The following is a 144,179-nucleotide window of genomic DNA, read 5'->3' on the forward strand; positions in this document are numbered from 1 at the left end:
AAAATAACTTTGTCGTGTCTATCGGCGTATTGCGGCCGTTTTTCTCGCAGTGCTCGGCTCAAACGCATCAATTGTCGTCGGTAGACATCCCCCGTAATCGTTTCATTCGGTTTCAGTAGCTCATAATACACAACACCCAGCTGGTCCCACCAGATACACAGCATAACCTTCAGGCCATGAATATTCTGCGCCGACGTCGATGTTGAAGCATGGCCAGGGGTTTGGATTGCCCGACGTTTTGGATTGTCGTAATGGACCCACTTTTCATCGCCAGTCACAATTCGATGCAAAAAACCCTTTCTTTTGTGCCGTTGAAGCAGTTGTTCGCATGCCATAAAACGGCGTTCAACGTCTCTTGGCTTCAATTCATACGGCACCCAATGGCCTACCTTTCGGATCATTCCCATGGCTTTTAAACGTTTGGAAATGGTTGATTGATCAACTCCCAAAGTTTTTGCAACCTCTTCTTGCGTTTGAGCCGGATCTTGATCGAGCAATTCCTCCAATTCGGTATCCATGAACTTTGGCGGCGCACCCTCGCGTTCTTCGTCTTCCAAGCCAAAATCACCACTTTTAAAGCGTGCAAACCACTTCTGGCACGTTCGCTCAGATAGAGCATGCTCACCATAAACTTCCACCAAGATACGATGACTTTCGGCTGCTTTTTTCTTCATATTAAAATAATGAAGAAAAATTCCCCGCAAAAACACATTATTTGGCACGAAATTCGACATTTTCAAGTGTGGTAAAAATATTGTTGTTTACGCTTCAAATAAAAAACTTATACTGACGTTTGTGCCTTACGACAGTAGCTCTCCAATGAATGTTTGGAAATGTGGATCGATGGAATAATAATCAAGTTACGCCATCTGTTGTAAAACCGCACGAACTTATTCATAGTCCTATTATATTACTCTAGCAGGGAGTGCTCTACATTTCGAAAAATCCATTAAAAGAAAACTGAAACTAATAATTAAAAAAAAACCATTACAACAAGTCAACACACTTATGTATGTATGTAAATGGAACCCAGAATCCTCTATCGGCAAGCCATGCCAAAGCATACGTCGCGTACAACGGCCACCATATGAACTTCGATAATGAATATATAAATACTTGTTTGATAAAGAAAATGGAATTCATTATAGCATTCTGTTATTCTGTGGATTATTTTGATCCTACATCTTTTTTTTTAGTACGATTGCACTTGTGCTCATTAATTGACTCTAAGAAGACTAATTGCATAAATATTAAGATATGATAGTTCGATTACAAATTCAACCTTTTTTGGATGCGGCTTATTGTAATTTCAGGCGACAGATTTCATTTTTTTAAATTTCGGACAGTATTCCGGTCGAACAGTATTTGTCACCATATTTTTTTTTGAACATGTATCTCTCTTTCTCTTCAACTCACGATATACTCCTAAGCAATTTGGTTTGCGCTATTAGTTCTGCCTTTTCCAAACTGGATAAAGAAGCACAACGAATGGGTTTGGTGGTGAATGAGGACAAAACGAAGTACTTCCTGTGGTCAAACAAACAGTCTGCGCTCTCGCGTATCGGCGCCCACGTCACTGTTGACAGTTATGATTTCGAGGTTGTAAAGACTTCGTTTGTTTAGGAACCAGCATTAATACGGATATCAATGTCAGCCTTGAAATCCAACATAGAATCTCTCTTCCCAACAAGTGCTACTTTGGACTAAGTAGGCAATTGAGTAGTAAAGTACTCTCTCGGCGCTTAAAACTAACACTCTATAAGACTCTCATCATGCCCGTGCTGTCGTATGGCGCAGAAGTGTGTATGATGACAATATCCGAAGTCACGCGTGATCTGTCAAAAAAATCTGATAAAGAACGATTTCAATACCACCTGTAGATAAGAAAGTCAAAGCAAGATGTGGATATTGTTTTAGTAGAATGAATATTCATTTGTAGGATCCACATGTGCAGAGCCTTAATTTTTTGCTTGTCGCAAACTACACTGTACCATGGTTGGTTGGTTGGTTTAAGGGTGACCCCGCATCGGAGTGCCACATAGACCGCCAGTTGGGTCCGTTGTGTTGCCCTAGAGCTCATTATATTATATGATTTCCCCACCTAACCGAGATTTTTGCTATAGATTTTGGTCCAAAATATTAATTCGTTTCGAGAATTTAATGAGAGATTCGATTTTCAGGTCCGAGAGTACTGAAAGATTGTCAATTGTTGGAGAGCCTAGAAGAGCGAGTCGACTTCTGGCTAGGCCGGGACAACTGCACAGCAAATGCCTGCTCGATACAGGTCGTTTTGAGGAACCCCGAGCCGACGTGCGTGAGTGCCCAAAAGGCAGTGGCCGGTGATAAGAGATATTATATGCCTTAGTTCATGTTTCGAAAGACTTATAAGGGGTTTTGTCTGTTTCAGATTGTAGGATGGCCAGATTTGTCTGGTCGTAACGCAAGTAGTTTCCACTCGCCACCTCCGATCAGCAATGCTGTGAAATTCTGGATCAATGAGCATTTTACATGTTGAAAGCGGAATGTGGATTGTGGGTAAGTTACTAACATTTGATTGCGCAGCTCCAGCTCTCGCGAGCTCATCAGCTTTGCAGTTACCTTCGAATCCACTGTGCCCCGGTATCCAGATAACTTGGACAGAATTCTGAACACTTATCTCGTTAAGAGATAAGAGACAGGATCGAACCACATCTGAGTGGGTATAAGAGGAGCTGAGTGCTCGAATGACCGCTTGACTGTCAGTGAAAAAGCAGATATCCTCCAGTGATATTCTCTTTTCTACGATAGTTTTCGCAGCATACCAGATAGCGCATACTTCCGCTTGGAATACACTATAGTAGTCGGGTAATCTAAATGATAGATTGATGTGAGGGGAATTGGAAAAGATTCCAAATCCCACTTTACCGTTGTTCGCGCCCCTCTATATAATTCATCGACGCCGCCCCTGAACTTCCAATTGTCGTTACAGCTATCAAATTTACATTCACACTCTCTCATCACTGCAGTTGTTGTTGTCGTCGCTAACGTCGCTATTTTCGTCGCTGGAGCTCCTGTTTACTTACTTCACTATCTTCGCACCTTTCGTTATGCATTGTTTTTGCGCAATAAATTACAGCATTAGCATAAGTTTGTCAAACTATTTTCGCTCATTGTATTTTTGTCCTGCTATTTCAGAAAATCATACGATATGTGACCTTCATATTGTAACAGGTAAAATAGCAGGACCTTTCCAATATATTGTAACATAAGCGCCTTGGCTTATGCATAGATTTAATTTAGTAATAAGAATCATTCTATTGTCATGGCTCAAGAAATAAACGTCGGTAAATTTTTAAGCGCTTGTTTTTTTGATAACTTAAAATCGTGAAAAAAGCTTCACGATTCACCAACCGTCTTGTTTTGAACCATCTGTATATATAATCAGAGGGCCATCGATTTCGGTAAGATTTGTCTTCCATTCTTCCCTGGTTGGGAGTCAACAGGAGAATAGCAAGGGTGGTGATGGAAGACTTACATGAGAGTCTATGTCCTGTTCAGTATGGCCGAATGGCCAAGGTACTTTTTCCATTTCGACATGGCATTCATGCGTGTCTCTGCTTTTGCCGTAATCGCTTTCCCATCCACTGGACCATGCTTTGGACTGTTTAACTGAACAATCGACATCTGTTTCGTGGATATTTGGTCTGCGAACGCCCTAAGAATGTCATCGAATGCAATGTTGCGCACATTGAAAGAGGTATCGCCGCAATCTCTATAATACTGTATTTGCTCAACGAATATGCCTACGCCGCAATCACGCTGGAGGACACTCATTGTCAGTAATAACTTGTGTAAAGCATGTGATTACACTCATGAGACTTCTATACGATTTCAATTCGACGCAAATTTTACGTTCGTACACATTTTTCATACGGCCAACTTACAAACGGCAGTAAATTCGTCCGCAATGCAAATAACATCTAGTAATATTGCTGACAATATTTCTTCGATTCACGCACAAACGGATGTACATATATAAGTACGTATTTGCACCGGTTTTAAGTCTAACTCACTCTCGGTCCGCTGGCAAATTTGCACAAATAGAAAGAAGCGTATCCAAATGATGGGGCTTGAAAGGTTTGCGTACTCGTATTTGCCCACTCATTGCGATATTTTTTCGCATTCTTATTGCTCATCTTTTCTCTTCTTCTATTTTTTAATATATTTCTTTTAGTGCTTTTTGTTTTACATATAATACTCGTACTTGCTACAGTTTAATGCAAGTTTCTTGTGAGTATTTTACTGTTTTTATGTGGTTTTATTTTTCTTATTTTGCTTTTGACTTCGGTCTCGATATGCTGTTGCCTTCTGCTGCCTAATGCCACACATTGCCATGTTGCGTTGTCGTTGGCTAGCATTAACTAGTTTTCTGGTCGGCTGACTTCAAAAGTGATTATTAATCTCTGTACTTGTGTTTAGTACTTTTAAATACGTTTGAGTACTTTATTTAGTATCGTTGATATTTCGCCGACGAAAGGCAATGGACGCTGCACAATGTTTTTTTTCTAGCCGGCACGACTTCACGCGATGTTATTGATACGTATGAATGCACATTAGGAGGGGTAAAATTTTTCTCTACTTTGCTGCGCTGACTGAAGTATTCTACGGACAATTCTAAACAAAAAAGGCAATGACAGCAAAAGCTCTAAAATTTGTTTCGAGATTCCTTATTTCTAATTTTATTTATTAACCGCCAAAAATTTTTTTTTCATTTTTTCGCAGGAAAATGTATGTGTAGGGTTTTTGGGAAGGTAGGTAGGTGAAATGGTTGAATACCAGTCTGTTACTCCCGAATTAGCACTAAATCCCCGTTTTGATACTATTATGAAACCTCCAAAAGGTAGATATCTACAGTCAGCCAAATTTGTTGATATATTGGAGATTGACGGGATTTAGGTTGGTGCACTGTCCCAAGCTGTCGAGCTCGGATATTTACAGAGAAAGTGCGCAACAGTCTCCTTCTCTGAAAGCTCGCCACAGTTTCTGCAGTGGGAGTTAAATGGTAACCCTAGTTTTCCCGGTAAAGTTACGCAAGTTACAGCTACGAGCTTGGAAATTGAATCGCGTGGAGTCCCCAGGAAATAAAATATCTTCATACTATGTTTTTCCATTTTCGCAATTCTGTAGCAAATAAGGTGTGAGTGACAGTACATGTTTCTTTATCGTGCTAACCGGCGCCAGTTAGATACACTACAGGGTTTGATTGAAAAGTAATGAGCCTTCCCGCGCGGAGCGTCTGCCAAGCGATCAACCGAATCGGCTGATAGGGGAGAATTATCGTTGGACCTTCCCCTTCCACTAGAAACCGGTCCCAGTTCGCTGGCAACAGCGGTGCAATCAACATCGCTCCGCGCGTGAAAGCTGTTTTAAAAGTGTGTTAGGATTTTGCAGTGACGAAAATGCAGCGATCGTTGGAGCAACGTTACTCGATCAAATTTTGGGTAAAGCTAAACAGTGTGTACCTCCAGGAAGCACTGTAAACGAGGCATTTTACAAAGAAGTGCTCTTTCGGCTGAAAAACCGCGTCGCCCGGGTTCGGCCCGACCTCGTCAACAATTGGACCCTACATCACGACAATGCGCCGGCGCACACCGCCTTCCTCTGCACCTCTGCATTGGCCAAGATGGGGGTTCCGGTGCTTCCCCACCTTCCCTACAGCCCAGACCTGTCCCTCCGGACTTCTTTTTGTTCCCGCGCCTGAAAAGAAAAAAAAAACTGAAAAAACTGTGACAGCCGAATTGAACGCGATTCCGGCGGATGAGTTTAAAAAATGTTTCCTGCAGTGGAAGGACCGCTACCAGCGGTGTGTTGACGCTCAAGGGTCCTATTTTGAAGAATATGAGTTGTATAAGCCAAAAGGTTTAGTAAAACTGCTTAAAAAAAATAAGGCTCATTACATTTCAATCAAACCCTGTACGCGTAGCTGTTTCTACCTGATCTTTCCAAAACAAAAGCGGGTTTCTTCTTCCTAACACCAGCACTTACCTCTTCGAATATTTTTAGAGTTGATGCGTTTTTGTCCATTCTGAGAACATAATAGCCAACGGAGCAGCTGGATCTTTATTCGTTGCGCTATGTTTATGTCGCCGTAAAGCTCATACAGCTCATTGTTTCATCGTCTACGATATTCATCATCAACTACATGAAAGGGCGCAAAAATCTTCCGTAGAATCTTTCTTTCTAACACTCAACAAGAGAGTAAAGATTAAAATACTCTCGGACAGCCAATCAGTTCTAAAAGCATTAGATAGCTATACCTACAACTCAAAAACTCTCTTAGAATGCCACAAGGCCCTCAATAACCTGGCATCCAAAAACAATGTCTCATTAATTTGGGTACCAGGACATGAGGGATATGACGGTAACGAAAAGCAGACTTTCAAGCCAAAAAAGGGGCAGATGTAAACTTCATCGGACCTAGTCCCATGTTTGGATTCAACAAAAACAGCCTAAAACAAAAGATAAATACTGGGCCAACAGCATTGGAACAACGTAGAGGGTCTTAGACACTTCAAAAAGTTCCTAAGTTTCAACGCTAAAAGAGCTAACATGGCCCTCACGTTAAACAAAAAGAGCATTCGCACTCTCACAGGCGCCCTTACGAGTCAGTTCACCTGCAACAAACACCTACATAAATTAGGCATAACTAACACCAGCACCTGCAGTGGGGCTGCGAGATGAGGAGTCTATAGAACAACTCATCATCGAATGTCCGGGGTTGACGCATAGAAGGAAAAGGTTGTTAAACAAGTTCACGCTTACAGATGAAGACCTTCAATTACTCCCTCAGAAGGAGCTGGTACACTTCATAAGCATACTTAAGAGTGAATAGACAGCATAGGGTGCACAATAGATCATTATGGTCGCAGTGCTAAAGGGCCATACCTTAACCCTTTACTACCATTAACCATTAACATTCTCTCTAACACTCCAAAGGACACCTCATCGGATGTTATCATCGTCCAAGCTTCTGCGCCATTATACATAGGAGAACTGTGATGAGAGACTTATGAAGTGTGATTTTTGTTCGTCGAGAGAGAACTTTACTACACAATTCCCTACTAATTATTATTATTACCCGCATTATTATCGGTGCCATGCTGAGTCCTAAATAAACGACGCCCCTTTCTGTGGCAACATAGCGTTTTGTGCTTTTTCTTTTGAAAAGAAATAATTTAGTTAGGCTTAACCTAAATGAGTGGTCGCAATGATATGCATGCACTTGGATCTGACTTTCAAGAGATGTGTGTGGTCGTCTCTTTTGGGCGTCTCATCTGAAATCGCAATGCACAGAGTAAATGTTGCGACTGTTAAACACCATAATGAAAAGAAATCAAACTTAATAGTTATACTCAATACTACTCTATAAGCACACCTTCGCCGCTTTGTGATTCCCATTCCTTTTCATTCTCTTAGCATACGTTTACATCTTCATCTACTACGTTTTTGCCCACACTCATCATCATACGGCGCTTCTGCCTTCCGCCTTTATTTCATACAATTGTTCATTCCTGAGTGCTCCCGCATGCACTCATCTCGCCTTTCCTCACGCCTACATTCCCCTATCCACCGCTTTCCTTTTAGCCTTATGTGCCAGTCGGGCTAAGTTGTGGCAAATTACAAAATTCGTTGCACATTTGCAACGCAAGTCCGCGCCGCCATCAACGCCCCTTTGCCAAGACGATTGCACGCCGATAAGCATCTGCTCATTGCATTCGCAAAACAATACGAGCAAAAAAAATGTACGAGTATATATGTATGTATACAGGTATATGATACGTGGGTATCTGTGCGCACCGTGTGTTATGCTTACACTCCTCCAAAGCTATTGTGGCCATTTTCCCAACCCATGCGCTAGCGGATCGCCGCAACAGCCGCAACAGACACTTTGCTGGCGCGAACAATGCGCAAAAATTAAAAAATTAAGCTCGCAGCAATGCGGCAATTCATTTTCGATTTGCAATTTGTTGGCATTGCAACAGCAACGAAGGAGTAATACATAAAAAAAGTGTAGTTGTTAATGCAATTGTTGCTGGTTTTTATAGCTAAGCGTAAAGTCTTATCTCCCCGCCGGAAATCAAAGCGGACTTCAAAGCGTGCCGCTACCATTGCCAGCGCGGCTAATTCGCTGACGGAATGACGGCGACGTATCTGTTTTTTTATTAACAGTTGTTGTGGTTTTTTGCTACTAGGTTTTGCTGTAACTGTTGTTGTTTTTTATTGCTGGCAACGTGGTGAGCTGCTGTCTTTGCGATTCGCGTTTTAATGCTGGTGCTGCCGGTGGCCAACATTGTAGCTGCGTATTCATAAATTTGTGTTTTTTGATACAATGTTTTATGGCCAGGCGTCACGTCTGAATTTTCCAAGCATGTTTTTTCTGTTTTCAGGTGGTGCGATGCAAACTCGCAGGTGTGAATGTTTTTTCAGCTACCCTTTACAAATTTAGTGGCTATTGTTTTGTTCGCGAATGCGAATATTTTATATTAATTTAAAGATCTATGCACATAAATGAGCGCATGTTTTTCGTGTTTCAATTTTATAATTATTATGTACATATAGTGCATATTAATAGGCAATAAGGCAGAGCCCTCCAGAACCATGTGTACCTGAGTGCGTGGTGTATCGCTTTATGGCCCACAAGAACACCGGTTTGATTCGCCAAAGGGAAGAAAATGTTTTAACGAAGGGAGATCTAAGCAAACATTTCAATGCATTAAATTGTAAATGGGGGCCTTAATTGCACAGGGACATTCAAATATAAGCACACTTTCAAAGCAAAGCGAAGAGAAAAAAATTATTTAGTACGTGGTAACTTTTTTCAAACAAATATACATAATTCTCTAAAATGTTTTTTTATGATTTTCTTACCAATGGCTCAGAGTATATTCACATTAAGAGTCTGCATAATTTTTTGACTGTTCCTTGGTTAGGTAGTGCTGGCTGATCTGTAAAAAGATCTCACTTATACCTCTAGAGTCCATTGTGTTGCCAGTCTTTCTATGAGGACGCTTCGCCATCTACGACCACAGTTAGGTATTGGTTCAATGAATTTAAACGTGTGCGAACATCCGTTTTTGATGAGAAGCGATCAGGATGCCAGGCAGACGGGGTAACCGAGGAAATCATTCAAAAAGTCACAACGCGATTCTCGCTGATCGACGAACGAAAGTGCGCGAAGTAACAGAGGTCATAGGAAACGGCAGTTTATATTTTACATGATAAGTTGGCGATGAAACAGTGTTTGGAGCAATTTAAGCGTGATCCGAAAGAATTTTTGCGTCCAGTTGTCACCGTTGATGAAACCTGGATTCATCATTACACACCATAAATTAAGCAACAATGGATTTCTGGCGGTGAATCCGCTCCAAGGAAGGCGAAGATAGTCCCATCGGCCGGAAAGGTCATTGTTACGATTTTTTGGGATGCGAACGGCGTCATCCTCATGGATTTTTTAGAAAGAGGAAGCACGATCACTGTGAGTCATTGGACCGTTTTCACACAAAAATTAAGGAGACTCGGCCGCATTTAGCGAAAAATAAGCCGCTGTTTCACCACGATAATGTTCCAGCACATTCATTTGGAGTTGTCGCCGCCAAACTGCATGAATTACGTTATGAATTGTTTGGGGGTGGCCCCGTATTCATCTGATCTGGCTCCCTCCGACTTTTTGTTCTTCCCTAACATGGAGAAATTGCTCACGGGGAAAAAATAGTTTACACGAGGAAGTCATCGCCGAGACAGAGGCGTATTTTGGAGAGAAGTGTATCTTTCTAAAAGGGGATTATGTTGAAAAATGAAAACAATTTTTTTTTTTCTTTAAATAGTGTCTTCATTGCTAACATGGATACTTATTGAACCCCCCTCGTATGTTAATCCTAGGCACATTTAACGATTCCTACAAAGAGCAAGAGAGTGGAAAAGTAGGTATCCCTAGCTTTCGCTTCGTACGCATCGTTCTGGACTAATTGACCATTTGGCTGCATGATGTGGGGCGAGACTGTACCCCGTCAGTATTCCAACCAACATTTTGCAGTCTTTCCTAGAGAGTGTTGAAATAAAGTTTGTAGTTTTCGCATTCTAATTACTTAGTTAATTTAGGCAGTTTTATACGAGGTTGAGGGTTTCCATATCAACTGCCGTTCAAGAGCTAGTTCCTCATTTAGTTCCAATTTCAGAAAGGACAGTGATGAGTATATTTCTGACGTGATCAATTTCGGTAAGCAAATACCTACCTTAGCGAGCTCATCGGGCCTCTTATTTCCTTCTCCCTCCTGTGTGTGGGGTATCCAGTAAATAGTGACTCACCGATTTCCCCAGAGTTCATCCATTTTGGATCTGCACTGTTGAACATATTCCTAGTTAGTGCAAGGAGCCGTAGTTTCTTTAATAGCCGTTTGGCTCCAAAGCTAATTCCGCTACTTAGATTTCACCTTGAAATATAATTAGGGGGTCTGAAAGGCTTTTGGAGATCCAATTGCGGACAAAAGTCGGCTGCTCTTACTCCTTCCGCCATTTTGGGACTTTAGGACCTGTGGATTCTAGACCTTTCGGCCATCCATTTTCCTTATAATGACGCATAGCGTTTTGCCAAAATTAACTCGTGGAATTACGTAGTCTGACCTTCCGTTTGATCCAAAATTTCACTGTCACCAGAAAGCCTCTGTGAGAATGGCGCTGACATCTTCAATCTTAGAGCAGATCTTTTGACTGAGTTTCTTACTACTAGTTTGATTGGATGCCAGTTGAGAATTCTTTCTATGGCCGCTATTGAAGTTGTGCCCATAACGCCATATTTCTGCTATCCTTTGCACGCTTTCCAATATTTTAATGTAAGTCACTTTATCGTCCGCCGTCCATGGTGAACTAGCGAACCGTAGAGCATTATTGGTCTAATGACCGCCATGTATGTATATCCAATATGTAAACCATGGAGATAAGTCCTAAGTCTTATCGAGCACGAGTATAAGGCAAAACATTTAATCGCCAGGACAGTTGGCTATCCACAACAATGCCTAGGTATTTAGTCGATGTTTTTAGTATCAACTCAACTCCTCCCACTTTTGTTCTTCTGTCAAAGAGTACTAAGTCTGTCTTTCCTGGATATAGTTCTAGTTCGACCATTTCCTTCTTCTTCTCCTTACAGCTCTCTGTGCGTCCTTGTGAGAGTCCTTGGGGGCGAAGATAGAAGTAAAAGCGCACTAGTCTCCTGTATAGAACGAATACTAATCGGGTGGGCGATATGCGCAGAATTAGGCGAAACATCTGCCAAGAAATTTTATGTGAAGGCTACGCCTCAGAGAGAAAAAATCACACCACTGCTGTGAAACTTGCCAGTCAACAGGGTCCTGCATGAACTTGAAAATATTGAAGAAAAATAATTGCCTACGCCTATGACTCGGGAAAACACTATCCAGCATTGTGCTCTGTTTAGAGAGAATCCGGAGAAAGCGGATATGATACTTTTCAAAAGGAGTCATAACACAACTGTCTTTAAACAAATATCCTTAGTGGGGAAAACTCTTAGAGTAAGAAAAGGGCTAAATTTATTGGCCTGGTGCTAGATAGAAGTCTCGCAGTTGCAGGTGCGATACGCAAAGCAACTACAGCGACGTACTGCTACAGCAAGTCAATTGGTAGAAAATAGAGAACGGAACAGAGAATAATACGCTGGCACTACGCAGCAGTAGTTGGGCTATGGCGTTTCAAGAATGATAGAATACAAGATTGCGCCCATCAGAGATAAGTGCCGTCACAATGTTCTAGTTGTGTGAGAAAAATTCGAAAATGCAAGAAAGAAGCAGAAATTACGCGAACAATACATGAATAAATTGTACTTTAAGTGAATTCACATATATAGCAGTTCTGTCAAATTCCGTATAGCGGTGCGAGGTGACCGCCCCCTTTTTATTATGTGCATTGTAATGGCATTGTTGTGTTTTATTTTTTTACGTTTCTGCCGCTGTCCTTTTCACTAAGAGTACTGAGACAAGGCATACGAAAAGCATTGGTTACGGTCATGGCCAAATTTAACAGCGGTTCCTGGCCATTGCGACATGGAGAAGAATTGTAAGGCCGAGGAGCTTCGTAGCAAGAACATGGAAAATATTAACATGCATAGGTGTACCCCTATCAAAAATTTATTATATAATAGTGCACAGCGCTTGCAGTTTCATAACATAAAAATTCGGCAGTCGTTGCTTTATGGAGTTTACCGACAACTAAAATGGGCCCATAATATCACCTCTGCACATACATTGGGTTCTTAGCAATTATGTTCGTCGGCAAAAACCAAACACTCTTCGTTTGGGAAAATGGCTTGCCGAACGGGTTTGTCACCCGAAATTCAACTGTTGTTCGGACTGCATTGAGAAGCGACAACGAAGTGGCTGCTCGTTTGCTTTTAAGAGATGAGTTTTTTAATATTTTATAGCGAATTTTCTGAGATATTTCTATAAATTTCTTAACAGACATCACACATTAGGAAATTTTGAGTTGATTAAATCGCTGTTGAGTTGGTTATTCTGGATTGAGTTGTAATCTCTAGACCACACCAGCTACATTGATCACAAAATTTACGGTCAGATCGAGCGTCTTGTCACTGAAACAAGATGATGTCAGAGAGAATGACAGAACTTAAGATCTCCTACCGCAAAATTTAATTTGAAAAATGAGGAAAAAACATTTTGGGGAGCTCTGAAAAATGAAGAGGAGCAACACTTCAAAATGTTTATAGCGAAATTATCTCCTCATAGAGTCTAAATTATTATCTATGGGAAGCAAATAAAAACGTTAAGCCACTAATGGACACTGAAATGCTACTAAGGAGAGATAATAGCATTTGGGAATTCGAATTGCAGAGGAAAAAATCAATTGCTTTGCAAAACATCTCTAGACGGGGTTTTCAACTAAAATGGCCTTAACAATTTTTTCAATCCCCTCTAAAACCACATTATAAAAGGTGTTGATGATATTAAACAACAGTGTCCGAAATTAGAAGCACAAAAGAAATGTTAAATCCAAAAAAAAAAATCACTTGGATATAACCGCATTTAATTAGTTTACCCACCACTGCTGCTTTTCCAATCACAAATCTTTTCGAGACTTACCTAAAATTTGGATATTTTCTAAAAGGATTAAAAAGGTCGAATATTATTACGTTAGCCAAATCAGGAAAGGGTGCAACGCGATGTGATCATATAAACCAATCAGCTTTCTGCCTTGCCCCTCGAAACTTTTTAATTTTCTTAATAGTCAGAATATAATACTAATACATCAACTTGGATTTTGTGAGTAACACGGAAATATTGAACAAGTTAAATGCATTATCAATGAAATAAGTAATGCATTTGAACAAAAAGAGTATTGCTCGGCAATCTTCTTCAACGTATCCCCAGCATTTAACATTGTTTGAACGAAGGGCTTTTAGATAAAATTAGCTAATCACTACCTTCACGGTAAATGTAAACGATTTTATTACAAAAAAATGTCCGTTAACGGCTGGAGTGCCTCAGTTTGTTTACGTTATTTGCGTATTGAAGCTGTGAAAAGGGATCGTTTTTTAAGCATTCATTGTGTTCGATCGAAAACTTTTTAATTCTTATAAAATGGGAAAGAGGTTTAACAGATCGCGAAGAAATACAAATTGATATCAGATCGCCAAATTGCCAAAAAGATTAGTCGAAGTCCCAACTTGTGGATCTTTACGTGAAACAAGGTGCCTTCTATGGTAAAAACTATATAACTTAATCAAAAATGAACCGATTTTAATGATTCTGGGTTCAAAATAATCGTCAAATTTACAATATTATTTTGCAAAAAACAAAAAGTGCGAAACAGGTTTTTTACTCAAAAATTCATTACTCAAACACAATCGATTTTAGCTACTGGGCATTCAACTCAATTGAAGTTTGAGTTGTCTTCTTGATTTGAAAAAAGTTAAAAAAAAATACACTTTTTGAAATATTATCGCTCGTGCAAGTAATGACGATCATTTTGAACCCAGAATCATTAAAATCGGTTCGTTTTTGACTAAGTTATGAGTAATTAAATAAAAATTTTTCTTATATTACACTGCGTTACAAAAACGAACTTTTTTTCTGTCCTATGAACCAAATATACTTTTTCGGAAAGGGGAGAAAAAATAAAAATACACGGGTATCGGCGATTTTCATGTACACGTCAGAATTTTTTTTTTCTAAATTTTCGGCATAACTTGAAGGAAAATGTTTAGTGTAACAATTTTTAATTTTAATATAATAAAATTAATAAAAAAATTCGGGGTTTTATATCTCTATTGTAATGCGGAGTGAAATACCTTTCTTTTGATACCCACATCGGCATATCTCATGGATTTTTTTTTTTTTTATTTCGAACAGGTGGCAACCCTGTGAAACATTGTCAGTGGCAACACCTAGGTGAAAAGTCTAGAAATGTGATACACTATCTGTGTGCCCAATTTCATTCAAATCCGTTAAGCTAATCCTGAGATCGTGTGGCTATACAGATATGCATACAAGAATTGCTCGTTTAAAGTTATACAATACAAAAAAAAAAATCGTCACATGTACATGAAAATCGCCGATACACGTGTATTTTTATTTTTTCTCCCCTTTCCGAAAAAGTATATTTGGTTCATAGGACAGAATGTGTGTGACGCGGTGTAATTAAAAAAATCGATTTTGAGCCGAAAAACAAAATTGCCGATAAATCTTCAAAAAGAAAAATGTTTCGTGTCTCATTATTTTGACCAGAGAGCAACATATTTGAGTTACACCGAAATCGAAGAACATGTCCCGAATAGCCCGGTTGAATTGAAATGGAAAGCATCAAGATAAAAATGTTTCAATTGAAATCATTAAAACGGTCTGGTCATTAATTTTATTAAGCTATCCCGGGATTTTGTACAAATCCATTCATCAACGTATTTACGAAGTAATTTATAAAAAAGGTGGCAACACAAACTTTATGCTTTAAATAATAAATGTAAACAAAACAAAATTTCCTATATATATTAATATTTCCTCTTATTTGGTTAGTGCCTCTATTCACGTACAGCTGTTGAAGTTTTACTGCTGCTAAATACCGTTGGATGCAATAATATTTTGATGCATTATTAATAACCATTTTCTTCCTAAAAATGCATTGCTTTACACATTTTATTTTGATTATGAATCAAAAAGTTGGACGATGTTAGTTAATTCTTTATGCCAAAATTGTCGAACAAAGATTTTGACTTCGGCAATACCAATCAGGACACCCATTATCTGCAACACCTGAGCATTCTAAATGTGTGTAGTATCAATCCGAAAATTTTTACTTTGAAGTTTACAATCAAGTTCCATCGAACCCAAACAACACAACAATAATCAGAATTCTGTTCGAGGCACCACCAATCGAACGTTCTCGGATCGACATAAACAACTTTGCCGGAAAAATAAACAAAACCGGTTCAAGAAAAAGATAAAATAAAGTATGACAGATGAAAGAATTTCTGCCGCAATCCAACACAACAGTACAAGTTGCTTGCTGATCGATGGTTGTATGCAACATGTGTGAAGCGCCATTGGCTTGAAGCGCGTGTGTCGTGCGGCTGAGGTATATTAACAGCTGCCTTGTGGAAATTTGAAGAATTATTCAAACGAATATTGAGTGGAGCGAACGTTGTGATATAAGTGCGCTCGGTGCAAAAATGAAAAGCGAGAAATAGTGACGCGAGATAGCAATACAAGATATTTAAAGCAAACAACAAAGTAGTGATACGAAACAAAAACTCGTGTACATGTTTGCCTGGGTTTATGTGTTGGAGTGCGTGTGCGAGATTTTTTAGTTACACACTTTAGAAAAAAAAACTTATAATTGGACTGTTGCTGATTGTGTTAGTGTACGCACAAAAACTCGTTGACTACCTGAGGAACCGCTTCTTGACTCAATTACTCTGGCGGCTGTCTTCTTTGTGCCTATGTGTGTAGTTGCCACTTACTTTTTTGTGTTGTGTATTTGCTGCGCGTGAGGGAATTCCATAGTCTTTGATGGTATTTTCATGCGGCTCAACAACAATAACAAAACAGGCGATATTGTCGGTGCGGCACAAATTCGTGTGTAGATATGTATTTGTTGTAGCAATGAATGTGTAGAAAGGAGGCAGAGTATAAAGAAACATAAATGGTCGAGAGTAGCCGCAAAACAATAAGAATACAATAAAAATAGTTAAAAGATAAATGAAAAGTGTTTAGTATATTCAAAATGTAAAAAATGTGCTAAAGTACCAACGGAAATTGTTTACTTAAAGGTGAAAGAGTTTCTGAAAATAAGTGAAAAAAGCAGTGGATTCGAGCAAAAAAGTGCTTTAGGGTTTTTGTAGCATATGTGGAATTCCCGCTTGAAACATACATACATGTATGGAGTTATTTGCTTAAAAATTTGAATGAGAATTTTTCATCTCGCGTAAAATACGAATTACGTCCACACTCGAAAATAAGCAAAAATTAACGGCAGCAAAAATTTAATAATCCACCAAGTGTCACAAAATGTGCCGCTCTTTCAACATCGCCCTCCTGCCTATCCTTTGCATTATCCTGCAATTAGTCGCAGCAGTGCTCACTGCGAGCGCCGGAGCTGCATCGAATCAACTTCTGTCCAGCAACAGCGGCAGCGGTAGCAGCAGCAGCAGCAGCACTGCTCATGGCAACAATGGATTACAGTGTCAACGGATCACAGTGCCAGCATGTCAGGGCTTAGGCTACAACATGACGGCTATGCCAAATTTGGCTGGCCACACTAATCAACTGGAAGCCGAGCTGCGGGTGGGTACTAAAAGCAAAAAAAAAAAAAAAATGAAATAGAATAAAAAAAGATCTACAGAAATATGTATGTTCATATGCACGAGTATGTAACCAATACACAAAAGGCAATAATGATTGGGCATTACTTGTTCTAAATCGGGTACTGCGTATCGATTTAGGGCAAATTAGTGCCGGTTGAGAACTCACACAGAACCAAATGGAAGAAAGTGATTTTCACATTTTCGTAGCAACAATTTACGCTCACCGGGGAACGAAGAACTTTTGAGACATATTTCTTTCGTAGAACTCTTATTGACGGCATCTTCATAATTGCATGTAAGCCAATTTTCTTTGTGCAACTCGGTTAGTGTAGGAGCGTCTAAAGAACTTTCGATAGCCTTTAATTCGAGAATAAAACTATTTGAATACTAAAATGGGTTTGAAATAAAGATGGATATGAAATAAATTAGGACGTATGATTTATTTCATATCCATCCTTGTTAGTATTGAAACAACAACACTGAAAAAACATAGATATTAAAAAAAAAAATACAAGAATAATATAAAAAATTGATAATAAAAACCATTGAAAAATATTTTAAAAATCCAAAACTTTGCATTAATTCAGGCAAAGAATACTACAAATTTCAACGCATTGACATTCACAGAAGCAATCAGATCGAGAGTCAAAGAATGAATTAGCATACAACTAATTCTCTTTTTACTCGATAGATATGTATGTTCCCAAAAAATTCGTGTAAAAAGGGAATTAGGTGAAAACATTATTAGAAATTTCTTTTTAGTGTTCACTTAAGAATTTATTTCGTGCTAACACATTTTCATTCATTAAATATATTATAAGAAATGAATTGTTAAACGGCGAGAGAAAATCTACCCACCGTCAGAGACTTTTCTTCAGACTAATTTAAACGCTTCGCACATGCGCACAGTGCGGCCGATTCCCGAAAAGCTGGCCAAAACTCAAAAAATTAAGTAATTGATTCAAAATTTCTTACTCGGGGGTTGTCGGGGTCGCTGATTACGAATTTGATCTTAAAATTTTGAAAATCCACCCCCTTCCACCCCTATTGGCCACCCCCTCACGTGAAATAGCGTATATTCTAGAACATAATCAAGATGCATGTAAATTTATATGTTTTCGGGGTCGCAAGGTAGCAACTGGTAGCAGCTGAATCTTGTTTTATTCAGTAACCATTACTTTTTTGAGTAACCTTTAATAGGTTTCAAAGCAGCATATGACGGCGTTGTATCACTATACAGTTTGAAAACTCAAATTTTATAAAAAAAATTGCAAAAAATGTATCTACGTATTGCTGCAGCTAAAAATTTTGTGTCGAGGTATTGATATGTACTAAAGATTTCTCGTATTTTACTAATCTTCCGAAGATGATTCCATTTGGTTTTGTTCAATTTACTCCATTACAAAATCTTTCAAATGTGTACAACTTCCACTATTCATCGACAGTAATACGATGCTCAAACGAAGGCCACGTTGCGACTGAAAATACAGAGGATACTTAGGGTACAGGACGTTGCTATGAACGGTTTTCACTACCCAAGGCATTACTGTACCCAACCCAAAGACAAAAAAACTCTATCTAGAAACTTTTTTTTTCGACTTTTGGCCAGCTTTTTGGGAATCGGCCGCACTGTGATGCGTCAAAAAATCTCTTTCTATTTGTTCTATGAGATTCAAGAAAAATTCATAAAATATTGAAAATCGTGTTAAAACAAAATAATTTGTGTGAAAAAAGATTTTTTTTCTTTTTTATGAGATTCAAGAAAAATTCATAAAATATTGAAAATCGTGTTAAAACAAAATAATTTGTGTGAAAAAAGATTTTTTTTCTTTTTAACTCGTGTTAAATCAAATTCGTGTAAAAAAATTTTGTGTCAAGAGGAAAAGTTGCTATTATTTGGCATTATCGTTAGCCTTTGATATGTTTTTCGCCGTTTGAAATCCGTTTGGGGATGAAAGTGTGATGTTTTACAACTATTTAAAAGTGTTTGAATGCTAATAAATTGGGAATGATATGATGTCTGCAACAAATTTCTTCAGGAAACTCTAAAATTTCTGGAAATTCTGAAATTTCAAAAGGAAACATCGGAAATGAAAGGAAAAATTGGTATTAGTATTTCATTTTCGGCAAAAATAGTAATTAAATAACTAAATTTTCAATTTTTTTTTTTTAAATTGATAATATAAATAAAAATTTTCGGAAATAAACCATTCTATTATTTGTCATTAGACCATTTCAGGAAAATGTGACACTACATACACAGATTGGCCCACATTTTGGGCGAATACAACACATGCTGGAACAAAAAAATATAAACTTGATGCAGTGAACAACCTGGTTACAGTGAACAGGCCTTGTAATAAACAGTTCACTAAATTCAGACACGACTGTATTAACCAACATCCCACATACGTTGCTCTGCCGTCGAAGCAAAACATTATCTTCTAACGTCTTAGGAGACATTATATATTTTTTTCCCATTTTATTGTAAAAATAATAATATTTTTTTTAATTTCCCACTCGAGAACAGGCGACATACATATACTTGTACCTATAGTAAACTTTTTTATTATGCGGAGTGTTCATAAAATAGAGAAAAACATTAGGAAATATTTCCGGTGCAATTTCTGACTTCCCTAAATGCAATAAATACCGTATCCCCATTTACTTAATACGTAGATATACAATTTTTATGGACTACACCTTGATCGGAGTGGTGGTAGTGGCCGTACCGTAAAGATTTATTTTCATATCTGTACCCCAATGGCAATGTGTTAATTTTCTACAAAAACATTAAGAAGTACACAACTTAAATTCCGTCCAAACACACCACTTTTAGAAAAAATGAATCCTGTGCCACTTTGTGGAATTTAGCATACCCAGTTGGTATTTGAGTATGAGTAAAACTTAGTTCGGTGTGAGTAAAACTTAGTTCTAGAACGAATTTTATTAATTTTTAATAGAAATATTGAACTTCACAGTGAACACAGCCGACCTTTGTTGGCAGCCTGGCTTTGTTCAGAAAAAGAAAGATAACTTGCTAATTCTTCAAAGTTTAAGGAGGCAGCAGGCGAATGAAGAAAATGCAAGTCAAAGGTCGTTGTGGATGCTGGTGAAACAAATGAAACTGAATTTTGTTTATTTAGAGTTTCCTTTAGTATCGAATTTGTTCAAATTTACTCATCATAAATTTTGTCCGTCATCGCTATTTTGTTTTTCTCGACTCGATTGTCACGTCTTTCGTTTTTTTCTCATTTCGTTTTCAAATTTATTGCCAATTAAGTGTTAATTAGCAATTAATAATTTCAGTTTCTTTTAGTAAACTGGGTTACAATTAAGGCTTGCATTGTTGAAATGCTCCTAATTCTCAATTAAATGCCTGCTTGAACATAGTTTTAGATTGTAAAAAACAACGATAACCAAACTGGGAAAAGGCTTGCTTGCCTATGCATCACACGGGCTATGAGAACTACCCCAACAGCCGGCATGGAAGCACTCCTTAATCTCCCACCACTTCATATAGCAATCCAAGAGGAAGCAGCTACGCAAGCACTCATGCTACACATGAAAGAAAATTTCAAATTAGGCAACCTTACCGGCCACCTAAGTATCCTAAATAAAATCAAAAACACCATAACCATGGCTCAAGTTTCAGACCACATTGACCCAACCCTCTGTTTCACAAAAGGATACACAGTTACCTTTCCTGGAAAAACAAACCGGAATGGATGAATGATCATTCACAAAAATCGTACACTGATGGATCAAAAACACCTTATGGTGTAGGAGCAGGAGTAGTGGGGCCCAGAATCCATAAATCTTTCACTCTCACCAGGGACACCACCATCTTCCAAGCGGAATTATACGCAATAATGGAAGCAGCAAACATCATGCAAGGTAGAAACCACAAGAGAGTAAAGATTAGAATACTCTCGGACAGCCAATCAGTTCTAAAAGCTTTAGATAGCTATACCTACAACTCAAAAACTCTTTTAGAACGCCACAAGGCACTCAATAACCTGGCATCCAAAAACAATGTCTCATTAATTTGGGTACCAGGACATGAGGGATATGACGGCTACGAAAAGGCAGACTTTCAAGCCAAAAAAGGGGCAGATGTAAACTTCATCGGACCTAGTCCCATGTTTGGATTTAACAAAAACAGCCTAAAACAAAAAGTAAAATACTGGGCCAAAACTCTATTAAATCAGCATTGGAACAACGTAGAGGGTCTTAGACACTCCAAAAAGTTCCTAAGTTTCAACGCTAAAAGAGCTAACATGGCCCTCACGTTAAACAAAAAGAGCATTCGCACTCTCACAGGCGCACTCACGGGTCAGTTCACCTGCAACAAACACCTACATAAATTAGGCATAACTAACACCAGCACCTGCAGTGGGGCTGCGAGATGAGGAGTCTATAGAACAACTCATCATCGAATGTCCGGGGTTGACGCATAGAAGGAAAAGGTTGTTAAACAAGTTCACGCTTACAGATGAAGACCTTCAATTACTCCCTCAGAAGGAACTGGTATAATTCATAAGCATACTTAACAGTCAATAGACAGCATAGGGTGTACAATAGATCAATATGGTCGCAGTGCTAAAGGCCCATACCTTAACCCTTTACTACCATTAACCATTAGATTGCAGAGAGCGTCCGCTGTTTTTCTACTCCATTGCGCATTATTATATTATATCAAATCGAAATATTCTGCAGTACTCGCTGAGAGTGCTGCGTTACTTGGGAAGCTATAGGGTTATTCAATTGGTGCGCTTCAACATTTTTCCGATAGGGAGGGCGAACGACGCAATATTTTTTATTTTTCGCTTGTCATTTCTAAACTTCATTAGTATACATTTTATCATGGAACGCTACACACTTGAGCAACGATTGCAAATCGTGCAAATTTTTTATGAAAATAATCGTTCTGTTGCTGCTACTTTAAGAGCATTACGGCCATTTTACGGTCCATTTAACAAGCCGTCCCGTTTTGGGGTTATGTGAAGTCATTGTGAAGTCATCTACAGTAACAAGCCGGCGACGATTTGTGAGGTCAGAGCCAATATTGAACGCGAAATTGCTGGAATCTCGGCCGATTTATGCAAAAGAGTGGTCGAAAATTGGGTTCAACGATTGGACTTCGTAAAACGTGCACGCGGTGGTCATGCAAAAGAAATCGAATTTCATACTTAAATGTATATGTTCAAACTCGATAATAAAAAAAAATTAGTTAAAAAGGTCCAACCGTTTGTGTTTTATTCAAAAAAGTTCAAAAGTTGAAGTGCTCTTACTGAAAAACCCTATACTTCGTTTGAATTATCCAGTCTTCTAGGCGATTTGAATTGGAGTTCAGGTTAACGATGTTGATCGTTTATACCGCATTTCGTATGTTATGTGTATTGTTGTTGTAGCAATTTATAGACCCCGTGTAGGGTAGACCATTATTCACCATTCTCAACATACAATAGGCCTCTTAACATGCTCTGCGCACTTACTTACATATATAGTTGCTAGTTCAAGAGTTTCCCTCATTTGTTGTTATTGTGATAGTCAAAAAAAAAAAAAAAACTCTGGGCTCAATTTTAGAATGTCAGTGCTTGGCCGTATATAAATTCGAGTTGTTCCGGCAGCGTGCATCTGACTGATATGGGAACCTGTTTCAGTCCTACCTTTCTAGGCATTTTTGTTCTCATAGAAATGCTCACATGCGGGAAACTATTGCTATACTATTCTAGTGATCTAGCAAGTTATTAATTACTTGCATTATTTTATTGTTTTAATACCAGTTTTAATGGTTGAACTTCGGTGCTTCAAATAAAATTTGCCGCACAATGTTTTATTCAACACAAAGCACAGGCCTAATTAAGATTTAAATTTAATACATTTACACACGAACACCACATTTTCCTCCCCTTCCAAAACTCTCCATTTAATTGTACGACTATATGTATGTACGTATGTATTAGCTTTTCTCGTGTTCACATAGCTGCCAGTCGCCGTGCCGCTAAGTTGCTGAATCGCTTTGATGAGTTGGATTGAGATGCGTTCCTCTGCGTTCTACACGCGCGGCTAAGGCAAATGGAAAACCACGCCAGCACAACTGGCGCGAATGCTCGTATAAATATAAAGATCAGACACTTTAGATAAGCACGCACAGCGGCCAGCGGTTGAATGGCAGCTCAAGTAGTCAATGACGGACCGACCGCCCGCTCAACTCGATGCGGTGGATGGCTCTGTGGGACGACGCGTCGACATCGAGTCCAACACTGACTTTATCGCTCGTAAAAGGAATTCCTAGAAATTACAGACGTGTTCGTAAAGTTTTCTTTTTACTCTAATATCAGCAGACATTTTATACCGCAATATTTTGCGTTAATGTCGCGCAGTGCATTGGGTTTATTCGTTCAATTCAGTTGCCCTATAAAATTCAGCGGCGCAACACGCATATTTAATATGAAATTATTTGCGAAAACTTACAGTATTACTTGAATTTCCATATGAAAATTAAACCAAATGGAAAACAACTAATAATTATCAATGAAATCTACGTTTAGCTGATTTTTAATGCTACCGCGTAGCTCCAGAGTAGCTGAGTTCTTTGTGTTATATTCATTATAGGGCAATTCAAAATTAAGGGGGGAGCCTGGTTTATAAGGTCAAAAAAATTAAGTTTTTTTTCGTTTTAAGCGATTCCTAATATATTTCAGAATATTCACACAAAGTTACAGAGCCTAATTCTCAATATTTCCGGAGATACAAAGCCAAAGGTAGGCGAGCGTTAGGTAGTTACGCTGTGACCGGACAGCTATACTCGTAGTACAAACTTTATCTTCTTTTCTCGACTTTCCATTTTTATGATTTCTTTGAATTAGCGTACATGAATGAAAAAAAACTAATGAACATTTTGAAATGAGTCATAGCTTGTTCCCTTCAGTATTAAATTCTCTTCTATTTGAAATAACGAAATAGATAAAAAATAATTTTCAAGATTTTTATACCAAGTTGAAGTGAATTTATTTTTTATAGAAAGGCATTTTTTCTTTAAAACCTCAAAAAAGTTGAAATTTTGGAATTTCTCTTAATTTTCCTAGTTCATCTAGAATAAAAAATCAGGATAATTAGAAATTCATTTGAATTTTTTGCTTTAGATAATAATTACGAGCTGTATCTTGTACGCCAGTTGGAAACTCCAGCGTTGCAGCGCTCTACTAATTTCTATGTTAAACATTTTTTTCAACTTATTTTAACCAGTACAAAAATTGTTTATACTTTTTAAATGTTCATTAAAAGATAGAAACAACTTTGCAGTGCTAAATTAATTGTTTCCTTAAAAAAAAAAAAATCGCAAAGAGATGCAATTTTAAGACCTCATAAACCAGGCTCCCCCCTTAAGTGCGTGGCATCATGGCAATTGTAAATGATGCTTTCCATTTCAATTCAACCGGGCTATTCGGGACATGTTCTTCGATTTCGATGTAACTCAAATATGTTGCTCTCTGGTCAAAATAATGAGACACGTATTTTTTTGTTCGCCCGAAAAATTTTTTTTTTTCAAGATTTATCGGCAATTTTCCTCTTCGGCTCTAAATCGAATTTTTTAATTATCTAATAACATTTTTTTTTAAATGCTCATAATTAGTCAAAAATGTACCGATTTAATTGATTCTGGGTTCAAAATGATCGTCATTACTTGCACGAACGACTTCATGTAGAAACAATTGCAAAAAAGTAGTTGAAAATCTTTTATTTTCCAAAAAACAAAAAGTGCGAAACAGCTCATTTTAGATACTGGGCATTCAGCTCAATTGAAGGTTGAGGTGTCCTCTTGATTTGGAAAAAGTTATAAAAAAAAATACACTTTTTGAAATATTGAATTTCGAAAAAATTTCAATTTTTTTTCTTTTTGCTAAATAAAAAATGTTCAACTACTTTTTTGCAATTGTTTCTACATTCAGTCGCTCGTGTAAGTAATGACGACCATATTGACCCGGAATTATTAAAATCGGTTCATTTTTGACTAAGTTATGGGCATTTAAAAAAAAATGTTCTTATATAATTAAAAAAAATCGATTTTGAACCAAAAAACAAAATGTCAATAACTCTTGAAAAAAATTTTTTTCGGGCGAACAAAAAAATACGTCAAATATACAGAAAATTTAAAATAAAAGTTTATTCCTGAAAAGTGACATTCTCGCCTTCAAAGTTTTCCACATCAACAGACGCCTGCGTTTCATCCAGCTCTCGAAACATTTTAGAACTCTATTTTCGGTATAGCCATAAGAGCCGTCCTCGCTATTCCCATTACTGCTTTACGGCTGATAAAATGCGTTCCCGTAGTGTTTTCATGATTCGATCAAATAAAAAAAAAAACGCAGGGACCCATATCAAGTGAAGTCTATGGCTGTTGGATGGTATTTTTATCATTTTTGTTCAAAAATTCACAGATAAAGATGGCACTGTGCAACGTTGCGTAATCATGACGCAAACTCCACGAGCGGTTTTCCCACAAATCCCGTTTATTTTGGCGAGTTGCTTCACGTAAACATTGTACATCGTACTCATAAGCCTACGTTTCGTCTCCAGTAGTGATGCATTAGATGAATGTTGCACCGGACTTAGATTTGATTGATCATGTCCTTGGCGATATCAACGCGGCCCTTTTTTTGCATGAAATACAAGTCCTTTGAGATCAACTTTGCAGCAACACTGGGTAAACCCAAATCATTAACACAATGTCCTCAACGGACCAATAGCAATGATCCAGGTATCTGACTGTTCATTTGCGGTTATTGATCAACTTTTCTTTAACTTTATTAACGTTTCATCCATTTTCAATGTTGAGGGCCGATCCTTCTCGATCAAGTAATGGCAATAAAATTTTGTAAGGATTGTTAGTCAGAGATTTGTCAACTTAACAAAACAAAATAACACAACTCAAATCAGTTGACTAAGAGCGTCACCTGGGGGTTCTTCTAGGAAGTTTTTGATCAATGTGGTATTTATAAAAGAATTCATTAAAGCCATATTGCGCTACTAAACACAATTCGATGCCATTCGCTATTCCATGCCAGGTGATTTTGGGAAAATTTTGTACTAGCACTCTTAGTAGATCATTATTTTTTTTCTAATAGCGGTCGCCCCTCAGCAGGCAATGGCAAACCTTCGAGTGTATTTCTGGTATGAAAAAGCTTTCATAAAAAACCATTTGCCGTTCGGAGTCGACTTAAAACTAACAGCTGAACACTGATCCTTACTCGCGGTCATAAGGGATCAAAGAAAAAAAGAATAAAATCATAACAATAAATAATAATTGAGAACCTGCTATTCTATTATTGTGTACTTCAAAATATGAAAAACTCATTACAAGAAATGGGAAAATTGCATACCTGTATATGACCCCAAACCTTGATTCTATATTCAAGTGCATTATTGTGTTTGTAAAAGTAGTAAATGTATTGTGAAATAAATATATTTACATACCTCTGAAAGGCCACTGTTAATATTAAATAAAGTCATCATTCAATATGTAAGTAATGATAAATGTTTATAGGCAAGTTAAAGTATTAGGATCATTTTTATAGCCAAGGAGCTGGCACACAAATTAGCTTATATTTATATGTAACTTATTTAATAAAATTCGCACTAAAATCTGTACTGTATTAAAATCCATTTTAGTTTTAGTTCATAAAGTTTAAAACAAAATATACCAATACAAATATCTTCGATAAATTAAAATAATTACAGTGCACTCGCGGTAACTCGAATAGCCGCTAAGTCGAACGACGTGCTAACTCGAACACATTTTTTTCCCTATTGACTAGTTTGTAACTCGAACAATATTAAAGCGCTATAACTCGAACAAAAAAACAAATTTATTTGTACACACATTCTTTTCAAACATGTACATTTTGTACATACATACATATGTAATAGTATATGTATATAAATTATATGTATACTAGTGTATTGTCCATATGAATATTTCGACGTTAATATCCCGTTAGTTTTCTGGGAACAACATCTTGCATTGACCAAATTGCTTTAAATTTGTCATTTGTAGTGTATCAGTGCATGTGAGTAATGGATCGTAAAAGGTTGAAGTGTTTAACATTAAAAGAGAGGGCTGAAGTCCTTAACAAAATTAAACGTGGATGTAGTGTTACTTCTCTAGCGAAGGAATATGGGGTAGCCAAGTCCACCATAAGTCTTATAAAAAAGAAAGACAAGGCAATTTTAAAAGCAGTAAACAACACGTTTTTGGGTCCTGGGAAGAGGAGAACTTTAAAAGCTTCTGAGTTTCCTAAAATGGAAGCCGCTTTATACAAATGGTTTCTGTCCCAAAGAAAAAGAAAAAAGAATTACCCAATAAGTGGACTCATCTTGAAAGAAAAAGCGAAAGCTTTTCATACCCAGTTGTGTGGGGAAAATTCTACATTTTTTGCCAGTGACGGGTGGCTTCAAAACTTTAAGAAACGTTATGGAGTACGTTTGTTAAAAATTTCTGGAGAAAAACTGTCATCACAGCCAGAGCTGGTAGACCCTTTCAAAATGGCTTTACAAGAAAAAATAAAGGAAATGGAGATATGTGCCGACCAAATCTATAACGCCGACGAGTCCGGATTGTACTGTAAACTTCTTCCTGAGAAAACTTATGTTTCGTTGTCGGAAAAACAAGCACCGGGAAGAAAGTCTGAAAAGCAGCGTTTTACATTTATGGCATGCACTAACGCTACCGGCAACCATAAGCTTAAACTTCTCGTTATTGGCAAAGCAAGAAATCCTCGTATTTTCAAAAATTTTAACTGTCCGGTGGAGTACAAAAATTTCAAATCAGCCTGGATGACTTCGGCGATTTTCAAAGACTGGTTTCATAATTCGTTCGTGCCGCAGGTAAAATCCAGATTCATTAAAACAATTTTTTTAACCAAGTTAAATGACTTTAATATTTAGGTAAGAAAATATTTGAAAGATGGGGGACTACCTGAGAAGGCTCTTCTTCTAATTGATAATGCCCCATCACATCCCAACGAAATCGAATTAAAGTCCGAGGATGGTTTAATTTTAACTATGTTTATGCCGCCGAATGTGACACCATTGATCCAGCCAATGGACCAAAATGTAATTCGTATAACGAAACTATACTACAGAAATTTTCTACTGGCTTCCATTTTCAACAATAATTGCGATATAACCCAATCTATGAAAAAAATTAGTTTAAGAGACTCAGTAACTTTCTTAGATGCAGCTTGGAGTCGGTTAGAAAAGGAAACTGTATCCAAATGTTGGAAAAACATTTTGAGTTTTGCCAACTTAGGCGACTCAGATGAAGATAATATTCCATTGAGCGTTTTAAAAAAACAATTGTTGGAAGAAAACCAGATAGTAACAGACTATCTTCTTAATAAGCTTAACAATTTAGCCCCACAGGTATTCTGACTGGAATATATGTTTTAAAACTTTGACTTCTTTATGAAAAACATAATTTACAGGCCGAATTTACGCTTCATGATGTTAACAAATGGAATGATGGTGCCGAATTTACCGACACAGAAGTAATAATTGAAACTAGTGATTCTGAGTCTGAGTTTAACAACACAACTGAGACATGTGAGCGGATATCATCTGAGGAGGCAGTTAGCTCTATCAATAAGGTAATTCAGTGGGCCACAACTGAACAAGTAAGCCCCGCAAAGGTTAACACTCTTCAATTGCTGCGTGAAAAAGTCATATTCAACATTGCTGCAGGCAAGGAAAGACAAACACACATTACAACTTTCTTTTCGGCCTAACTTTTCTGTTAAAGCTGACTTTTTTGAGTAACTGACACAAAGACTGCCAAATATTTGATGAAAAATATTGAAACGAATTAATTATTTTAAACATATTCATGTTCATATCCATATGTAAATAAATAAATAAATTTAATTGAAAAAAATCGATATCGATGACTGTTTTTTTAACATAGCACACTCAATTGATAAGTCGAACAAATTCGATACATCGAACAGCGCCTGTTTTAATTAGTTCGAGTTATCGCGAGTGCACTGTATTTGTAAATTTATTATTCTTAAAAATAAATAAAATATAACTGTTAATTCCCGTGTGGTCCGATAGATAACTTTTTTGCCTGTTGCTGTCGCAAAGGCCTCTGACAAAACATCTGAAGCTCACCTATTTTTCTAATTTTTAATGATTGCTTCAGCTTCAGATCGCTGTCTGAAGAGCTCATTACTAAAATGCCGACATAAAATTCTTTACCAGTACAGAGAAAACAATCGTTTCAAAAAACACAAAAAGGTTATCGAAAAGTTGACACGCATTGAAGTTTCATAACTTTCCATTATACAATAATATTCTTACTGTAAAGGGAAATAAGAAGAAAAAAAGAATGTGGAAGTAACGCATGTTTGTGAAAGATAAGATTGATCAAATTATCTTAGGAATTCAAACAAAACTCGACACTAGCCAGACAATGGGACCAACAGTTTACTAGCTCACAATAACCGTAACCAAGGCAACGACAATGTCAAACGAAATGAAAGGCTGTAAATGGATGCCTGCTTTTTTAATCCAGTACATGCACAGTATTTCTCGCTTTTAAACACTCGAAAAACTGTAAGAAAATTTCACCTACTTAAATGTACGCAAAATACCATGATCTGTTATTGGCAGTTTCCACTTACTAGCACCTAAAAATTAGTAGTCTTCCCACTAATGGCACTGAAATTTAATTTTGCATTTTCCCTACAAATAAGTTTATGCCCGGGATTAATACTCGTAATACTGAGCAATACTATTTCGGTCCCAACGACAATAAAAGTTCAGTCGAAAATTACTGGTTAACGAATTTGTACATATTGTAAATATGTGAAACTCCGTGACTGAACCCAAATTCAGTATAACTGCAAACTAATAAAAAATCATATCATCACAATCAATCGCAAAAAATCATTCAGCTTTAAATACAATGCCAAATGCACTCGAAGCAAAGAAGGTATGCTCTACGACCTTTCTCAATGTTTAAAAGGCTTTGACAAAGTATGCAATGGCGGTCCCGGGCGGCTGCCCGAACAATATTATCATGTACTTCTTTCGGATAAAACTAAATGATGAGTACAGTGAGCTGAAAGAAACAGAGCCTGAAGTTTCTCAGCGGGTGTGTTTATATAAAATTTTTACATGTGATTTACCAGCCACCTAAAACTTTCTGTTGGTAATACAGAAACCGAGGCTAATACATAACTTCAATGTGCTCTAAATGATATGCTTGTGTGGTCAAAAACATGGTGAATTAAGCTTAACGAATCGAAATCAGTCCTTATAAATTTCTCTTATGTTTATTCCATTGTACCTAAATAGCGTCCAAATATCATAACATAAAACAGTGAAATACTTAGGTATGCCTTTAGATTCTAAGCTTGAAGAAAAAGAGAGAAGAATTGAAATCAAATATAAAAACATTTATTGGCTCATGTTCAAAAGGTCCAAGTTACCGATATTCAACAAAGTCCTACTGTACAAGAAAATTCTGAAACCTAAATTGACATATGGAATACAACTTTGGGCTTGCTCAAGTTCCAGTATTAAGGAGCGCCGCTAATGCTCCTTGGTGCATACGCTATAACGACCTTGAACGCGATCTTTGCATCGAATCTGTCACCGCCATAACACAAAAGTATGCTAAGTCACACATGGATAGACTTCAATAGCATATCAACAGTGAAGACAAGGGTTAAACGAGAGAAGCCCAATAATCTCCTGTAGTAAACCACATTTCTGCAACTTGGCAAATTAATGAATCGAATTCATTCAAACACAGTTTTTATTTCTTGCCTTAAGAGATTTTCTAGGGATTCGCTATATGGTCTTCCTTCACGCAATAGTTGGCTTACTAAGCTTATTAACCTTCTTACCCTTGAGAGTCGTACACAAATGCTGTGAAAAGTACTTATAGTTAAACTACTCGCTCACTTCTTCTAGCGGAAGTTAACCTTAATTTTCTCTCATAGTATCAATACTCTTAAGAATATTTTTTAAACTATTTAAACCAAATTACGACCTTAATGAACCATTTTGATCTTTAATGTATCGGACTCGCTTTTCACCGTTAATAAAACGAAACTATGCTACCTCAATAACTGACCATGACGGTCAGCCGAAGCATTTTTTCTGTAACATGCACAGTTTTAAAACTCGATGCTTAAAAAACATCCTGCGTTTCTGCGTGTGTTTTTGCACAAGCCCATTTGAAATTTGGAAGAAACTGATAATAAACCAGGAAGTTTTATATATTTATATTAGATTTAAGAAAAGCTAAGTTCAAATAAACTTCACTTAAGTAAATTTATTTCACATACAGGGTTTGATTGAAAAGTAATGAGCCTTCCCGCGCGGAGCGTCTGCCAAGCGATCAACCGAATCGCCTGGTGGGGGAAAATGATCGTTGGACTTTCCCCTTCCACTAGAAACCGGTCCCAGTTGGCTGGCAACAGCGGTGCAGTCAACATCGCCCCGCGCGTGAAAGCTGTTTTAAAAGTGTGTTAGGATTTTGCAGTGGCGAAAATGCAGCGATCGTTGGAGCAACGTTACTCGATCAAATTTTGCGTAAAGCTAAACAAACGAGTACCGAAACAATTGGGCTACTCAAGGAGGCTTACAGCAACCAATCTCTGTCCAGTGCCCAGGTAAAACAGTGGCTCAAGTCGTTCAAGGAAGGCCGGGAAACGCATGTCGAAATCTAAGGTTAAAACCATGCTGATCATCTTTTTCGACTCTCGAGTCATCGTCCACAAATAGTTTGTATCTCCAGGAAACACTGTAAACGAGGCATTTTACAAAGAAGTGCTTCTTCGGTAGAAAAACTGCGTCGCCCGGGCTCGGCCCGACCTCGTCAACAATTGGATCCTTCATCACGACAATGCGCCGGCGCACACCGCCTTCCTCTGCACCTATGCATTGGCCAAGATGGGGGTTCCGGTGCTTCCCCACCCTCCCTATAGCCCAGATCTGTCCCCTCCGGACTTCTTCTTGTTCCCGCGCCTGAAAAGAAAGCTGAAGGGGAGGCGTTTCGACTCCATCAAGGCGATCCAAAAAACTGTGACAGCCGAATTGAACGCGATTACGGCGGATGAGTTTAAAAAATGTTTCCTGCAGTGGCAGGACCGCTACCAGCGGTGTCTTGACGCTCAAAGGTCCTATTTTGAAGAATATTAGTTGTATAAGCTAAAAGGTTTAATAAAACTGCTTAAAAAAATAAGGCTCATTACTTTTCAATCAAACCCTGTATTTAGTAATAAATAAAGTTTGTGTTTTTTGTCTTTTTTTTGTTTTATTTCTTGGAATCTATGTACTGATGACTATTTATGTAGTTGCCCGTGAGATCTCACTTTTTAAAATTACTTTCAGTAAATTCGCAAATGAGTTGACAAATGCGTTTTTAATTGAGCATTCTTTCCAAAGTTAATTCGAATTACCTTCAAGTGCAGTTGGCTGAGCACAAAAACAAAACAAATTAAAATCTCATTCATTTATGCTCTGGGTATAAAAAGTGTGATATGCAACTTATCAGAATACAAACACTCTTACTGCGACTTCAATGTTGGAATAGAGGGTAGAGTTGTAAAATGTACTTTTCAATTGTAGTTGTTGCAGTTCTTGCAAGTATTTGTTCAAGTTGTTGCTGTCAAATTAAAAGACAATTTCATTAAGTACGCGCGTACATACAAACGATGCCGCTTACATGTACTTATGTACATATATTCCGCTATGTACGCATATACAGTTAATGTGAGTATATTTGTAGGCCCAGTTGTAAAAACGACTCGCTCTTAGGTGCTGACAGTGTGCGCGGGTGTTGAATGTAGAACCATATTTAAGCAGATTCCCTTCACATATAATACAATACAACAGGTGAGTTTTTATCCTTTACTGGTGGTAGCTGTACTTTTGCATACATACATATGTACATATTTACTTCCTTTCAATATGCACCGAGAACATTTATCACTGTATGTAGTACTATATACTAATGTATATAGAAATATAGTAAGAAACCCGGGAAATTTATGTCATGCGTCGATATTAAAGTTCCTTACTTCTGAGGTATAAAATATTTTGCACAATTTTATATGGGATACTGCGGCGACAATGCTGATCTACTGCCAGGGCGGTCTTTACTGTCACTTTCAAGAAAAATCACGCTTAAAACTTGTGTAGAAGGGCTAGAGTATAGAAAAAAAAAGGTTTGTCTTAAAAATTTCGGCACATATATTTGTGCAGATGTATTAGGGAATATATATACATATATATATATAGATATAGATATATTTTCAACAATACAAAATTTTTCCAAATAAAAAGCAGGTTTAGCAGGGAAGAGCTGCACTTCAAGGCATTGTTATGACATAAAAAAGTAGCTGGTGATGTTATATAATACCAAATATAGTCAATACTAGTCAAAACTTTGACGTGACGCGCATATTCTGAGTAGAGGTCCGAGTTCAGTACATAAAAAAAAAACTTTGAAAAAGTGTAGTAGTACCTGTCTAGATTCCTTTGTTATTATTCCATATAACCAAAACAAAAAACTGTTTTTTGGTAACCCAAAGATGCCCCCAATAAGATGCAGAGTGAAAATATTTGACTCAAGAATGGCCCAAGACGAAACCAATAAATGCAAGTTTCAAACTTTGTGCAAATTAAAAAAAAAAATTTTTTTTGAATTTTCATCAAAATGTCAAACTGTTTTATGTAGTTTTATATCACAGCTGTATGGAAAGCGGTATGTAGTTTAGCTTCTGGTATAATAAAGGGTGCATTTGATGTGGCTCAAAAATAGCGTTGGTTTTTGACAATACGCGGTCTTGTACATTTTCTCCAAATAACGAGTTTTTTTTTATGTGAAAGAAAACGGCGATCGCGTAGCCGAATGACTATACAAACATGCATATGCACATATACTTTTTTGTACTGAAAATAATTACTCTGTCGATTATTTTATGATGTAATGTGTCAATAGTTATCTGCTGGCTAAATTTAGGACGCTGAAAATAAATGTTCAAAAGCCGCATACATACAAAAAATGTATGTTTTCATAAAACTTACATGTTACAGCAATTGAATACCTAAAAGCCCGCAAGATGTGTAATGTGTTTGAATAGAGCTTAAGTGTTAACATACAAAAAGTTTATTTTGGTTGTTTGTTTTTAATTATTTACAGCTGCATTTATAGTAAAGCGCCACCTTTTTGTCGCTGCGGCGGATTAAATGTTTACACTTTTAAATAGATAAATACACAAATACTTACATATTGCTGCTTCTCTGCTCAATCAGGATTAATCAGTCAAAATCAATACTAAAATGCTATATCCCTGATTTGTTTAATTCATCTAGAGCCGTCAGTCCATAAACAGATATGCTCGTACATGTATGGAAACGTACATTTGAATAGATATATATGCATGCATAGCTCTTTCTTATTCAATGCTCTGCGTACGATTGACCCTCGTGTTGCTCGTCTTAGGTACGAGTATTATTTGTTTATTGGCTTTTCTGTCAGACATTTTTTTCGGCCACTTACTATGCAAACAGATTGCGCTCCAACAGGTGATTGCTAGATGTGATGAAGATGAATACGACGCCGATAATATTGCTAGTGTACATATTTATGTATGTTTGTGTGAAGATAGTGTGAGATCGGCACAATTGTACAGAGTGTGATTTCGAAGAAGGTGCGTCAAGTATTGTGTATACAAACAACACCTAAGCGCTTCTACATATTTGCTCTTTCCGCATCGTCGTGAAGAAACGAACAGTAACGATGCGGCCAAAAAAACGTTTGCTTTGAAGAACGTTATACACATACACATACCCATATACATACACACATGCATACATGAAAAATGATAATTACGATAATTTGCAATAATAATTACTCAAAAAAATTGTTGTTTCTAGTGTTCTCAGTTCAAGTATTTGTTGCCACTCATATAAGAAATTGATTGTATTAACAAAAATGCCAAACAATAGCGTGGTCTGAAATTGCTGGCAACAACATGGCGATTTGTTAACTATTTGGCTACTTTTTGTTTTTTGAGTTTTTCTATTCTATTTGTAAGAAAATTCAAATGAAAATATTTCAAAGATTGATTGATTGAATCATTTGGTACGCAATAAATAAGATTTCATAGAATTTAATAGGTCTATTTATAAGTTCGTGCGGTTTTACAACAGATGGCGTAACTTGATTATTATTCCATCGATCCACATTTCCAAACATTCATTGGAGAGCTACTGTCGTAAGGCACAAACGTCAGTATAAGTTTTTTATTTGAAGCGTAAACAACAATATTTTTACCACACTTGAAAATGTCGAATTTCGTGCCAAATAATGTGTTTTTGCGGGGAATTCTTCTTCATTATTTTAATATGAAGAAAAAAGCAGCCGAAAGTCATCGTATCTTGGTGGAAGTTTATGGTGAGCATGCTCTATCTGAGCGAACGTGCCAGAAGTGGTTTGCACGCTTTAAAAGTGGTGATTTTGGCTTGGAAGACGAAGAACGCGAGGGTGCGCCGCCAAAGTTCATGGATACCGAATTGGAGGAATTGCTCGATCAAGATCCGGCTCAAACGCAAGAAGAGGTTGCAAAAACTTTGGGAGTTGATCAATCAACCATTTCCAAACGTTTAAAAGCCATGGGAATGATCCGAAAGGTAGGCCATTGGGTGCCGTATGAATTGAAGCCAAGAGACGTTGAACGCCGTTTTATGGCATGCGAACAACTGCTTCAACGGCACAAAAGAAAGGGTTTTTTGCATCGAATTGTGACTGGCGATGAAAAGTGGGTCCATTACGACAATCCAAAACGTCGGGCAACGTATGGATACCCTGGCCATGCTTCAACATCGACGTCGGCGCAGAATATTCATGGCCTGAAGGTTATGTTGTGTATCTGGTGGGACCAGCTGGGTGTTGTGTATTATGAGCTACTGAAACCGAATGAAACGATTACGGGGGATGTCTACCGACGACAATTGATGCGTTTGAGCCGAGCACTGCGAGAAAAACGGCCGCAATACGCCGATAGACACGACAAAGTTATTTTGCAACATGACAATGCTCGGCCACATGTTGCACAAGTGGTCAAAACATACTTAGAAACGCTCAAATGGGATGTCCTACCCCACCCGCCGTATAGTCCAGACCTTGCGCCATCCGATTACTATCTCTTCCGATCGATGCAACATGGCCTGGCTGACCAGCACTTCCGTAATTACGATGAAGTCAAAAAATGGATCGATTCGTGGATTGCGGCAAAACCGACCGAATTTTTCACAAAGGGAATCCGTGAATTGCCAGAAAGATGGGAAAAAGTAGTAGTAAGCGATGGACAATATTTTGAATATTAAATTTGTAACCATTTTACGTCAATAAAGTTTCAAATTTCGAAAAAAAACCGCACGAACTTATTCATAGTCCTATTATTAATTTTCTCTTTTTTTTTTTTTTGGAAGCGAGTAGTCGGCGGCGATGTAGCCGAGTGTGTTTGCGCGTGGTTCCTTGCTCGAAGGCCACTGTAAACATGAAACCCCGAATTATAGGCGCTAGTTTTTAATAGCGATTGCCTCTTGACAGATAAATGGCATACCTCCGGGTGTAAATCTACCATGGAAAACCATCTATCATCTTGGAAGGTGGCTTAAAATGTATTGATTGGATAAAATCAAGACAGTCCTGAAGGAGAAGCTTGGTCAAAGATATATCTAACAAAAAACACATCAAGGATACCCTAAAGTAGAACACAACAAGAAAAAAATATGGGTTTGTGGTTTTGGTTATTCGAATTGTGGCTATGAAATAAAGAGACTGGGTCGTATGATGTTACGTACGCAATAGAGCAAGACAATTCGTCGCTTCATTAGACTTTCTATCTCTTTCGAGCAATTGAGAATTCGAATGAAACATTTAGGGGTAGTGGAAGGGGAGAGATGTTTACTGAAGACTATAATAAAATATAAATCAAAACAAACTGTTTTTCAGTATTACTCTCGTATTTTAATAGCCACACTTCACAGAACATCATTTGTGAACAAAGTGGATGAGTAGAGGAGAGCTAAGTGACTGAGATTTCAATATAAGGGCCGCAAACGAAACACAAAATGCGGGAGATTAAAAAGGCAAGCATGAATAAAGAACTAGGCGTTTCAAGGTCACAATCGGAGAAGAGTCGAGTAAGCAAGTGTATATAGACAGTTAGAGGCTATAAAATCACAATAAAAAATACACAAAATTCAAAATTTGATATTTCGCAATCTTCTTATTATTCGGTCGTAAACAATTCAATAGTATTATTTGAGTGCAATTTTGTGAACGAAAAGTGTTGAATCACTCTTATTAGATTTTTGAGGGTTGAATTTATTTCCATCTTGGGACTTTTTGATCAAGTTAAGATCTGAATAATTTAGGCGAAAGTATGGAAATTAATTTTTGTTCGAATTTAAAAATAATAAGTGAAATGAATAAATTCAATAAAATCAGTTAAAATTTATATCTGTGACAGAATTTGGTCGGGTGTGAAACTCTTTTGCAGAAGGATGGTGCCTGAAGCTAAAAACTTTATTTGGAGGTCAAATTAAATTTTCATATTTCTGTTTCGAAGAGTTGGAAATAAAGTTTTAAGCATCAATTTGAGCTTAACATAATTTTCCGGCAATACAACAAAATTTTAAAATTTTAACCTATGGGTTCTTTATTTGACAAATATCTAAAATGGTCTGTTAAAAAAGGAATTGGGGATTAAAAGTTTCCAAGTATTCAAAGTATTTCCTGGGAAATTTCATTATGGGTCTTCTCTCACAAAAATTTAATGCAATTAATAAAAATCTACCAAAAATTAAAAAAATTAACATCTATGATATGATTTTTCTATTTTATGATTTATACATATCTCTCTCTACCTATATATGCGCATATACTATTTATTTTATTTCTCTTAATTTAATCAAAAACAAAAAAAATCTGACTTCCATGAATCCCTTTAGGGGTTTCAGTAGACTCACCATCGTTTTGAGACGACACAGCTTGACTTACAAATTTGTCGCACAGTGTTCCTTGAATTCCTTTAGTATGTAGTTTGATATTCGAAAAAGGATATCTGATTCTTATATACACCTGTCGATAAAAAACCCACGCATCCCTTACGATTATAGATTTTGACACTTAATTTGTTAAAATTAGTTTTAGCTAGCTTTTAATAAAAGCATAGCTCATTTTTTCACAATGAATGAATGAAAGTTCCAAACTTTGAACGAAATTCAGAAAAATTATGAATTACGAAAAAAAAAATTTCAACTTTTCAAACAGTCTTTAAAACTTTTGAGTATACAATATGTTTACTTAATTTTTGTATAATAAATTGAATGTTTGAAGTGCCCCAAACATTTTTTTTAGTTTTCCTCCATATAAAAAATTTGTTTTATATGCACAATACCATCAAAAAAATCGCGTTGATTTTTGGAAAACTTGTTTTTGTTTGTATTGAAGTTTACCACCATATAAAAAATGTGCCTTATATGGAAGAAAATGCAAAATACCATCAATAAATAAAACTACATTTTTCTGAAAATATAAAGTTAATTGCATATGGGAGCACCCATTCTTTGCCTTGAGTTTGGTGAAAACATGTTATATGGGAATTACTTCTAAATCTATTTTTGTTGTTGCTGTAATGTCATAAAATATTTACCAAAGTTGTTAAGAGAATGCTGCTGCTCGGATCTAAATCCTGGTCATGCCGGTGAAATAGAACCCACTGTTGAGCGAACTAGTAGGAGTAGTTTTCAGGCGGCTAGTAAATTCAATTATGAGAAAGTAGGTATTTTTTGCAAAACGCTTGTCTTCTTTGCGAAAGCTTTGAACCATCCCTTTCATTATATCTTATTCGCCACTTGTTTTTACCAAAAGCCAGCATTTATAGTTCAAATTTGTTGCTCTGCGTATTCTTTTAGATTGTGCCAAGTAACGCGTTTAGACTAATAAATTCTGGTTTTTAACAGACGCATTTAATATTTTGATTAATTTGATATTAATGATATTGAAAAGGTTTCTGGAGCTACACCTATTAACAGTTACTATGTCAAATGTATCAACAAAAAAATCAAATTAAGTCCTTTCTACAGGTACAAAATGTTAAGTCGAGACAGGTCGTTTTTTCAAAAGCCCACAGATATTTAAAGTTACAAAATATGATGTGTACTTGTGTATGTGTGTATGTACATCTGAAGCGCTGCAAACATTATCTAGTTGACTAGTCTAGTAGTCAAGTAATCATACAATACATACACTCATACACTCGCACACATGTACATATGTATGTAACTGATGTAATGATCCCTAATGCGCAAGGGAAATTTCGAATTTTCCTATCTTTAACGTCACAAATTGCTTTTATCTTTTACTTTTGCCGGTTGCCTAGATTTATAGAAGCATGTCGATGCCGGCATATGTACGTACATACATATGTACACACAAGTGTACCAGCCAAAGAGATAAAAAAGTGATAGTCTCTTTCCAACTAATAAACGCCTCTACATGGCGCATTCTTTAGGTAACACAAAAGAAAAAAAATGAAGAAACAAAGAAAGAAGAAAGGTTCCCGTTCCGCTCAGAGCGCTAGATTCGAATAGTCGCGATTGCAGTCCGAAAAGTTCATTAGCACCTTCCGTTACGGCTAGCAGCCACTGGTCTGTTGCCGCTGAGTAACATGCAATTGCATGTGCTTCTTTAATTTTTTTATTGTTGCCCTGTCGGCATCTTCTTTAGGAAGACTTGCCTTTCAAATTGTCCGAATGACGGTCTGTCGGTATTTCAGCCGTCTGCTAGTGCTTACTTTGCTGCCCATCTCTCTTGAACCGAAAAGTCAGTTTGCTTGCATGTGTTCGTTCGCTTGGCCGGTGTGCTGCAATCAAAAATTGTTTCAATCCATACAAGATTTTCTTCTTTTCTTGAACGGCTCTGCTGCAGCAGCAGTAAAAGCAATGCAACTGTAGTATCGAACAACGACCAACGCTCCATTTCTTTAAAACCCATTGCCATTTGTTCCTCCATTCGCTTTGTCTTATTGCAGGCACATCAGCATTGTTGCTGCTGTTTTTGTTGCTGTGGTTTGTGAAGTGCACCTTTGCGATGCCAGAGGTTGGTGTACGCCTCTCTTTATGTTTGTTAGCCGACTGCCGGACTCTTCGTTTCTGTTTTCTTTTGTTTAAATTTTTTTTCACATCATGTAATTTTTCTGCTGTATTGTTGCTGCTTTCCTCAGTTTTTTTAAGTGTTTAAATTTCAGTAAATTAGCGTTTTTCGCTGCATAATGATTATATTGCGGCCGCTTGTGCACCCCTTCATGGCGCATTAAGGCTTCGACGCTTGTCCCTCTGTTTCACGTGCCCCTTCAAGCCTTCTCTTTCAGTTTGAGCATATTATTATTTGTGTCCGTGTGCCCTTTGGTCTAAATTTCGTTTTTATTTCTCAAAAGCGATTTTAATTCTGAATTCTTCGGAAATCGTCATGCAATAGAAAACAACAACAAAAGAAACTCCCTTAATGACCTATAATTAGTGTTCGACGTTGGACGAACGAGAAATTACACTGACTCATTGTCTGGCATGAGTGTGCAATATTTTTTTAGCTCTCTTTCATTGGTGCCCGCAGCATTGCAGGAACATTCTGAACTGGTGAAACGAATTTTGCAGCATAGAACTTATATTTTTTATGCAATTGCCTGTTGATCAGGAATGAGTGATTGGAAAATCGAAAATCGAAGAGGATTAATATATATAATATTTTAAAATTTTAAATTTATTCAAATGAACTGTAAATGTTTTGAGAGTGTCTCAAACTACTACAGTAGAAACAACTCAGAGTTTATGGCTGTAATTTATCTGTAGAGATGACCATATCCCGTCATCACACTTTTTTATATACTTAAGATGGAGTTCATCCAAGTCACTGACCTAACTGTGCGCCATAAAAATTTATTATTCCTATTCATATTTTATATCCTATTAAGCAGTTTAATGAAATGGATTTGGCTTACAGTAATTTTACTTATATTTGCTGTTATGTGTCTGCAAAAAAGTGGTCCTTGCAAGGAAGGACACAATGTTATTAATATTAAAAAAGCATTCCGCAATATTAGACTTTGTTTTGACTTACTGTCTGTCACTGAATTTGCATATTTTTCATTAACAAACAAATTTTTTTCTGCTTAATCTGCTTGGTTTTCATGAAATCAATGATGATCAAGATGTGGCCACTTAATGTGTTTTAGGTACTGAGTTGACATTCTCTCCAGTAAGAACCAACTTTGTCATTATGATTGTCAAGTAAACTGTCAAGTCAAAGCACTTCTTTATTATGTTCTGTTTTGTTTTGTTCTTTGACATTTCGTGACAAAAAGGGCCAAGAAAAACAAGAATTAAAACAAGAATTAACAAAGTTCTTCATTTATTTTAAATTGTTTCTCCTTGATGAATTGTATTGTTATATAAACATATCTATATAATTGACGCTTACACCCTTTCTTCACCCTTCTTTCAGTTTATGTTGTGCGTCTTGATATTTTTCCGTAAATGGAGAACTGCCGGAGGCTATCCCCGAAAGGGACACTAAAGAACCTCAAGCGCCTAGCCGCCAGACCCGCACATTTGCAAAGAAAGTTTTCAACAATCGCGCTCCCTGCTTCTGCAATGGAAACGAAACGAAACTCCAAGCTTCACCCAGTGATCGGTGATCAGCGCTATGAATTGGGAAATTGAATGCCGGGGGATCCCAGCACTTTAAGCGCCCTGCTTCTGCGTAATGAGGCCAAAGTGTTTAAGATAGAACTCCATCTGTTTTTTGCATTTGCAGTTACCCTTTAACATCGGTGAATGGAACACCGATGTCTGAGATGGGGTCAACTGAAACCGGTTCCGTCGCCACCTTCCTGACAGGCTCATTCTCAATTTAACACTAAACCTACCATGGACGGGTCAAATGACCCATTTTAAACTTTTTGTCAGAAGTTCTTAGAAATAACATTATTAAATCGTCGTTTGCCTTCACGACTTTTATTAAAAAATACATCGAATGTATTTTTCAAGATTTACTCTTCTCTTGCTAATTGTTTTACCGAGAAATATATGTGATCTTAATAATGTATATAATATTTTTAAGACGGGTCATTTGACCCACTTTGGTAGGAATAGGAATACATAAAATATCGGTAGGTTTAGTGTTAATGCCCTAGAACCCAGATAAGAGAACCCTATAACCTTGATCGCAGCTTGACTATTGGAAAAGATATTTATGTCTCCCTCCCAACAGCGATTCCTAAGCATTCTGCAGAACCACGTAAACCTCTGCTTAAAAAAGGAGACTGAAATATTGGGGGATTTAGAGAAAACCCTGCTCCAACTCCAGATTCCATCTCGGATCCGTCGATGAAAGCAAATTACCTCTGTTGGAGGAAGTACACGACGCTAATACTATTCACGTAACTATACATGCTCACAGTCTTACAAATTCAAATGATTTTATGTCTCTGAACGATTTTTAGAGGTTATGTGAGGTCGTTAGTCTACGTAAATAAGCCAAGAGCTATTTCGGTCATTTAATAAGGTATCTTATGCTAGGAGAGTAAGCAATTGTTGCTCTGGGATAAGGCATCTCTTAAGCTCTTATAAATAGTATTGAATTCAATCAGAGCTCTCGTGACAGGTACATGCCCAGCATTTATAGTTCTTATAAAGCTTATATGGAAACAATCTAAATTACGAAGTGCTCTAGATGGGGTATTAAGATAGATTCTCTCCAGAAGGGAGGGACAATCCACAACACCTTGAATAATATCAAATACGAAAGTAAAGGACAAAATAGATCACCGAGACTGCAGAAACTTCATACTGATAAGCAGGCAACTAGAATGGTATGAGGGTACGGCGTCATGAAAATGAAGGAAAAGTAGACCAAAGCCAATGAAAACTTTTTGGATACGTGCAAGTCGAGTTATGTGACGGCATGAGTAGAGTAAACAAATGATGTGTAGAGCAATTTAAGCGTATAAGGTATTGTAATTTCTGTGCTTTTGCGCCTTACAAACGCTAATATGGTCTAAGATTTTGAAATTATATAATTGATATAACTTTGCGTCAAAAATGACTCCCAAGTCCGGAAGTCAAACAACAATTAGAGATAAAATAAGATGCAGAAATGGCTACTAATTAACGCTGCTGACGCTATTACAGAATAAGTGCATTTGTGGAAACCAGATGCTAGCCTGAAATCTTCGCTTTCGAATTCAATACCTCTCGCTTCTGCTACTACTCTCGCTTAGTATAGCTATAGTCTCTATTTACATTAGAGTTTTTTTTTGACTTGGTAAGTCCTGAAAATCCCGAGATTGTTTGTGTTTTCTTTTCGTATGACAAACAATAAATGCATATGTATTAAACACTTCGTTTATTCCGAAAATCCCAGGATCATAAAAATCGAAAAATGACCATTCCTAGTAGGGATAGAGGAGGCGCGTACTTGTATATTAAAGCTGATAATAAGTAAATACTGATGAGTTTGAATACGATGCCTTACTGCGATGCTCTTTTTACCTAATATGCCCGTCTTGGTCCCATAATTTTTTTGTATAAAAGGAATTAAGAAAATGGAGTGGAGGTATAACACTCACACCCAATTCAAAATCAAAAAATTAAAAACTGGTTTTGCTTGTTTATTTTCCCCTCACTTGTTTCTTTTATGGTTTATTAATAAAGGGTGATTTTTTTAGAGCTATAGGAATGTTTTTCAAAAAAAACACACGTAAAGTTCAAAAAATGCATGACATTTTTATTCAAATCGATAGTACAGTCCATATAATTTACTGTTTGAAGATTATTTCATGCAAATGTTGACCGCGACTACGCTTCTAATGGTCCATCACTTTAGTCCAATTTTGGCATACTCCTTCCAATGTTTCGGCCGGTATCTCACATATAAATGCTTTAATGTTGTCTTCCAATGCGTTAATTAAAGCAGGCTTGTCTGAATAGACATGAGCTTTAACATAGCCCCACAAAAAATAATCTAAAGGCGGTTTATCGCACGATCTGGGTGGCCAATTGACAGGTCCCGAACGTGAAATAAAATGTTCACCGAACTCGCCTCTCAACAAGTCCATTGTTACGCTTGCTGTGTGGCATGTGGCACCGTCTAGCTGAAACCACATGTCATGCAAGTCAAGCTCTTGCATTTTGGGCAAAAAAAAGTTGGATATCATTTCACGGTAGCGCTCACGATTCACAGTTGCGTTACGATTCGCAGCATCTTTGAAGAAGTACGGTCCAATGATACCTCCAGCCCATAAACCGCACCAAACTGTGACCTTTTCTGGATACATTGGTAGCTCTTGCAATTCTTCTGGCTGTTCTTTACTCCAAAATCGACAATTCTGCTTATTTACGTACCCATTGATCCAAAAATGAGTTTGGTCGCTGAACACAATTTTTCGATAAAAAAGTGAATCTTCGGCCAACTTTCCAAGAGCCCATTCATCAAAAATTCTGCGTTCCGGTAGGTCGTTCGGCTTCAATTCTTGCACAAGCTGTATTTTGAAAGGCTGCACACCTAAATCCTTTCGCTAAATTTTCCACGTTGTTGAGTAACAGAGGCCCAATTGCTGCGAACGGCGACGAATCGATAATTGATAGTCATCATGAACACTGGCCGATGCAGCTGCGATATTTTCTTCAGTTCGCACTCTACGTAAGCGTGTTGGTGGTTTGATGTCTAATAATGTAATTTTGATTCTAAATTTAGTCACAATAGCTCGAATAGCCGCTTCAGTGGGTCGATTAAACTGACCGAAATGGAACGAAATGGAAGAAGCGCGCGATAAACTTTCTTAACATAACATACATTTTTATAATAAAATTCAATGATTGCAAGCGTTGTTCGTTTGTTACAAGATTCATGGTTAAATTAGAGACCAAACTGAAGATGTTCGACAGTGAAACAAAACACGAAACGTGCGTCAGCTGTTTAAACCAACTGTTTAAAAAGATAATAGCTAAAAAATCATCCGTTATTAGTCCTAAAAGCCCACTAAAAGTATTCGCGTACAGCCACCCTACACTGCACGTACCGCAGATCAAAGAAATTTGAAATATAATTAAACAGAAATTCTGAAAAGGTCATAAAAGCTCAAAAGCACGCAAAATGGAAAGAAAAACTCGATCTGAACATATTTTTCAAATTTATCATATCAAAGTATGGGGAATAAAAACCGATCAGCTGCATTAATTTGGTGCCGTACCTACACTTAATTTTTATTTCGGACTTTGAAGTGAAGATAAACGCAAATAAGCAATCAATGCGCTTTTGAATAGAAAAACAACAAAGATCGCTGAAACTACACGCATTATCAGCAAAGATCAAAGCAGATGCTATTTCCCACAAGAACACAAATTACAGCAGCACAAATATATGCGTAAGAATTTATGCATATACACATACATACAAATAGCTTACGAGTTGTGTTATGAAGCGTATTTAATAATAATTGCCATAGTTGGTGATGAACATGATCCTCAACAGTTTGATCACAAAGTTAGAGCAGAAAACCAACAGCTAGGCATCTAAATATGTGATCGACTGCGAGCAGATTATAAATGAAAGCAACCTCATAAAAAAAATAGGAAATAAAAGAATAGAAAAACAGAATCATGCGTTGCTCATCATGCCTTCATTTAGACGCATTTTCATTCTATTATTACCATTCTTTTTGATCTTTCATTTTTTGTTTTCGTTTTATAAATGATGTTGTGGTAAGTAGTCGGAGGTTTTGTTGTTGGGCACTTTATTCAACGAATGCCTTGCCGCCAGTTCCATAATACTACGCGCACAATAAGGAAAATTCATTGATGTTCATACATACATACATGCATGCAACTTCACTTCTGCATATGTGTATGTATGTATGTATGTATGTATGTATATGCTAGACTATGATTTACTTGGCTGATCCGGTTGGCTCCCTTCCACAATTAGCGACGGTTCGTTGGTTATCTAAGCATTCAGGTCTTTGCGTTCTTTGTTTTGTTTTCATTTATAGGTAAATAAAGGATAGGAAGTGGGCTCGTTGAAGTTACACAAAAAACAAAACATGCAGCAAAATTTGTCATGCCCATCGAGATGTGCTTCCTGTCGAATGCTGATAAGTGATTCTAATTTGATGGTTAAGGCTAAGCTATGACAAAATTGTCTGCCCACTTCGTTCGATGGCTGTAGGCATTCCCCAAAATAGAGTTTTGCGCCACGTTTAGAAATCGTCACTCAAACAAAGAATAACAAAATGAACTCCGAAAATGCTGTGAAATGATAAAATAAGTACTTTTGACAAGGACCAGGTCCAATGTTCGAAGAAATTTTGCAGAGAGTCCACTCATGGTTGATGATGTAAAAAAACCTCTGACAGTTATTCCAGCAATGCATTTGCCTGGGCTAGCTTTGTACGGCATTGAGTTATATCAATGATGATAGGTTATAACAGAAAATCAGGAAGTCAATATTTTTTTATTCCACTTTAAAAATCCAGAAATCCAAGCACCGATCAGTTTTAACTAACTGACATGCCAAAGAAATACTCAAAAGTGCTGTCACCAATTTGTAAATAATTTTAAAGAATTATCAAGAGACGTAAAATAAATAAAATAAATGTGTTTAATTTTCAATATTTTAATTTAATGCAATGTGCGTATTTTTATTTAAATATTTTCAATAAATATAATTCCTGTGAACAAATTTTTTAATATCTTTAAATACGTTTTTAATTGCGGCTTGCAAAAAATATCAAATTTTGAAAAATGACTTGGATTGTCAGCAGCTTGGCTACCCCTTATATACAGGGCCGTCGAGGTAAATCTGGAATGTTGAACTTAAAAAAAAACTATTGGATATTTACTAAAAAATAATTTTATTTGCATTTAACTTTGTAAAGGGTTTTCCATTTTTCGGTAGACGTGTTGGCCCTTCCAATTTCTTATGACCCATATTGAACCATATGGACCTAGACGACATGTGGTTCCAGCAGGACGGCGCTACGTGCCACACAGCAAACGCCATTTTATTCCATTTCAACATCTACCCGCCCTTATTGAAAAACCCTATATAATGTGAGTACACATATCATAGTTGAAAATTATTCAATGTAACCTCCATCTCGTGCAATTACCTGCTCCAGCCGTGACCTGAAGCGCCCACATGTGCGAGCTACCTCCTCTTTGTCTATTGTGGTCATCACTTCCTCGATGGTTGTCTTCAGAGCGTCCTTAGTGTTATGAGCCTTGGGGTTAACTTTTGCTTCAACTGTGCCCCACACGTAATAATCAACAGGATTGCAGTCTGGGCTTGAAGGTGGCCAAAAATCTGGAGACCAGTGGTAGGGTAGGTAGTTCTGGAGCCAAGCCTGAGTCTTCTGTGCCTTGTGAACAGGTGCGGAGTCCTGCTGAAACACATATTCTCTTCCAGCAGCCACGCGGTCCATCCAGGGTTGCGTTTTTTTGTAGCCCAACCACTCAATTATCTCTTTAGGGCTTTTTACGGCGCGAAGTGACTCTAGTATCGCAGCTCTTCTGTCCTGCTCTCGACTCATCGTTTCACTAGCACTTACTCCGGCACTCCAATGTCAATCAGGAAATATGTCCCTTTATCTGCGGTTTTAGACTTAACGCTACTGCTCCAGAGCTTTCGAAATGTTTTCCGGATTTACCTCGACGGCCCTGTATATAACCCGCATTCTGTGGTAAGATGAGAGAATGGCCCTTAATATTTCATATTGGTGTAAATTTTTCAAAAAGCGGCAAGAAACTCACATTATTAATGTTGGGTACGCCTGTTGATGGCATAGAGCTATAAGTATTTAAGTAAAGGGTGTGTTTGTTTATGGTGTTGGTATATTTATGTCAAACGATCCAATAAAACTTTCCGTTAAAACTATAAACTATGAACACTACTATACTAGGGCACCTATCCCATAAGTTCTTAACACACCTTTTTGTCAAAATACGATTTACGATAAAATTGTCGGTAATTAAATTTTTCGGATATTTGCGAAATGAGTTTTCAATTTGATTGCCGTAGTTTATAGCCGTAAAATTTTATGAATATATGTACATACATACGAGTACACACATGCATACGCAAATCTTAGTTGTGTTTAAGCAGCCAACTGAAAGCAAAACGATTTGCCGCGAATGCACCTCACTTTGCAAATATCCAATCATGAATAGAACAACAACAGCTCATACCCTGGAGCTATTTATTGCTGCGAATAATAAATATAATCATAAGCAAATATCTAGTTATGTACATATTTACACACATACTTGTGCTTTTGTATAATATATTTGCAGTCATAAAACGACTATTTGTGCCGCTTTTAATGTCGTTGTTGTTGTTGTTGTTGTTGTTATTGTTGCCATTGACTTTCCTTTTACCTTTGGCGGTTGCGTGCGGTAAATTTTGTCAAGCGCGACCGGGCGGCTTTATTTGTCTGCATATTTTCATTTCACATGAAAACTGTCAAACACTTTGCCGCCTCTACAAAGCACGCAACAATAATAGTATAAACATACGAAATACCGCACAACAATAACGAAAAGAACTGCGAGAACAACAATAATAACAATTAAAGCCGCTGTAACAAAAATGAACAAATTTTTAACGGCGGAACTGATATTCTACCACGAGTGACAATCGCTGGCAAAGCACGGCTACGAGTAAAGCTCCATTGTTGACGCTGCCACTAACATCGCCTACGACAACGACGCGCTTGTCAAATCTGTCATTTCGTCGGCATAACTACACCGCAATGAAAACGAAAAAATGTTGATAAAAGCCAAACTAACCGCCCAGTCTTCGGACGCTGTAGCCAAGTGTTGCTCTGCATAGGCTACCAGCGATAGGTCTTGGATTCGATACACACCGCATGGATAAAGTGATAGTGAAATAGTATTTCTAATAGTGGAGCTCGTTTCTGCTGTAAAAGAACTTCTCATAGAACCTCTGCGCCACTCGAAGCTGCCTAAATACATTGAGTGCAGCGCAAGCAAAAGGAGAAGCTCGGCCTCAATACCTGCTAAGGCTGTATCTGTCAAGTAGCACTATCACCTACCCCAAATAAAAAATAAAATTTAGTCGCTTTGTTGCAGCTACGTTGCCCTTTTCTTCTAATTCTATATTCTAGCACACATAAACACGTTGCTCTTGTTGGGTCTAAAGTGTGGCATACGTATTTGACTAGCGCATTTGTCAGTCTTATGGCATTATGATTTTTTAAACATGACGGATAGCCTGATTTTTATTGCAGAGATTATTTTGTTCGGTTGTGTGGCTGCAATGACGCCCTTACAAACCCATATTCATATGTATAGACATATACAGGGCCCGCCATCTATCGTTACGGATTTGAACTAGGTATTATTTGAAGAATGGTAACACTTAGCTGTCATCTGATTTGACAGAAAATTAGTTTTATTCTTCCGCTGAACGAAAATGGTTGTGTATATGCTCAAAGAACGCTGGGAAATATTGCGTTTTCGCTTCGCTTCATGGACTTGGGATCGACTTGAAGAAGATGAAGACTTTTACCGAAAAATAATCTTTTCGAATGAAGCTCATTTCCATCTCGGCGGGTATGTTAACAAGCAAAATTGCCGCATTTGGGACTCAGAAAACCCGCACGCACTCGAAGAAAAGCCGATGCATTCACAACGAGTCACTGTTTGGTGCGGATTTTGGTCGAGAGGCATCATTGGTCCATTTTTCTTCGAAAATGAGCGAGGAGTGGCCGTAACCGTCAATGGAGAGCGTTACCGGGCCATGTTGAACGAATTTTTGTTCCGAGAAATTGAAGAGGAGGATATTGGTGGCATTTGGCTCCACAAGATGGCGCTACTTGCCACACAGCGAATGCTACGATCAATCTTTTGCGCACTGTCTTCGAAGATCGCATTATCAGCCGAAATTCCGATATCGTTTGGTTGCCTCGGAGCTGCGATTTGACGCCTTTGGATTATTATCTTTGGGGTGCCGTCAAAGACCAGTGTTATGCCAACAAACCAGCAACAATTGATGCACTGAAGACCAACATATGCGATGTCATAGCTGAAATACAGCCGCATACAATCGAAAATGTGTTGAAAAATTGGACCCATCGTATGGGATGGTGCATGGCTAGCCGAGGCAGCCATATAAATGAAGTTGTGTTCCATCATTAACCGGAAGGATTGTACTTCAAAATAAAGTTTGGAAAAATATTGAGTAGTTTCTTTTTTATAGCATTTTTAATTCCGTAAAGTTATATGGCGCACCCTGTATATATATATATATACACAAGGTGACCCATTATTGCCGCTTGTTTGGAAATTTAAATAAGCTCAAGACGCATTTGGAAAGCTCTGGTGTTTTTTTCTTAATAAAGAATATGGGTATGTGAGATAGAGCAACGTGTTCGATAAAATGTCGCCTCGTTGCATTAGGTTTTTAACGAGTTTTTAGAATACGTGTTAGCATTGTCCCTTATTCAGACTTTTTGCATCCCGATTTTCAGTTTAAGAACTATTTGCGTACTCTTGAAAGTGATTGCAAACAAAAAATCACAAAGGGAAATCGGCATCAAATCGTTCCTTCTTGGTGGTCCAATGTTGTTGTTGCTGTTGTTGTTGTTGTAGCAGCATAAACATTTCCCATACTTACATACGGTGAATGCTGCTGAAGTGACAGTCCTTCGCCGGATATAGATCCGGGTCGTACCGGTTACATAGAACCGACTGTCGAGGGAACGTTGGTGGTCCAATCCAACCAATCACCTACACAATGCGCTTAATTCAAAAGCAAATGAGGTCTTATTAGAACACCCTTTATAATATGGGCGTATCATTAAAACGATGGCTGGCTTTATTTTACTACTGTGGGCAAAAAGTAAGGGGAATTCGGTTGTTAAATGAAAAATCTTTATTTATTCGTGTAAATCAATTTCATCCCCTTCAAAATAATCCCCTCTCGATGAAATACACTTATGCCAACGATTTTTCCAATCCCCGAAACCTGCCAAATAGTCCATTTCCGGTATAGCCATCAGCACCTTCTCGATTCAGCTTTTATCTCTTCAATCGACTCGAAACGCGTTCCCCGGAGTGGTCTCTTGAGTTTTTGGAATAGCCAGAAGTCACCCGGAGCCAAATCAGACGAATACGGTGGTTGCGGAACGATATGCGTGGAATTTTTGGCGAAATGGTCACGAAGACCGAGTGCAGTGTGAGACGGTGCATTATCGTGATAAAAAAACGAAGAGTTGTTGGCCCATAATTCTGGTCTTTTTAGACGAATTTCTTCACGTAAACGACGCATAACGCTCAAATAATATTCCTTATTAACAGTTTGGCCAGGTGGAAGGAATTCATAGTGCACCACACCACGAAAATCGAAAAAAACTGTCATCATGACCTTTATTTTTGAACGACTTTGACGTGCTCTTTTCGGTCTGGCCTCGCCTTTAGCACGATATTCGCTTGATTGGTCGGTTGTTTCAGGGTCGTAAGCATAAATCCAAGTCTCATCTCCCGTAATGATGCATTTGAGCTTGTCCTGATAGTCTGAAAGCATTGTTTCACACACATCAACGCGACGACTTTTTTCCAAGAAATTGAGAGTTTTCGGTACCAAACGAGATTTGACTTTTCGAAGACCCAAATGGTCTCTCAAAATGGTTTTCACAGATCCTTCTGATACGAGTATTCCGATCATATCAGTAAGGTCTTTAACAGTCAACCGACGATTTTTGAGCTCTAACTCCTTCACTTTATTGACGTGTTGATCATCTGTTGACGTCGATGGTCGTCCGGAGCGCTCCAAGTCATCAACACGTTCTTGACCCTCTTTGAAGTCTTTGTACCACTTATAAACATTTTTCTGCGACATGGTCGAATCACCAAATGCCTTCTGCAACATGCAAAACGTTTCCGCAGCCGAAATTTCATTCCGCAAACAAAATTTGATGGCACTTCTCTGCTCAATCAATCAGACATTGTAAAAATCGAAAAATGCACTCTTGGTCGTTTGGTAAACACAAGCGTAAATATACATATTACTGATAATGACATTCACATGAAAGTTGGCCCAGATGTTATTAACAGTGCTGCCAACTCATGAAAAAAATAACTAGAGCGAAATTTTAATCCCGCGAAGTTTGACAAATAAATTCAACTTACTTTTTGCCCAAAGTAGTATCTTAAAATATTCGCATACACATATTGGAATCTAGTACTGAAATTTGCTTTAGAACTAGGCTTTGCATAATGAATTCGATAAATTTAGTTTCATTGATTTTACAGGTACTAATAGGTCTATTTATAAGTTCGTGCGGTTTTACAACAGATGGCGTAACTTGATTATTATTCCATCGATCCACATTTCCAAACATTCATTGGAGAGCTACTGTCGTAAGGCACAAACGTCAGTATAAGTTTTTTATTTGAAGCGTAAACAACAATATTTTTACCACACTTGAAAATGTCGAATTTCGTGCCAAATAATGTGTTTTTGCGGGGAATTCTTCTTCATTATTTTAATATGAAGAAAAAAGCAGCCGAAAGTCATCGTATCTTGGTGGAAGTTTATGGTGAGCATGCTCTATCTGAGCGAACGTGCCAGAAGTGGTTTGCACGCTTTAAAAGTGGTGATTTTGGCTTGGAAGACGAAGAACGCGAGGGTGCGCCGCCAAAGTTCATGGATACCGAATTGGAGGAATTGCTCGATCAAGATCCGGCTCAAACGCAAGAAGAGGTTGCAAAAACTTTGGGAGTTGATCAATCAACCATTTCCAAACGTTTAAAAGCCATGGGAATGATCCGAAAGGTAGGCCATTGGGTGCCGTATGAATTGAAGCCAAGAGACGTTGAACGCCGTTTTATGGCATGCGAACAACTGCTTCAACGGCACAAAAGAAAGGGTTTTTTGCATCGAATTGTGACTGGCGATGAAAAGTGGGTCCATTACGACAATCCAAAACGTCGGGCAACGTATGGATACCCTGGCCATGCTTCAACATCGACGTCGGCGCAGAATATTCATGGCCTGAAGGTTATGCTGTGTATCTGGTGGGACCAGCTGGGTGTTGTGTATTATGAGCTACTGAAACCGAATGAAACGATTACGGGGGATGTCTACCGACGACAATTGATGCGTTTGAGCCGAGCACTGCGAGAAAAACGGCCGCAATACGCCGATAGACACGACAAAGTTATTTTGCAACATGACAATGCTCGGCCACATGTTGCACAAGTGGTCAAAACATACTTAGAAACGCTCAAATGGGATGTCCTACCCCACCCGCCGTATAGTCCAGACCTTGCGCCATCCGATTACTATCTCTTCCGATCGATGCAACATGGCCTGGCTGACCAGCACTTCCGTAATTACGATGAAGTCAAAAAATGGATCGATTCGTGGATTGCGGCAAAACCGACCGAATTTTTCACAAAGGGAATCCGTGAATTGCCAGAAAGATGGGAAAAAGTAGTAGTAAGCGATGGACAATATTTTGAATATTAAATTTGTAACCATTTTACGTCAGTAAAGTTTCAAATTTCGAAAAAAACCGCACGAACTTATTCATAGTCCTATTAAATATTTTATCATAGGACCTTTTATAAGTAAGTAATAAAACAGTTAACTCGAAAATGGTGTGTAAGTCACTCATGGCAACAAAAGTGGCATTAAGATGTAAAATTTTTCGAAAGCGCTCTTTAAATATTTATTATCATAAATTGTTTAACAAGCTAACAAAACGGCACATCCGGAAATGTACGAGTATGTACGTAAGCACATAAAATGTTGTAGAAAGCGGTGTGACTGTGATTGAAAAATTAGGAAAGACCCCACACAGCAGAACTCACACAAAATGTCACAAAGTCATAAAAATATATTCATATGTACTTATGTATGCATACAAAGTCTTCCAAGATCGGGTTTATTTTTTCAGTACTGTTTTCTGTGAGAGTTGCCACAGTTCGGTGGCTCCACAAAATAATAAAAACGTAGAAATTTTTTTTTGACAGGAGCAATCGTAAAACCTTCCGCCTCGGTTTTAGAATGGTTTACCGTTGGAAAGCTTAAAGCTTATCAGATAGGTTGTATGTAACACTCATTTTACTGGAGAGTTGCCACCTGTTTGCATGTACTACATTATTTATAGCATGGATATTAATGCAAATATTATTGAGAGAGCCGCTGATTTGACTTTTTCTATTTATTTGGTCTCTAACTGTCAATCTTTTTTTATAGATTTTTCACATTCAAGGTGCCATTACCAAAAGCAAAATACATTGCTCTTGTTGTTTTCGCTCTATTACTATTACCTAATGTACTGAAATTTATTACTAACTTTACTTACATCTCACCTTGCTCATAAAATCAGGATAAATACTTTGTTAAGTACTACTGCCTGACATGAACTGTCAGTTTGGCAGCCGCATTTTCACGTTAGCCAACATTTTTTTATAGCAACATCATTGGAACGTCCGCAAGATTTTAGTTTGCGGCATCTTGTTTTTGGTCATTTTCTTTATGTGGGTTTTATTTGCGTTCCCCTTGCAATAAAAATGGATGGTTTGATGATGCATTGAATTTTGGTTTTTTGTGGACATCGGGAACAAATGAAAATATTGAACTAGTCGTTACAAGTTTGAACGATAACCAGGCAATCAAGCAATTTTCATGAACGGTGTCTCTTATGGGCGCATGCTGAACGACTATTTTCTGCCAATATGGAGAATACATCCTTCCCTCAGCACACACACATAGATTTAGCAATATTGCGTCACGTCGCACACGGCTAGAAAGACCATAGCGTGATTTCTTCCCTAACCGACTCGTACGCCGTTTCGGTGACATATCGCCTCACAAATATTTATTGTGCTACAGCGCTTATCTGTCGGTGCACCTTTATGTGTTAAACTGAAATTTAAAAAAGTGGCTCTAACTGTAAAAAGAAGAAAATTTTACCTAAGTATTTGTTGTAATTTCTTCAGATGGTTCTCAGGATTGAACATCTATTTACTATTATGATTTTGCGGTTGTCCACATGGAGGTGCATATATACCTCTATAAATACATATTTTTTCGGCGTCTATGCATTGGTTTTTTGTTTTTTTGCATTTCCCATTACTATATTTATCAAAACAAAGTTAAGTCCGCACACATCTGATAAGAATATCGAAGTTAAGCGTCAAGCCAAAAATAAAATTAAATGAAAAAGCAAGAAGCGCCATTATCAGCGCGCGATTTTATCCTCATTAATCCAGCGAGCTCTGATGGCGGCAAGGGTACATTTGTGTTGGAAATAGCGCCAGATATTTAGATAAGAAATGCGGTGCCTCAGCTGGAATGAAAAAAAAAAAACGTTAGCGCACATGTCAATGTTTGTTTACGTCTCAAGTGGCGTGAAGCGGCATAGGAAAGTGAACTGAGCTTGGTTGGTTGGTTGATTGGTTGGTTAGAGTGGTGATTCATCCAGAATCCAACTAGGGCTTCCGCACCATTTTGTTGCCACATCCTCGTTACCAAATTGTTTAACAGTTATTTACAGCAAGACTATATCCAGTCTGTGCGGTTTAGGAACCTTACTAGGTTGTTGACGTCTAAGCCAGACAGTTGCTGGAGACTCTCGAACAGCGGTTTGTCCAGGGTTAACATTCTGTCCTTCCATAGGGCAGGGTATTCACAGAGGAAATGGAAGATTGTTTCCTTTTTCTCCGGTTGTTTACAACTAGGACAGTATTTGTTGTGAGGGATGCCCATTTTGGCGGCTTGTTCTCCGATAGACCAGCAGCCAGTTTTGACTGCCGTTAGTGTACAGGTGTCCCGCCGTTTCATGTTTATCAATGTCGACGATTGCTTGAGGTTATAGGTGGGCCATAACGTTCTGCTGGTTTTGCATTTCGCCTGGTCTCTCCATCTACAATCTGCAATTCGAAGGTATTTTAGGGAAATTGCATTCTTGACCGCATCTAATGCTGTGAATACTGGTACTGCAAGAGCGCTATTCCTGGCAGATCCCCCTCTTGCCAGTTAATCAGCTTTTTCGTTACCTTCTATGTTCCGGTGTCCCGGGACCCAAATTAAGGTTACTCTATGGTGTTCACTCAAGTTGGTGAGGCTATTCCTATATTACTCCACCACTTTAGAGGTTGTTATAGCCGCGTCCAGTGCCTGGATTGCAGCTTGGCTATCCGAAAGAATAGCGATATTGCCCTTAAAAGAGAAATCTGCGATTAGTAATCTACAGGATTCCCCAATTGCTAGTACTCCCGCTTGGAAGACGCTGCTGGTATTAGGGAGACGCACAGATTTTTCAATTCCAAGTCTATGAGAATATATACCAGCTCCATCACCACAATCCATTTTACTGCCATCTGTATAGACTGTCGTATCGAAGTTGCTTATAGAGAATACCTCATTACATTCTTTCTTAGATGGAAAGAGTGCGGCAAAATTCCTATTGAACGTTACCATCGGGACGATGTAGTCAGTTCTCACCGAGGTTAACTGAGTTTGTCGCAATAACAGACTAGCGTGACCATAAGTTTTTCCTTTCCAGCGACCCGCTTCATTTAATCTAAATGCACTCATGGTTGCCGTCTTCTTTATATGTAGGTCTATTGGAATAACGTGTGTCAGTGCATTGAGAGCCTCCCTATGGCATGATCTAATTGCACCGGCCGTTATTACACAGGCTGATCTTTGTATTCTGCCGAGTAATTTGGTATTTTACTCTATCCCTAGAGATTTCCACCAAACTACCCAACCATACGATAAAATAGGTCGTATAACCGCCTTATACAGCCATAATGTACCTTCTGCTCAAATATGAATGAGACGTTACCAATAAAACGGCCCGCGGATGACATATGGCAAAAATAAATTTTTTGTTTTTTGGTAGGACTGTTATAAGCTTACATGGCAAATTTCAGCGTGATATATCACATAGTTTGTTTTCTGTGCTACTGGAAACAAGTCAAGCTCGAGTGTGTTCTTCGAATTTAACGATGGAAATTCAAGTTGAACAAAGAATTTGTTTGAAATTTTGTTATTCCAACAAAATTTCGGCTTCAGACGCCTTAAAAATGTTGCAGACAACCTATGGGGACTCTGCTCTATCGCTAACTTCCAGCTAAGTTTGGAGTCCAGAATTACCCCTAAGTGCTTTGCACTGGGTGATAGTGAGAGGGTTTCTCCGTTGATATTTGGTAGGGTAAAAGTTGGTACCTTGTATCTGGTGGTAAAAAGCATAAGTTCTGTTTTACGCGGGTTTAAACTTAGCCCACATCCTGTGGCCCAAGAGTTAAGCTCGCCTAACGCCCTTTGGATGATTCCACTGATCCTATTGGGACACAGTCCACATCATCAGCGTACGACACCACTTTTACCCCACCTCCATTAAGTTTTATTAAGATTTTGCTGATCACACATAGCCAAAGAAGGGGAGATAATACTCCCCCCTGTGGAGTGCCCCCGTGGACCTTCTTGGTTATGTTGATATTAAGAAGGTCCACGGGGGCACTCCACAGGGAACTGAGCTTACTTACTGATGTTAAATTTGCCAATTTTAAAATTTACTCATGCCGTTGCTCCGAAATTGACAACAAACAAAAAAGTCGCAGCATAATTGAAAAAAAAAACACTGAAATTAGGGGAAACTGCAGGGGACGGCCATTGATGTCTAAGATTTTCTATAGAAAATTATATTTGCACACGCCACCTCTTCGCCCCACAACCAAACCGACATGTGCGTACAAATATTTGTCAGTTTATAGTTACACGCTTGTGCCAACGGTTCCATGTGTAATAACGGCAAATGAAAAAATATCAACAGGTATTAATGCGGCAGCTTAAAAGCGATAATGTCTGTTCTTTTGTCGTATGTAATGAGTTGTTATCGCGCACTCATGCGGCACACATAACATAAAAGCGTGCATAACATATATGGCGTACATACATATGTACTACTCAGAGAGTCAAACCACACACAAATATATATAAGTACTTGTATATATCTGTATGTGCAATAAAGGCGCACCAAAAACAAAAGTAGTGACATGAGCTTGGAATTTGCATTTTCACATATAAGCTCACATACATATATAATATATATATTTATATACATATATGTATATGCATCTACACACTCACACATCCACATTCTCGCATATGCACATTTGGTAGCGGGTTAACCCAGTTACCAGCTTTCGAGATTTGTCAACAATATTTGCTTCACAACAGCCAATAATGCCTTGTTCGTCTTCTGTTCCCACAGCACTTGGCAAACATGGCAGCTGCATGCACACATGCGTACAATTGGCAGCCAGCTTCATACTCAGCATACTTGTTTGCTTGCTACCTTCTGATTTGTGTCTTGGTGCGCTTGGTGCGTGCTGAATTCACATCACGTTCCGGAATGAAATACTTGGCCGGAGAACTTTGCCTATTCTGCACATTGGCTTTGTTTACGAGTCAACTGCCGCAGTCGATGGCAGTATGTGGCAAAAAATATGTTGTAAAATAGCGAATAGTTAGAGACCATTTACATATGTATGTACTTAAGTAGGTACATGCATATAAATGTAGGTACGACTAGCAGCGATTAGACCAATAGACTTGGTCAATTGCGTCATCAGGCCATGCTTTCCTCAGTTCTAAGTGATGCACTAAGATGTTTGTGATCCTTATATAAAACTCATACGAACATACATACGAGTATATGCAAATAAAATTAAAATGGAAAATTTAAACTACATAATTCGAAATCGTTGTTCTTTTAACTATGCGTGTTTTTTGGAGTGTTGTTTATATTAGTATGGGGAAAAAGAAATGCATTATTTTTGCGTAAAAAGTTTACGCAAATGGTTTAAAACTGTTTTATGATCGATCTTTCGCTCCTGGGCGATGCTACTTTCGATTATTTCTGTGATTTTATAGAGATTTTCGACGACGGATCTTCCTGTGCGAGATGCATCTTTAACATCAAAAATGCCCGAACTGAATAGACGAAAACAAAATTGCACATAATTAGCTGTTACACTATCGGCACCATAAACACAATTCACATTTTCAGCGGCCCGGCCTGCATCATTCGCCTTTATCAAGCAAAACTTAAAATTGTACCGAGTTTTCTTTTTGTTGACTTCGATTATTAAAACCACGTAATCTACAACTGAATGGAATAAACAAAAAAACAGCAAAAGAAGAAAAGTGTGAGCTGTCACCTTGACAATGAGTTTAAACTTTAAATTGTTTAATCGATACTTTACGATATACCGATCACTACAGCCATCTGCGAGAAAGTAATGTGTTTCTTTTTCCCCAAAGTAATACTTCGGTCGGCCGCCGTAGCCGAATGGGTTGGTGCGTGACTACCATTCGGAATTCACAGAGAGGTCGTTGGTTCGAATCTCGGTGAAAGCAAAATTAATAAAAACAGTTTTCTAATAGCGGTCGCACCTCGGTAGGCAATGGCAAACCTCCGAGTGTATTTCTGCCATGGAAAAGCTCCTCATAAAAAATATCTGCCGTTCGGAATCGGCTTAAAACTGTAGGTCCCTCCATTTGTGGAACAACATCAAGTCGCACACCACAAATAGGAGGAGGAGCTCGGCCAAACACCCAAAAAGGGTGTACCTGCCAATTATATATACAGTGCACTCGCGGTAACTCGAATAGCCGCTAAGTCGAACGACGTGCTAACTCGAACACATTTTTTCCCCTATTGACTTCTTTGTAACTCGAACAATAAAAAAGCGCTATAACTCGAACAAAAAAACAAATTTATTTGTACACACATTCTTTTCAAACATGTACATTTTGTACATAGATACATATGTAATAGTATATGTATATAAATTATATGTATACTAGTGTATTGTCCATATGAATATTTCGGCGTTAATATCCCGTTAGTTTTCTGGGAACAACATCTTGCATTGACCAAATTGCTTTAAATTTGTCATTTGTAGTGTATCAGTGCACGTGAGTAATGGATCGTAAATGGTTGAAGTGTTTAACATTAAAAGAGAGGGCTGAAGTCCTTAACAAAATTAAACGTGGACGTAGTGTTACTTCTCTAGCGAAGGAATATGGGGTAGCCAAGTCCACCATAAGTCTTATAAAAAAGAAAGATAAGGCAATTTATGGCTTGCACTAACGCTACCGGCAACCATAAGCTTAAACTTCTCGTTATTGACAAAGCAAGAAATCCTCGTGTTTTCAAAAATTTTAACTGTCCGGTGGAGTACAAAAATTCCAAATCAGCCTGGATGACTTCGGCGATTTTCAAAGACTGGTTTCATAATTCGTTCGTGCCGCAGGTAAAATCCAGATTCATTAAAACAATTTTTTTAACCAAGTTAAATGACTTTAATATTTAGGTAAGAAAATATTTGAAAGATGGGGGACTACCTGAGAAGGCTCTTCTTCTAATTGATAATGCCCCATCACATCCCAACGAAATCGAATTAAAGTCCGAGGATGGTTTAATTTTAACTATGTTTATGCCGCCGAATGTGACACCATTGATCCAGCCAATGGACCAAAATGTAATTCGTATAACGAAACTATACTACAGAAATTTTCTACTGGCTTCCATTTTCAACAATCGATCGAAAAATCGATATCGATGACTGTTTTTTTAACATAGCACACTCAATTGATAAGTCGAACAAATTCGATAAATCGAACAGCGCCTGTTTTAATTAGTTCGAGTTATCGCGAGTGCACTGTATATATATATAATATATCGTTTTTTTCAGTAAACGTTGTAAAACCTGAATAACAACCCGCGATCAGTGGAAACCCGATAAACCATATCGCTAGCCTCCACTACCTTGCTGTATTGCAGCAGACCCTTCAATCAGTAAACTTAGGTTATGTCGTTCTTGCGATTTCACTTACGAGTATGTTTAATTTTTTTTATAACACGATTTGCTTTGAATATTTTTCTAGTCTTAGCTAAGTTCTTTGGTATCGTTCCTTGTCTTACATGGTCAACTGGCCTACTCTTTACCTCAATATCTTTGAGAAATAACACTCATAAACAGTGGATACTTAAATCCTTACCCACTTTGTTAAACTATTTTTGGCACTCCATTAAAGCTTTCCATTTATGCAATAAATCATAGTGCACTACGAACTCCATCATTACGAGGGTTGCTATGTAAATTTCTGGACACCTCTAGTGTTGTCAGGCATTGGAAAGTTTGGCATATTTTACCATAAACGCACTCGGAACGTTTTGCTGAATGAACTATTAGTGCTGTTTACAGTAGCTTTAAAAATTCATTTTGGCAAAAATAATTCCATTTTCACAATTTTTAATGTGCACTAAAATCATTATATGACGAGCGAGCTTCATCTTTTTGTACGGTAAATAAACTCAAGTTTTGTGCCTGAAAATATAGATGATGTGCGCGAATTGATTGAGCAGGATCACAAATCATGAGATTGAGGTATTCTTGAACATTAAAGCAACACCTTGTGGTAAAAACAGGTGTGTTCGTGTTGGATCACACACAATGTGAAAACCTGACCGGACATAGTGTATCGAAAGTTGGTTGAAAGGATGTATTGATTATCGTACAGAATACTTTGAAAAACAATAAAACCGTTTTCAACCACCAATATTAATTTTTCTATTGTTAAGCCGGAAATCAAAATAGCTACCCTTCACTCAAGTTTCTGTATTTGCTCGATCTTATATTAAGAGACATCGGAAAGATTAATATAGATAACTCTAATTTTTGCATGAAATTCTCTCCAAGAAGTCAATAGTATATCACCCGACTAAGCCAGTTCAGAACAATTCTTAAATGTGAACAATTCATAATTTTGTAGTGTTGAGAATTCAAGTGTTTTCATAAGGTTATCGTTGGTAATCTATGTTTATATATGACACCATTTCATTTATTTAATACGGGTCAACTCTGACATGATGGAACTTAATTATAAAAGTAAAAGTCATATAACCCTCTTTCAATATTAGTTGATATTTCATAATGCTTAGATTGATCGGGCTCAAACTGCTTTTACAAAATCACTCTTAAGTCACTTGAAGCCTTGAAAGCCAACATTTAGCACAAGCTTTCTATAATATGGGACCGTTTACTCGAAAAATATGTATTAGTATTATATCGTGTGGGGAAAAAATTTCTGAACGTTTTTCCACTTCTTTTCGACAATGAAATTATTGTAATATAGCTAGAATTATCCCCAAGTAAATGGTCCCAAGCAGTTTTCTGAATAATCTTCAATTTCTGCGTAAGGCAGCTACAGCTGAAGAATTTCGACGAACGGTATATCCCAACGGATTTTTTTTTGAATCACCGTTTTGCTGTTGTATTCAATACTGTATTGACTTCATTAGACCTCCTTTTTGGTTCTGAAGCATGCACCGAAATTTCACTTTTTTCGTCTTTTAAGCACATCACGTGTGCTAGCGAAGCTACTTTTATGCCACATGCAAAAAACAAAACTAAATACTCTCTTCAGAACACTACAAAGAATAGTCGAAACCATCGGTATTCTGTTATTCCAGTAGTAATTACTCTTGAAACACCCATAGATTAATATAAAAATATCGCATGCACAACTCACAAAGTAAAAAAGGAAAGTTAAGGAAAAATTGCGAGAAGTGCAGAGCAAAAATAAACAACAAAAATAAAAACAAGAATGAATGGTATTCTGATGTCAAACTAAATCCAAAATTCTTCAAGCTAGTGGTGTAGCAAAAACACAGCTGTAGCTTACAATAGGCACAAAAACACAACAATGAAACCGATGGCATGCCACTGACAATAAAGTTGGCAATGACGATGGCAATATTTTTGCTGAAAAAATAGCACAGTAGACACTGCGTAGTAAACTAGTACTAAATATGCAGCTTGCAAAATGTATAATCAAATATTTTCTTAAAAATAATGCTTCTTTATTATTATAAACATTTTCATGTCGGTCTTAATATATTTTATTCTTACATTCAATTCCAATGTATTATCCACTAAAATAAAATAACTATAACTAACTATAATAATAACTATAAAAATAAATATTTGAATGACTTGTAGATGATGCTTTCAATTTCAATTCAACCGGGCTATTCAGGACATGTTCTTCGATTTCGCTGTATATATTATATTATTAGAAGGCCATTACGCACTGCGACCAGAGCTGATCTATTGTGAAAGGCCTATTTTTGTAACCCTAGAGTTTTAGGCTTTTTAAAAATTTTAGCACAATTTTGGGTTTGTTGTTCCAAAGATTGCATGGAGATACTACGATACCACCAAATCTCTGTCTGCCCAACGCAGGGCATTCACAAAGCAAATGTTCTGATCTTTCTATGTCCATTTCGCAAAAGCGGCAGACATTGGTCTCGGATAGACCAATATTATTTAGATGATACCTCAGGCTGCAGTGACGTGTAAGGTATCCTGTTAAAAGACGCAGATCTACTCTGCTTAGTGAAAGAAGCTTGTCAGATATTCCTTTGTTGGGAATTAGGAATAGTTTGGCTTGACGCTGACCGGCACAGTTTAGCCAGTGTGCAGCAAATTTCCTTTCTTCCCATTTCCTAAGGAATACATTAATGTGGCCTTTTGTGAGTCCACAGAAAGGCTCAGGACCAGTAAGTTGCATATTTGCTCCTTGTTTTGCAAGGTCATCAGCCATTTCATTTCCCTCATGTCCTTCTTGTCCCGGAATCCAGCCTAGTGTTACTATGTTGAGGTTTCCTAACGTGTTGAGAAGGTTTAGGCAATCATTTACCAATTTGGAGGTGATAGTTGTTGAAAGAAGGGCTTTTAGAGCCGATTGGCTATCTGAAAGTATGTAGATGTGAGTACCTCTCATTTTCCTGCTAAGGCATTCTCTCACACATATTTCGACGGCATGTATTTCTGCCTGGAATATTGTTGGGTAGAATCCCATCGGAATCGATTTTCTGAATTTAGGCCCATTGATTCCTGCCCCTGTTCTACCATTTTCCAATTTGGACCCATCAGTAAAACATAGCTGGGAGCCAGGTTCGAAAGTGATAGAGTTAGTTCTCCAGTCTGTGCGTTCATTAATTATAACTTGGAAGTTCCTGAAGAGTATTGGTTTGGGTGATAGTATATCATCCCTATGAAGAATGGGACTATGTAGGAAGTCTTTTAAGATCTTTAAATGTCCTTTCATATCCTCACTTTTAAGTTCAGATATACCTTTTAATCTTAAAGCACTCGAGCAAGCTTCCCTTTCAATTAAGATTGGAAGCGGTGGTATGTTCAGGAGCACGCCCAATGCATCCGTGGGATATGTTTTCATAGCCCCTGTAATACCAACACATATCAGGCGATGCAGTTTGTTTAATTTGTTTACTGCTTTACTTTGCTTGACCTTGGGCCACCATGCTAAGGATGCATAAGTGACTTTGGGTTTCACAACTGTGGTGAATGTCCAGAAGGTCATTCTAGGGTTTAGTTCCCATGTCTTACCAAAAAGCCTTGTGCAGGCAAAGAATGCCCTTGTGGCTTTTGAAGTAACTCTCTCAATATGAAAATTCCACGTAAGCGTTTTGTCAAGACTGGCGCCAAGATAGTTCGCTTCTGTCGAGAGTTGAAGTGTTGTTCCATTTAGGGTCGGACATTTGATTTCGATGTAACTCAAATATGTTGGTCAAAATAATGAGACACGTATTTTTTTGTTCGCTCGAAAAATTTTTTTTCCAAGATTTATCGGCAATTTGGTATTTTTTTATAATCGATAAATCTTGAAAAAAAAGCTTTGACGGCTAGACGGTCCTTTTTTCATGTCATTTTTGATATTTGTCAAGTAGTCAGATGTACAAGAGGAATGCATTAAAATTTAGCAATATATATATAATATATATATAATATATATATATATATAATATATTATATATATATAATTGGCGCATACACCCTTTTTGGGTGTTTGGCCGAGCTCTTTCTCATATTTGTGGTGTGGGTCTTGATGTTATTCCACAAATGGAGGGACCTACAGTTTTAAGCCGACTCCGAACGGCAGATATTTTTATGAGGAGCTTTTTCATGGCAGAAATACACTCGGAGGTTTGCCATTGCCTGCCGAGGTGCGACCGCTATTAGAAAAATGTTTTTCTTAATTTTGGTGTTTCACCGAGATTCGAACCGACGTTCTCTCTGTGAATTCCGAATGGTAGTCACGCACCAACCCATTCGGCTACGGCGGCCGCCAAAATTTAGCAAACTTATTATAAAAATGGTCGCTCTTTAAGAACAGAATATCGCAAAATTCGTGATTTTTTAAGGGAAATAATCATCCGAATGAGTCGAGAATACAAAGATTGGGGAAAAAATTTCAGGACTGGTTCTGCCGAGGTTAGAAAAAGGACTGGCAGACCAAAAACTAGACATCCTGTTGAGAAATTGCTGCTGTAGCGCAAAGTGTTGCTGAACAAACATTCACATCGGTATCTCGACGTTCTCATCAATTAGACATTCATGAATTGTTTGTTTGGCAGACTTTAACTGTAGGCGTGCTCAAGGCGGACATTTAAATGATGCTATTTGTCACATATAATTGTTATGTTGAATAAAATAGTAAAATCTGAAAGAAGGTAAAGTTTTACATATTTTATTTTAACACAACATATAGGCGCGTCGTTTGAAAGACCTTTTACTATACTACGCGCTATACAAGTAAATACCAATTATATCAGTGGGTCTTTTGTATCTTTAATCAAATCCTGCCTGAAATGTTTTTCTTGACATAAATTGTATAAATATATTAATTTATCATACAATTTATTTTTAGACTACAACAATTCAAAAATGACTTAACCGATTGGAGTACTGTTTTTTCGCTATAGCTCTGAAATGTTTGCTATCACTCTGCATTAATCAAATTTATCAGGTATTTCCTATGACCATTAAAATTATGAAAGCAAAAGGAGTATTTTTTTTTTAAATATTGCTAGCTATGTTGGCATATACGGGCGAAACAGAGGTGAGAATTGATTTCTAGTTCTGCTGATTTGCTATTGTGTTGCTCAGTACTCTGTCATATATTCTTTGCCTTAACGGCAGAGCAGCGCATGCCAGGTATTTGCTAATAAAAATATAAATACATGGTTTATAAGGAAGCAATTCCACTTTGTAGTAAATTTTTCTAATTTGAAAGCTTGAATGCTTGAATGCTTGAGTATATTAAGAGATAAGCTGAAAAAAATGTATAATGTTGAAAACTGTGGTTTTAAAGTCAAATATTTTCGGTTCTAATAAAACAAAGAACTCCACAGTTTCAGGCTGCTTTCATAAGCTAATAAGTTTTATTATCGTGAGAGAGCTTTCGACAATTTTTTTTTTGCCTGCAGAAAGTACTAAAGCCTACAGTAGATATACTGAATGAAAGCTGAGTGAAGGTATAATTTTTTCAAAGCCTAGGATCATCCCCCTGTTGCTCTGGCTGCTTAATGTTTCTGATGGATAATAATAAGAACAACAATTTATGAATCATGAAACTCAAAGCCGAAAAGCTATAACATGCACAATTTATTAGTGCGCCACTTCGTCTTTGAATAATACAATTCCACCTCTCTCGAGTTTAGAGATACATAAGACCACCAGAAAGTACTTAAATAATGTGTTTGCTTTCCGAGAGAGTAACAAGTGAAGTATTTTATGCAAGTACAAAGTCAACTGAGTACCACTGTACAAAATTATCAACATCAGGTTTGTGGCAGTACTTCACAATGATTACCGATCGTCATTTCAGTCGGAATTCCAGCGTAACTCAAATTGACGAATGTTTCCAAGCGAATAGCAAAAACCCCAGCAAAATATCGTCGCGGTGAAGACTAAAACAGCAACAATGCAAAGACGAAGTCAACATCAAAGTTAAGCAGCACTGGAACAGCATTCAGATATTTTAGAGGGGGAAAAGGTAGACAGAAAGAAAAAAAACATGCTCGTCATTCTTCAAAAGCAAGCAAACTGACTTTACCGCCATTGCAATAGTCGGCTGTTTATGTGACTGGTTGACTGCGATGCCGCGAAAAAGGTATGTAGGTTGATGATGGCAAAAGTTAATCGGCTACAGTAGAATTCATCCGCCAAAAGCACACATATAAACACACAAAAGCTGCAGTTACATTGGAATGGCTACAAAAAATAAGGTTTATCTGCCACGTTGCTAAAGCTATGGCGTTCAGTCAACAATAACTCAGCATGTCAACAAAAACCGCCGGCAAACGCAAAAAGGAAGGGAAAAACGCAGAAGAAGGTAAATTCGAGAAATAAAATAAACTCCTCATTACATAAGGAATGCAAGACATGCCACACAAGGTAACAGTAGCTAAAGTGAATGCAGCGCAGCAGTTTACTCGTTTAGTGATAATTACAACTACTAAAGGGGATAAGAATTAAAACCTAAAAGAGCCGAAGTAAGAAACATTAAGTGAAATGTCTAAGACGATTTTGTTGATTTAATTTTGTGTAATTCTGCATTATAAATTAAAAGACGAGGCGAGTGGAGCAGCAGTGAAAGGATCTCCAGAAATGCAAGTAATGCCAACGAAAGAACAACGAAGGAAAAGGAAGAATCTATGCAAGTTTGCCAAGTGTCGCACAAGTGTAAATTTTACCAACCGAAATCAGAAGAGGACTAAAAATGATATGCGACATAGACAAGTTTATCGAGTTCGTTGCTTAAGTCCTTTGTTTTGCTTCAGTTTCTTGCTGCTGGCTTGCATTCCCGACCAAGCGCAAATTTCGGAGTTAAAGCAGTGAACCAGCATAAAAAAGGGTCCACTAAAAAAACAAAAGCAACAACAAAATGTATGTAGTAGCCGCAAGGCAGCTGATGATCCCGCAAAAGAGAGAAGACAATCAACGCGAGCAAATGTACCAGCATAATTACATGGCAATTAAGTTAATTGAGCCTGCGCGCCTTCGCGTGAATTTCCAAGTACGCCTTATGAATGATAAAGCATTTTTTTCGAAAAGCTGCAGAGTATTGGACCTGGCGTGAAGGCAAATCAGTGAAATGGTGCTACTGTGAGCAACGTTAGTGCAGATGTTTGCGCAGTTGCGCGTGTATTAAAAAATGCATACACACGCTACCTTTGTACAGAATTAGACACTTTTATGCCGGATTGTTGTGCGTACGTTGTTGAGCAAAAGAATGTACAGAAAGAAAGAATGCAAGTCTCGAGAGTGTAAATAAAAAAGTGATAATTATTGTTAACTCGATTTTTTTTTTATAAGTTCGAACGATTGAGGGTTGAGCAAACGCATATAAGTCAAATGCATAACATATACGATATATTTTATTATCCTCACCCTCCGCTTAGTTTTCCACATCGTTCATCTCCTGCATTTTCTGCGTCCCATTAACTGCTTTAAAATAAATCCTTGATGCTGAAAGATCTACTTTCGGATTTAGCTTGACAGCCGATGCCCCAGTAGAATTCACTGCTCGCATATATCCACGTTTAATTGACGTTTACTGTCAAAGTGCCAATGACAAGACCAGTCAACACGCTAAACAACCAACAACACTGTGTACTTGTACTTACAACAACATAGTTCAAGTATATCTAGATGCAGTTAACATTTGGCAGCGAAGAAGAGATATAAAATCGAGTTACCAAAACGACACAAGTCGGCATACATACCGACACATGTGGCATTCATGTAAAGCTACAGAAGCTAAAATCTTTTTATGTCGCACTGACTCATGGCTGCTGGCTATTGGCTGGTGGCTGTCATTCAAAGGCAAGATGTTGCAATGTTGAGAAGTTGCATAGTCAAAGTTGAAGTTGAAGTTGAAGTCGGCGATGAAGTTGAAGCTGAAGCTGAAAAGTGGAAATGAAAAGCAATGCACCAGCAAAAGCCGCAAATCAATGAAATGCTATTTAATTCGTGCAAAATTCAACTGCAAATTCAATAAAAACAAAAACACTCCACGGCGTATATGGTGAGCGCGCGCTTCTTTGACCAGCAATAAACTATAAATAATCCACAATAAGATAATCTGCAATCTGGTAAGAAAAATCGACTCGTCAAAGAAAAGCAAATCAGCCAAAGATATAAAATGCACGGCAAAGCCAAAGATGCGACTATGGCATTTGGAGAATGGAAAAAGCAAGCAAACCAACAACAACAATATCCGCAACAGCAACATCAAACCACACATTTTTAGCTTAAAGTCAAAAGGGGACCTTAGTCGGTTTGTTCGAGTTTCGCGTTTCGCGGTCTGCTTGCCGCTGACGTGGCTGTTCAATTGAATGGCACCGACACCGACAGTCGTCGCAACAACAAAAGCAATAGCAACCGCATTCAATGTAAACGCAATTGACGTTTGCAATGTTGCATTCAACTTGTTGCACAGCCTGGTTTAAACGAGTGTATTTGTACCTTTGAATAGGGATTTGCTGGCACTCCTTGCGCGCTGTAGTCGCTGATGGCGGCATGCTTACATGAGCGGTGTTGTTGTTCGTTTGGTATTATTATTTTCTTTTTTGACTATGCTTTTATACCTGTTTACATCTTGCTTTTCAGCCAAGTGCCCAGAGTAGGCTCTGAGGGTTATTCTTATTTTGCGATTGCGTAATAGTTTTTGGTATTTTTTCGATGACCTGGTCAGCGACAGTAATAGACGATTTTATTTTAAATTATGTGCTTGAGTTTGTGTTAATTAAAAAGCTTTATCTTATCCCTTTTCATAGAATAAATTCTGCATCATCTTACGCCTAAAAGCAAGCGTAATTTCATGCATTAGGGTATGCTGGAAGATATGTTTTTCCTAGGGTTTGTTTTATTTTGAGGCATGGAGTTGTACTCGTATAATAATATAAATATAATAAATATAATAATTGTAAAATAAACAAAACGAGACTTATTGCAATTAGCACTTTCGGACACATGTCCACAACCTAACCATCCGAGCTAAGTCCACTTGCAGCACCAATTTTCCACAATATTTTGAAGAATTTCAGACCGCATTACAACTCTTGTGCTCGATGGTAGTTTCCATGGCTGCAGTAGTAATTACGTCGCTCCAATAACTTGATAATAAGATTAATCACATAGCTTCATCTTAAAGTCCACCCACTGATTCGTTTGTGGAAGTAACCGCATCACAAAAAACTTGCATTAATAAAGTGATTATTTTTCGGGAATTACGACTCGCCACTCTAGCACCGTTCTAAGCTTTCAGGCCGCTTTTCTCACTTTTTTGAGTTGTGGCATTCTTCCAGCAAACCAGTGATATCGTAAAAATCTTCCGGTTCCCCTAAAACAGCTACCCGTTACCATACATTTTCGTTACAAAGAAAATAATGCTTGAGTCTGAATGCCTGACTTAGCGTAATGTAAGTAAATGCATTTGAAAATTTACACTTTATTAAAAATAATAGCATACTAACATACAAGTAAAAAGTTAAAAAAAAAAAAAAAATCTATCCGCACATAAAAAAGTTGGGCAGCATGGTGAAAAAATGCATAAGGTGTGGCGTATTTGAAGGAATCAATTGATCGGCTGACGTAATCGGGGTCATTACAGCGGTTTATTTACGAAAACACTGAACAAAAAAAATCAACACAGTCTTCGCTTATATCGCATCGTTGATGTCTGAACCCGGTGACATGGCAACCGAAGTTACTCGCCCAATTTCGTTTTCCACCACACCTGAAGGCCAAACCTGGGAATCTATCATCCATGACTCAGCGCAGGTTAAGCTCAACCCATTAAAGAGACAGCTCGTTTTTAAGTAGATATGACCAAAACGTTGTATTTGTAATGCAATTAATGAAATGATTATAAACATAAGGAGCGCATACATACATATTTCCTAGATCGTTTGTTTTTTTGTCAAAATCATGCCATGTCTAGTCTTTAACAACCAAATAGAAATTTTTAAATTGTATTTGCCCACTAAAATCCCATCGCTACTAGAAATATGCGAGCAACTACGTCGTGTTTTATTTAAGTTTATATGCAACAAGTTTCAGGGGTTCATAAGCTGTCGTTTGCATAATTAATGCGCATAAATTATAACGGCTTATCTTTTGACTTTTAAATTGTTCAATGCTGAGTCACTGATTTACCTAATAATAATGAAGTAGGAGGATGTCCAATAAAAACACCAAGGCAAATTAAAAGCTTAGCTTAGGTAATTGATAAGTGGGCAAATGGCACTCATTTTGCTTCGTTGATCCCTATTCGGGGTCATATAAATAAACTAATCTCAGTAAGAGGCATACTGGTTTATATTCCAAACCTACTTTTATTCCATTTCCTACTTCTGATATGTCTTTTAAGATGGTTGCTCCCACTGTGTGAAGCGCGATTCACCAAGTTAATTTTTGCTATGTGTCATTAAAGTGCGAAATCGCCATGAAAAAAAACATCGTTTCTTGAAAAAAAGGAAAGGAAAAAAAATTTAACCCTCGATGAAAATGTTGGACAAAACTGAAATAGGAATATGAGCTCTGACTATTGCATAGTCGCCAGTCCCAGAAAAATAATATGATTCCTTTTTGAATTACACTCTCCACTACGGGTTCAGCCTGGCAGAGATTTCCCATAGCGCAACCATTACTAAGAGTGAAGAATGTAAGATGATCATCGCCACTAAGCTTAATTTCATTTCGTATTTTCTTACCAGCTTGGATTTGAATACAGGAGATAATACTGCAAATAGTGCCCACTGTATCTCAGAATATAGGTATTACTACTTAGATAGAAGTAGCAGTCGGTATTTAAAGCAACTCACTTAGGCCGTTGCCGAACCGTTGTGATTCCACACCAACAGTTTATCTGCTACTACTTGTGATTCCACACCAACAGTTGAGTAGCAGAATAATTTCTTGCGGAATAATTTTCAATAGGATAATTCTAACTATGTTCATTTTATCGTCCAATTAAAGTGGAAAGCAGTTCAGAAAAGTTTACTTCACATGATATAATCCTGGTTCAGAAATCAAACCGAAGCACAACCTTCCGACTATCTGCTTTGGGCTCCAAAAGAGTTACTAATATAAATTAAATGAAGATTAAAAATTGGTTCTCTCGTCCACCAACTACATACCTGTACCTGTGGGCACCACATTCAGGCTCTTCTGCAACCAACTGAACGGGGATAGTAACTACTATTAATCCAGTTTTCAAAAGTGGTAATTACAAAAATATTGCCAAACATGAACCAATCCCCAAATTATCAACGGTTTCAAAATTATTTGAACTTATTGAAGATACAATTTATTCTGCAGCTAATCGTTCAATATCTGCAGGCCAATCTAGGCATGGTTTCATGAATGGTGGATCACATTCACTTACTCTCCCTGCGTTCTGGGTCGCCTGTTTTGAAAAACATATACTTAATGCTCTTCAGCATAAGTTTCCATTTCACTCCTCTTTTTTTCAGATAATATTCTCAACGAAATTCGCGACAGCACTCCATCTTTCTTCACCTATCATCTCGATTATTTCTGCAGGTGTACCAGTGCCAATAGCTCGTTGCAGAGCTGTACTCTCTTTGTTCCTCTCTTTGGAGAAGGTGTGCTCCGCATAATCGTATTCCGTATACTCATAAATGCAATTTGGTAGGTTCACCTTCCCCGATCGCCGCAAATGCTTGCGAAAAAACCCGTGTCCGTACAAACATTGTGCGAGGTAATAATTAACGTCACCCACTTTTTTTAAATCGGATATTAGTCTCGCTGTCCATCTACCGTACTGAGTTTTTTGCCCCTCTCCGTTTGCCTTCTTACACTAGGAAATCTATAGGGGTGGTTTCGCTGATAACTAAAATCGCTGTTTCTGATACTATTCTGTATAAAGAAGTGCCTTCTTGTGCGAGCGCTGGTGTCTTGCACAGATGGTAAAGTTTTTCGCCGGTATTTCACTCTTAGCGAATCTGCCCATATTTCGTATCCGTATAGAAGAATCGAGTTTGTCGTGTTCTTAAAAAGTGTCCGCTTGGTCTGAGTTGGAACTGCAAGGTTTGCCATGAGCTTACTTAACATGCCGCTTACTTTGGCAACTCTTGTGGCAGCTTGATTTATGTGCGCCCAATAAGTTTATCTTGAGTCTAGTTGCACTCCTTTTCTGGTTGGGCATGGTTAGAACTATTTATGCTTCCAATGTCCCGATTTTTAGAATTTTGAGGGAATTCAATTCGCTAATATTTCTTCCACAAAATATTGGTTGGAGGTTGAATTAGTTTTAAAGGTGACACACAGATGGCGCTATTTATCACTTTATCGCGTTGGCAATACTGAATATATATTCATGACAAAGCCTCATCCCTAGGCTTTGTTTATCAGTATCTGTCATTTCGCTGAAGTATAAACAACGCAGTGTTTTCGTGCTCCGAGTATGTCAACTTTCGTGCCGTCGAAACGCAATTTGCTGGAAGCTTTGCTTTTCTGCTTCAATTTGAAAAAAAATACAGCCCAAGCCCGTGAATTGCTGCAGGAGGCCTACCCAGACCATACTCCGTCGATTTCAACATGTGAGTACTGGTTTCGACGATTCAAAAGTGGTGATTTTCACACCGAAGACAAGGAGCGTCTTGGCCAGCCCAAAAAGTTCGAGGACGCGGAATTGGGGGAATTGGTAAACGAGGACTCGTGCCAAACCCAAGAAGAGCTTGCTGAATCATTGGGCGTTGATAAATCAACCGTTTGCAAGCGTCTAAAAGCGATGGGAATGATCCAAAAGCAAGGACATTGGGTCCCGTACGAGTTGAAGCTGCGCGACGTCGAACGGCGACTTTTTACGTGCGAATTGCTGATCGAGCGACAAAATCGGAAGGGTTTTTTGCATCGGGTGGTGACTGGCGACGAAAAATGGATCCACTACGATAACCCAAAACGCAAAAAATCATGGGGTTTGCCAGGCCACGCATCAACGTCGACGGCCAAGCAGAATATTCACGGCAAGAAAATCATGCTCTGCATTTGGTGGGATCAGATCGGCGTCGTATATTTTGAGCTGCTCCAACCGGGCGAAACAATCACGGGGGATCGTTACCGACTGCAATTGATGCGTTTAAGCCGGGCATTGAAAGAAAAACGGCCGGAAACGGTAAAAAGGCACGACAAGGTTATTTTGCAACATGACAACGCTCGGCCGCATGTTGCTCAACCTGTCAAAAAATACCTTGGAACGCTTGGCTGGGAAGTGATACCCCACCCGCCGTATAGTCCAGACATATCTCCCTCCGATTATCATTTGTTCCGGAATATGAGTCTCGATTTGGCGGACCAGCGGTTCTCCTCGTACGAGGCTACCAAAATATGGGTTGAGTCATGGATAGCCAAGCAGCGGCCAGAATTTTGGAGAAACGGCATCCGGAAATTGCCCGAAAGGTGGGCGAAAGTTGTAGCTAGCGATGGCCAATACTTCGAATAAAATATTTTGTACCGTTTTTTCACAATAAAGCCCCAAATCTTCGAAAAAAACCTTTAAAACTAATTCAACCTCCCAATAATATTTCAAAATTTTACTAAATTTCTTGCTTAACTACCTTCTAAGTATTCTCTAATTTATTTAATTTAATTAATTTGTAATTTGTAATAAATGCTTCAATTTCTAAATTAAAACGAAGTAATTTAATAAAACTAATTTTATTTTTAAATGAAACAACTTATTTGAAAAATTAATGTGCTTTTATAGTCTTTAAAAAATGCTCCAGTCTCTAGATTATTGTTAATTAATTAAATAAATGAATTCAAGAAAAAACGTGGCCCAAAACTTTCGGTTTCATATAACCCATATTTCTATTTTATTAGTACTGAATCTCCCACTCCAAGTCTTCGCCCCTTTCTTTTGGAATACTGCACGAACTCATAGTCAATGATAAAGAAAATTATTGTTTTAAAATGGAAATCGATATAATCAATCGATTTATCATTCTGTTGAAATCGTTTTAATTAGGCAGAGTGCGAAGATTTGTGAACTGGTAGCTGTCAGCGCAAATAAAACGAAAAAAGAAAACAAAAAACAAAAAGCAAAACTAATATTAATAAACGACTTTTTCAGAATACCAAAGTCGAAGACAGTAAAAAGATTTTAAAATAATTAAAATAAAATTAAACTCTGGACAGTAAAACGGTCAACCTACGCAAAGTTCGGTCCGCTTTGAGTTTCGATTTTGAATTAGATTATTATTTTATGAGATTTTTATTGACTACTGCTTTGTCTGTGGCTATTTTAATTTCTCATAAATTTAAGACTAAAGTCAGTTTTATACACACACACATACATATAAATACATGCCGCTGATTAGCATTCGGCTGCAAGACTTTCAAAGTTGATTTCAATGATTTTGTGTTTTTTTAATCCAATCATCATTATTTGATTTCCCATTTGATTTCATTCATTATTGTCAATTTTTTGCCTACCGCTAATTGAAACTCTTTGAGAAGTCTAACCAAATGCCGCACTAACTTGTTCTCTAACGAGCGCTGTTTAAGCAGATTGGCGCAATCGATCGATTGAATCGCGCTTGGTTTGTGCGACGCTGTAGATCAAATGTCAAGGCGCTGGTGCTAAGAAAGCCAAGCGATGTCGCACAAATACAAAAGCCAGCAATGCTTTTAATTGCAAATTTCAAATTGCTAATTGCAAATCGCAAATCGAAAATCGCCACTTGACACTGCATCAAATTAAGCATCGCCGCTATAAAGCGACTTATGAATTTTAAATGCGGCTGCGTACAAAGCAACTCACAGCTGTGCCGCAAATATCAATATCGATATTACGAGTATACCCGTAGAAGTAACTAGTCACCAGCTACCTGTGCTGGCCGGAAGAAACGTTAGTTTTTGTTAGCAGCGTGAGATACGAAACAAAAGTACCGCGTATCTAACGCGGCCTGTCACAGCTATCAACTATCGCCGCACACTTGAGTGTTCACATCACCGGCGCAGAATCAATGGATTTTTTTTGCACGATGGAGTGCGCAAGTCGCTGACTGGCTGGCTTTGATGTGCGCCGCCGCGGCACATATGTATGTGTGTGTGTGTTACTGGCAGACATTGAACGGCTGGTTGGCTCGCCGCTTGGCAGATTGAATTAATGTTGGTTTAAATGTACGCTTTTATAATCAAATAAAATGACTGAAAATTGTCATTACGCGTTGATTGTCATTTGGACACACATGCACACACACAGACACACTAGCTGGCACTTCTGATGTGCCGCATAGAGCTAAAAGCGAAATACAATAAATAGAATAACCAGTATGGCATGAATTGTGGTGGTGGTGGTGGTGTTGGTAGCAGCAGTGGAAGGTGGAACTTGTTGCTAAAGCGGTCATTTGGTAAAGTCATAAAATGCAGCCGCGAGAGTCGTGCGGCAAATGTGAAAATCGTGCGAGGTTTTTACGGACTTCGCTGCGGCAATGTGTTTGATTTTATTACACAGCGGGAGGCGTGCAAATGCAGCGCAGAAAATATATCCATACATACCATATGCTGCTCCATGTGTGTTTGTGTGAGTGTGTGAACATTTCTTGTGCACTTGCTTCTTATTTACTTACCGCTTACTTGCTTCTCACATCTATTCTCTACTATTTAATTGTTTTATTTGCACTTGCCGCCTTGACAAGCGGAAAATTGTAAACCGCACTAAAAGCAGCCATGCAGAGTGCAATCAACTAACAACAACCAACAACCAACAGCCAACAAATGCCCATACATCAGCGCGTTGTAGGAAATGACTTATGCTGCGTCGTTGGAGTGACAGCTGCGAATGACAGATGCCGCACAGTGGTTGATTGCCGCCGATGAAGTTGCATCGCAGCAGCGGCAATAATGTTCATACGGCAAACGATAAAGTTTCACATTACCAGTGTGGCAAGCACATGTGAAAATAGGCAGATGAACAAAAAAGCATCAGAGGCGAGGATAAAGTAAAGAAAAAACGGAGAATATAAAAGTTAAAAGCACCGCCTGATTGTCATGCAAAGGCACTTTCACACTGCGCCAACTCAGCTCCTTTACAATCTACCCTGTGTGCGTGTGACTTGTGTGCTAGAGACCATTTGTATGACTCTAAGCTGTGTATCATACACTTCAGTTACTTACTCTTCATCATCTGCCTATAGACCACTTACACACTCAAACGCATTTACTCTTCTGCCGATTGTCTGGACAATAGTTACTAGTTAGTAATCCGGCTACCAGACCTACCACCAAAACAAATTATCTAAACCCCTTTGCGCTTACAAAGTTTGAGTTCACATTTTGGGGCCCGAATATACGAGTATGTGATTTAACTGAGTCATAGTAAGCCAAAGTATTTTTCACCTTCACCAAGTGGTAGCAAACTCAAACATTTTTGACTACCTTCTGGCCATAGATAGATAGGGGATGCTCGAGAGAGCTTTTAAGGCTAGCAAAGCCTTAGCTCTCGAATTTGGTAGTTATCCTTACCGGACATACCCGTTAGGTGTCTATGCGGTAAGACTTGAGATTGCTTCAAGTCCTTTCACAGTGGATTCGAAGGTAACTGCAAAGCTGATGAGCTCGCAAGAGCTGGAGCTGCGCAATCAAATGTTAGTAACTTACCCACAATCCACAATCCGCTCTCAATATGCAAATTGCTCATTGATCGAGAATTTCACAGCATTGCTGATCGGAGGTGGCGAGTGGAAACTACTTGCGTTACGACCAGACAAATCTGGCCATCCTACAATCTGAAACAGACAAAAACCCTTATAAGTCTTTCGAAACACGAACTAAGGCATATAACATCTCTTATCACCGGCCACTGCCTTTTAGGCACTCACGCACGTCGGCTCGGGTTCCTCAAAACGACCTGCGCAGATACTGCGAGGACGAAGATGAGGAAGTATCGAGCAGACACTTGCTGTGCAGTTGTCCCGGTCTAGCCAGAAGTCGACTCGCTCTTCTAGGCTCTCCAACAATTGACAATCTTACAGTACTCTCGAACCTGAAAATCGAATCTCTCATCAAATTCTCGAAACGGATTAATATCTTTGACCAAAATCTACAATAAAAATCTCGGTTAGGTAGGGAAATCATATAACATAATGAGCTCTAGGGCAACACAACGGACCCAACTTGCGGTCTATGTGGCACTACGATGCGGGGTCACCCTTAAACCAACCAACCAACCAAGTCCTTTCAGCAGAAGCTGTCTAGAGGATGAGGTGGAATCATCTCAGCTGCCCTGTTCTCATCGGGCAAAGATTTAGATTTAGATATCTGGGCTCTCACTTTGTTGCTACACCTGCGGATATTGCGGATTTAAATAACACACATCTGGTGAAATTCATTAGTAGCTTTAAGCGGTTATACAAATGTAATTAGCCACTGTTGGTCGTGAACCTTTAACCCAAAGTCCCTTCTTCCTTTTTCAACCAGTTTGGTTTTTTCCGACAAGCTTTTTGGTTCGTCGAGTAGTTAATGTATCGTCAAAGTGTGACAGCTTGGAGCGAATTTTGGAGCGATTGCATTACAGGCGCTTGAAAATATACGAGAAAACACGTTTTTTGTTTTTGCTAGGATAAATCTGCAGAGAAGCTTCCAAGAGAAAACTTCAAGGCTTCAACATCATTTTAGGTTAAATTCTCATTTTAGGGACGCACAATCGCATTCATTACTTATAGGCACATGGGTTTCGATAGGAAAGAGAGCGCATAGATGGGAAAGGGATAGCTGATGAAGAGGCAGAGGCGTCAAAACTAGTAGCATCTGAGTCTTTTCTGGCACCATCAATTGAGAGCTCTAACTGGCCAAAATCGATATTTCCAATTTTCAAACGAATCAATTCTTAATAATTTTAGCAAATCTTTTTTCTACTATGACTTTTAGTACGTAGAACTAATTGTGGACTGATTAATTTTTAAAGAAATTTAGACCATGGAATTTTGAAATTTGCAAATGTGAAACAAATTTAGAATTTTATAACCTCTACAACCATAATTAAATTGCTAATTGAGCAAAGTTGTGATTACTTTTGCAAAGGAGGCCAAACTTATTTTACATGTAAACATAAATATTAATGCTAAAAGTGTACATTCTTCGTTTAACATAAAATTAAAAATGGTTTTCCACTCAGCTCTACAGCAACAGAAACCACGAAAAATTTTAAATTAATAAAGTTTTTACAGCGAACCAACTTTTCCCGCAGCATTGCGCTTCTCTTACAAAAGTTCAGCTGTAACGAATTTTCTCCCAGTAGCAAAGAAACGAAGAAACAACATTTAGTGTTATTGCAAACCTGTTTTTTTTTTGTTTGTGAATATGCTGCAGCTACAAATATGCTGCAAATACACCATGCAGCGGGCAAGGGCAATAAAGAAAAAAACACAAGATAAAAATTTCCTTATGCCATGGCAAATCCTTTCCACATGTACGCGCAGCATATGACTGGCTTACTGGCCATCAAGCTGGCTTATAGGCTATAGGCATTAAGCTTGAAGCGTTGCAGATTGCATTCGTTACGTTTTCGAAGCTCACCAAATTGCCTACAAGTACAAAAGACTAAGCTCGACTGCAGGTTGGTTGTAGAAACACAAACAGTCGCTGTATGTACGTATGTATGTATCAGTATATCAGTATATGTAGATGTACGTAAATACAAATATGTATTGTCAGTTGGGTGAGATTGTCTTCAGTTGGTCAATGGCATTTTTGAATATGGTTGGGCTGCTCAAGTACAGCAGCTTACCAACTTAGTTAGCGTACTGATGCACCGGCCCATGATCACCAGAATCAATTACTGGGACACGTGGAGTTGTCTGGCATATTCGATGAGGATCAATGAGAACTTTTCAATGATGTGAGCATTGCAGTTTTGTTAATGACAAATGACGATAGTCGATGACGTTTCCTACATGCGTGCGTAGTGATAATGGAATCAGTGATAATAGAATCCATGACATAAAAATACAAAATTTGGTGTTCAACTTAGATTTGAGCCTATACTATCAAAAAAAGAACAATATCTAAAAACACTTCTTTGAATTTTTTTTCTAAAATGATTTCAATATCTTTGACATTATATTCTAAGGTTTTGTTAAATTGTTCAATACTTTCATGAAAGTACCGATTGATAACTAGAAAGTCACACCATCTGTTTTCCACTTTCAATTTTCAATACACTCTTACCAGGTATATACCTATGAAGCGAGACTTTCAGCTATTAGTCCATAGATGTCGCTAGGAGTATTTTTAAACCTTCCCAAACGTCTTGTTTTTTTTTCGTCTGTCATCTGTCAACAATGTTCAGTTCATTGTTTGATACGTTTCAAAATGTCGAATTTCGTGCCTTCAAATTACGATTTGCCGACATCGTTGATTTTCTGTTATCAATTGAAGAAAAACGCTTCTCCCGGTTCAAAAGGAAGTCTTTTTTGCATTGAATCGTTACGGGTGATGAAAAATGGGTGTATTTCTTCAATCCCAAGCGTAAATGATCGTATGGTCCGCCCGGCCACAAGCCATAAACAACGGCCAAACCAAATCGCTTCGGCCGCGAGGCAATGCTGTGTGTTTTCTGGGATCAGCATGGTACGATTTGGGACGAGATACTAAAACCAGATGAAACAGTTGACGGTGCACGCTACCAACGACAATTGGCCGATTTGAACACCGCTATACACCGAAAACGCCCAGAATATGCCGATCGGCGTCACCAAGTAATTTTTCTTAATGACAAGGCACCGCCACATCGAACAAGAGCGACCCGGGAATTGATGGAGACGTACGATTGGGAACCGCTGGTGCATGCGGTTTACTCACCAGTCTTGGCGTCTTCCGATTATCATTTGTTTGCATCGATGGGCCACGCACTTTCCGAGCAGCGCTTCAATTCTCACGAAGAAGCCAAAAAATGGCTCGATGATTGGTTTGCGGCCAAAGATGGACAGTTTTTTTGGCGCGGTATCCACAAATTGCCTGAGATATGGGAAAAATGTGTCGCTAGCGATGGCTATTATTTTGAAGATTAAATTTGTAACCATTTTTTTGTTAATAAAAGTTTTAAATCGAAAGAAAAATTCTCACTTCATAGGTATACCCCTGGTACTTTCTCTGCAACACATTATTTTATTACTTGATTTGGCAACTTCCCCGCGAACATGTGCGGAACACTCCGAATCCGAGCACTTATGAATCCGAAAGGAATCCTGCTATGTAAAAAAAGCGAGTACATTTTTCTTTTACCTCATATAGGAAGCATATAGGATACAAATTATTAGCCGGCACTTTGTGGAAATAACAAAATATTACAACTTCGCCAATTATATTTAAAAATTGTCTTATTACAATAATTTTTTCTCGTCATAGGTATATGAAATGAAGACTTCACTTGACCGCCAGCTCGTCTCGAAAAACGATTGAAAATTTTATGTGTGTGTAATTTGTGTGTGTTATATCTAAGATGTACTGAGTGATGTTTCCGATTAAGTTGATATGGATTTTTTAGTTGAATAAATATTTCTTTATTTATAACATACTTTTGTATTCTTTCTACGAAGAGGAAGCTATTGAGTGTCATAAATGAGTTAGCCAGGAGTCCAACAAAATTCGTTTATGCGGCCAATAAGAGTTATTTAAAAGTCTAGTACAAGAATCTGAAAAGAGCCGCATATGACGAAAATAAGAGTCATATATGACTGATGTATGAATTTAAACTCATATAGAATGACCTTTGCCTGAAGGGAAACAGTTTCATTTCGGACGCAGCGCTTGTTAATGACGCAATGAGCGTAAAAGTCCCGAAATAGGGATTTCATGGTTCCAAATGTTTGCTGGATGGTTTCCTTTCAAATGATTTCAAATTTTACTTTGAATATGTTGTGTTCAATTTGTTCTTGAAGGCGCCATGTTGGTAATGAAATTGCTTCTTAATTGAAGATTTTTGACGAAATTATTCATGCATACTCCAGCTACCGCTACTCCTCTCACTTCTGTTGTGCTGCTATTACTCCCATAGCAGTATTCGGTTTTGTTAGATGCATTTTGTATGCAGTTTTGCCGAATTACACTGAAAATATAACCGACAAATTAAATACATTTCTCAGTATAGTGTAAGTTGCAGGTAAAATTACATGTTTTATAGTTTCTGAGCTCTTTAACTTTTTATGTTAAAAAAATCCATAAATAGCGTGGCTATTTTGTAAAAGACTTATTATTTGTATATGTCTGTAAATTGGAAAATGGCGCAATATCATATGAACTCATATGTATATCCCATGTGGATAGCATTACATAGTAGTTTCGGAAAAATCAAAAACGTTTGAAAGCACTTTAAAAATGGCAGTTGTCATTAAACAATTAACGTTTGTTAAAATAATCGTAAACTCATAGTGAAGCTATCCACATAAGCCATCCAATTACCACTATTTGTATAATGCCACTGCAAGGGAACGGATACATTAACTAATTTTTCAGCAAACTTGTGACTGTAAAAAACACGTCAATACTAACCCGGGAATGATATTTGCATTGATGAATAGTCCTAATGTTTTTTCTCGAATATTCAACTTCAATACTGCCTTAAAGTTTTCAATCATATTCCAGCGAGAGAAGGGGAAAGTTTGTTGGTGTTGTGCTGTTCCCTTCATACCTGCCGCTAGGCAAGCTACGAGTACTTCGAAGTTTCGGATAGTTCTGCTCTTGCTGTACTGAAGTGAAAAATGTTTTTTGAAATTTTCATATTTCAATAGCCTTAAAAATTTCAAGTGATTTATTTGAAAAAAAAAAAAAATGTAATAAGGACCGTTATGAACAGTTTTTCAAGCATAAGTTAAGGGGGGAGCCTGGTTTATGAGGTCACAAAAATTATTTTTTTTTTTCGTTTTAAGCGATTCCTAATATATTTCAGAATATTCACACAAAGTTACAGAGCCTAATTCTCAATATTTCCGTAGATACAAAGTCAAAGGTAGGCGAGCGTTAGGTAGTTACGCTGTGACCGGACAGCTATAGTACAAACTTTATCTTCTTTTCTCGACTTTTCATTTTTATGATTTCTTTGAATTAGCGTACATGAATGAAAAAAAACTAATGAACCTTTTGAAATGAATCATAGCTTGTTCCCTTCAGTATTAAATTATCTTCTATTGGAACTAACAAAATAGATAAAAAAAAAATGTTTAAGATTTTTATACCAAGTTGAAGTGAAGCAATACTACGAAATCTTGGAGTCGTACTTATCAGAGCGCTACTTCGAGTCAAGCAAGATGATGCTTATTCAAGTCTTCGACAAATAAATGCAGGAGTACCTGAAGGCAGCGTTCTTGGGCCTCTGCTGTACCTTATCTTTACACATGACCTACCGTCTGATCCTAATTACGTCACAGCAACGTTTGCAGATGACACCGCCTTTATTGCAGTTGGTAAAACTGAAAACGAATCGACAGCCACATTACAAACCGCGTTAAATAAGATCTTCCAGTGGACTAATATATGGAAAATCAAACTTAACCAAATAAAGTCTGAGCAAAGAGCATGTCAAGAAAAAGAGGCAAGAATTGGACATCAAACTCAAAAACATGCAATGGCTCATGGGTAGCAGATCAGCTCTCACGATAGAAAACAAGCTGCTAATTTACAAGCAGATACTAAGATCAGTATGGAGTTATGGTGCGCAGCTATGGGGGTGCGCCAGTCAAAGTACGAAAAACGAAATCCAACACTTCCAAAATAAGGTCCTTAGGTGCATTGTCAAAGCACCATGGTACTGCAGAAGTTCCGACATTGAGCGCGACCTTAAAATAAACTCCGTTAACACTGAAATCGCAAAGATTGCAGTTGCCCACAAAGAAAGACTATTAAATCACATCAATGAAGAAGCACTTAATTTAATTGAAACCAACGGATTGATACGAAGGCTCAGACGCACTAAACCTACCGATCTCATACCTCCATAGAAATGCTTTATGTCATGTAGAGTGCAAATTGTGTAATGTTATCATAATTAAGTTGCTTGTTAGTCATTTGTAAATATTTATGAACTAGTTGCAATAAAAAAAAAAAACAAAGTTGAAGTGAATTTTTTTCTTTAAAACCTTCAAAAAGTTGAAATTTTGGAATTTCTCTCAGTTTTCTTAGTTCATCTAGAATAAAAAATCATGTTAATTAGAAATCCATTTGAATTTTTTGCTTTAGATAATAATTATGCGCTGTATCTTGTACGCCATGAAAAAGCTCCTCATAAAAATATCTGCCGTTCGGAGTCGGCTTGAAACTGTAGGTCCCTCCATTTGTGGACGAAAACCACTAATGGGAGGAGGAGCTCGGCCAAACACCTAACAGAAGTGTACGCGCCAATTATTTATTTTTATTTTTTATCTTGTACGCCAGTTGGAAACTCCAGCGTTGCAGCGCTCTACTAAGGGGGCGTCCATAAATTACGTGAGATGTTTAAGGGGGGGAGGGGGTCGAGTCAAATCTCATCTAATCTTACGTTGGAGAGAGGGGGGGTCTCGGCAAATATCACGCAATTTTTTTTCTGATTGAAACAAAAAAATTGTACATGCTTAAGATTTAATCTCAAGCGTAATCGTAGTATGATTAAAATCATTCACTAATTCGTTCGAAAGAAAATAATTTCATTCATACTTCGACGTTATACATTACTTCTGTCAAACCACCATATTTGTTTTATACCAAATAGCTCAATTTAATCTGAATTTGCGGTACAGTGTAGCCCGTCGGTTGTTTTCGCGCCACTATGAGCCGAACGCCCTATCACTCAGGTTGACGTTTGACAATTCCGGACTTTAAAGAACATGACGGAAAATCATTTGCTCCATTTCTAATACGCGTACCGATTCAACCGCTGAATGCCTTCATCAGCACGCCTATTGATCTCTATTGCCCAAGTATACGTGATGATTTAGAGAAAATATGCTGCAGTACATGCGGTATTTACTTCGCATCTATCACAAGAGCTGCAGAGCACAGGAGAGCAGCTCACATTGCACCAGCTAAGCAAGCGCGTATGTTCCGCAAAGTGCGACCCTCACGGATTGTCACAAGACGAGCTAATGAGTTACTGTGCGCAAGCGTCAACGGCTTAGAGTGGCTAGATTAGAACGAAGTTGAAGGAGCACATGATTTTACTGAAAATCATATGGACATGTTGGTCCCAATAGTCTCTCTTGAAACCGCGCATGATTCTCCATAGACTGAATTAGAGTATATATTCTTTTTTTAATCGCAGTAGTTACGATTTAAGTCTTCTATTGTTAAATTTTTATTACACTTATAACTCTCAGCAATATTGATTACTAGTCGTAAATAAAAGCACGAAGCAAATTTTTTTTCTTTTTACAATAACAATCCAACGCGTTTACATAAGAAACCCACATTTTGAAAAATCTCACGTGAGATTGGTGGATGGGGGAGGGGGTTGAATAAAATCTCACGACATCTCACCAGGGGGGGAGGGAGGGTCAGAAAATTGAAAAAAACACCTCACGTAATTTATGGACGCCCCCTAATTTCTATGTTAAACATTTTTTTCAACTTATTTTAACCAGTACAAAAATTGTTTATACTTTTTAAATGTTCATTAAAAGATAGAAAAAACTTTGCAGTGCTAAATTAATTTTTTCCTTAAACAAAAAATCGCAAAGAGATACAATTTTTAGACCTCATAAACCAGGCTCCCCCCTTAACTAATAGATTGCATTTAGCTAAAAGTTATGCAGTTATATAGTTAACCAATACACCTCCATTAGTTAACCAGTAGTTAAAAGCATGTGGATTTTTGAAGACGAAAATTTAAAACAAAAAAAAATTGTTCACACTCTTTGTAACGGGTTGTTTTATATTAAAATATACTCTTGACTTGCTTTTTTCATTTGATAGCCATTTGTATATTATATGCCGAAAATTTCAAAAATTAAAAAAATTCCTGATGTGATGATGCTGCAAAACTAAAATTGTAATTAAATAAACACAGATTTACTATCACTGAGTTGTGACACCGTACACATGTCAATTTTCTGATGTGTGAAAAAAGTTACAATTTCTAGGACTGTGTAAACACAGTTTTACAAGTTTCTTGCAGAAATAACAGAGCGATCCTACGATTCTGAACTAATTTTGGCATAAGAAGTGGAAGAAATAACAGTTGGCAAAGTCACTTGGCTATATTTTTTTCTTTAGAACTGTGCCGCTATGAAAGTAAAGTACTTTTTACAAACTCAGAAGCCTTTTTCCCCCATGCAGCAGAATGAAAATGGTAGTCCCGTGATCGCTTATTTATTTACATTACGAGCAATATAATTGTTTATGAATCTCTAATGGTATTTCTATGATCTTAGATGTCTACTTGTAATTCACCCCTCCACCATGCTTCTCCTCCATCAATTGAATCCCATATGTGAGTTTGTTTGCTTGTTTAGCCGAGTGCGCATCGAGTGGCGAGCGGTGCACTTTGATGTTGGCAGCACAGGCTGCGCGTTCACTTTATTACGGGTATGTTTTCTCTCTTGGACTCTACCACTCGAACTCTGTACACTCCTACATTTGTATATATGTGTATGTGTATGCACATGCTTGTAAAGATATGCAAGCGTATCTAAATGTCTAAAGTACGCATACGCCTGTGTGTGGCGCTAAAAATTTATACTTTTCTTACATAGCCACTTCCTTTCCAAATGGCTTTTCCATTCACCAGTCGTGTGCAAAACAATAAAAAAATTAAAAGAAGTAAACCGCTCGTCGCATCGGTTTTATAGCCACTTTGTAGATAAGTTTTCATATTTTTATTCTCACGAATTTAATAAAAAGTGATCTTATGGCGAAAAGCCGTTTGTAGTCAGTTGGCTGTCAGCCATTTGTTGGCCGCACTGCTTCAACGATTTGTGCGCTAATTGCATCAACACATTTATTTTTCAAGCACGGTGAACATCAAAGCTTTTAATTTCGTGGACATCCGTCGCTTTGTACGGGCAAAGTGTTTTTGCCTCTCATATATTTGTATATTCTATAGCGCGCAATATACTTAATTAGCGTAAATTAGTGCAAATTTGTGTTATTTTTTAGCAATTAGCAGGCTTTGAAGTGTGATATTTTTATTTAGAGCAAGGTGGGGTATTCATGCAATCCCACTTTCCTACAAAGAGGACCAGATTTGACTACAAACTCAGGACAAACAACTGGCTTACTGAGGTTAGACCAGTGCACAACTAAAGTCTTCAAAGGCTGTAGTGTAAATTGTGGATCTTGTGGCTGCTTGTGGTTTTCATGTTTCTTAAGGGGGAGCCTGCCGTAGAAGGTCTCAGACAGGCGTTTCTGGTCCAATATATATATATATGTATATATATATGTGGCAGCTAGTGAATAGCGAAAACGATGTGTTCACTTGTACGGCTCGATCCAAAAAGAACGATACCGAAAATTATTTCGTTTATTAGCTCAACAGCGCAAAGCGAAAGAATGAGAAGTTAAAAGCAAATGAAAAGTCACACATGGTTACATTTCAAAGTATTAAGAATGAATAAATAAAAGGATAACTATTAAGAATGTAATTAGCTCAATCTATATTAGTTGTGGTGTCCCCACATATATATACAGGTATATACCTATGAAATGAGACTTTTTTTCAATTTCAAACGTTTATTAACAAAAAGTGGTTACAAATTTAATCTTCAAACTAATAGCCATCGCTAGCGACACATTTTTCCCATCTCTCAGGCAATTTGTGGATGCCGCGCCAAAAAAATTTGCCGTCTTTGGCCGCAAACCAATCGTCTGGTGAGTAAGCCGCATGCACCAGCGGTTCCCAATCGTACGTTTCCACCAATTCCCGGATCGCTCTTGTTCGATGTGGCGCTGCATTGTCATATTGTGAGTTCATGCGGCACCCATCTTCCGACCTTTAAAATCATGTCCATGACTTCGTAACGTTTGGAAATGGTTTTTTGGGTCACTTCCAACTGTTCTGTCATCATTTCTTGCGTTTGACCATCATCTTCGTTCAACAATGTTTGCAATTCGGCGTCCTCAAACTTTTTCGGTGGTCGGCCACCACCACTTCGGAATTTTTCAAACCACCTGAAGCACTGTGCTCTACCTAGAGCATGCCCACCATAAGCTTATATAAGCATTTGATGAGCTTGAGAAGCGTTTTTCTTCAATTGATAACAGAAAATCAACGATGTCCGCAAATCGTAGTTTGAAGGCACGAAATTCGAAATTTTTAAGAGCGACAAAAATGCATTGTTGTATGAAACGTAACAAACAATGAACTGAATATCTATGGACTAATAGCTGAAAGTCTCATTTCATAGGTATATATAATTGGCGCGTACGCCCCTTTTGGGTGTTTGGCTGAGCTTCTCCTCCTATTTCTTGGTGTGCGTCTTGATGTTGTTGCACTAATGGAGGGACCTACAGTTTCAAGCCGACTCCGAACGGCAGATATTTTTTATAATAAGCTGACAGAAATGCCTTTGGAGGTTCTCTATGGTCTGTCGAGCGGCGATCGGTGTTGAGATTTGTTTAGGCTTGAGCGCCTCTAAATCAATGTACCTTCCAGACGAAGCTAACCTATTCCAGTATGGATTGCTAGCAATCAGGGCATCCTACAAAGCCGTCTCCGACAAAATGCAATCTGGAGGCAAAGTAACTATCATCACGTATAGTCAGGCTGCTTTAAAGACGGTAAACTCAAACAATATAACTTCCAATCCTGTAATGCCGTGTATAGAGGAACTGAACTCTCTCAGTCAATGGCTCGATATCACTCTTGCATGGGTTCCAAGCCACACGAGCATCGAGGGTAACGAGAAGGTGGATGAGCTTGCTAGGCTCAGATACTCCTTAAGCTCCACCGAAGCAGAACAAGTAGAAGTTCCCTACAGCCGGATCAAGGCGGAACTAAATTCGCACTTTTTACAGCACTTTATTTATTTTACAGCATTGCAAGGAGACGTTGGAAGAGGCTACCTACATTTGCCATGTCCAAGAAGACGTGGCCCTACTATAACGTATCGAAGAAGAAATAACTGCTTGGATACGGACGACCCACCTTCTCAAGACTAACCGCGATTATCAGAGGACACTGTAAAGTAGAAGAGCACGCAGTTGTAGAAAACTATGTGCGAAGAAAAATCCTATTCACTATCATTGCAGACTATTTAGCTGATGTTTTTCCAACTCATGAAGCAACATGCGAAAACCAGATTACATCCGTGCTCCAAGAGTTTCAAGAAATGCCACGAGTGACGAACGTCGAAACTAAGAGAATTTAAAATGCTGAAAAATAAAAAGTTCCCTGGTTTCGATTTAATCACTTCAGAAATGCTCAAGCAGATTCCACCTAAAAGCATCCAAACTCTCACTAACATAATGAATGCCTCTTTCAAGTTTCATTACGTTCCAATTTTTTTTGGAAAACTGCGAAGGTTATTATGCTTCAAAAAATAGTCAAACCTCGACACTGGAAACCTGGACGCGAGGTTTCATCGTATAGACCCCTACCTGTGATCTCAATATTATTGGAAAAGCTGTTGCTTAACGACTCAACAAAATAGTAGAACAAAAAAAAAATAATTCCGAAAGTGATAAGTATTAAGACGGCGCTAGAGGCAAATTAGGTATCTTTCAGCCACTCCAACAACAACAAAATACCCTCTGTAAAGACTGAACCAAACACCTATTCCTGGGATGTCACGCGCAAATGTTATCCGCTATGAAGTTCTCATATATGGAGTGGTTTTAGGAAGAAATTAAAGATTTGAAGAGAAGGTAGGGTAGGTAGGGTGGTTGTCGTAAGACACACTTAGACCTTCGGCAGGTCCATTGTGATACCACTGGAGCTTATCCTTACTCTACGTGTTCCTTTTCAAACCATCCGGTTGCTTTAAAAAACGAGCAGAGCTTCGTTAGTTTTAGATGGGCTATATCCGCTACATCGGTTAGAAATGCTGTATCGAGAGTGCGCAGCCTTCTCATAGCTAGGCTTTCACACTCACATAAAAGGTGTCTGACTGTTTCCTCTTCTTCTGTATTAAGACAGCTTCTACAGAAATCGAAGTAAGGGAGTCCTAACCTTCTAGCGTGGCTGCCTATTAAACAATGACCAGTTAAAACACCTATCATTTTTCTTATAGATTCTCTGTTGAATCTTAGCAAGATCTTCGATCGACCGCTGTTCCAGTTCGGCCATGTCTGTCTGCTTAGTTCGCATGTTGTGCGGTTTTGCCAGATTGTAATATATTTACCTTTTTGATGGTTTCCCTGTCTATAAGTAATTTACAAGGGAAAGTGTCACTTATAAAAATCCATTAACTGCCGACGCGTACGAAAACAGAGCTCAAGAGACCTATCCGTTTTTAAAATTACGCTTTTGTAATGCAAATCTGGTAATCCTTTTTGATAAATCTTCATGCATTCACATTTATTTAAAGACTTTATCGCGCAAAACTCTTGGGATGGTTGTTCAATTCATACGTTTATTGTGCCACTTGAGCGCTGAGTGCGCATGTCAACAAGTCCTTGTTCATTATCTCTACTTAATGGGAAATGTATACACTGATCATGAAGATTATTAAGATATTAAATGCCATTGTCAGCGTGACAGCAGCCAAGTAAGATGACTATGGGGGGCTAAAAGTGTTAAATTACAGTTGTAGTAAACTTTTGAAAGCCCAGCATGTGGCACAGTTTTATGCAAAAGGTGAAAATTTAATATAATTTTTTTATATATGTAAATATTTATATGTATTTTTTTAATTACACTTACAATTTTACCCGGCTTCGAAGCCACATTTCTGGCATTCGCGAATCTCGTCAACCGTCAACTGTGTCATTCATGTGTCCAAGTCAATCACGCACACATTTCAAACTCAAATGCCAGGGTACGAGTACTCGTATGTTTGAGTGTTTGCCTTTCTTAAGAATCGCTGATCATTTCATTGTTGTCTGCTACACTAATTTCATTCATAAAAAAATAGTAAGGAGGGTGCGCATTTTCCCTGCACCAGCTCGCTTTTTTTGTTGATTTACCATAAAAACATTTAATCCAAGTTTTTTGTGCTTTAGTTTCGCCTTTGCATTTGATGGGTTGTCATAGTTGGTTGCTGCTATTGATGCGTTGATGCGCTGATGCAACAAGAGTAACCAAAGAAACCGAGGCATGCCTTAGTCGGGTTTAAGTGCGCGGCCTATGCCTTTTTACGTCGTGGGTTATACAAAAACCATGAATTATTTAACTTTTCCTTAACTTTTGATACATCTTTTTTACTTTTGCACTCGTATTAATAAATTGCTTTTTCTTCTCTTTCATTTCAGATGACGAAGCTTCTGCCACTCATCGATTCGACCTGCTCGAATCGTGCTCGCTTCCTGCTTTGCTCTTCGCTTTTTCCACTCTGTACACCCGATGTACCACGACCTGTCACCGCCTGCAAACAACTCTGTGAGACTGTTAAAACTGAATGCGAGTCACGTGCGGAACTCATGCAATTATGGCCTGACTTTCTTAACTGCGACACTCTGCCACAGCCAGAGAAACATGAGTTGTGTATGCAGATTCCGCAGGAGTCGGATAAAGAGCACGCAAACCTGCAGTCGCTTCCACCATCACCACAACCACACTACCAGCAGCCATCACAATTTTATTGGCCCTGGTCTGCTTGGAAAATGCCACCACATCTTAGCAAAACCATTGCGCCTACAGCCATTTGTCCGTTCAACTTCACCGCCGATCCGTTAAATGCTGAGTTGTGTGTACCTCAATGCAACCGTGATGCGTTTCATTCAACTCAACAAAAGAAAATCGCCGAAAGTCTCATACTGGGTCTTTCGGCTGTTTGCTTTGTTTTGACACTATTTTCGCTGGTTACTTTCTGGGCGGAACCAACACGTTTCGGATATCCCGAACGCCCTGTGCTTTTTCTCTGCCTTTGCTACAATCTCTTCAGTGTTTGCTATTTGGAACGCATCATCTTTCACAACTCTACGCGCACGTTAGCTATGCTAGAGGAACCATTGGGCAAAATCAGTCCATCCTGCACCATCTCGCCACCTTGCTTGGCTTCATACATAACAACGAGTTACCTGAGTTTGTGCGCAGCCACTTGGTGGCTTATATTTGCGCTTTGCTTCTTTCTCTCATCACACCAGAAATGGTCAAGTGAGGCGCTTGAGAAGAAATCCGGACTATTTCACGTACTGGCATGGGTGCCACCATTGGCGCCACCAATCGCTGCACTGCTCATGGAGAGAGTACGTCCAAACGAGTTGACTGGCATGTGCACAGCCTTCGGTTTCGTTGAGATACCCGCTTTGGTGTTGTTGTTGCTTGGCATCTTCTTCACCGTACGTGCCTCCAGATCGCTGCATACACTACAACAACAAATGAAACCCACATTTGGACATCAGCGCTTCGCGGAGATACGAAAACGCTTTCTCATCTTTTCATTGCTGTTCTTCATGCCTACAGTAGCTGGCGTGATAACCTCCTTTTTTGAGCGCTATCTTGACTCGGTACCTGCTTGTTCGACCCACGAAGATTGTGCTCCTCCAGAACAGCGCACAGCCTGGCCAACACTTATAAGAATATTTTTCCAATTGGCAGGCGGCACCCTGACCGGTATGTGGGTGTGGTCACGAAAGACGTGCGAGTCGTATCGCAGCCGACTGGTAACGGCGCCCACCACTGCCACGACCACAAAATCGCTGTCCTCATTGCCGAAGAAGCATTTACACACGAATGGCAAATCTGTGAGCAGCACCCTGTATAGCGGCATTAACTTCCACAATGTACCAATGTATAACCCGAATCAAGTACGCGTGTAGCGGTCAATGGTTGGAGTTGGAGCAGGCAATGAAGCTAATCTGGCACAGCAACAAAAGCTGGTGCAACCCAATCAAAGGGAGGGTGTATATACTTTGGGATTATATTTTTAAGGCGTCGACAACTGAGAAGTTCGCGACGAAAACATATTTACATTTATTTGTATTATAAACTTCAATAAGTTAATTTTTGTTTAACTTTTTAAATCTCGAATGCTAGTTTCTATTTATATTTATAATGTTGATAAAGGGGTTTCCAATAGGGACTGGTCGTTGTTGTCATGCTATTTTAGCGGCATCTGTCAAATCTGCTGTTTATTATGCAATCTATATGGCAAGTCACAGGTTTGAGCAGCACAGACTCGTCAAAAAACTTTAATGTGAACAAGTTGGTGTATGGTCATCTCGAGGTGGCGTGAATAGATACCCAGATTGTGCGATTTGGCCCGGCTAGGATCTTTCTTGTGGGATTTTACATGCCAATAATCGACTGACGCCCTCGAAGTCAACATAACCTGCGCCAACGCGCAAATTGAGCCGGATCATGTCGCAACGACATCGAAAGTTAAACCTTTTGAATCAGTGCGACCGCACAAAACATACATAGTGTCAGAGATCGACCTTTCTTAAAAAAAAAATGGTTTTCTTAGTACCTCACACACAGCTTGTTTTAATCTATTTCGGCCTTCCCCTATTGGAAAGTCCTATATTTGATACTTTAAATATATAATACCTGTAAATTCTATTATTAGCTGTAGTTGTACATACTTATATATATAAATATTGTTAATCCTGTATACTTTGTATACCATTCTTTAGTTTTTCGAGTAGTTTTTCATGGCTTAGTTTTTATTCTTTGTGCTGGTACATGTTTAGAAACTTTAAAATATTTAAATGAAATGTGTTAATAGCTTTAAATTATAAATAACTGTATATACATAGATATGATGTATTTATTAAATCCTTATTTCGATTGATTTCCGTGATGAAATCATCTTTGAAAATAAAAACTAGTTGTAATAAGTCGCTACTAGTGCTTAAGTACTTATATATAATACTTACATACATATATCGATGTATAAGAAAAACGTCAAATAAAATATATATTTTTAAAATTATTCTAAAAATCTCCGTTTTTTCCTAAATCGAGTATTAAGGGTTCCAATTACTTTTTCTATGCACTGAAGACATTTTTGAAACACATCTAATCTCTTTCGAGAAATGCCTATCAATGAGAAATGGGAAATCCTTGAATACTTAGTAGCCAGTTCTTCTAAGAACCTCCTTCCTTTTTAGGGGCCTAATCATTGGCGTTTAAAAGGCGCAGAAATAAACAGTTTTCCTTAAACATGAAATGAAACACAATTGCTGACGAAACGCAAACCCTTTTTTTTAATTTGAAGCACAATATAGCACATGAGCTGAAAAGTCCTTGAAAACACGTTTTTTTTTTTTCTATATTAGCTTTATTCATCAACGTAAATTCCATCATGAACATCATTCCGCAATCATTCCAGCGCCCTTCTAACATTTCAATACCACTTTTGTGGAACGATTTATTTTTAGCCTCAACATAGACCTCAATTTCAGTGATAACGTCTTCATTCGAGCGAAATTTCCTACCTACGAACATTTTTTTTTAGGTCTTCGAACAGCCAGTAGTCGCTGGGAGCCAAATTTGGCGAATACGGTGGATGTGGGAGCAATTCGAAGTCCGATTCATGTAGTTTTGCCACTACTCAGATTCATCAACACGTTTTTTATTTTGGTCAACAGTGAGTCATAGTAAAATGCTCATGCACGATACGGCCAACACGTTCTTTTGATATCTTTACGATGTCAACTAACTCACACAACTTCACTTTTCGATCATTTTAAACGATTTGGTTAATTTGTTTGATGTTTTCTGGTGTTACCACCGAATTTGGGCGTCCACTGCATTGTACATCGCCGGTGTCTCTACGATCACGTTTGGCGTTGAGCAAACCATCGTTTTATTGTTGTTCCTGATGGAGCAAAGTGCACATAACACTTTTAAGCCATTGCTTGGCTTCGAATGCGGCAACAATCAATTTGCATTAGCCACGGCCAAATCTTTGATACACCTACAGTGGCCGACATAACTATGAATACCCCTTGAAGAAATATTTTGTTATGGAAATAAGCCCGTAAGCTGCTCCTCGAATTTAAGATTGTACACATTATTTTTCTAATTGTGAGCTAGCAAACCAGCGTCGTTAAAAATGTGCCGTTATCTTTTCACATGGCAGAACAATTTTAACTAATTGCGTCTCAGTTGCTTTACAAAAGTGTGCATACCACTAAAATACCCGCGTGTGTTGTCCTTCGTTTTAAATATTATCCAAATTCGTAGTGAAAAGGTAATGGAAACAATCTTTTGGTGTTTATTTTACCTTGTATTTTACAACAAATATACTTTTAGCATATTGTAATGCCTAAGTCGAAGGAAATAAGCATTGATTTATGAAAGCTAATTGTTCAGGGCCACAAAAATGGAATGGAGTATGGCGAAATTGCTAAAATTATAATAGATGCAAGTCAACAATCCAGAGAGTTATAAAAAGCTTCAAAAAAAATGGCAGCTTTGCGAGCGCTCCAAGAACAGGTCGGCCAAGGGTAACCAATTCTCGCGATGACACGCAAATAGTAAGGGAAATTAAGAAAGACCCGACAACTTCGGCAAGGTTTATTAAAGAAAGTCTTCAAATTAATGTAAGCGAGCGAACAATTCAGCGGAGAATTCGTGAAGAGGGGTTTTCTAGTCATTACAAGATCAGGAAACCTTTCATCAGCAATAAAAACATGAAAGCGAGACTAGCATTTGCCAAAAAGTACTTCAATATGCCATTGAGTTTCAGGGAGAGTGTTATATGGAGCAACGAGGGTAAGTTTGAGTTTAAAAATAGGAAAAGGAAGCGAAAAAGTGTGGCGAAAAAGTAATGAGAGGATCCAATCAAAGTGCGTGCAAAGCACAATTAATATTGGCGGAGGAAGTGTGCTTATCTGGGGCTGTTTTTCCTATAACGGTATATCAGATCTGGTACGTATTGAAGGAAAAATGACTGGGGAGTCCTACGTCAATATGCTAAGCACTTGCCTAGAGCCCTCGGCTCGAAGAATGGGTCTTGGACACAATTTCATCTATCAACAAGACAACGACCCCAAACATACCAGTCGCGTAGCAAAGGAATACTTTAGACAAAACTCAATAGAGCTTTTAGAATGGTCCGCTCATAGACCCGACTTAAATCCTATCGAGCACTTATGGCAATATTTAGACGAAAAAATCGATCGATCAAGTTGGCGCTCAAAGAAAGCAGAATTTTTTCAGAAACTGCAAGAGACCTGGAATAAAATACCTGAAGATCTTCTTAAGAGATTAGTTCACAGTATGCCCCGCCGCCTTTTGGCTGTAATTAACGCAAAAGGCGGCAACACTAAGTATTGAGTCATTTGCATAACCTTATTACTTTTACTATTACTGTTAGGGTAAAAGGGTACGCAAATTTTGTCGCTACAAGTTTCTGCGCATTTATAAAACAAAAATATGAAAATAATATTTTGTTTTTGGAATTGAAATATTTTGATTTGAGTATTTGTAATGTTACTATACTATAAATAAATAAATAAGTTAATCGAGATTTGAATGATATAATAGAAAAAAATATTTGTGTTTGAATTTTCTCTTAGGTAGAGTATGCTAGTTATGTCGGCCACTGTATATTGTTTTTCGGCATCTCCTTTGTGAGAGCATCCGCATAGCTTCAGTTGGCATGATATCACCGTTTTGATGCTTTTCGCGCATGAAGTGATGTCGTACATCTGTTTGGTATGCGAGCCATAAGCGCTGCTCTGCGCTAACTTTTGTGCACCTTGACTGTCATTAAAGATCATGATCGAGCTATATCTACTCCAATCCGATTTCATTTGGAAGTTTACGTAGGTAGAGAGTCTCTCTTGTTGCTTCACACAAATCCATATAATCGGATTTAGCGTTAGATAGTGAAAGAGCCCTCTAATTGCGTGCCTCCCGAGATATTGCTGCTCCAGCTAGTATAAAGGCGGAACTAGAATACGATCGTCTATCAGCTATATTGGTGCCCCAATCCATATGAGCATTTTCACACAATTTCGCATTTGATTCTTCGTAGAATATACCGTATACCGTGCCTTCCAAAGAGTCGAGTTGTAGGTAGAGTTGCATTGACTCAAAAAATTAATGCCGAAAACCAAGTCGTGGCGTGTTAATACAGCCAATTAACCTTTGGTATGCAAATTTTTTCATTTCAGTTTTATCACGTACAACGGGTTTTTCTAGTTTAGTGTTGAATTCCGGAATTTTAACTATTTTGCAGTACTCCATTTGGAATCGATTTAAACTTTGTTCTGCATGCGAACGTTGATTTGAAAATGCTCACTGTTTTTTGAGATCTTGGTGAAACTTTATACCCAAACAAGTTTTGACTGGACCTATGCCTTTCATCACAAAGCTTGTGGTGAGAGATTGTAGGTTTTCTATTAAGTGCGACCGATCATTTGTAGCTATTAATAAATCGTCCACATAAACAGTAATCAGCGCAAAGCTCGAACTCATACACATAATAAAAGTTTATGGATCACATTTGGATGAGTGAAATCCCATTTCACGTAGTTTTATGCTAAATTTCTGGTACCACATACGGGGTTCTTGTTTTCAGATAAAACTGTCAAGCTATTTTCTGCTCTAGCTCGAGTTTTTAAATTTACGCGACCAGTTGGTTCGGTGTTCGTAACATTTCAAAAGATTAGAATGAACGTCTTGTATTATAATACCTGGTGTGTATGTATTATGAAAGTAATATCTTCAAGGCCTGAATAGGATAAGATTTGATATTAGCTACAGCTAGTATTTCGTCACTTTTTACATTTCTTCTGGCTGCAATTGGCCGAGATGTGCATTGGAGTCTCCTGTGATTGGTCGCAGAAATGACAAGAATCAGTGGGCCATATTCCGATCATGTGCATATGACTGTGCAGTCTGCAGGGCCACGTATTCATTATCAATTTATCGTTGGTGAGGGTTAAGAGCTTTCTAAACCTCTTTTGGTTGTAGCCCCCCAGTAAGGATCTCGCCTAGCATAGCCGCATAGTTTGGTGCCAGCTAACCTTCCTTAGCCTTAGCTCTTCACTCTTAAGCTTCGCTTTGATGGTGTGTTGTGCCGTAGCAAGGAGGGGCTCGGATCCTGTTGATGACGAGGCCTCAGTCTGTCTTGCCCATGGATCCGCTACCCTTGTTACACCCTTGTGTCCTGGGACGCAAATTAGCCGGGAACGATTGTTAGTTCCTAACAGATTCAATTTCTCAATGCATTTAATTACCCTATACTGAGGACGGAAGCCAAGTAAAATTATCGATCACAACGTCAGGAATGTGAATACATTTAGAAGGTCAAATTTGTCCATTCATCGAATACTTCAACAGTTTTGAAGTACTTTAAAAAGCAGTAAATAATCTTAAAATAAAAAAACTACTCAGATAAATAACACTAATAAACTTTTTTTGTATTACTTTAGTCAATTAGAAGCTATCATACTTCTCATCTGCTCCACCCTTTATTATTTTATGGTAAGCATTTATAAATGCGCAAGCGCATCATCTGCGCGCATTAGCCACGTTTCGATGCAAGTCAAAAAGATAGACTTACAGACACTGTCAGAGGAAACACTACAAGAGTAATTGCATAAACATTAGGGTAGTCAGAAATCAGAAGTTAGTTAGTCGATAATTAGGAAGCCGGAGCATCCCCAGAAAGGTTGGGAGTTATAATTATGCAGCTTGGCTGAGTTGGTCGGTATGTGTGCGTTTCTGTAAAGTAGTATCTATCAGCTTCCACTTTTACCCAGGGCCGTGGAGAGAGTATTCGGGCCCCGGGGGAAACTTAAGATGCGGGCCCCTTAAATTTTTTTTTATTTATCAAAATGCGTATTATGTTATAGTTATATAACATTTAAACATTGAAAAACTCATTGATAAAATTTTTGATAGAATTAATTATGAAATATTGATTAAAATGAATTTTAGAAAACTCTTCAGCAGATCTGAAATAAAAAACGCAGCTGAAAAAAGTTAAAATTTTTTATTCACCTTGTGAGCCTTACAAATATTTGAAAATGACTGCCACGATGCTTAGAATTTTGCTTTTCTTGCTTTAGCTGAGGCAAAAGCTCTTATAATATCATCGAAGTCGAGTTTCCTTGCTAACTCAGATTCCAAATACAAAGTTGCCAATCCTGTTACTCGACTCTGAGTTGAACAAGAACGATGGTAGTCTTTGATCCTCGATAAAGCGCTGAATGATCTTTCGGCGCCGGTAACCGATACTGGCAGGGTGCAGAATATTCGCAAAGCAATGCAGATGTTCGGGAACAGAGTATCCAAGTTTTTAGCTGTGATGGCATTCAACAAGTCGAACGGAGGCATAAAAAATTCCGAATTTCCAGTGAAATTCGCCTTGTACACACTCTTCAAGTGACACATCTCAATTGAGATTTCTTCCGAAACATCAGAAGGGTATTTTTTAGCAAAATTAAGAGCTGCTGTCGGAAGTTCTGCTTTTTCAATTTTAGGAAATAGCCACAGGAATGAGAAAATGTTGTTTATGTTTTTAATTGCAGTAAACCGATTTTCAATACTAGTGATAACTGAGTCCATGATGACGAGAAATGTGTTCCTCTTGAAATCAATTTCTTCGGCGGTCATATTTTCCGCTGAATTCTCAGGTTCTTCACCATTACGTTTCTTCTTTCGGCTTGCTGGCAATGTTGACGACGTGTTTGGCGAACCTTTTGCAACAGTTTGACATTCTTTAAAATGACACCAAAAAAAGTCTGGGACGGAACTCTGGTAGAAGTATTATTTACTATATTTTTTCAAGCAGGAAATTTCTTGGAATTACCCTCGAGTCCGGGCCCCTCTGAAAACTCCGGGTCCGGGGGAAAAAGTACCCGATCCCCCCCCTCTCGACGGGCCTGCTTTTACCTATGTATTTAGTTGTTACAGGCTTCCTGATTTCTGCAAAATTTGCCTGTAAAAACAATAGGCTGGACTTTCTTGGGAACAATAATCAATACAATATTACTAAAATTGCAAAACAATCAGCTATTAGTTGGTTACTTAAATATTGATTGTTTTGATTTTAAAGGTTTATTTTCAAATTGACTCTCAATATTTTTGATGAGTTAATAAGCTACAAAGAAATTTTTGGCAAATTGTTTTAAATTCGCATCAAATTTTAACGTCTCATCGTATTTGTGCCCGTCGTATGCTCTTCAAACTGAAATTCTCTGTGATTGTATTCAGTGCAGACATTTTAATAAATTTGTAGAGAACCCTCGAAATCATGTGCTAAGTCGAGTCCTTGCGGAAATTTACCATAGATTGCCAGTGGAATGTCATCTTTGGGATCAAAAGCGGGAATACTCTCATCAATCTCGTATAACCTTGATTTACGGAAGCTGTCTTGGGTTGTCGTTGCTTCTACCTTATCCCAAGACGTTTTGATGAAATACACAGTATTTGACGGCTCTAAGGCAGAGCTTGTAGTGTGCACAAAATTTTAAAATTTTAGAGGCAAAAAAATGTATGTTAATTAAATTTAATCCCTTTGATGCTGTGGTATCCAAAGATAAGGCATTTTTATATTTTTGAGCGTTAATTTTTCTTGCTTGGTTGGGATTTTTTCTTTATCAGTTATTTGTGTGGAAAGAATTATGAAACATCTTTGTGCAGGCAATTTGTCCAGTTATTGAAGCTGTTTGGTTGCAAGGACTATCTGTATTGAAGAATTTTACTAAATACCCAAGTAGTACTGCCATAAATTCTGTTACAAGATTGTCAAAGCAGTAGACTTTAACTTTAAACTGAAAGTTTACGTTATTAATTTTTTTTTCAAAATAACTACGATTCGATGGGTCTGAATCCTAAAGCCTTTTATTCGAAAATGAATTCAATTGAATTCGTTTACAATTTCATGTGATTAACAGCGAGTGGGGTGGTAAGGAAATTCATATCTCTGTGGAAATATCAAATGTAGGAATAGCGCGGGACAAATATTCACGTTCCACAAAACAGCGCGGTATGCTCAATATGTTTATGTAACTTACCATCAATCGGTTATTAGAATCATCTAAAGTGAAAGACAGTACCATAAAGCCATGAAATATGTGCAGGAGCGATTACGTCGAAATTACTTGGGGAAGCGAAAAATCAGGGGCAGAAAGATGGGCATGTGTTCCATACACTTGTTACGATTAAACCATGATGACCTCCACATGAAAACTTTTCGCAGGTGCACTGCACATTTTGCAACTACACTCTTAAAAAAAAATAAGATTGGAAAGGTGTAAAAACTTTTGCGTAGTACACCAGCAACGGTCAGGAAAGTATTCTTTTCACGGAAGGAAAAATATTAAAGGTGGTAAAAGATCTCAATAAATACAATAGAAAAATCGGTGCAATAACATCGCAAGGAGCGAAAAATATCATACCAAGGGTGCAGGAAGATCATCTTTCAGCGTTTCTCATGACTTGCCGGGAGATATCCCATAAAGACGCCACTTCTTTGCATTTCTGCGTAAAGGAGCAAAAGTGTAATAAATTAGGCATATTGAAGAATTCAACAGGAACCCTGTTCAATGGCGAACACTGGATCTTTCAACAAGACTCTGCGCCGGGCACATAAAGCTAACACAATTCGGGAGAGTTTACGATAGAATATTCAAGATTTTATTAATGCTAATTTTATTATTAGCTCTCAAGCATCCAAATTAAAATTATCTCAACTACAAATCACGGTCTCAGTTAAAGGGTATAGCCTAAAAGGATCACCAAAGAAATTTGGAGGGTTTCAGTAACCACTTACACATCTCTGGAAACAATGCCTGTCGTTATAGCACAATAGTCGTACCATTTAAGAGCCCGCATTGAAATAAAATTCGGAAATTTCGTGTGCTAAACTTTTACACTATGATAATTTATCGCTGATCCAATATCTGGTTTCTCCTACAACATGGGTCTCCCTAATGTATACTATTCAATATGCATTTATGTATATGTATGCATTTAATAGCACTTCATAGCGAAACGCAATTCGAAGGAAACCGTGATCTTTATACCCAATGCACATACAACTTTATTACTAGATTTTAATGGCTTAATGGTTTGCATTCTTTTGCGCCACCGAGTTGCCGAGCGGGTTTGGGCGTAACTACAATTCGGTGGGTCCGGACTCAAAAGCCATTGCCGTTATGAAATACCCAAATGATGGAAAGCGTGGTTTTGATGACGTTTGAAACTCGTGAAGCAATGAAAACCCTTGGAGTAGCGCATCCATAATCGGTCCAATCTTGTAGTGTTTAAGAGGAAGGTATCTTGTTTAATACGAGGGCAGATCAATAAGTCCGTGACTTTTTGTATTTCTGACCTCTTTACTGAAAAAGAAATACTGCTCCTGTCAACAGGCATCTGTCAGTTGACTCCTGTCAAAATTTGAACGTGCTGCGTCAGTTAGTTTGCGTTTTACAGCTATCTTTATCAGACTACCCAGTAATTTGAGGAGAAAATGGAAAAAACTGAATTTCGTGTGCTTATTAAGCCGATTCACCCTTAGAAACCCACTGTTTCGACTGTTGTTTGGTCTCTGGTGTGTGGTTACAAAACGGCGCAAAAACTCCTCCATATTGCGATTAAACAACGCCAAACCTTCCTGTGAAGTTGTTACACGATTGCGTTTGTGGTCGACTGTGAATTACTGGGTAGTCTGATAAAGGTAGCTGTAAAACACAAACTAACTGGCGCAGCACGTTCAAATTTTGACAGGAGTCAATTGACAGATGCCTGTTGACAAGAGCAGTATTTCTAATTTGGCAGGATATATTGGAAAATGGATTCGTCAATATTGCCCAAGTTTTGCCAAGAACCTTGTAACCGGTATTTTATTATAGAGACTTTGTTGATTGGGTGAGGGAATTACCCCTCAACTCTGAGCTGTTTACAAATGAACAAAATTTCAAAAAATTATTAAAGCTTATATCAAGCTTTTTGGAATTTCTGAAATTCTCAGCTATTTTAAGCTGCGAAGACCATTTAAAAGTATAGGCTTGAAGGAGCTTTTTACTGAAAAGGAATACCAAATATGTAATAAATATTCAGCATTAAAGAATAAGCAAAATTTGTGAGTTTTTTAAGCATACGGAAGCGAGTGCAAGATTCCAGCTTTTCCTTAACCCTCTATCCAGCAGACTATAAATAATCGTCAAAAAATCATGTAAAATTCATAAACGAACATTTTTAATCACTTTTACTGTACCAAAAAGTGCACAAAAAGTATCACATGTGTATATGAAAAATTAGCCGTAATGCGGAATAACCGTCTGTAGACGTTTAATAAAAACTTCACAAAAATCACTTTCAGTTTTTCAGTTTCACTATAACTAATAGCTGCATTGAAAAATATACAGAAAAACATACCTGTTTTGAATTTTTGAAGAAATTTCTGCACCACAAATTTTTCACAAACGAAAAGATGAAATTTGTCAACTCTAAGATTGATTTCAACGACGGCCATTACTAAACTGACGATAAACATCAAAATGAACACTATAAGCGATTGGGAATCGTTCCGTCATAGTCGTTTCAAGCCAGCCATGCCGGCTCACACGAAAAAGAAAATTACATATAAAATCTGTGGACGGTTTTACTGGATAGAGGGTTAACAGGACCATAGTAGATTTTTTTAAGTGCATTGATATATCCAAAAATATCCGCCTAAAACGTTCATCGCTTCGATTTTGAAGAAATTTAGCAAAAGTAATCTACTTCACAGTGGCACAAATTGTGCAAAAGCTAAGAGAGGAAATATTGTGTGATTGCCGAGATGGGATTATATTTTATTGTTTTTTTTGTGTAAGTATATTTTTTTTAATTAATCAAATAATTAAAAAATACATGAATATTTGTATATTTCTTCATTATTTCTTATAAAAAAAGTTAAAAAAAAAGAAAACTATTTTTTGGTAAAAATGTTTCCCTATTAAACACCCTAATTCAAAATTTTCAATTTTTTTAGTTATACTCAAATAAAAGCATGGAGTTTTTGCTTTAAATTATACCTAAATTTTTATGGAGAGCTAAGATTTCATAAATGATTTTTGATCTTGAACTCAACCATTCGTTACAACGTACAATTGTAGGAAAACCCTCAGTTTTGTGTTGAAAATTTGCTCATTCTTTCTTTCACTAAATTTCATTAAAGTAACAGCAATGAAGTTTTTAGCCGGATCCACTTGACATATTTTGCTCCTCTGTGAGTAGTAAAGCTGAAATTTTAATATAGCAGACTTTGCGTGGCTTTCAAAAGTCAGTACAATCATGTCATTTTCCATATTTTTTGTTATAGTCAATTGGTTACAATTCATTTACAAGCGAAGTAAACTCGAATCTACTCATTCACAAGCGATTTCTCTAAATAGGGGCACAATGAGTTTGAAATGCATCCAATTTAAGTTCAAAGTCTCACTGACCCATCTGTTTTATTTTGTTCTTCTCGAACTTTTTCGTGCGCGATACACAATTTGTAGCACCAAGCCCCTTCATTTATGCATTGGGTATAAAATTGAAAAAAACCACATCAAAAAAGTACAATGCCAATGGCAATATTATAGTGAACGCGCGAAACATTAAATGCGGCAGTCGTGCAATTAACTCTGAAAGCGCTAAGATCAAAGCGATAAAACCGCAGCCGCAACCGCAGCGAAAGGAAAAGCAAAAAACAAAAACTGCTGATATTGAGTGGTGTATAGGTAAGTAGGAATGTATGTATGTATACATAATCTCCAATGTACGTATGCACACGCACACTTACCTGTATATGGCGCATGCGCTCAAGTTCACTTGTACGTCCACAAGGAAATTCTTACAACAACTGAGAAAGCTCATCGCGAGGTGCTGCGGTATTGGCAAATTCGTCAGCACTGGTGTTGACGATGCCAGTGATGGCGATCTGTGTAAGCGCGCGGTGACTTTCAGCCAAACAGACCAACAGGTGTACCCAGCTACATACAGACACACACACATACATATGTATGTATGAGATGGGCGAATAGTAAACAAAACGGAAGGCATCTGATATCGAAGGTGGAACAGCAGCGACTAATTACTGTTGTAAATTCGTAATACAGGCGTTAAAGTCAACAACGGTGTTGAAACAAATAGCCTAGGTCAATAATTTTTTTCTGTTTCTTAAATTCACATACAAATTGTTATTTGGCCATATATAATATTATTTATATATACATACATATGTACGCACATTTCCTACTGCAATCGAATTGAAAGGTAATTTTGTTTCACAATTTTTGCTTATTCTTCTACCGCTAATTCTATATTGACTCACAGTGCTAGATTAGGTTAGATTACAGTGGCTGCCGCTCTCCTCGGAGTGCAGAGAGCTACACTTTCAAAGGGTCGCAATAAGACCCGCTCAGATGACATGACAATGGGCCCTTTGAACTATGCGTTATAAGGTGTCACCAGCGAGTTTCTTTTAAGAAACTATGGAGATCCCAAATGTCCATTAATTTCAAGTGTAAAAGGCATACAAAGAAATGCTTGCCAAGTTAAAAATGTCGCGATTTATTTCAGAGCGGGGTTAGTGTTCGACGCCCTCCACTTACTCCCCATTTCTGTTGCTTCAAAAAAAGACATTTTTGATGGAGCCGATGGACGCACGTCAAGCCAGCGTCCTAAAAACGCAGTGTTCAGTGGCGGTACCATATAAAGGAGGAATTGAGTAATGCTATCGACCTAAAGAAAATAATTCTGAATTCAATATATTGGGTTGGGGAAAAAGAAATGTTGTATTTGTGATCGAAATTTGACGATTTATTTAACGTACTTAGAATTATCCGATTCAAGTCAAATATGTCCCGTTTTGTTCGCAAACTTGTTGCCATTTAAAAGGCAACTTCATTATCCCCCCTTTATAAAACCCCCCTCCTCCTTATTTGCAAAAGCTCAGACAACCAGTTTTCGCAAGTCTCTTTTGAGGCCAACTTGGTATCAACAAGGGCGTTTTGCATGGACCGGAAGAGATGATAGTCACTTGGTGCCAGGTCTGGACTACATGGTGGGTGTGATAGGACATCCCATCCGAGCTACCGTAGCTTCTGGCGGGTCATCAAAGATGTGTGAGGACGAGCGTTGTCCCAGTGGAACACAAAACCATTCCTATTGACCAATTCTGGCCGCTTCTGGTCAATCACCTGCTTCAAACGGTCACGTTGCTCACAGTAGAGGACCGAATTAAGGGTCTGGCCATAGTTGAGCAGCTCATAGTGGATAATTCCCTTCCAATCTCACCAAACACACAGCAAAACCTTCCTGGCGGTCAATCCGGCCTTGGCGATGGTTTGGGCCGGCTCGCCGCTTCTCGACCACGATCTTTTTCGCTTGGCGTTGTCGTACGTGATCCACTTTTCATCGCCAGTCCCATCCGTTTCAAAAATGGGTAAAGTTTGTTCCGTTTGGGCAGAGAATCGCAAGCGTTGATTCGGTCCAAGAGATTTTTTTTGCGTCAACACGTGTGGCACCCAAACATCCAGCTTTTTTTGGAATCAAATCTTCTGCAATGGCTATGGTCTACACCTAGTTCCTGACTAATCGAGCGAATGCTCACATGCCGGTCTCTTTGGATAATTTCAACGATTTTATCAGTCTCTACGACGATTGGTCTACCAGTACGGGGTGCATCTTCGACATCTACTACACCAGAACGAAATCGATCGAACCAACGCTGTGCTGTGCGAATCGGTGCAGTATCAGGCCCATAAACTTCTCACATTTTTGCCGCCGCCTTCGCTGCATTTTTACCTCTAAGGTAGTAAAAACGTAAAATATGACGAATTTCTTGCTTGGTGGCCTCCATCTTTGACGCGCTATAACTTAACACTGAAACATACGATCACAACACTGTCAAAGAGACACTTGTAGTACAGATTGTCGCCTTCAAATCGCCGTTTAGTGTGACCCGATGCAATAAGTACAACGCAAGATCTGTTTAAATCTCGCGCTCAATTGACAAAATACGAAAATACTTTTTCCCCAACTCAATATATATATTTCAGTGTTTACATTATACTTTCTGACTCAGTTCACAATTCAGTCTTGTATTAGGGTAATAACATTCACACCAGGGAACTTGTCGTTCCAAGTTCGATCTCGATCATACCATTTCTTTGGACTGATCGTGACTGGATCGTGATAAACACTACACTTCAGACCCGTGAAGAGATGACTGCTCTCCCATCGGCGCATCCCAGGTGGTGGCCTCGTGTGATGACTCAAAGTCGACATAGAATCAGGGTACCATCCGCGAACCAAACTGACTAGGGAGGAGTCCCGAATTAAAACCTTCTGAAGGTAATGGACAACAATAGGATTTTTACTTTCTCTACTCTTTAGGTGGAACCCACACACATGGCAATCCATGCGCTTCGGCGGCAGGGGCAAGCACTTTGGAATCTATTGGAAATACCTTCTCTGTATTTAATTAGTGAGAAATAAGTGCAGACCTCGTCCACATTTGAAGTTCTATTTATTTTTTGGTTTTGTTTGTTTCGCCGGAAAAATGTCAAATGTCAAGAGATTTCAAGCCAAGTACAGCATCCAAGTGTTACACCTACCGCCTTATGCCTGTAGCGCTGCGGGGTGATAAATGAGGGGTGTATCTACATACATAGATAACATTTATCGAAGGTGGTAATAAGTAAAAATATATCAAATCAAAATAAAAGTTTTCTAGCGTCGTCCAACGTGTTTTATCAGCCACATCTCCAAAAAAACAACAAAATTACCCACAATTTTAACCATTTATTCTAAAAGAGAGTTCGACAAATTTGGGCACTCGGTTAAACTTACTTTTACTGCTGCGTTAGCTTCTTCGACACAGTGTGAATCGAGTGCGTAATACAAACACATACGAATGAATGTATACATAAATAGATCTGCAGTGCTCCTATTAACCTATGCACCTCAATAATAATACTATATTAATAATAACGTGAATGAAGGTGTCACAGAACGTAAGTTTTGGGAAAGTGCTTCGAGTGTATTGATTTGGTGTCAATTAGAGTGAGTATATGAAATAGAACTGTTAATATAGGTGTTAGGATGAAACCGGAAGTAGTTTTAAAAGTGTAACGAAAGGAGGCAATTCATAGTAAGCGTGGGAGCTGAAACTGCAACAAAAATCGTGGGTGAAGACGCAAATTGGACTGAATTTGAGTGGATGAGTGCAAATTACTTATTTTAGCGACTTAATGTCGTATGTCAGAAGTGAGTGTTTCAGAGAAAAGCAAGATCAAGCCACGGCCTAAGACAAGTGATTGTAATAGAAGGAATGGCAAACCCAATTAAAAAAATATGAAGAAAATTCAATACTTTCAATTATAAAGTGCACTTCGCACGTATATGATCTTCTTTTTCCGGACGTTTCTGAGCCCCATCAGCACGTAAAAGCTATGGCTATAATTTTTGACGTGATAACGTCTTATAATTCGATTTAGCCGGCTGCACGCACGAAAAAATGTGTCGTTACCTTGCTCATTCAACGTTACCTTGCTCATTTGTCGTTACCTTGCTCATTGCCGTTACCTTGAATGAACAGCAAGCGAAAGCGCGGAACGAACGACAAAACAAACAAAGCAAACGAACGGCAACGTTCGACATCTTGCTCTCTCCTACTTAAGTGAGCGTATATATGTATATTATGTAACGCGCATATGTACATATATAAATTCACGTATTTGTATTTGCATATGCCTTCTTATTGATTATTATTAATTTGATTTACTTGAAGAATTTAAAATAAAACCAAGTTTGTTAATAATACCTGTTGTTTTAATGTTATTATTATTTTTTGACGTGATAACGTCTTATAATTCTATGTAGCCGGCTGCACGCACCAAAAAATGCGTCGTTATCTTGCTCATGCGTCGTTACCTTGCTTGAACAGCATGTTATGTTATGTTAAGTTATGTTATGTTATGTTGTGTTATGTTACGTTTTGTTATGTTATGTTATGTTATGTTATGTTATGTTATGTTATGTTATGTTATGTTATGTTATGTTATGTTATGTTATGTTATGTTATGTTATGTTATGTTATGTTATGTTATGTTATGTTATGTTATGTTATGTTATGTTATGTTATGTTATGTTATGTTATGTTATGTTATGTTATGTTATGTTATGTTATGTTATGTTATGTTATGTTATGTTATGTTATGTTATGTTATGTTATGTTATGTTATTTTATGTTATGTTATGTTATGTTGTGTTATGTTATGTTATGTTATGTTAATAGGACTATGAATAAGTTCGTGCGGTTTTTTTTCGAAATTTGAAACTTTATTGACGTAAAATGGTTACAAATTTAATATTCAAAATATTGTCCATCGCTTACTACTACTTTTTCCCATCTTTCTGGCAATTCACGGATTCCCTTTGTGAAAAATTCGGTCGGTTTTGCCGCAATCCACGAATCGATCCATTTTTTGACTTCATCGTAATTACGGAAGTGCTGGTCAGCCAGGCCATGTTGCATCGATCGGAAGAGATAGTAATCGGATGGCGCAAGGTCTGGACTATACGGCGGGTGGGGTAGGACATCCCATTTGAGCGTTTCTAAGTATGTTTTGACCACTTGTGCAACATGTGGCCGAGCATTGTCATGTTGCAAAATAACTTTGTCGTGTCTATCGGCGTATTGCGGCCGTTTTTCTCGCAGTGCTCGGCTCAAACGCATCAATTGTCGTCGGTAGACATCCCCCGTAATCATTTCATTCGGTTTCAGTAGCTCATAATACACAACACCCAGCTGGTCCCACCAGATACACAGCATAACCTTCAGGCCATGAATATTCTGCGCCGACGTCGATGTTGAAGCATGGCCAGGGTATCCATACGTTGCCCGACGTTTTGGATTGTCGTAATGGACCCACTTTTCATCGCCAGTCACAATTCGATGCAAAAAACCCTTTCTTTTGTGCCGTTGAAGCAGTTGTTCGCATGCCATAAAACGGCGTTCAACGTCTCTTGGCTTCAATTCATACGGCACCCAATGGCCTACCTTTCGGATCATTCCCATGGCTTTTAAACGTTTGGAAATGGTTGATTGATCAACTCCCAAAGTTTTTGCAACCTCTTCTTGCGTTTGAGCCGGATCTTGATCGAGCAATTCCTCCAATTCGGTATCCATGAACTTTGGCGGCGCACCCTCGCGTTCTTCGTCTTCCAAGCCAAAATCACCACTTTTAAAGCGTGCAAACCACTTCTGGCACGTTCGCTCAGATAGAGCATGCTCACCATAAACTTCCACCAAGATACGATGACTTTCGGCTGCTTTTTTCTTCATATTAAAATAATGAAGAAGAATTCCCCGCAAAAACACATTATTTGGCACGAAATTCGACATTTTCAAGTGTGGTAAAAATATTGTTGTTTACGCTTCAAATAAAAAACTTATACTGACGTTTGTGCCTTACGACAGTAGCTCTCCAATGAATGTTTGGAAATGTGGATCGATGGAATAATAATCAAGTTACGCCATCTGTTGTAAAACCGCACGAACTTATAAATAGACCTATTATGTTATGTTATGTTATGTTATGTTATGATATGTTATGTTATGTTATGATATGTTATGTTATGTTATGTTATGTTATGTTATGTTATGTTATGTTATGTTATGTTATGTTATGTTATGTTAAAGTATATTATGTTATGTTAATGTTACCTCATTCTCTATATCCATACAAAATATCTATCAAACAAATAAAATTAAAATTTTCTTTTGAAAAATGCAACCATTCAATCAGTATTTTCTTGTGACGTTATCACGTTCAACTATCGTCAGTAAACCGACTTTACAGACAACCTCTTTTTTTTCAATTACTTATATGTAGTTCAGGCAAATTATTTGATTAATATTTTTCTATCATTCCTATGATGCTTTATTCAACGCAAAAAGTTATTTTTCAGAAACTAGGACTCAATAACTATTCAACAACTTCTATCTAAGCCCCATCAAACTATTTTGCATTTCATCAAAATATAGGCAACAAAAACGAGGCCTAAACTTTAACTGGATATGAGCCACCAAGTGTTTTACCATTCCTAGGTACGAATTCGAAGTCGAGCGCATTTTTGCAATGTAAAAGGTTGTAAAAATTATTAGCACAACTTCAAGGTCCGTCGCTTAAATTGAAAGAAGCTTGATCCAGAGAATGCATTTGCACCTTTTCATCTTTTTTACGCTCTCTACTAAACCGAACCAAAGCACATAAATTGTACTTTTTTACGCTCTTTATATTATATTATTTACGTTCTTAAGTAGTAGACTTAGCCAAGTCATGATCCCATGGAGAGTTTGTATTGCATAAACGGATGTTTAAAATCTATTACAAAAGCAATAAACGGTAAGAGATTTGGAAGACGGTTCGTGTCTTTGCTAAATCTATACATTAAAAACAACAACCGGTTAAAGAAGATGCTATTTTTAAAGGCAATCAAGTGTAAATTATATTGATCACACGTTCCAAAATTTAATAAACAAAATAAAATAAACTTTACATGAAACCAAAGTCATTATTTGTGAATACCCTAATTTATCTTCGCTGAGGTATAAATCTACTCCCTAACAAATATATGTATTTAGAAAAGCATTAAATACCCAGCAGCAAAACTTCAATTACGTGATAAGGCCATTAATATAAGACAGCCGATCTCAAAAAGCCTAATGCATCATCAAAGCTGCCACCGGTTTTTAAGTATGTGGGGTTTTAAGCGAATAAATTATATTGTAATACAGTTTCGGTTGCAGCGAGAAGAATTAGTTTTCAATTTCCCGAATCAGGGGGGATAATTCAATTGTGTATTACTTTGTGATGCTTTCCTGTATTTGGCATACAGGTACCTTCCCTGCAAGTTGATCAGCCCTACTGTTTCTGTGGCCTGGCACCCAGCATAAGATAATACGATACAGTTTCGCCTTCTCAATATAAGACACTCTTTGATGTTATTTGGAATGCACCCAGAGCCCGTAGGGCAGCTGTTGATGATATTATGTTTATCTCTAACCATCTTACGGCTTCATCAATAGCGTTTATTTCTGCTTGAAAAAGTGATCCGGTAGTTTAAATGATTCACTGATAAAAAAGCTCTTCGCAATATTACCCCCATCATACACCGATATCCATTTTAGATCCGCCCTTGTAGATCTTAACAGGTTTGTTGGGTGATGGATCTTCTTTAAGTCATTCCAGTCTAGAAGGGATTTTCATTGAGAAATTCCTTTCGAAGCAGTTCTCTGAGGGTGATAATCACAATCTCTGGGTATATCCGTATACGAGTCTAAGATGGATGAATGTCCATGTGTGACAGTCTTCCACTGTGAGCTCGCTCTAAGCCTTAAAGCGGAACAGACTGCTGAGTATTTGTAGAAGAGATCTAGTGGTGGCAGATGTAACACGCCAATTGCTAATTCCGCCGATCTCTACACCTTATTTAATTAATTAGAATAGGTTTTTTTCTGCAAAGCACACCACCAGACAACATTTCCATATAGAAGAATGGGTCTAATAACAGCTGTATAAAACCAATGAGCAACTTTAGGTTTAATTCCCCAGGTCTTACCTAAAGCGCTCTTACAGGCATAAAAAGCTAGGCTCGCTTTCTTTACTCTTTCTAAGATGTTTGACTTCCAAGTCAATTTCCTATTTGTAGTTAGTTCCAAGTAAGTGGTTTCTTCTGAAATCACAATAGCTTCCCCTTTGAGCATAATTGGACTTAACATAAGGGATTCTATGTTTCCTAGTGACTAATATGAGTTGTGTTTTGCCTGGGTTGACGCCTAGACCACATTTTTCTTGTCACCTGGAAAGTAACGGGTGGGCCATATAGCGTTTGCTTTTTGAACCACCTATTTTTTGATAATGGTAACACAAATGGCATGTCAAATGTATTCATAATTTACTTAAAGGTTTGACATTTACGAAATGGGACGCTATACGCTTGAACAAAATTAGGAAATATTGAAAACCTATTTCCAAAGTGGTGAGTCTTCTTCTTCTTCCGCGGTTATAGTAACTGGCGAGCGTTACCGTGACATGCTCAACGAGTTTTTGTTTCCACAAATTGAAGAGGATGACATGGACGAAATTTGGTTTCAACAGGTCGGTGCAACTTGTCACACTGCCAAAGTTAAACTCGAACTTTTGGCTGCCGTTTTTGAATTCCGATATCAATTGGCCGCCTCGGAGTTGTGATTTAAGCCCGTTGGACTATTTTTTGTGGGGAGCCGTTAAGGACAAATGCTATGCGAACCATCTAGAGACGATTGATGGATTTAATGTGCTTAAAAATTGGGTTGATCGAATGGCCTACTGTAAAGCCAGTCGTGGCAGTCATTTGAACGATATTATTTTTCATTCATCAATGACAATGTTCAATCTTCAAAATAAAAAAAAAGTTTGAAAAAATATTGAAGGAAATTATTTGTTAAAATAGCATCGTCTAAATCTACATTATTAATTAATGCTTGGTCTGGAATACCCCAAGGGACTCAATGTGGGCCAATTCTTTTCCTAATATTCATAAACGACTTACCTAAAATATTTCAATATGTAAAATGCTTAATGTTTGCAGATGATGTTATTTCTACAAATCAGCTGTATTGAAGATTGTTCCAATCTTCAAAAGGATCTCAAACATCTTCAAGATTGGTGTACCATGAACCACCTACACTTGAATATCGACAAATGCTGCGTGGTTTCATACAGGAAGAAACCTAATCCATTCATCTATAATTACTTTTTGAACAATATTATACTTAGTATATTAGAAAAGAGGAAATCAAAGACTTGGGCATAATCTTCGATTCAGGACTTACGTTCTCGAAGCATATTGATTATATTATCTCTAAAGCTTTTTCTATGATTGAATTTTTACGTCCTAATACGGAAGACTTTTCAGATCCCTTGACTTTGAAAGCACTCTACGTCTCCTTAATTCGAAGCCGACTAGATTATTGTTCTCTAATATGGAACCCATTCTACCAAAGTCATATAAATAAGATTGAAAGAGTCCAAAAAGTATTTACCAAATATGCGTTGTGTAAGCTGCGCTGGCCTAAAGGGCTCCCTAGTTATATAGGCAGACGCAAATTGATTGGACTGCAAAGCCTTGAGGACAGACGAATCTATTTTTCGATTCTCTTCGTGTATAATCTTTTAAATCTCAGTATAAATTGTTGTGAGTTACAGAGTTTAATTACATATCAAACAAAGCACCATGATTTAAGGCAGATTCGTTTATTTGTAGATCAACGGTATAGAACTAACTATGCCCTCAATGAACCAATGGTGAGATGCATTCGATTCTGCAATTTATACAATTTTAGGCAACAATTGTTTATAATCTTTAACTAATAATTAATAATTGTCTAATATATAATAGTATGTAAGAATTATTTTTAGACTGAATAAACGAAATAAATAAATAAAAGTCACGGGGAGTCCAGAAAAAATGAAAAGTCTCAATGGAAAGCAATGTAGCAGAAGCCCTCAACCCTTAACGCTAATGTCCGGCAAAGCTAAATTAAATGTATATTTCAATGGAACTATAATCAAGAACGTATTGAAATATCATTGATTGGCATCGATAAGGCATCTACATATACAGAATGCGTTCCCTTCGCTGCTGGGATGGCTCAATACAGTATAAATATGTATGTATAATACAGAAAGCGGCTACAACAACAAATTAAATTGCCTCAGCAAATATATTTATGGAAATATCAACAATAAAAATAACTATAATCACACCACCTTTTCGCATTTTGAAACTCGGCGAACGAGCATAGAGCCCATGAAGCCTCTAATCAACGGTTCGCTGAATCGATAGAACCTTATTTAGCTGATAAAGTGGCATTTATTCGATTGTAGGTATATGCATTAGGGGCCCTCTTAGAAATGTGCATTATCAAAAAAGTATTAGCATTGAAACTTTTAGTCACTCAGTCTCAAATTTAATTAAAATGATTCAGAGTTTTGCAGAAAATCTAGTCAATTTATGGTATTTTTCGCTCTCTTCGAAATGATTTTTAGGTAGAGTTTCACTGGTACCATTAGAAAGCTTTGAATACAGCTGATACATTTTGAACGGCCACCACCTACTACTTCTTCATTTGGTTTTGATAACAATAGCTGGTCAAATATGTATTGTGGTGCATCATTTATATCTATAAGTAGTCATAGAGCCTCAACTTCCATAAATACATAAACATCTGGAATAGAATCTTTTCCTTGAGATCTTCATGACCCGTCTCATCCGATATTAATACCAGTGTGGGCACAATATCAGTATTGGGTTTTTAACCACGGAGTAACTTAACTACTCAATATCTTACACCAAAGTAGTGCACTTATCCCTCCAACTTTTGGAGGAAAAAAACCATTAGAATAATATAAAAAATTTTTTTTTATCGTGTTCCTATTACTACAGCTTTTACCTTACGAAACAGATATAGCGCTAAATCCGGATAATAAGATAAATAGTTAAGTTTGATTGGTTTAACTATGGTTGTCCACACTCAGGCTCGTGGCCCATTGTGATATGGCATGGGAAACTTGTCATTATCTCTCCTAAACCAATGCGAACACTTTAGAAACATGATAAGATCTCTGATTTCCCAAGAGGCTTAGATCATCCAACTTAGTAAAGAATTGTCTACCTAAAGTGGTGAATCTGCGTCTGATAGAGCAGGATAATGGATCTACACTTAACACTTTCCCGACGAAGTAAAAAGAAACACTTTTCTAATGGGTACGCAGGCTAATTTTTTCATGGGCGTTGTGGTAGCGCGCTACACTCAAGTGGCCCTTTGAAAACTGGACAAGTCTAATGCTTCGCAAAACTTCTCTCTAGATGGGACTGCCGCCAAGCATTACATCTTGGGAGGGAAAGGCGAATTAATCGCCGTTCCTACGCTGTAGTGACTCGACTGCCCTTAGTTTCTCATAGTCTCTGCTACATATAACATCGCATGTGGCCGTCCATTTTTCCGTGCTAGTACTCAGGGTAGTAATTTCCGCCAAATATGCTGCAAAGCTCCAGTCTAGAGTCATTGAATCGCCTAGGTTCGAAGAATACGTGGTGGGCATCTTCTATCGTGTTTTCTCCACAGTATTCACAACTGGAATCCGATTCGTGTTTGAACCGATGGAGGTATGCTTTGAAGCATCCATGCACGGTTAAAAACTGAGTCTGGTAAAAATCCACTTCCTCGTGTTTTCTTTCAAGTCAGCTTCGCAAATCTGCAATGTAGCGATGTGTCCAACGGCCCTTCATTGTGTTATTCCATCTCTGTTGCCAAGTTTAGATACTAGTTTTCCATGCTACGAAACGTTGCGTTTCACTCCCACTCCCAGCCAGTATGTCCACTGGATGCATTTCAGCGATAACTGGCGCTGCTTCTTCTGGCACATTTTGCAAGGCGGGCCATACCCGAAACGCACATAAAAGATATGCTGCCGTAGCTAGATACCAGACAGGAGCACCGTGTAGTATTTGGTTCTTCACCACGCCTGGAGACGTTGGCGTTGCCGTTACTTTGGCCTGCGCGCGTTTAGCATTGCCCGCGTTGATACTCCAGATGTATTTCGAATTATAGCCTCCTGTCTATCATTATTCCCAGGTATTGGGATGTGATTTCCAACTGATATAGTTGCCACCTCTACCATGATGCGTTGCCACTACGCATGAATTAACAGTCGCTATGCCCTGATTTTTCGCAGATGTCGCTTAGTCTCTGTCGCTTAGTAATGATTACTGCGATATCGGCAGCGAGCCCGGTAATGTTGACGCCATTGGGTATATTGAGGCGTAGAACGCCATTTCACATTATATTCAAGAGCAATGGTCCAACCACAGAAACTTGGGCGACCCCACCTGATATCGTACAACTCTTCCTACCTGCTGTTGTCTCGTAATCCAATACGCTTTCTTCGAAGTAGTTTCGTATAATTGTTCGGAGGTAAGGGAATACACCGATCTTGTCCAGTATGTTCAGGAATTTTGCCCAGTTTGCGGTGTTGAATGTATTTTTTACATCCAGTGCCACTTATCGCCTGTTGTGAAATTTTTGTGGCAGTATTCACAGCGCCAACGGTGGACCTTCTTTTTCTAAATCCAAACTGGTTGTCAGATATTCCCCTGGTGGAATCGGTGTCGTTCTTGAACGAGTACGAAATCTGAGAATACACTGATTTGCTAACAAAAGCCAGCGGTACCGCATGCGAAAGAGAAAGCTTGAAACTCAACAGCTGGAGCTTAACTCTTCTATAGCATCGTACGAAAAAGTGCATTTCTTGCTTTCCAACTTCAGTGATAACTTTCAGGGGGTAATTTTCAATTCGGGAAAATATTAAATTAAAAAAATTTAGTAAAGGTAATCCATTTTTTTGGCTTTAGAAGAAATTTAGGGGAAAGCCTAAAAAATAATAATTTCTTATTTGGGCCATCCAAATATGCATAGTTATACGAGGTATACTATAAAACAACTAGATTGAGGATGCTATAGGAGAGGTACGCAGGCGCCAAACGTCTGCAATCACCGACTGTTCAGCCATAAACCTTATCTTTCAAATATAGTATATTACCTCTCGCTCTTGTAAACGAATCAGTATAACCACAGCCTTGGTTCGGTTATTTGGTTTTTATTTATCCGAAAATATGTTAACTGTACATGTACGAGGGATGCCTTTTATATGTCGGGATTAGAGAACAAAAACAAATTTTAATCATCGAAAATCACTTTATAGTTTTTCAAAATATTCTCCATGAAGATCTATACACTTTTGCATGCGTTTGAAGCAATTGTCGAAGCACTTTTGCCACTCTGAATGAGGTACCTCCAAAACATGCATTCTGAATGCCGCACCCGCTTCTTCAGGTGTCGAAAAACATTGACCTCTCAGTTTGTTTTTTACGTACGGGAATAAAAAGAAGTCATTCGATGCCAAGTCCGGACTATACGACGGATGACCCATTAATTCGATGTTTTGCGTGCTCAAAAATGCAGTTGTTTGAGCCGATGTGTGAGAGCTCGCATTGTCCTGGTGAAGAGTGATCCATCTTTGGCGATTGATTTTCCTAATTTCTTGGAAGACAACTGGCAAACAAATGGTTGTGTACCACTCAGAATTTACTGTTCTGTGTTGTTCTAGTGGTACGGTTGCGACATGTACAGTTTTTCCGAAAAAACAGGCGACCATTTCCTTGGAAGTGCTTCGTGCGCGGACAACTTTTGTTGGATTTGGCTCATCTTGAAACACCCATTCAGTCGACTGCTCTTTACTTTCGGGCTCATATGCGTAAATCCATGATTCATCACCTGTTACGATGTCATAGACGTGTTTCGAAGCCCCGCGATCGTATTTTTTGAGCATTTCCTTCGACCAATCGACACGAGCCCTTTTTTGAGCAATTGACAAATTGTGTGGGATCCAACGCGCACAAATTTTTTTGACAGTGAAATGTTTATGCAATATTGAATGTATGCTAGTCCCACTAATGCCTAAGATTGTCTCAATCTCACGATAGGTCACATGACGATCTTGCAATATCAGTTCCCGCACAGCATCAATGGTTTTCGGAACAACAACTGATTTTGGACGACCTTCACGAAATTCGTCTTGGAGTGAACTACGACCACGACTGAATTCACCATACCATCGATAAACACTGGTCCCTGATGGCCTTCATCGCCAAAAAATGAATTAAGTTCACCCATGCAATGTTGCTGAGTTAATCCACATCGAAAGTTGTAAAAAATAATCGCACGGATCACGATTTAATTCCATTTTTGGACCGAGATGAATCTTTTAAGTTACTGTAAGCAACACAAATAGCGTTGGTATTTCAAAACGTTCTGAGTACGTAAAAGCCAAAAAATGTCAAACTTTGCGATACAGCTGTCAGTTGCCAGATTGCAACACCAGGGTTGCCAAATCCCGACATATAAAAGGCACCCCTCGTATTAATGAATGTGGCGACTCAGTCCGCCCCTTTCAAGGTGTATCTAGCCAAATACAACTTTCCAGTGTTAGACCATCCGCGGATTATTCCCCGGCGCTCTTCGACTTCTATCTATTTTCCTTTGTTGAAATCTGCATTAAAAAGAACAAGATTTAAGTCCGCTTAATCTATGTAAGTAAATGCCTCAAATTCTGAAAATACCCACCTGAAATTTATATTTGTTATCTTGTATACATAATTTAATTTTTATTTCACTTAATTATTATGCTATTAAATTATGTATTTACTTTTCGTTCGAGCGTAAAAATATTGAACTGATAAGCTCATGCGTAAAAGCGATTACGTATTTGCGTAGGTAGTTTAATTGCACTGTTTTTATTACTTTTATAATACACAAAATTCTATTATTTTTCGCAATTCAGACAAAGCACATTCTGTGTAATCTGCAATTCCTTACTTAATTTTATCAAAAGAAAGCACCAGAAGCAGGGACGAACGTACTCCGCTTTGTTGAGCAGAATCTCAGAAAGCATAAGCGGAAGTTGAGTTGACGCTGACGTCTTTAAATATTAAAACTTTTTCTCCAAATTATTTTTTAAACTTATTTTATCTAAAAAATAAAGAATTGAAAAATATTGAAAAGAACCGAAGATATTTGACTTTACAAAACTCCATGCCAAAATTTTCAACATTGAATATAACTCAATATTATGAAACTATTTCAGTTTATGCACTTCTTATTATGCCTCACTTGGGTCTCTTGGCATGGAATCGTCCATTAATCTCTGACTTTATGTTCATCAAAAATCATGAGATAGAAAAATATGGAACACGTATTTCGCTTATCAACTGCTCTGACCGTCATGAAATTCGTATACCTCATTTCCGCCGAGCACACATCTACAACTACACGAATCTAAGTCAAGTTCAATTTTTTTGTTTTCAGAAAATAAGAAACATCTGTTGTATTTTCGTTAATATTTATAATTGTTTGTGTTTTATAATTAGTGATATTGATGTAACAATGCGTAAAATAATCTATAAGCTATTATATGTACAAGTGTACAGATAGAATTTCGATTGAAAATGGAAAAATCCGAAGGCAAAATCGATAGTTAAATTATGTATTTCGTCACTCCGATGTTTTGTTTTTCGGTACTATGCATTGTTTTCCTTTTATACGCTTGTTTAGATGTTTTATGACTAGCTTTAAATTTATTACAAAATATGCTACCTCCAATTTTTTGGTATTAAATACTATAGTACAAAGTGGATGTTATAAACTTGCCTGTGGATATTTAAACTACAGCAGTCTTAAAATGGAACCAACTAGGAATCAGCATTAACCCCGATAACAAGATCAGCCTCGAAATCCGCCGAAGAATCTCTTTTGCGAACAAATGCTACATTGGACGAAGTAGGCAATTGAGTAGTAAAGTCTTCTCTCGACGAACAAAACTAATACTCCACAAGGCTCTCAACCTGGCCGTCCTAACATATGGCGCAAAAGCTTGGACGATGATAACATCCGGTGAGGCGTCCCTTGGAGTGTATAGCGTAGCGAATAACGATGACTGGGGCCCAGAATCCACAAATCATTCACTCTCACCAGGGACACCACCATGTTCCAAACGGAATTATACGCAATAATGAAAGCAGCAAACATCATGCAACGTGGAAACCACAAGAAAGTAAAGGTTAGAATACTCTCTGACAGCCAATCAGTTCTAAAAGCTTTAGATAGCTATACCTCCATATACCAAGGCACTCTATAACCTGGCATCTAAACACAATGTCTCATTAATTTGGGTTCCAGGACATGAGGGATATGACGGCAACGAAAAGGCAGACTTTCAAGCCCAAAAGGTGGCAGATGTAAACTTCATCGGACCTAGTCCCATGTTCGGATTCAACAAAAACAGCATAAAATCAAAAAGTAAAATACTGGGTCAAAACTCTATTAAATCAGCATTGGAACAACGTAGAGGGTCTTATACACTCCAAAAAGTTCCTAAGTTTCAACGCTAAAAGAGCTAACATGGCCCTCACGTTAAATAAAAAGAGCATTCGCACTCTCACAGGCGCCCTCACGGGTCACTTCACCTGCAACAAACACCTACATAAATTAGGCATAACTAACACCAGCACCTGCAGATTTTGCTGCTAAGATGAGAAGTCTATAGAACATCTCATCATCGAATGTCCGGGATTGACGCATAGAAGGAAAATGTTTTTAAACAAGTATGCTTACAGATGAAGACCTTCATCAGAAGGAGCTGGTACAATTCATAAGCATACTTAACAGTCAATAGACAGCACAGGGTGCACAATAGATCAATATGGTCGCAGTGCTAAAGGGCCATACCTTAAACCTTTACTACCATTAACCATTAACCATAACGATAACTCATGATCGTCGTCCGAATGGATACCATCAGTCCGGCTCTGAAAGTATTCGTTGCGGTACCAGCTGATGGTAATAGAGGAAGAAGAAGGCCTCCTCTGCGTGGGAAAGATTAGGTGAAGAAGCACTTGGTTTCACTTAGCGTGTCGGTTAGCGCGAAAAAGGAACTACTGACTCGCTTTGTCAAACTCGGCCAAAATCGCTTAAGCGGTTATCACGCCAATTAACTCCCTCCCCTTCTGTGGACTTTAGTAAAGACATTTCCTACATATGCTGGGTTACCAATGGTTTGACACACAAGATTCTGGGGATTGTGCGTTTCAGAAAAACTATTATAGCGTCTCATACAGCGAATACTGCGCACCACACAGAAGTCGGGCAAAAATAAAGGACTTTCCCTGAATCTTAAAAATGCAATTCCCGTCACATTCGCCCGGAGAAGAACACTTTCTACAGAGCCTACTCTATCAGTTATTTTAGGAAGCAACATATCTTTGAGTGGTGCTTCACTGAACACTTTTCTGGAATGCGTAATTAGATGCTGTTACCAACAAGGCGACGAGATCCTTTTTCGCCTGCACACATATTTTTGGCAAACCTACCTCATGTGTCCACCCAGCCATTTACTACTTTTGTAAAACCAATAGTCAGTCACCTATACTTCCTTAGCATGGTGGCCTAAAACTAGGCAAAGAACTGCAAGAACTAACTTCGCTACGACTGGCGTGCGTCGGCACAGCTGGGCCAATGGGAGCCTGCCCATGGATTCACTAAGATCACTTATAAGGAAGGTATCATGAATCATTAACGCTACCTTAGGTACGTGAAGCCTGTTATATGTGATGTAATAACTCCTGAGCTAAAGGGCTCTAAAAATTTCAAGATATCTATTGCAGATCGTTTGCGCTGGAAACGTGTACCTCATATACTGAATCTGACGCTAAAATCTGGTACACAGATGGGTCGAAGCTTGCGGGTGGTAAGAAAGTGGGTGTTTTTGGACCAAATTTTAAAAGAACGTTACTCAAGGGTGGTTAATCCACAGATGTGTTACTTAGAAGCGCATCACCAGGTAGTCTTATGTGTACTGAAGTCTAACAATAACAACATCCAAACTCGTTGAGAAAAAGTATGAAGATCGTCTGAGAGAGGAGTTTTTCACGTATGACAAAAAAAAAATTTTCTTGAAAATTAAAAACGAAACTATTAATTTTTTTGCTAAAAAGTATATTTTATCATAAAAAATAAAGAAATTTGAATTTTACAACAGTTAAAAAATCTTAAAATTATTAAATTTTGCTCAAAATATTTTTAGTTTTCTTCCTATTATGCTACAAATATGCCTACAAATAAACCAATTTTTGGAAACATTTAAGAACGTACCCAAAATACTGAGCTCACTTGACATGGAATCGCTCTGAAGCCTTAGGAGGTCAGAAGCTTCTAATTATAGGCTCGAGGACAAGCACAAGAATAATCGAAAAATTACCTATTTTTCATATGAATTTACTTCAAATGAACGAAAATAAAGTGAAATATTTATATTTAAGTAAATGAAAATTGTATTGGTTATTGAAGAATTCCGGGTAGAAGTTCAACTAAATGTATGTATATGCAAGTGTATGTAAAAATGTATATCCACCTTTCATCATTATTTACGAGTGTGTTGCCAAAAACCTTCAAAACATCCATCTCTTATATATTTTTGTTTACTTTAATGTGCAAAATAAAAAAGGCAACATAAAACACATTTGCAAAAAATACGAATATTCACATGTTTTTTAGATTCTAAGTATAGCTAAGCAGAGAATCCCATATGTTAAATTTTGCTAAGAGTAAACAGAGCCATAAAAATTATGAATATTTTGTTTTTTAATTTCAAACGTATGCGTATATATATATATATTTCTATATATAAAAACCTATGTACCTCCACGCATTGATTCATCTAAGTTCCACGCCCAATGTTCGTCAGAGTTTTTTAACGCGTACAAAAATGGAACCATTGTAATAATAAATAGTAACTTATTTGTCGTAATATTAAATCAACGATTAATCTTCGCGGTATTAGGATCACAGTCCGCATGACGTACAGATCCGCTTTCGTTTGGGCTCGACTTATTCAAGGAAAGATTTTCTTCAGCGCGATGTTCTAAAACTGATCAGCTATAGGAGAAACTCGTCAGCTGATCAAATTAGTTTTCTAGCGATATCTACATAAGTATTAACAGTATTTATTTATTTATTTAATTTAGTCATAAAAAAAGCAAAGGCTCTTACTGAGTATTGGCTAAGTGCTAACATAAACAATATACGGGTATTATTAGAATAACAAATAAAACGAGCTAAAGCTCAAATAAAACTTGATTGAAAAGAATACAATTATATTAGCGAATTAAATGATGCAACAAAGAAGAGAATTGATTTTTAGTTATTGTAAAGTCTAACGATATGGAATTCTAGATCTCATTAAATTCGCGTTTAGTTCGAACAACTCAAAAGATAAGTTATACGAAACTGCTGAGCAAGGTCCAAAGAACTGCATTTTTTGCAACACTGCTCAAGGTGCTAGTCAACTTACGAGTACGTGATCTAAATCTGGTAGGAAGACACGTGGCCGCCGCTTCAGCGCTTGGACTTAGGGAAGGTTGATACAAAAATCATATTTTGACTCTCTTACGGAACTATCCGGTGTTGGGATAAAACCTATCGTACGCTTCATAAGAGAGTCTAACTGGTTCCATGAAAAATAAACAGTAGGTTCCCGTGTTACATAGTAGTAGCACCACGGACATACCGTGGGCAAAAAGTAAGGTGAATTTATTTGTCAAACTTCGCGGGATTAAAATTTCGCTCTAGTTATTTTTTTCATGAGTTGGCAGAACTGTTAATAACATCTGGGCCAACTTTCATGTGAATGTCATTATCAGTAATATTTTTACGCTTGTGTTTACCAAACGACCAAGAGTGCATTTTGCGATTTTTACAATGTCTGATTTGATTGAGCAGAGAAGTGCCATCAAATTTTGTTTGCGGAATGAAATTTCGGCTGCGGAAACGTTTAGCATGTCGCAGAAAAATGTTTAGAAGTGGTACAAAGACTTCAAAGAGGGTCGAGAACGTGTTGATGACTTGGAGCGCTCCGGACGACCATCGACGTCAACAGATGACCCACACGTCAATAAAGTGAAGGAGTTAGTGCTCAAAAATCGTCGGCTGACTGTTAAAGACCTTACTGATATGATCGGAATATCGGGAGGATCTGTGAAAACTATTTTGAAAGACCATTTGGGCCTACGAAAAGTCAAATCTCGTTTGGTACCGAAAACTCTCAATTTCTTGGAAAAAAGTCGTCGCGTTGATGTGTGTGAAACAATGCTTTCAGACTATCAGGACAAGCTTAAATGCATCATTACGGGAGATGAGACTTGGATTTATGCTTACGACCCTGAAACAACCAACCAATCAAGCGAATATCGTACTAAAGGCGAGGCCAGACCGAAAAGAGCACGTCGAAGTCGTTCAAAAATAAAGGTCATGATGACAGTTTTTTTCGATTTTCGTGGTGTGGTGCACTATGAGTTCCTTCCACCTGGCCAAACTGTTAATAAGGAATATTATTTGAGCGTTATGCCTCGTTTACGTGAAGCAATTCGTCTAAAAAGACCAGAATTATGGGCCAACAACTCTTGGTTTTTGCATCACGATAATGCACCGTCTCACACTGCACCCGTTCTTCGTAACCATTTCGCCAAAAATTCCACTCATATCGTTCCGCAACCACCGTGTTCGCCTGATTTGGGTCCGTGTGACTTCTGGCTATTCCCAAAACTCAAGAGACCACTCCGGGGAACGCGTTTCGAGTCGATTGAGGAGATAAAAGCTGAATCGAAGAAGGTGCTGATGGCTATACCGGAAATGGACTATTTGGCATGTTTCGGGGATGGAAAAATCGTTGGCATAAGTGTATTTCATCGAGAGGGGATTATTGTGAAGGGGATGAAATTGATTTACAAGAATAAATAAAGATTTTTCATTTTACAACCAAATTCACCTTACTTTTTGCCCACAGTATTACATGGCCTAAGTGAGTTTGGCTACTCTAAGCCGCCACGAAAACCTAACAGCACCTAGTCCGAACAATAGATTTTTGAATATCTTGAGATAAAAAGAGTAAGAGCTGCGTAAAGTTCTTGCCGGAATAAGACAATCCATGTCACCTTGAATTAAATTAAATACAAAAGAAAACCATAGAATCGATCTTCTGCACTCAAGCGACATCAATCCAATTAATAACAAGCGGGAGCTATGAGAGGCATATTTAGACATCTTAGGACATATTTGAGAAACATCTTTTGTACCCGTTCAATTCTTATGATAGCAAATTGGTGATAACAAATATTAATTTCATCGTGTAAGGAGTTGAACTGTTACGTTTAACAAAGGCCAAGATCGAATATGATTTCGAGATAATATACTTAATAGGTATGACTTGAGAATGAAAAATTAGAGCCAAAAATTAAACCAAGGTCTTGGATTTCATCCACAGATTGGAGGATATTATCAGAGATATAATACGACAATTGTAGAATATCACGATATTTAGAGTGACATGAAAAATTTCTAAAATTTAAAGAGGCACTTGAATGTGTACACCAAGAACCGAGTTCAATAAGGTCAGCCTGAAGCCTAAGCACACCCTCACAAAATTTAAATCGTCTGCATACAATAAGTGCCAGGCAAATGAAAAGCACCTGCTAATATCATTTATAAATCAGATATATAATATAGTAGGGGTCCCAGAACACCACCTTGAGGTACCGCAGAAGTTGCAATGAAAGGGGCAGAGGAGTTACCTTCAGTCGTAACAAGTCAATTCCTTTCACTTAGATAAGATAAGAACCTTAAAAGGAAAACAGAGTGCAAGTCAAATGAGCCAGTTTACACACAAGAATTCTATGTGACACAGTGTCAAAGACCTTAGAGAAATCAATTCGTAGCAAATTAGATATAATTTTTCTTTAACAAAAGCTTCGAATAATTTGGAAGTAGTGGACAGCTTTGATTGGTTTATAGTTAGGCAAATGATACTTAATGCCACTTTTAAAGATTGGAGCAACTGCTGTCACTATTCAATCATCAATGAAAATTCCGTATGCAAGTGATGAGGTCCCAAAAATATACCTCTCCAAAGCAAGATCAGAAGATAATTGATTAGTTTGGAGCAAAGCCGGACTTATCGTTAAGTAAAGCTGAAGCAGTTTTATGAAAAAGTCGTGTTAATGTATCGAAAGACACGATTCGGGGATGTTTGCGTGCAGAAGACCTCAAATTCCGGAGCACATTAAAAAATTAGCACCTCTCATTATCACATTTTGAAAAAGGACTTGCATGGGCTGCAAGCAAATTCAGAACGAAATTGGGCAAACGTAATATTCACGGGTGAGTCTTTCCTTTAGGTGAATAGCTGCATACGTCGGTTTCGGTGTTCTGCTGATAATCGACAACTTCAACGAGCTCTTAAACATTTAGTTAAGGTTCATATTTGGAGCTGTTTCTTCGAGAAAGGATTTGACTGTTTATTTGCGTTTACCGTCAATTAAATGCATTTGAAGCGAGTGCAGTTCTGATGCATAAAATTCACCAAAAAGCATCATTGCCGTCAGGCGCGAAGATATTTGGAAGTATTAACTAGCCTTGGATTTTACTACAGGACAATGATCTCAGGGTGGAAACTGCAAAATTGGATTGATATGTGACTACGCATTTCATTGAATATATTGCGTATTATAAATATTATAATCCCATATAATGCATTTCGTTTGAATCGATTTGGTCTAGTAGTTTCCAAGTTATAGCGGTCACGCTTTTATTAAACAGACTGTATCTCCTTAAGGTGTCCTCCTGAAAAAAGCGTCTCACCCGGCACTGCCCGGCAATTTAAATGCTTCCGATGTGTCAATGAAAATACTTATAACGTATTACATAGCCTTTTCTATATAAAGCACTACATGAACAACAGCACACTATGCACAACAGTCTCTCTGGTCTTCCCTTCATAAAGGCCTGCTGATTGGTTGATGTGGAGTGTGGTGAAATCCTCTACTTATTTTAAGAGTCTACTAGCCTTTCAAACGTTTTTAATATAAAGGTGGAATTTATTGGGTCCAAATGGATGCTTTGCCTGGTTGTAGTATGAGTAGAACATGTGCGACTCGCTCATTCCTAAAAATTGATATAAACCTCGAAATCAAGCTCGTTTATCGTTTTATCTGTTCTGCCAGCGACATCTACAATGTCAATACAACAAGGAAAATGAGATTCTAAAAGCGTTTCGAGCATTCTCTTACTCGGCAAAAAAGACCACGAGGTCGAAGTGCAAACCTCATGTATGTATTATCTATTTCCTTACTCTATTTGGTCTTTTCACTGGCCTATTTTCATATCAGTGAAGAGTTAGTGGAAGCATAAACGATGACAACATCCGATGAGGCGTCACTTGGAGTGTTTGTGAGAAAGATTGAGCGGAAGATTTTTGGACCTTTGCTTGTTGGTGAAGGCGAGTATGCAGGTGATGAAACAATGAGCTGCACGAACTTTACGACGATATAGACATAGCACAGCGAATAAAGATCCAGCGGCTACGTTGGTCATGTCGCCCGAAGCAAACGCTATGGCTCTGAAAGTATTAGTTGCGGTACCAGCTGGTGGTAGCAGAGGAAAAAGAAGGCCTCTTCTGGAGAAGGTGGAGAAGGACTTGGCTTCACTTAGTGTTTCCAACTGGCGCCGGTTAGCACGAGAAAGAAACGATGGGCGCGCTTTGTTAAACAAGAAAATGTCGATTATGTTGAAAATGGCGCTAAATTACAGAAATATTCTAAGTTTACCGACATTTTAGTAGTCGTAGCATCACCCTGAAGCTAAAGATCGACCATGAAACAGTTTTAAACCATTTGCGCAAAAATTGTACGCAAAACAAATAGATTTCTTTTCTCCGAATATTTTCTTTCTTCAATAAAAATACAAAAGAGTTATCAGAAATCAATTATTTTCGGTATATTATTGCTATCAATTTCTGGTCACAAAAATGCGTTTATCGCGCCTCTGTAACGCTCACCGTTGGTCGAAATGGCGTTGCCAGTACCATTTTCAAAGAGAAATTGGTCACTGATGGCACTGGTAATATTGAAAATAGAACTTCAATGTAAGAAGGAAGCGGAGTTATTTTCAATCAAATTTGTTGAGTTGATAGAAAAATATGATATTAACGTAGCGAAAATACTATACTAATCTAAGCTATAAAGGTGAATGTCTGTACGTTGTCCACGCATCACTACGAAACGACAACATCAAATGACGTAAAAATTTGTATACATTCATATTTTCACCCAATGAAGGTTAAAGGCATGTTTTTATGATGGAACTCCATTCCCATAGCCCCCAGGCCGCGCCACCACTCTCATTCGTCACTAATATTCGAATATTTGCTTAAATTTAATCTAAAAAATCTTAGTTTTTCCTATTTCCCACTATTTATAGCACACTCTAGACTTCATAATCCGCATAAGATGTTCAACTATGACCCAAATGCAAAGCTCAAAAACGGTTTGAGATTGAGAATTAATAAAAATAAGTTTGCTTGATTTTATTCAACGAGGCATAGCAACGTGGCGGCCGCCGTAGCCGAATGGGTTGGTGCGTAATTACCATTCGGAATTCACAGAGAGAAGGTAGGTTCGAATCTCGGTGAAACCAAAACTAAGAAAAATATTTTTCTAATAGCGGTCGCCCCTCGGCAGGCAAGCCTCCGAGTGTATTTCTGCCATGAAAAAGCTCCTCATAAAAATATCTACCGTTCGAAGTCGGCTTGAAACTGTAGGTCCGTCCATTTGTGGAACAACATCAAGACGCACACCATAAATAGGAGGAGGAGCTCGGCCAAACACCCAAAACGGGTGTAAGCGCCAATTATATACATATATATATATATATATAGCAATATTATGTAATATTGTAATATTATGGTTATTAATAAAAAATTATTTTCTATGAAATTATTGTTTGTAATTCTTTTATATACATATCCCAAATCCCTCAAAACTACTCCTACGCGAGCGGGGCCACGGGTTAAAGCTAGTTATATATAATTTTTAAAAGTTATTGAAACATTTTTAACACAGAACAAATTATTTTCAATAAAAACTCAGCTGTCTTATTTTTTTTTACTTTTTTATTTTTATTTTTTTGCAAAACCCAGAGTAATGGAAGCCCACAACTGTTTGGTTGCCTATCACGTCTCCATTTGCTAGGCCAGCTTTAAGTGGCAGAAAATGTGCATGTGTTTGTGTAAAAAATGGAGTGCCGCTTATCCCTAAGTGATTGGCACAGGGTGTTTTGAAGATAGGCAATAATCAACGCAACCCTTTTACTTGCTTTCTTGATCTTTCTTTCTACACTGATGCTGATACTCAGTAGATAAACTGCTCGGAAATCTCTCTGAAATTATTTTGCACAGGACGTCATATTTGAGAAAGTGAAAAGAATGTTTGAAAATTTGGTAAAAGTTATCTTGGAGTTTGTGTCCATGTTTAAGAATTTCGTTTTACTTAAAGTCCAATCGACAACTGGCCAATAACTTGGCTCCAGGCGCGCTAAGTTTCACATGGATTAAGTGATGGAAATTTTTCGTAGTCGCAGTGGACGTTTATATTCGTAACTTCCCTATATAAGTATATATATATTGTACGAGGTGTGTTCAAAAAGTATCGTGAATTTTGTTTTTTTTTTTTTCAAAAATTATTTATTTATTCATTAATACTTATTTTGTCCCCTTCAAAGTAATCCCCATGAGATATTATGCACTTTGTCAACGTTTTTCCAATCTTCGAAGCACGTCAAAAAATCATTTTTTTTTTATTTTGTTCAGCCCTTCGATGGCGTAATTAACTCGTCAATCGTACCGTAGCGTCGTCCTTTCATGGGACTCTTCAGTTTCGGGAACAAGAAAAAGTCACAAGGGACCAGATCTGGGGAATACCGTGGCTGTGGCATCTTTAGAGTGTTGTTTTTGGCCAAAACGTCGCGCACAAGCAACGATGTGTGAACAGGGGCGTTATCGCGATGCAACAGCCAATTTTTGTTCTTCCACAAATCCGAGCGTTTCTGGTAATATTCCTTATTGACCGTTTTACCCTGTGACAAGAACTCATGATGCACAACGCCCCTGCAATCGAAGAAAACGGTAAGCAAAACTTTTACATTCGACGCAACTTGGCGCGCTTTTTTCGGTGTTGGTTCGTGCCGCCGCTTCCATTTAGATGTTTGAGCTTTGGTTTCCACGTCGTAACCATAAACCCACGATTCGTCATCAGTTATGACCCTCTGGAGCAAATTTGGGTCGTCGCGGACAGAGTCCAACATCTCATTAGCAATGTTCATGCGATGATGCGATTGGCCAATACCATAATGGGACACATACCCAGAATATTCCGCGGCTTAGACGCATCATCAGTCTTAAGCTACCACAGAAGTTTTGCCAAGAAATTAATTGGAGCGAGAATCACATAATTTCTTAAGACTCAATGACATATAATTTTCGTTGCCCTGATCTTAATCTGTATGTGAGAGATGAAGAAAACTGATGTCATATCCGACCGACTGTCGCAGTTCCTCCTGTCCTTAAGCAGAAGAAACTGGAGGCAGTGGGATGTATTGATGACGGACCACTTTCTATGGGCAAAGCACATTGAAAAGGTAGGCATCTCAGACAGTGCACTCTGCCCAGCATGTGGATAGGAGGATGAGACGGCGGACCAATTTTTGTGCATCTGATCGGCCTTCGCTCGATTCAGGCTTTGGCACTTATGTGTTAAGAAATAACCACCTTGGCTCCTTGGCACCACAAGATCTACTCAGATTTCCGGAGGTCGAGTAGGTTTAAAGAAAATGATGGAACCCGAGTGCAGTACAATGGACTTATTTGCGTCTGAGTGCAGTACCTGCTGGTCTGTTCCGACAAAAAACCGTGGGAAACCTATATTTCTTCAATTGAATCGTACGATTAGGACTGAAAGAATTTTACTTAAGGAATATACATCACTGTTTTTGAATAAATTGTGGCAGTAGAAATACTCATATCGTTTATAAGTAGCCTGAAATAGTCCCAAGATGGGTGCATTGCGTAATTCTTAAAAAAATTGTGTAAAACTAACTCGATGTATTCTGATACAAAGATAAGAAAAGATCCCAGGGTTGGTCAGGTTAAAAACCAAGAAGATGAGTGTATGTAATTGCCTACGTACATATGTCTAAAATTTGATCAATTCTCATGCAAATTTCGTTTATTTTAATATTATTATTGTATTTACATAGGATTGGTTAGCTGTTTGTTGATAAGCTTTAAAGAGGGCGAAGGTTATCAGTTATCCGTTAATTTATTTGACACGTCATCAGTATTATTATTATTTGCTCTTAAAATGCTAATTATGTATGTTTGTATACACATTGATTTCTTGTAGTGTTGCCCCTGTGTATGTAAATATGAATGTGTGTATTTCAAGACTTATCAAGGCGATTTTAATTTTAATTTTAGTTTTTTTTTACTTTTTCGCCTTATTGCAGTGTTAATGTTAAAACAAAATTAATTTTTCTGGTTTTTTGTTTTTCTTTAGGTTTTTGTTTTTCGTTCCGTTTGTTTAATGATAAATATTTATGCGTGTTGACCTTGAAGGCTAAAGCGCCGCTGGGCACTCTGAGCGGAAATTTCATCGTTGGTGTCCTTATGCGGAGCAATTAACGCTGTTTCCAGTACATTTCTGTTCAGATGTATGTATGTATGTATGTATGTATGTATGTATGTATGTATGCACGTAGATATGTATACTCCATGTTGCATGTCGTGTGTACATTGTGCATGCCCTTATTAGTATGCAGGCCATCATGCAGGTTCACCATATTCGATATTTTCGTTTCGTTTTTCTTCTATATTTCAGAAGGCTGACAAAGCAATGGACCAAGCAAACAGTTTGGATGTAGCAACAGTGCAATAGTGGGTTTACTACATAGTTCTATAGAAAATTCCAGCGAAACCCCTTATATTGAAAAGTATGTAGATAGCTTATTTTTCACATCATAGAAATAAAAGTTATAATTTTGCGGTTAAAAAGCTTTGAATAACTAACACCAGTCGCTCTTTTCAAAACTACTTAGAAATTGTCTTATAGTCGTGAATTTTCTTTTTTTTTCATTTTTTTTTTTTTTTATATTTATATTGGGTAGTCGAAAAAGTCTTTTCGTATTTCTAATCAAACTTCAACTAATTTTTTTATATTTATAATGAACTTTATTAAACCAAATATGTACCATTGTGGTCGACCACCTTTTGCCATTTTTCTTCTAGAGACATTATTCCATCAGTGTAAAACTTTTGTGGTTTCTCGGCGAAAAACTGCGACAAGTAATTTTCACAGGCTTCTCTTGAAGCCAACTTTATTCCATTAAGGGAGGTCTGCATTGACCGAAACAAATGGTAGTCCGATGGTGCAAGGTCAGGGCTATATGGTGGATGCATCAAAACTTCCCAGCCAAGCTCTCCCAGTTTTTGCCGAGTCATCAAAGATGTGTGTGGCCTAGCGTTGCCCTGATGGAAGACGACGCTGTTTCTGCTGATTAGTTCTGGCCGTTTTTTTTTCGATTGCTTGCTTCAATCTCATCTCGAGCAGGCTGGAGCAGCTCATAGTTGATGATTTCTTTCCAATCCCACCAAACACACAACATAACCTTTCGAGGCGTCAATCCTGGCTTTGCGACTATTTGTTGAGCTTCACCACCCTTGCACCATGATCTTTTTCGCAAATTATTGTCGTATTTGATCCACTTTTCGTCTCTTGTTACCATTCACTTCAGAAATGGTTCAATTTCATTTCGTTTCAGCAAAGAATCACAGATGTTAATTCGGTCCCTTAAATTTTTCACAGACAATTCATGTGGTACCCAAACATCGAGCTTCTTTTTGTAACCAGTCTTTTTTAAATGGTTCAAAACCATTCGATGATGAATGTTTAGTGCCTTGGCGATGTCATGGCAGCTTATGTGACGGTCCTGGTCAATCTTTTCCATAATTTCATCGACTTTTTCAACGATAGGTCGACCGGAGAGAGGTGTATCTTTCACATCGAAATTTACAGAACGGAAGCGAGCGAACCATTGTTGTGCTACACGCACTGATATAGCATCGTCTCCGTAAACTTCACAAATTTCATTGGCGGCTTGCGTGGCATTCTTCCCTTTTTTATATAAAAATTTCAAAATATAGCGAATTTCTTCATTATCATATCATTTTTAAACAGCTATAACTTTTTTTCAACTTCTCCGAATTTGATTTGTTTTGGTGCAAATAAAGCTTAAAATGTCACCTTTCTAACACCATATGATATGACACAATGTGATAGGTAGCACTGGAGATAGATGACTCCAACGACATCTATTGACAAAATTCGAAAAGACTTTTTCGACTACCCAATATAGTAGCAATGTTTCCTTGAATAACCATTTATTTATAAATAGTTGGTCATCTGTTGTTTTCTTTTTTAAAAATGGTGTTAAGAAAAAAAAAACAGTTCAATATTTTTCAATACTTTTCACTTAATACGTAATAAAAAATTAGGAATTGTCGTTGAATACGAGTATAACTTCAATAATTTGGCTTCACCTGTCGAATCGCAACTTTGTGCTGGCCAACTGGCATAATTAAGCGGCTGATTTCACGACTGCCAAACAAATTGCGCAAGAGATCAATTTTTGACTGACGCGTACATTATTCCGTCTTCAACTTCTATCCATGAATAGTCGGTCATTACAGTTCCGTAACGGAAGCAGCATTACACTCACTTTGGGAGAAAGTTGTCAATAGGTTTGTTCAAAAGATTTTATTTTGTCCACATTAATTTGTTCCTTTTCATCATCGTTGACTGATGAAGAACATTCCATTAGCAATAGAATTGTTGTGGCAATCACAGCTTTTTTTCCTTGCTTCCGTCTATGCATGCATAATATGTACGAGGTTTGTTCAAAAAGAATCGCGAATTTTGAATTTTCGCAGGTTACGTATATTCGAATTTCGATTTTTTTGTGGCGATATGTTGATACTCCTGTCGACGAGTTCGGCCATTTTGAATGTTCAGTTAATTGTTGACAGCTGCTTCGGCTCGTGTTCGATTTTTAGCTATTCAAAAAGATGAATCAAAGAACCTGTATCAAATTTTGTGCGCGGATGCATTCTGAATGTTGACTGTGTCATACGGAGAAGCTACTTTGGACCAAAGCAACGTTTATCGGTGGTACAAAATGTTCTCAGAAGGCCAAGAAGATGTTAACGACGAAAAGCGTGCCCGAGCACTTCAACAGACGAAAAAATTGATGAAGTGAAGAAAATGGTACTAGCCAATCGTCGAATCACCGCTAGAGAAGTTGCTGAAGACCTAGACATATCGATTGGCTCGAGCCATTCGATTTTTTTCAATGATTTGGGCATGAGACGGGTCGCCACAAAATTCGTACCAAAACTGCTCAATTTCGACCAAAAGCAGCATCGCATCAACATTGCTAATGAGATGTTGGACTCTGTTCGCGACGACCCAAATTTGCTCCAGAGGGTCATAACTGGTGACGAATCGTGGGTTTATGGTTATGACGTGGAAACCAAAGCTCAATCATCTCAATGGAAGCTGCCGCACGAACCAAGACCGAAAAAAGCGCACCAAGTTCGGTCGAATGTAAAAGTTTTGCTTTCCGTTTTCTTCGATTGCAGGGGCGTTGTGCATCATGAGTTCTTGCCACAGGGTAAAACGGTAAATAAGGAATATTACCTACAAGTTATGCGCAATTTGCGTGAAGCAATCCGCCAGAAACGCTCGGATTTGCGGAAGAACAAAAATTGGCTCTTGAATCACGATAACGCCCCTGCTCACACATCGTTGCTTGTGCGCGAGTTTTTGGCCAAAAACAGCACCCTAATGATGCCACAGCCAGCGTATTCCCCACATCTGGTCCCTTGTGACTTTTTCTTCTTCCCGAAACTGAAGAGTCCCATGAAAGGACGACGCTACGTTGCGATTGACGAGATAAAGACGGCATCGAAGGAGGAGCTGAGCAAAATAAAAAAAAATGATTTTTTGAAGTGTTTCGAACGTTGGCGCAAGTGCATAATATCTCATGGGGACTACTTTGAAGGCGACAAAATAGATATTAATGAATGAATAAATAATTTTTGAAAACCACAAAATTCGCGATACTTTTTGAACATACCTTGTATATACTTTGTATTGCAAATTAATTAATAACCTAGAAGTACAAGCATAAAACACAAAAAATACCTTCAGTGCTTTCGATATGTGTTTCAGAAACTGCAGTAGCGGTGACTGGAGGATGTGGTTCAGAAGTACATATCATTGGCCATTCCTATTTAATATAAACTTTATAAATTTTAACTAAAACATAATTACTTACATTCTCCATTTTAATCACATTTTTTATTTAAAAAACTTTGACCCAAATCGCCACTTTTAATTCGTGTCTAATTTTATTTCGCGAGCAGCTATTTTTCTAACTTGCAAATTCTTACAAGTAAAAATGTATCCAGTAAAAACTTGGAACTTCCCCTCAAAATGAATTGTCTTTTTGCACTCTCACTTTCCCCTACATCACAAGTTTTTGGGATACATGAACATCAAAACTTGATAATTTGTAACAATTGATGCTGCGTAGTGGGCAAAAGATACTAAGCTTCTGTTACTTTTCCAAAAGAGTTTGTATTTTTCCCAGCGGCAACCCCTGTTGCAACATTTGCAGCAACTTCTGGGATATGTGTTATATAAAATAGTGTTTTTTGTTTTTATGGTTTAGAACATTTTGTTTGAAACAAATATAAATACACCCATTCTATTTAAGCTTAAATTCTTATTTATTCTTTCAAATTTTTATTTTGATGTGGCGTGTGTTGTTATATATTCATTAATACTCGTAGTAGTCCTTTTTTCATCACCACTCTTTTTTCAGAGTTTCGAAATTTTTCAATGGTAACCCTAATCAGCGTATGCGGTATTGATATTGTCGCTATTGACCGCGCCATATGTTTAACGTACTTCAGTCTGGAGAAGGAAACGGAGAAAGATGGTCTTGCAGTGAACGCGAGTAAAACGAAGTTCCTGCTGTTAACATGCAAAGAGTTCTCGCACCTTGGACAACACGTTACTGTTGGCAATCGGGCATTTAAAGTGGTGAAAGACTTTGTAAAATCTATGAGTAAATTATACCCAGGGGGCCAAAGATGATATCCAGCAAATATCTTAACCCTCTAGTACCCAAGACCGCCTGTAGACGACCTACGTTTATTTCACGCTTATTCCCTTTTAAAATACCATTTCCGTACTTTTTAAACTCTTTCTAATTCCGGAAAGTCCCAAAATTATTGCTGGTGCATTTGCAGCAGCGTCTTGTTTTTTAATCAGCCGTCATAGTCATTCGAAGTCGGAAAATAGTGAAAAGCGGTCAAATTAATTATTCTGCAAAAGTGATGTATTTTAAAAATTAAATAAAAATATTAGAAGTGTATTTAATAGGTCTATTTATAAGTTCGTGCGGTTTTACAACAGATGGCGTAACTTGATTATTATTCCATCGATCCACATTTCCAAACATTCATTGGAGAGCTACTGTCGTAAGGCACAAACGTCAGTATAAGTTTTTTATTTGAAGCGTAAACAACAATATTTTTACCACACTTGAAAATGTCGAATTTCGTGCCAAATAATGTGTTTTTGCGGGGAATTCTTCTTCATTATTTTAATATGAAGAAAAAAGCAGCCGAAAGTCATCGTATCTTGGTGGAAGTTTATGGTGAGCATGCTCTATCTGAGCGAACGTGCCAGAAGTGGTTTGCACGCTTTAAAAGTGGTGATTTTGGCTTGGAAGACGAAGAACGCGAGGGTGCGCCGCCAAAGTTCATGGATACCGAATTGGAGGAATTGCTCGATCAAGATCCGGCTCAAACGCAAGAAGAGGTTGCAAAAACTTTGGGAGTTGATCAATCAACCATTTCCAAACGTTTAAAAGCCATGGGAATGATCCGAAAGGTAGGCCATTGGGTGCCGTATGAATTGAAGCCAAGAGACGTTGAACGCCGTTTTATGGCATGCGAACAACTGCTTCAACGGCACAAAAGAAAGGGTTTTTTGCATCGAATTGTGACTGGCGATGAAAAGTGGGTCCATTACGACAATCCAAAACGTCGGGCAACGTATGGATACCCTGGCCATGCTTCAACATCGACGTCGGCGCAGAATATTCATGGCCTGAAGGTTATGCTGTGTATCTGGTGGGACCAGCTGGGTGTTGTGTATTATGAGCTACTGAAACCGAATGAAACGATTACGGGGGATGTCTACCGACGACAATTGATGCGTTTGAGCCGAGCACTGCGAGAAAAACGGCCGCAATACGCCGATAGACACGACAAAGTTATTTTGCAACATGACAATGCTCGGCCACATGTTGCACAAGTGGTCAAAACATACTTAGAAACGCTCAAATGGGATGTCCTACCCCACCCGCCGTATAGTCCAGACCTTGCGCCATCCGATTACTATCTCTTCCGATCGATGCAACATGGCCTGGCTGACCAGCACTTCCGTAATTACGATGAAGTCAAAAAATGGATCGATTCGTGGATTGCGGCAAAACCGACCGAATTTTTCACAAAGGGAATCCGTGAATTGCCAGAAAGATGGGAAAAAGTAGTAGTAAGCGATGGACAATATTTTGAATATTAAATTTGTAACCATTTTACGTCAATAAAGTTTCAAATTTCGAAAAAAACCGCACGAACTTATTCATAGTCCATTAGCTTATAATAAAAATTATCATAGTGTTGCTGGTTGTGTTCAAAATGCGAAAGTTAAAAATAATAACAAAAAAAAGTGTTTCCTGTATTTTATAAACATTTGAAGACAGCCCGTCTAGAGACGGTCCTGGGATAACTCGGAATAAATAACACTTTGCGGTAAGTTTGAAATTTTGATATTTTTAGAGGGGGGCTAAGCTTAAAGTTTTGGTTTTTTAGAAATGGATCAACGACAAAAGTCTAAATTATCATCCCTCAATGATGAAGATATTGCAACATTTTTGGATTTACTAGAAATCGACGATGATACAGACGTGGAAGAAGATTTCGAAGATCTTTTAGACGAAAATGTGGACGATGCAGAATTACCTATCGACACTGGAATTGACGAGGTGATTAACAGGGCGGTAAATTTGTCAGATTCTATGCTGGAATCAGAAGTGTGTATCAATTTATGTACATGTTGTCAATTTATGTCTCGTTGATCATTTCAATAACAGGTTTCAGTCCATTCCGATGACTCAACGTTTATGTGACGATGAACAAATGTGCGCACCGAAGATGAGGACTTTCCTTCGACAACATCTGCCAGATAAACCACATAAATGGGGTATAAAACTCTTCATTTTGTGTGACTCCTTCGGATTTTGTTATAACTTTGAAATATATTGCGGCGCAGGAGACAATGCTGTTCTGACTGATACACCAGATCTTGGGGCATCAGCGAATGTGATGGTCCGATTTTCCCGTAATATTCCAGATTTTAAAAACCATATAACATATTTCGACAACTATTACACGTCACTGCCACTTCTGGTTTATCTAAAATCACGCGGAATACATTCGCTGGGAACTATTCGTTCAAATCGAATTCCGAATTGCAAACTTCCGACAGATCTTGATCTCAGGAAACAACCCCGTGGATATTCAACTGAATTTTGTGGACATTTCTTTATCAGTTTGGAAGGACAATAAAATAGTGTGACTCGCATCGAGTTACGCAGGCGAAAAGCCCTTCCAGAATGAAACAAATGTTATAAATAAGGGGTCGCGGTTCGTCCGCTCAGAAAAAAAATTTGTTAATGTCGATTGCCCCAATGTAGTCCGTGAATATAATAGTCATATATGGAGGGCGTCGACCTCATGGATGGACTAATTGGGCGATATAAGATTCCGGCAAAGAGCAATAAGTACACAAACCGACTTTTTAATCACCTGCTTGATATGGCCATGATAAACGCTTATGTTTTGTTCAGAAGAATTAACAAGATTGACACGCATGCTAGGCAGTACCAACTGCCGAACTTCCGGGCAGAGATCGCATACGTACTATGCAAACAACAATATTCTTCAATACCAAGAGCTCCAGGTCGTCCATGACAAACTCCTCAAGAAAAATTTACTGGAAGAAAAGCTTACTTATCTCCTGACGACGTTCGCTACGACGGAGTTGGACATTTTGCAAAGTTTTTATCACGCACCGGTAAAAGTAGGTGCGAATATCCTGGCTGCACCTCCGAAACTCAAATCGTGTGCCGAAAATGGAATCTGAATCTTTGTTTTTCCCAGCAAAAGGACTGCTTTCACAATTTTCACCATAAATAATTTGCACCAACTGCCTATTTATGCCCAAAAGCATGCCTTTCTTTTGTAGACATTTTTCTATAACTATTTGAAATAAGACTGACTGTTTGTTTTGTATTGATTTCTGTTAAAAACTTTCTGTTTTGTTCAATAAAAGTACGTAATACACTGAATTTGCAAGTTTTTCATTTAGATTTTTTTTGGCGTTCTTTCCCAAAGCCGCCTGCAGGCGGGGTAAGGTTTTATCCCTATATAATCGGATCAAGGAACAAAATTTCACTTTCTTGATAAAGAACCTATAATTTTACCATAATCCCCACCCAAAGCAATTTTTTTCATTCCAAAATAAAATTTGGGCACTAGAGGGTTAATATTGGTAACGCATACCTTCAATTGACTCATTGAAGTAAGAACAAGCTGATGATGCAATCTGCGTAATAGCGAGAAAGATACCCCTAAACCTCTTGGCAGATGAAATGTTTCGGCTCTATAACAGACAGGGAACGCGGCCCACACCTGGAGAAAAAACAGCGACTGCTGACAATAGACCGGTGGCAGCAGGTGTGGGATGAGTCACAAAGCGGTCGTTGGACCTACAAACTCATACCACGTGTTGATGAGTGGTTAATGAGAAAACATGGAGACACCGACTATCACCTTTCACAGTTGCTCAGCGGACATGGCTGTTTTCAGGAATACCTGCACCGTTTTAAGCTGGCAGACAGCCCTTTCTGTCCAAACTGCCCGAATACAGACGAAAACGCAGAACACGTCATGTTTTATTGCGACCGCTTTAGATAGGAACGAACTATACTGGAGCAAGCCCTGGGTCATCAACCGTCCTCCAGCACCCTCATACGAGATCTGTGCGCAACCAGCGATAAGTGGGAGGCAACGCAAACGTTTGCAGGTAAGATTATGACGCGACTTCGCCATATTGCTTGGGAACGCAAAGCGTTTCAGCAACAGAGAAGGCGGACAGTCTCTGACGAACCGACAACAAGCACGGACGTTTGAGTGAAACACTCAATACAGTATCATACAGAAGACAAGACGGTAGTGAATTAAGATAACACTACTGCAAGCTTTCCGATGCCTCCTTTACTTTAGACCACCTATAAACATAGTGGGAGTAATTGAGACTATCGGCGGTGTATAGCCTTCATACGCCTACAGGAGAGGAACCTGGGCGCGGGTACCTGTTGTGTCTTAGGACATAAACGTGGCTCTACCCAGAAGTTATACTTTTGTGGCCCCAGGGTAGAACTAGCCGAGGTGGAGGATTGTTATAATATTAGTGGGAGCGTGCCCCACATACCATTGGTGTGACGGCCCCTTTGAGATGTTTCTGACCTTTTGATTTCAGCCTCCTTAAAAAATAAACAAAAACAAAAAAAAAGTAAGAACAAGCTTATCAAGACTCTCTTGTCGCAAGCCCGCCATTAAGCTTTGCGTCACGCTGCAATAAATACAATAATAAATTTAATAAATGACCCTATGACTTGGTCAACTTTTTCGATTATAAATATACATACGTGATAAGATTGCAGCACAGCTTCCTTCCTCGCCTACCTGTCTGGAATGAATTTTCATATATTTACATACCCATGCAAATGTCCGTTTTTATTAGTTCGGTAGCCATAATTTTGTTGAAATGTTTATTTTCTTTGGCGGCAGCATGTTTTGGTGCATTCGGGAGTGCGTAGGTTTGAATCTTCGTGCATGAAACTTATAATTATAGAAAAAGTTTTTTCTAAAAAAGGTCATCTCTCGGCAGGCAATGGCAAGCCTCTGAGTGCATTTCTACCATAAAAAATATCTTCATAAAAAACAAAAAAACCATTTGCCGGTCGAAGTTGGCTTGAAACTGTGGGTCCCTCCACTTGTGGAACAACATCAAGACGCACGCCACAAATAGAAGGAGGAGCTGGGCCAAAATCCTAACAGAAGTGTAGGTGCCACTTATTTATTTATTTTTTATTTATTTTGCTTCCTGCTCAAAAACCGCGCATCGTGACATGGGGGCAACACGGACAATCTATTGGCCTGTGGCTCATAAAATATTTCTACTTCTACCTACTTATATATATTCAACACTTTCCCTATTTTTCTATCTCTCTACCTATCTTTATCCATTCGCATATACTTACATATGCCTTTATATACATTTATGTGTATATTTCTCTGCGTATTTATCATCCACATATCTATACGCATATTTACCCTCTATCTATATTATTTATAATTGTATGTAACTGTCGCTTATTAGACATCTGCTTTTATTTTAGAACTGTCATAGCGTAAGTCTTAAATGCCATTAACCTCTAGACCCCATTCTAACCACCTATTCCTAACCACTAATTCAGTAATTATAGCTTCTGCCTACATAAAAAGTACAGGGTCTTAATTTTTTATGTCATCTTTCACATTTATGAAGTAAACAGATACACAATTTGAACCATGGATTATTTTTGATTGACGCGTTTAACAAACGTTTTTGGACGAGTTTAACAAAGCGCGCCAGTCGTTTCTTTCTCGTGCTAACTGGCGCCAGTTGGACACATTAAGTGAAACTAAGTCCTTCTCCCCTTGAGCTTTCCAACGCAGAGGAGGAACCTCTTCCTCAGCTACCACCAGCTGGCACCACATCGAATACTTTCAAAGCCGAAACGTTTGTATCCATTCAGACGACATCACCCACCCAACGAAGCGGCTGGATCTTTATTCGCTGCGCTATGTCTATGTCGTAAAGCTCATACAGCTTATCGTTCCATCGACTACGATATTCGCCGTTGCCATCGTGCAAAGGTCCAAAAATCTTACGCAGAATCTTTCTCTCAAACACTTCAAGCGTCGCTTCATCGGATATTGTCATCGCCCACGCTTCTGCGCCATATTAGGACGGGCATGATGAGAGGCTTGTAGAGTGTTAGTTTTGTTCGTCGAGAGAGGACTTTACTACTCAATTGCCTACTTAGTCCAAGCCAGCACCTGTTGGCAAGAGATATTCTCCGTTGGATTTCAGGGCTGACATTATTATCGGTGTTAATGCTGGTTCCTAAGTATACGAAGTCCTTTACAACCTCGAAATCATAACTGTCAACAGTGACGTGGGTGCCGATACGCGAGTGCGCCGACTGTTTGTTTGATGACAGGAGATACTTTGTTTTATCTTCGTTCACCACCAGACCCATTCGCTTTGCTTCTTTATCCAGTTTGGAAGAGCAGAACTAACTCCTCGGTTGTACGCTCTTATAGAAAATTGTGTCTGAGCGGTTAAGTTCTGCGGCTCGTACGATCATTTCCAGCATCTTGTTAAAGAAGTTAGACAACAGAGAGTCACCCTACCTGAAAACTACTTTTCGTACTGTCGAATGAAGCTTTGAAGTCGAAAAAAAGATGGTGTGTGTCGATTCTCCTTTCATTGGTATTTTCCAAGGCTTGGCGTATTGTGAATATCTGGTCGATTGTCGATTTTTCAGATTTTTTCTAAAGCCTCACGGATGATGTCCAATCAGGATAATCTAACCATGGATACTTACCCAAGCAGAAATCTCGTGATTTGGTTCTTTGAATATGATGCTGGTTTTTCACGCAAAATCGATGCTGTGGACCGCGCATCGTGATCATCATCTTTAATGATGAAGCTCATTTCATGTTGGATGGATTTGTCAACAAACCAACTTGAACAAATAACCCAGACAACTCTCGAGTAATTTCAAGAAAATCATCACAATCATTTGGGTTGGTTTTTGGGCTGGTGGAATGATTGGCATGATCAACTGGCTCAATGCGGCAATGGATAAGCGAGGTCTTGTAAATGTTTATTCTTGTACAACAGACATGAGCGTTAACATAGCCCCACAAAAAATAATCTAAAGACGTTATATTGAACGATCTGGGTGGCCAATCGACAGGTCACGAACGTGAAATAAAATGTTCACCGAACTCGCCTCTCAACAAGTCCATTGTTACGCGTGCTGTGTGGCATGTGGCACCGTCTTGCTGAAACCACATGTCATGCACGTCAAGCTCTTGCATTTTGGGCAAAAAAAAGTTCGATATCATTTCACGGTAGCGCTCACCATTCACAGTTACGTTACGATTCGCAGCATCTTTGAAGAAGTACGGTCCAATGATACCTCCAGCCCATAAACCGCACCAAACTGTGACCTTTTCTGGATACATTGGTAGCTCTTGCAATTCTTCTGGCTGATCTTCACTCCAAAATCGACAATTCTGCTTATTTACGTACCCGTTGATCCAAAAATGAGCTTCGTCGCTGAACACAATTTTTCGATAAAAAAGTGGATCTTCCGTAAACTTTCCAAGAGCCCATTCACCAAAAATTCTGCGTTGCGGGAGG

General features: G+C 38.1%; 1 protein-coding gene across 1 annotated transcript; it reads left to right on the forward strand.

Annotated features, from left to right (window-relative positions):
• The first annotated feature begins 15,683 nt into the window (after positions 1-15,683).
• LOC128858626 (frizzled-3) lies at positions 15,684-93,862 on the forward strand. The gene is made up of 2 exons (XM_054095044.1): positions 15,684-16,841; positions 91,271-93,862. Exons 1-2 carry the CDS (start codon positions 16,566-16,568, stop codon positions 92,777-92,779), a joined length of 1,785 nt encoding a protein of 594 aa, XP_053951019.1. The 5' UTR covers positions 15,684-16,565; the 3' UTR covers positions 92,780-93,862.
• The last annotated feature ends 50,317 nt before the right edge of the window (positions 93,863-144,179 follow it).

Source organism: Anastrepha ludens, chromosome 3 (genome assembly GCF_028408465.1).
Source record: "Anastrepha ludens isolate Willacy chromosome 3, idAnaLude1.1, whole genome shotgun sequence".
Classification (NCBI taxonomy): Eukaryota; Metazoa; Arthropoda; class Insecta; order Diptera; family Tephritidae; genus Anastrepha; species Anastrepha ludens.

Excerpts from the sequence above, each read along its gene's own strand:
- LOC128858626 (XM_054095044.1), top strand. The coding sequence starts at position 16,566 with ATGTGCCGCTCTTTCAACATCGCCCTCCTGCCTATCCTTTGCATTATC. Across the intron at positions 16,842-91,270 it reads AACTGGAAGCCGAGCTGCGG|ATGACGAAGCTTCTGCCACT; the intron begins GTGGGTACTAAA and ends CTTTCATTTCAG.